This window comes from Neofelis nebulosa, chromosome 13 (genome assembly GCF_028018385.1).
Source record: "Neofelis nebulosa isolate mNeoNeb1 chromosome 13, mNeoNeb1.pri, whole genome shotgun sequence".
Taxonomy (NCBI): Eukaryota; Metazoa; Chordata; class Mammalia; order Carnivora; family Felidae; genus Neofelis; species Neofelis nebulosa.
Window position 1 is genome coordinate 90193039 of NC_080794.1, and position 143560 is coordinate 90336598.

At 49.5% G+C, this 143560-nt stretch overlaps 1 long non-coding RNA gene across 1 annotated transcript; it reads left to right on the forward strand.

Moving 5' to 3' along the window:
* The first annotated feature begins 6010 nt into the window (after positions 1 to 6010).
* LOC131493586 (uncharacterized) lies at positions 6011 to 71989 on the forward strand. The gene is made up of 3 exons (XR_009252766.1): positions 6011 to 6275; positions 61672 to 61844; positions 71326 to 71989. It is a non-coding gene; the product is annotated as an uncharacterized LOC131493586 (long non-coding RNA).
* Positions 71990 to 143560: the final 71571 nt, after the last annotated feature.

Sequence of the window (143560 nt, forward strand, 5' to 3'; positions counted from 1 at the left end):
CTTTGTTTAATCACGTGAGGTCAAAAGCCAACACTCAGAGGAGGCAGATGCCAGCCCCTGGGCAATTCTATCCAAAGGAAGGAGAACCCATTTTCCTGCACGAGAGGAAACCAGAATGTCAAGCTCTTACCTCCAGTCTTTGCAACAGTGGCCCGATGTTAAAGGAGTCCCCGCCGTCCTTGGTAAGGATGAGGACACTGTCTTATTTAAGGAGAGGCTGAATTTTACGTCTTCTGTGTGTTGAAATGGACTCTGGGTCTTTCTAGGCCTGCACGGGCTTTTATGTAGGAGCCTGCGTGGAAAAGCCCCCAACTTCTGCCGGACGGTATTTAAGACGTCAGCTCTGGGAGGCTATGGAGATATGTTGTTGAAAAATGTGTGCTGGGTGAAACATATTGTCAAGGCTTGCTTTAAATGATTGCTGTTGTCAAGGTCAAATGGGATTTCACTTAAATTAATTAAAGCCGCAGGAACAAGGCTCTATGTGATAAAATTATTATGCTCTTACCTTTACCATTCTGTATAGGCGAAGAGAGACACCAATTAGAGCTCCAGTGAGTGGAGGGGTATGTGTCTGTCGAAATTGAGATTGCATAGAACTGGACAAAACATCTGTTCAATTGTGATTAGCCAAATCTCCCAAATTTCATTTGGACGAGCGCTAAAAGGGCACATTTGCTAAATAATGAACAAGACAGATGCTGCAATTACATGATCATATTTGCAAAATCAGTTTACGCAAAGTCAGAATATATTAGATAAAATGGTAACTAAGCGGCACGTGGCCCCATTTTTTGCCTGGGCAAGAGAGAGGATTGCTGACGGGACGTGGCTGCCTGAGGGCATGCTGTGTTTTCTGGTCTGAATACAGTGTTTTCATTGCTAACCACGTTTTTGACCAAAATCTCTCAATTACCGCTGATCTGACCGGTAGCGTGAAACAACCAACCACGTGTCTTCCTAACACTTAAACTAATAGAATCCACCTCCAAGTCCCAGGAAGTGGATGCGAGAGCCTGGCAGCTCGTGTTGCCAATCGTTTTTTTGAAGTTTTATCTATTTATTTTGAGAGAGAGAGAGAGACAGAGAGTGTGAGTGAAGGAGGGGCGGAGACAGAGAGGGAGAGAGAGAATCCCAAGCAGGCTCCGCGATGTCAGTGTGGAGCCCGATGCGGGGCTTGAACCCACAAACAGTGAGACCGTGACCTGAGCCGAAACGAAGAGGCAGATGCCTGTGCCCCTCAGGTTGCCAACATTCTTGCTGGAGACTACGAGTCTGTGGCATGGTCAGCATGACGGTGAGCACTGGTGACACGAGCACGGGGCTCAGAAAGGACCCTTTCAAAAGGGGCAGGTGGGTTTGATGCCGTTTGTTTCCTGACCCTGCCATCTATGGGAGTGGGGACAGGGGTGGTGCGGTCACAAGCGGCTCGGGAGACTCCCGCGCTCAGGGACAGAGAGCCCTGGGGCCATCCTTGGGGGTCTCTGAGCTTGTTCTGCCTCTGAAGTGGCTCTGATGACACGTCACCTCCCAGGATGTCGCGGGGGGGGGGGGGTGGGGGGGTGGGTTGGAGGCATTCACCGAACCACTCGGCAGGATTCGGGCCCAGACGCGGATGCTGCGGATGCTGGCGGGTGATGCGCTAACTCAGGAGCAGAAGCTTGTGGCCCTTTCCATTCTCCTGAACGGTACCCTCCAGGGCCGCCCCTCCTTGCGCACGGTTGTCTGCCGATGCGCTGCCTGCCTCCGGCCGCGGGCACAGGGCGACCGCCCGCGTCCAACTGTGCACAGGTGGCCCTGGATGCTCCCGGTCACACTCCACAGGCTTCCAGCAGCGGGCAGAAGGCAGGGACGGGCGCCCAGGCTGTGCATCTGAAAACAATTCTGTTCTGACGGAGAGCGCCTGTGGTCTTCCGTATGCAGAGTCGTGAACGCTCACGTAGTTTTCTTGGTAAACTGGCTAATATAGTTACAAACTTAAGAGAAGTCACTGCTCTGGCGCCAAAATCCATGAATTTAAAAAATTGTTGTCTTAGGATTATAAAAGTAATACATGCCTATTGGGGACAATAGCATAAAACTTAATTTTAAAAATTGTGTAAAAAATAGTAAATATTCAATACCCCCTTGCAGCTGGCATTCTGCCCCAGGAGTACAGCACTATTGGTACTTATCTTTATTCTTTTTTTTTTTAAAGTTTTTATTTATTAAAAAATTTTTTTTAATGTTTGTTTTTGAGAGAGAGAGACAGAGCGTGAGTGGGGGAGGGGCAGAGAGAGAGGGAGATAGAATCGGAAGCAGGCCCCAGGCTCCGAGCTGTCAGCACAGAGTCCGACGTGGGCTCGAACTCACGGGCTGCCAGATCATGACCGAGCCGAAGTCAGATGCCCAACCAACTGAGCCACCCAGGCGCCCCTATTTATTGTTTTCAATTTATTTTTTAATTTTTATTTATTTTCAGAGAGAGAAAGCAAGCAGGGGAGGGACAGAGAGAGAGAATCCCGAGCAGGCTCCACATTGTCAGCACAGAGCCTGACACAGGGCTTGAACTCATGAACCCTGAGATCATGACCTGAGCCGAAATCAAGAAGTCTGATGCTTAACCGACTGAGCCCCCCAGGTGCCCTCTTTACTCTTTAAAGTAAACGTAGCCCACATTACAGTAACAGGTGCCTTCTGTGGGCTCTGATCCCTTGCCGCCTGGAGCAGGAAGGACCCCGAGGGCCAGTCTCCTGCAGCAGCCCCCTACTGAGGGAACGGTGACCTGCCCAGGGTCACAGTGTCAGCGGCACAGGTGGGGACCGTGTGCAGGCCTCTTCCTCCCACGCCCGCCTCTCTCCTCCATCCCGACACACGAGGCTCATCTGACAGCAGCAGGGCACCACTCGGGCCCCTTTCTCTGTCTTTAAAGCTGAGAGGTGAGTCTCTGGTTCTGGAAGAGGTGGCCCAAGGAAGGAGCATGTCGTTTACTAGCTGTGGACGGAACACTAGAAATAAGAACGTTCTTCCAGTGGGCTGCGGAGAGATGTCCCGGCCTGACTGCCTGTGGACAGCTCTCGCACTGCCAGCTGCTCCTCCTGCGTCCGTCCGTCTTGTCCCAGTCATAGACTTGTCACCGCAGAGGCGGGTCCAGCCAGGACTGCGGGCCTCCACACCGCTCTCTTTCCACCGGGCCAGTCTGCCATTACTACGCCCTGTGGTTCCTTCTTGGAAAGTTTCTTCTTCTTGGATAATACCTCTTGTTACCTGCCCTCACGATCATGTGCTAACAAGCTGCGAAAACCAAGATTTGTTGTGTCACAACACCTGGCCTCCTAGAGCTTGCAGCTAAGCGGGTGACAGGTGCATTGATAGTAACCATAATGTTCACGCAGCGCTTTACATGTTATTGTGCTTCACAGATTCTGTGCTTTTAACAACGTGAAGGTTGCGGCAACCCTACGTCAGATAAGTCTATTGGAGCCACTTTTCCGAGAGCATTTGTGCACTTCGTGTCTCTGTGTCACACATGGGTAATTCTCAAAGTATTTCAAACTTTTTCGTTATTATTATGTTTGTTATTCTGATCTGTGATCAGTTACTACAACTTGCTCAAAGTTCAGATAATGGTGAGTATTTTCAGAAATAAGGTATTTTTTAAGCTACATAGGTTTTTTTAGATGTAATGCTATTGCACACTTCATAGACTACAGTAGAGTGTAGACATACCTGTTATATTCACTGGGAAACCAAAAATTCATCTGACTAGCTTTATTGCAATACTTGCTTCATTGCGGTGGTCTGGAACCAAACTTACAACATCTCCGAATTACGATTGTGTATTTCCCAAAGAATTCTTCTATCATGGGGTAGACAGTGCTCTCTCAGAAAGATAGGGCTAGGGAAACTACTTGTGAATGGGGAGGACTGGGAAGGCTTCCTGGAGGAAGTGCCTTCTGAGACTGGTCTTAGGTGTCTTTACCCTTCTCTGGAGGGCTCGGGAGTCATGGCTTTTCCTTCCTTCTGAGATACCAGGATTGGATTCTGGCTCAGGTTTGTTTTTTTAAATACAGTTTATTTGTAACCAATTTCAGGGGATGTGTTTTAGACATTTGAACAACTTTTCAGGCCGTGAGCATTAAGATCGGCTCTCCATCTGGCTGCACGTGTCTATGTGAGTCGGCCATGGTTTCCTGCACCGTGTCCACAAAGCGCTCACATAGCGCCTCAGCTTTATGTGGAGGGACGGAGAGCTTCTGCGCTAATGGGAGTGAGTCCCAGGCTGCGTTCGGAGCTAATTAGATGGAGAGAAATTACCCAGGCTATTTTGGTGTCGGCCAAATATTTTGAATATGTGTTCGGCGGTGATAATCGACTTCATCTTGATTGCCTTGCAGTGAGTTAACAGGTGATTAATATTATGAACATAGACTTTGCGGGGGGGAAGCGTTGGGATAATGAGAATTTAAGGAATTCTGAGTCAGACGGGAGGAGCCAGATGAACTGCACTCTCGGAGGCTCCTTCTCCTTACTCTTGGTGCGTGGTTCTCTACCAAGTTTTGCTCCTTCTTTTGTCCTCAGTCTCAGAAGACTCCTGGGCATCTGTGCCTGGGGCTCTGAGCTGCTCCCACAGGGGCCCTTCCCTGCCGGAGCCCCCACCCTGCCCCAAATCTGCGCCCTGCCTCTCTTTCCCCAAAGACTTGTTCTTTTCGTGGCTCCTACAAAAATTAAATTGTGCTTCTCTGCTCTGGGAAACCGCCTCATCCATTCCATGGTGCATACCAGGAGAAGGTCTTCATTTCCCTGATCCCACAGTGCCAGTGGGGAGCATGTGCCAGCAGGGAGCACACGCCATCGGGACGCCCCCGTGGGGACCAGCGAGCCCACAGTGCCAGGGGGGAGCACACGCCATCGGGACGCCCTCGTGGGGATGGGTCACACGGGTGGTTCTGGGACTTTTTCTGTCTCTTGGTCGAGAGAGCACAGGCTACAGCCTGTCCTGGGTGGCGACACGTCTCTGCCCTCATTTCCCTGTAGAAGTGCCCCTCCTTCGGCCTCTGGAGGACGTTCTGAGTGGGACAGGTGCCTCACTGGAGCAGGATGTCGTCGCACTGGTTACCGGGGATTTCCTCCTTCGTGGGCAGTTGTTTGGAGTTCTCTGTGGCTCTGGTTGCTTCAGGCTAGCTGTCCATCCGTCTGTGAAAGCCTAACGGGCCCACTCTCTGCACAGGAACCTCTGGGGCACAGTGACAGCCTGTTCCGTCTCCCCGTAGCCCTTCTTGCCTTTGGGGACATTCGTGGTGCACCATCCACCTCCCACACTCAATGCTGGCACCTGCTGTTGTGTCCTAGAGCTGCAGGGACCAGGGAGAGCTTTCTCCAGGTGACTGGGAGCCAGGAGTGGCTGCCCAGGGGAGGGGACGGGGAAGAGAGGAGTGATCTAGAGAAGGTATGTCCCCTCGGGTCTTTAAGACATAAAATCACTCTAGTTTCCTGGGCTGTGTTCTCATCACTTTGTTCTGGCTCTAAAATGGCTCTTGTGGGCCGTGTCCCTTTCTGAGCGCTCGGGCTTTATCCGTCTGTGTGGCCGGCTTCACCGTGGGTGTCTCCCAGGGCACACCCCTGCAGCCCTCACCCTCCCGTCTTGTCAAAGGCCCTTCAGGTCAAAAGAACAAGAACAAAATCCCTCCGTCTTGCAGCAGAGGCCGGCGTTTGGCCGTGTTTTCCCGCTGGTGACTGTGGCTGTCAGTGGGGTGGCTTTCAAACTCAGTGGCCTTTGGTGTAGAGAGACTTCCGGGTGAACACCTGCCCTTCCCGTTATGGGCCGGCTTGGAGCACAGTTTGCTGCCGATTAATTCATAATGAAAAATATTTGGTATGCAAATCTCATTTCTTAACTGTCCGCTTTTATTTGCCAATATGGCAAGCCTTTATTTGTTTCTATTATAAAACCAAATCCCTAAAAATCTTAAGTTCTTAATATTTTGAAATTTCAATTATCCTCCACGACTGTATCTCTATTCACAGATGCATTTGCATGCGGTAGGAGCTGGTGGTAAAACAACAGGGCCTTTTGAAGGGAGAAGAGCTCTTTGAACCTCCAGCAAGAGGGGATACCATTATTTGCCTGAGAAAAATCCTTTTCTCTAAGCAAGCCAGAGGAGGATCGGTTGGACGCAGAGGCACTTCGGGGAGACTGAGTGGTTGTCAGGACAAGATCCCGGCTGCCATCATGAACCTGTGCTAAGTCTTGGCGTTCGGAAAGCCCCGGGAGACCAGGATGGACCTGCCCACAGGTGACCCGCCCTTGTGAACCTTAAGGGTGGTTTGTACTTGTGACATGAACCAGGGGCTAGTCAGTGTCCCACTGTATCCTTAGAATCATGCCCTGGGTACTGGTATAGTCTAGAAAGCATGCACGGGTCTTGAAATACGAAGAAGGGTTTGCAGGGGGGGGGGGGGGGGTCTGGACTGTCTGTCTGTGAATGTTTACTGAGCACTGTCAGGCTCTGAGGGCACAGTGACAGGCCTGGTGGAACCCCGCTGGGGCTCACTTTCAGGTGGACGTGGCCACACAGGTTCCCGGTCAGCATATCCTATGCCAGATGACGGGGAGGGTCTGCAGCTGGGCCGGCAGATGGTGGGCACTGCTCTTTCCTCTGTGGGACGGGGAGGCTTCCTGATGAGGTGATCTCGGAGCATCTATTTGAATAGACGTGTGTGGATTTTAGGGATTACCTGTGCACTTATGTAAGCATTACGGCAAAACTCTTAGAATGGTCAGATATTGTTTCTGGAAGGGCTGGGCATGTCTTTGGAGTCCCTGGATTTTATGGCTCTGGCCTCCACCTTCAGGACACGCACGAGGGGTCAGACTCCAGGCTGGATCAGTGCCTGTGGAGGGACCGACCACCCTGCAGCCACCTGCAAGGGGTCCTCTGGGGCCATCTCCCTGCCGCCTCCCCAGCCCCATGCCATTGGCCCTGGCTGCCTAAGCCTATTCACCAGGTGTCATCACCAAGTGGTGAGGACCTGGGAGGTGGGAGAAGGGGGGCAGGGCTGTGAAGGGGGGCACCTGTGAGTGGAGCCTTTGAGCGTAAGGGCCTTGGGGCGCTGCCTGGCTTGGGCTGTCCGGCCTGGGAATGCAGGGCACCTTCCCAGGAGTCAGGGAAGCGACTTGCCCGCCGTCAGATGGCTGGAGGGAAGAGGAAACCGCCAGATCTTCACATTTTCTTCTAGAATTTGGACTGATGGCTGGCAAAAGACAAGGGAGGCTCTCAGGGCACACAGCCCCTTGCAGGAGTGAAGGAGGAGGGAGCAAAACAGTTTCCCTGGTGCCTCGTCCTGGCCGTCTGAGTGGAGTCGGGGGCAGGGGGGGGGGGCGCAGCATGTTCCCTCAAGATGGATCTTTCATTCCGTTGATCGAGGGGTTCTGGGCTGCTGTTCCCGTTCTGTGTGTGTGCGTGTTTGGTTATTTGAAAATTTTCTTTAGCAATTTACCAGGCCTGGTATATTTCTTTGTTTCACTGTTTTTCCTCTGCGCATAGATTACATGTTTTCAGTAGCATCTGCTGTGAATTTTAATTACGATGTTCGACTCCAAGGGAGCCTTGCAAAGCAGCCAGAGTACTTAGCAGTCCAGACCCATGTTTATGGCACAGACGGTTGCAAAGTGTGTAGGGACACGCGGACACAAGACAAAGGAAATATGATCCAACAGTTCTCCCCCTGCACCCCCGCCCCCCTTTTTAAGAGACCTCTGTAGCAAGGGACTGATACACATAAAATTACTGCTTTTCGTGTTTTTGTTTTTTGCCGATAATTGCTCTTTGGTTCTTTAAGGAAGTATCACAAAGCCTCAGTAGCTTTTAGAGCAGCAGTTACGGGCTTTGTAGCTCGACTAGAATGGAAAATGCCGTTCTGTGTCCTGCTACGTCAAATTGCAAAAATGAGCTTACGGGACATCATAAAAACTGGGCTGCTACTGTCAGCCTAGGAAGACCTTCCAGAGTCCAGTGCAGTATGCATGGCACCGATTCCCTGAGGCCTGTGCTGTTCTCAGTGGTGGTTCCGTGCCTCCAGCACACGGTGTTCAAGGACCCATCACGCCGGATAAGGCAAGTCGGCTCTGTGTGTGCCCCAGGGCCGGTGAGGGGACCGTCCTCTGGCTGGATGGGGGCCGCGCATCCTGCCTGTGTTGGGTGTGCTCCCAGCAGACGAGATTGCGTCTGTCCCTCTGTCACATGAAGCCAGCACTGTGACCACGTTTTAGTTCAGCAGCAACACTGCTGACCGCACAGCGTACTTATGTGGTGATTATTTCGCTGCCCCCGTAAGTCAAGGGGAGCCGAGCCCTAGGTGTTGAAAACAGTTGCCCTCGGAGCCCTCTGTCCAGGCTGGAGTGGAAATCCTAGGCTTGTCCCTTGGGTGTGTCCTTTAGAGCACATCCCGGCCTCCTCCAGGGCAGGATCCGATGCAGGCTGCCCTCTGGAGCCCGGGCTTCCTCCTGGCCCTGCCTCAGGGTCTGCAGAAGGCGTTGGCCCCTGGGGGCTGGGACATGCCGCATCCTCACCAGAACCCTGGCCAGAGCAAGTGTTGGGACTGTTGGCCAACACGCATTTGAGGCTCTGCTGTACTCTTCTTAGCTGAGTCATCCAGACTGGCCAGTGCGGGCTCCCGACGAGAGGTGGGGTGATGCTGAGGGTACCAGTGCCCGTGTGTCGGCCCACGGAGAGCCCGGGGCAGTGCCAGAGGGGCACCGGCTCTGATCACGTGTCAGCACGGAGGAGTCTCCGTGATTCACAGACGGTAACGCTTAGGCTGAGGGGTTTAGTGATTTGCTCTCACTGAGTCTCAGGGCAGGGATTGGCACCCAGGGTGGTAACGTTTGCCGCCCTGATTCCCCCAACCCCAATCTGTGATCTCACCAGGGACCCTTGGAACCAGCCTCGCACCCCTCCATCGAGGCCTCTCACGCTGGGCCTGGGGGAGAATGTTCTGGAGATCCAGGGACGCCACATTCTTTCCTTCCTGCTCTCTGCTGCATCAGATGTACTCAGAGACGTCGTGGCTGCTTGCAGTTAGGAACTCTCTAGAATGCCTTCGCCCTCTCTGAAAGGCAGTTTCTGGGCCGCTGTCTTATTTCCCTAAGAGCCGGCCCTCTCTTTGCCCCAGAGGCTGACTGACCCTCCTCTCTGCACACCGGGCACCAGAGGGAAGCTGGCATGGTCACCTTGGCTTCCAGGACAGCACTTTGTGGAGCAGCAGTGGACGGCCTCAGGGCTGCCCCCTGGGCGTGCAGAAACGAGGGGTCAGGACTCAGGCGTACGGCTGGGCAGCTGGGAGACGTGAGGACTGGGGATTTGAGACGGGCCAAGCCAGCTGGCTCCCGGGTGTGCCCGCTGCCTGCTCTTGGAGCGGCTTATCTCTCCCACGGTGGCCTAGTCCTGGCGACTATTTCCGGGTGGGGGTGCCTCCCAGCTCCCCTTTGTGCGGAGGGTGGGCGAGGCTGGGGAATGCTCTGCCCGCACCCGTGAGCTCACTGACGGGACACCGGGCGCTACACCTGCTCAGCGAGCAGCGTCCTCCACACTTGGCCTCCGGGCCCACTTCCCGCCATAGGCCAGCCGTAACCAGCAGGACTTGTGCAGGCGCGTCCAGCCACTCAAGAGACGGGCTCCCCATTGTTTGTCTTCTCGATGACAGACTTGTCAGCTTCTGGGGGTTCACCTCCCAAATGGCGCAGCAGGAAAGTCCTCTGAAGGCCTCGGAGGGTGTTAGCTTCCTGCAAAACAACAGCTCGTTGCTTTGGCGGTGTGTTCCCGAGTCCCTGTGGTTCTGGGGACCGTGTATTCCTGGTGTCACTGCACTCTGGGGCTCTGTGTGCTCCCGGAGCCTTGTGTCCTTGGAGTCCAAGTGCTCCCGAGGGCATTCTGTTCCTAAGGTCCATGGATTTTCAGCATCTGTGCGCTGGGGCTCAGGAAGACGGCTGAGGAGTGTCTGTGAACATGAGGCCCTTTGGGGAAATCGGTTTCCATATTCCCTACTTCCTATCCTTCCTAAACCTGACCCGTCTTACCTGTACCCTGTTGTTCCCCATCCACGCCTGCCCTTCTCCACACCCTTGCACAGTAAAGGCAGGTAAACACTCTTGCCCTCGGTGTCACCTCAGTGCACACCCACGTAGGAAGGCCAGTAACAGTCACAGTAACCTGAGATGTTGTCGACTTTTGGGAGAACAAATGCTCCTAAGGAGTGAGCTGGGTTCATTTTGCAAGTGAAATGGTTCTAATACCCAGTTTCAAGACAAAATCGAACAAAGACCCAGGCTAGTTGTTGACCTGGCAGAAGTGTTAGCCTGATAGATAATTACAGCTCATCCACCCAATGTCTTTGCACATCCCTTGGAGGAAGTTTGCCACTTAGGGTGATAGAGCCTTAACAAAGCTTCTTTGTCATCTCTGTGCTCGAGGTGACGCTTTCTCAGCTCATACCTCTACAGAAAATAAATGGAAATAGAATCAATCTTTGACCCCAGCCCCAATCCAGCAATAAGTAATGGAATCATTGCAGGATAAATGAGCCATTTGGAAAAATCACATCCATTCCATCGAAGATGCACTTCTACTGAGATTTCATTTTTACGCTTAATACGTATCTATCGAAATACAGATAACATTTATGTTGTTTTGATTTGTTATGCCAGTAATAATGTAGAAAAATCCAATCCAGAAGAAAATTATTTTTAACACTTAGAGTCTATGGTCACTGGCAATAAAGAGTAGATATATATTTCATATCAATATTCTTGAGCAGAGAAGTACGATAGGATGATGAATAACACAATCTCAAGCGTAAACATTGATCCCTTCGGGACAAAATCCTGTGGAAGAAGTGGCTCGGAAATACAGGTTTAAGTGGAAGAAAAAAGAAACATGTAAGATTTTCTGCTATTGAAGGACCTGTTCTTGAATTTTTGAAATGGTGACCGTGGGTATGGAATGCCTCACTTTTCTTATTCCAACTGATACAATGAATGATGATGTGATAGTTTTATTTTAAAACGGTGCTGTTTACATTATGCCAGAATTTACAGCCTATTCTGCTTTTTGAACTTCTAACCAACGCCTCAGCTTGCAGATTCCAAGGGGTGAATGGGCAAATGGATGATGCCTGCGGGCCCCAAGCGCTTCTGCCCGACGGAGGAGGCAGAGGATGTGGGGTCTGAAGGGCGGAAGGAACACAGCCCTTCCAACAGCTCCCGTGGCCAACGCGACCTAATTCTATTTGAATTTCTTATAGACTTTTTACTTCAGAATGGTTGGAGATTTACAGAAAAGTTGCCAAGACACACGGAGTGTTTCAGCACGTGACACCCAGGGTCCCCGACGGCTGACATCTGACACGGCCACGGCACACTCGTCACCACGGACCGTGACGCTGGTGTGTTAGAACAAACGACAGTGCGCGTTTTCTTCCTGTCTCCTTAGCTTTCATCTCGTGTGTGTTTCCAGTCCCAGGAAAGGTCTCCTTTGGCTCCACTTTGGTTTCTTGGTGTTCCTTTATTTTTGCTGATCTTGGCAGTTGGAAGGGTTCGGGACGGGCAGGTTGGACAGAGGCCCTCTGTGGGGAGCCGTCCACGTTTTGTTTGCGGTCAAGCTGGGATTATGTGTTTTGAGAAGGAAGAGAGAAGTGCCTTCTCACCGCGTCGTAGCCACGGGCCGTCCTGTCCACGTGACCAGTCACTGCCGACGTTGACCTGCATCCCCTGGCTGAGGCCGTGTCCCCAGTACCCCCAGGTTCTCTCCCCTTCCTCACCGAGCTCTTGGAGGAAGTCGCTGTGCAGCCCACACTTGGGGCTGGGGGCGTGCTCCTCCCGGGGAGGCGGGGTGGGGGTGGCCGCGCAGGTTGTGTCTTGTTTTGAGTTTCTTCATGGTCCCAGAATACACGGGGTCGTGTTGTGTGTGTGTGTGTGTGTGTGTGTGTGTGTGTGTGTTGTTTGTTGTGTGTAGTTGTCTGCACATTGTGTTCTATATTGTGTGTATGTTGTGATGTGTGTTGTGTGGGTTTGGTGTGTGTGTATATGTGTGTGTTGTATGTGTATGTGTGGTGTGTGTAAATTGTGTGTCGCGTGTATGTTGTGTGCTGTGTGCACATTGTGTCGCATGTATGTGTGTGTGTTGTGTTGTGTGAGTGTGCATGTACCCACATGGGGGTGAGCGAGGGGCCCACCCTGCAGCGGATCTCAGGGCCCTGGTTCCCCGCCCCCCATTAACGACGTGTATCCCAGAGGAGGAACCAGACGCACGTGGTCTGCTGCCCTTCAGACGTGGAGACCTAGGGCACGTGGAGGATAAGCATCCCAGCCCCGTGTCCTCGTCACTGCTCCCTCCTGGGAAGGTGCCTGACAGCTGCCCTGCAGCTCACCTCGGCTCTCTGCACCCCTGCACCCAGCCCCGCGCTCCCCTGGCCTCCTGCCCGCTTTGCGGCATCGGCAGTAAGCAGGGAGAAGCTGGCTGGCTCCACGTGGTGATCGGCCCACGAGCTTCTGTGCCCCCCCACCCCCTCCCCGCTCCCTGGGTTCCAGCCTCCCTGCACCCGCTCTACCTGTGGGAGCCGGTCACCTGACCGGGCCTGCGGCCGGCATCCGAGGCTGGACCCAGGCGCACCCGCCGTCTCCCCTGTTCCAGCCTCGGTGTGTCCCCGGCCTCAGACTCTGCTCTCCCTACCCTGAGACCCAGACTGCTCCGGGCCCGGCTTGCTCAGGACCTCTCTGCTCCTGACCCTCCCCGGGCAGGTGCCCACGTGGCGTGTGAAGGGTAGACCAGGACATGCGGAAGGCCCCTGCGCCCACCCTGTTTCTTTCACATTCCTTGTCCCCCTGGAGGAGCGTTCTGTGCCTACTGCAGTGCTGTACTTTGAGTTCCTTAAACGCTATGCACTCACCTTGTGGTTTTTGTGAGACTCCGCCTTCCAGCCGCGTCGGGATGGTGGTACCTGCCCGTGGTCTGCGTTCCTGGTGCAGAGGTCAGAGGCGCCCACCAGTGCCTGCCGGTCAGTGCCGTGGGCTGGGCCTCTGGGCCCTCCTTCTGTGGCTGTGGCCTCAGGGGGCGGCTGGTGGCCCTGTGCCCTGCCCAACGTGTGGGGCCTCCGGCAAAGCCCTGTTTAAAGGACCTGCTCACCCTGGAGTTAGTTTGCTGTGATGAGGAGAGCGCCCCAAGCTGGCGTGAGCCTCCCCCACTGCCAGAGGCTGTGCCCCATCAATCCACCTTGGCTTGTAGGAACGGGAACTTCCAACCAAGTGAAGAAGTGCCAGATGGGGAGTCGATGGTGACCTTCCCCGAGGATGGCCCCACACTCTCACCCTGAGTATTGCAGGAATCCCTTTGGGAAGCAACTTCGATGCGAACTTCTCTTTGGTGTGTGTGTGCACGCGTGAGAGAACTCTGTGTGTGTGCCCAGAAAGCGTGCACCGACCAATTCCTCCTGACCCTGTGCAAAACAAGACTATATTTATCAAATGTACTGAGCCCTTACAGCTAAGAGGGTTTTGAATTTTTATCGAGGCATCTCATTCTACAAATGTCTTTCTGGAATGACCTTCAGGGGGATTTAAAGCCTGGCCAGCTGTGCCTCAATAACTCACATGCGTGCATTGTTGACATGGGCATCACTCTCCTTCGGGCCCAGCCCTTCTCCACTCTGGAGCTCCAAGCCTCCCTCCCAGGGCCACGATCCACCTGAAGTAAAGGGCAGGACCACAGCTTTCCAGACGACCACATCAATCGTTTGGAAAAGAGCATTCTAGTGGGTTTGTTAACAATCAGTCATATCTTTGTTGCAGTATTTCACCTTAATTATGATAACTTTTTTCCACATGTGAGGTGCACAGAATAGACTCACTGCCACGTGGTTGAAAAGACTTGTCACTGATGAGAAAGAAAGCCAAGCATCCCAGCACACAGAGGTCAGGGGTGCAGTGGAACCAGAGAAGCAGCATGGGGGGGTTCGGGAAGGGGCCCAGACCATCCTCACGACACTCGCTTGGGTTGTTGAAAATACTTAGAAACCTGGAAATAATGTAATTTAACAAAACTCCGTCATTGATGTTGACTTGACAACGTACAGCCATTCTCCTATCTTTTCCTGTTTTGTATTTGTGTTTTGTCTGCGTTGTAGCGCAAGCAAAATTCGAACCCCCCCAAATACGTGCCCCATGCACAGCTGTGCTGGAGGCCCGTGCCTGTGACACACGCGGGTGCCAGTACGGGAGTGTGACGTCTTGGCCCCGTCTGGGTTTCTCCTAGAAACAGGCTATTGCTTGTGAACAGCTGGAATTGTTTCCTTGGCCCCACAGGAAAATGGATCGTAGTGTTTTATGGTTATTAACCTCCTGTTATTAAGTTCTCAGTACTGTGCTGTGATTTCTTACTTGTGAATATTAACTGTTGTTCTTACCGAGGACATATTTTTCTCCTTCCGAGCATTATGGACTCTCACGTCTTAAGCAGCTGGGCGAGTGGGAGTGGCTTGTGGGGTTCCTGCGTGAGGGCGGACGGACGTGATTTGTTACCTCCGCAGAGGGGTGAGCAGAGCCTGAAGGCTGTCTCTCGTCCCTGCGGTCCTCATGCACAGGACAGTGGGGCTCCCTCTGGGAGGTGGGGGAAGAGTGATGGGGGCGTGAAGAAGGAAGGGCGTAGGAAGCAGGTGTGTGGTGACGTAAGGAGGACTCAGCCTGCTCCGCGGTCCTGAGTGTGGGGCTTCCCTCGTGCCATACAGATGGTACCACGTCCCCGCTTTTGAGCCCCTCATGGATGGCCACGCGTCCGGGAGGTATTCAGTGACAATCAGCGCAAGTTTGTGGGCATCCTCCCTCGCCGCGGCTGAAGAGCATTCCTGGCTTATCACATGTGGGCGAATTACCTGCCCAAACTCCTGGGACAGAGAGCCATTTCCAACTCACCCAAAGATGATTCTTGCCCTCATGTTGCGATCTCTGGGAAACAGCCTTTTCTCTTTGGAGGAAAGAAATCAGCATTTTGTTTTCTATTTTGGTAACAAAAGGTCTTTCTGCATCTTTCAGTTGCTAAGCTCTAAAACCTGTAATTCCCACGCAAACCTGTGACCCGTCCACTGCTTTATAAACACAGGGAACACACAGCTCTCTGTGCCGCATGCGCCCTCCATGCAGGGAGGCGGCGTGGGGGCCAGTGCAATTCAGAATCAGCCTGGGAGGCCAGCCCACCTGTCACCCCACATGGTGACCCAGGAGCAGATATATCTTGGCTGGGATGCGTCTGGGGCTCACTGTCATGGAGCCCTGCTGGGATCCGATGGCGTGGGATCCAGACACACCAGGCTGTAAGAGGACTCCATCGTGATCCTGTTCTGATATGCATGACTCTGCCAAAGAGAGGGGGCCACTGCCGCTTCCGGTTCTTTCCGGTAACTCCAGCAGTGTTCTTCAAAACCGAATGCCCCAAACGAAGAGAAAATAGGTGTCACTGTAGAGCATCGATTTGTTGATTTATTGATTCATTCATTCACCAACTCTCCATCGAATGTCTCTATGTCAGACACGACGTTCATTAGTGCGAGGATAATGGGATAGGTCCCTGGCATAACAGACCTTCATCTGGTGGGGGGAGGCAGACATTAATCAAATAATTAGGTAAGTCATAGTTTCATTACAGTTGTGAGAGGTGTGACAGAGGAAAATACCATGAAGACAGAGTGGGGAACCTGGGACATCGTTCTGACCTATCTGAAAACGAGGAGCCCTGCATCTGGCACTCGTTCCCAGCAGGACTGGGCTGGGCACAGCACCCTGACACCCGACAGCAGGTCCGTCCAGGGTGCTGGGGACCACTTTTGCCTGGTCATCATGCACAGCGGCTGGGAGACAGGTGTTGGGAGGGTCTGACTTGGGAGCTGGGGCAGGAGGCTGTGGTTTTTCTCTGCACGTTGTCACTGGGACTGTTTTGCATGCTTGCAAACATTATGCTGAGGGATTTCCCTAGTGAGTGGTGCATCAAGTTTTGTTGAATTTCCAATCAGGCTAATTAGGAGAGGTGGCTCTTCTAGCTAAATCATATCATCACCACATTGAAGTTGAACATGTCTCCTCGGAGGGTACAAGGTACTTAGGAAGTAGCATCAAGTCCAAGCTGTTCTCCCAAAATAAATACAAACTGATTGCCACCTGCTTCAAAATCAAAGTTGGTAAAGTTACAGCAGGAAGAGCATTTATTTGCATACTAATTTCTTTTGGAAAATAATTTGGGAAGATCCTGATCCTGTACATCTTTATGAAAAATGAGACTCTGGATTTGCTAGATGTGCACATCAACGGGGAAGTGCTGTTGGTCCCCAAAGCCCTTGGGCCATTCCAGTTGGGTAATAGCTTCTGTGTTGATGGTGAGCCCCAGTGGGATCTGTGAACAGAGTAAGTCTCGCAGAGCAAAGGGTCAAAATTCACTCTTAGCCCAGGGGTCCAGAAGTGGTCCTCAGCCAGGAGAGGGTTTCAGCGTTGTTGACCAGTGAATGAGTCAGGCATCGGATGACCTAATGGCGGGATCGCCTCATAAAAGCCTCTGAGCTATGGGATGGTGGATGTGGTTGGTGATGCACCTGTCTGTAATTTTTAAAAAACTCATACTGATTTATTTTCCATCCAACTTTTATCAAGTGCTTCTATGCCCGTACCTTCGCCTGGTGAGTGGAAAATGCTATGGAATTAGGACTCAAGGATGATGGTTCTGGCATCACCTGGTTAATTCTCCTACCCTAAAACTTCATCTGCACTTGAAGTTAGAAGTCACGACCTCTTTCTCTTTTCAAGGCTAAAATCCCACATTTGAGGCCTATGACCCTGACTTTCCCCCTCTCCCTTCATGGTGTGTTCTCTGTAGATGCATTAGTTCTTCCTGTTCTCCTGGGCTGCTCACTCGGGAGCTGCCAGAGACTTCTAGAATGTTCACAGGAACAGCCCCGTCCACCCTCCCAGGGGCTGTGTCCCTCTGGATCTCATTTACTGAGCTGGTAAAACATACCCTCCCTGGACAGTAATGACTATTTTTTGGACTTACAACCTACTTTCATCCTAGACGTGTGCTGTGTCTCTCCTGATGCTGGAATTTGGAGGAGGTTATATTCAGATTTTCTACAGGACCTTAAGTCTTAGCTCTGCCCATCAGCATCCAGCAAGACACCGGATCAGATGTTAGATCTCAAGGCTGTAAGTTTCTGAGGCTCATTTAAAAGAGCCTCCTCCAGGAAGACTCAGTTGGTTGATGAAGCACGGCCCCTTTACCCAGCCCCTGTCCTCATGTCCTTGGCTGAGCTCCTTCTGCCTCAACTCCAGGAAACATGGGTTTTCTTTGCAGTCCCTCTCCTGCCCTGCCTATGTCCTCATTTGAGCCGTCTGTGTGGGACCTACTGTGAAGTCTTCTGCTCACAGGCCTTGGATGTTTCCCCATGACCTCTTGAAGTAAGTAGAGGACTTTCGGCGTGGCAGCGAGGCTCTCCAGTCTAGACTCAGTCAGCATATTCAGGCTCACCTCCCATGTAGCGACTGAGGGCTTACGGCTTCTTTTGTGTGGGATGCCCCATATCTCCCCTGCTCCTACAGAACATCGTCTTTGGAGCCGTGACCATCTCCAGGGCTTTCCCCTTGAGGCCCACACTTCCGCTCAGTCTCCTGCCCTTCCAGCCTGCCCACCTGGTTTTGATCTCTTCCTATTCTGAGCCTCCACAGAAAGGCATTCATTCATTCACTCATTCATCCATCTATCCATCAAACATTTATACACCTCATATCATGTGCCTGGTACTTTGACAGACTCTGGAAAAGTAACGGTCCCTGTCCTCAGGAAGATTCATTGCTGCCAAACTTTTTGAAGAGATCCTCACTCTCTTCTGTCCTTTCTCCTTCCCGTTCCTTCCTTTGTGCTGTCCAGCTGGCTTTTACCTCCATTCTCTTCCCACCACTTCACCAAAACGTCCTTCTTAGGGCAGCCAACGTCCTCCATGTTGCTAAATCCAGCAGAAAGGTTTAGTCTTTATCTTTCTTGACTTTTTATCCCTTTGGACACAGCTGGCTGCTGTCTCCCCTGTGACACTACAGTATCTGTGTGTGTGGTACTCACTGTATTGGAGGCAGGAAATGTGGTGTACATTGTTAGGAGACCAGCAGGTCACGTCTGGTTTTGTTGGTCTGGGAGGGACTCGTAGAGGGAGCATATTAGGAGAGTCTTTCTCTCTTCCTCCTGTAGAATATTCCATATCAGCAAGGGCACCATGGGCCATCATCGTCGAGGCCAGAAACCATCCCCCCACATCTGATGGTCTATTTCCATGTCCTGGGAGTCTTTATCCACCCCAGCTGACTCATTTCCCGCTTGGACTGTTGCTCTCATCCCCTGTCTGCTGTCCTCCTGTCCACTCCGGCCCATGGACAACACAACAGAGCAGTCTCTAATGATGCAGACATTCTCTAGGATACATTGATGCAGAATTTGCTCGGGTATGATAGCAGCTGCCATCCATAAAAGGGACTTTTTTTTTTGTACAAGTATTTAGCCCCCTGTCTGCCTTACTTTTGGGGCTGTAAACTTGTATGAAGGAGTGTGTGAGCTTGATTGGTCATGTGTTCTCAAGTCCGGGCTGCCCTGGACATAGGAGCCAGACAACTGAAAGGCCTACAGGCTGAAGGAGGTCCTCTCTGGCCCCTCCTCACAGTGCCCGTTGCATTCTGCCCACAGCAGACCTGTTGGGGCGGGCTTCTCCTCCCCCTCACTCCCTTACCACTCATCTGCCTCATCAGGCTTGCCTTGCCCATGGAAGGGGAGTGAGGGGGAGTAGTTTGATGGGTTCGCATCTCCACACAGTGACCTTTAGTGCAGCTTCGAGGACTTGGCGGGCCTTCACGGTGTGATCAGATTTCATCAAATGTGCCATTCACTTCTCTTTTCTCCCGGTGACCATCAGAAAGAGAGTTTTCTTTTCAAAGTTTATGGCCTCCGTGGTTTGATCGCAGTTACAGAGCCCCTAACAGCTGTTACTCCTTGCAACAGTGGATCAGAAATGAAGCTGAGCTCGGGCTTAATGGAAATTGTCCCTTGAAAGGTTTGAATTTGGAACGTTTATTCTCCATTAATTTCAAGTAGACTCTAAATTGAGCAAAACATTCTCTGTCTTCCCTCTCAGTTGCAGGTTTTTAGCTGACAAATGGATGTCCGGGTTGCTGTACTCAACTGCAGGCACTCAAAAATGGAGGCTTCAAAAAATGTGCTCATCTACCCAACTTAGATTATTCCATTTGGGTTGTGGAACCCGCTGAGTGAGTCAGTGCTGGAGGGTTGAGTATATTGTGATGCCCCGTCAAGGCAAAGTGGACAGCACACTTTAACTGCCTGCACTGACACTGAGAGAGACACAGCAGTGGACATGGGGAGAGGCCCACAGATCTGCCCTGAATAGGAAGGAGGTGGCCAAAACGTCCTCTGTCCCGTAACTGAGCCCTGTCCATGGATGGGGCTCTCTTGCAGTGTAAATAGGCTTTGGGGGGAGAGGTAGCTCCAGGATTTCTCTGTAGCATCGTGGTGGTATTCCTGTTGGGAGTGGGGGCTTGAAGCTGTGTTTCCATATGAAGTTGAGAAACTCAGGGGGTTAAGCGGCCGACTCTTGATTGCGGCTCAGGTCATGATCTCATAGTCATAACATTGAACCCCACGCTGGGCTCTGTGCTGAGTGTGGAACCTGCTTGGGATTCTCTCTCCCTCTCTTTCTTCTCCTCTCCCACTCACATGTACTCATGCGCTCTCTCTCTCTCTCTCTCTCTCTCTCTCTCTCTCTCTCTCAAAAAAAAATTTATTTTTCAGAGCACAGGCAGAGCAGTGTTGACTTGTAACCTCCATAAGACCACCCAGAGTCGGTGGCAGACAGGGTTTGAGATATTGCGGTCTGGCTCCTATTCTCTGTATTGTCTTGCCTTCAATGCCCCCAAACCCTTAGACAAACCAGAGTGTAGCCGGACACGTGTAGGGAGATCCTGACTCATCTGGAACATGTGAGGCTTTGAACGATTGGTGCTAAATCTGTCCTTTGTCGTATCCATGGAAAGTCAACACCAGACACCGGGGTGTAACTGACTTCAAGGTATTGCACTTAGAAGAAAATAGACATAATTGTAAGCTGCTTATATGATGGTTTATTGTTTATAAGGAAATTTTACACATCGTTTGCCGTCTTTATGCCCACCTGGGCTTCCAGCTTTGCCGAAGAAAAATCCTACGGTTCTTGACTGGCGCTCCTACTGTCTCATGGGCCCCTTGGCACAGGTAGACATTCCTCTACTTACCTGTCTTCATTCTTTTCCACTGTGATTCACCAATGATCCAAACGCTAGTGTTTGACTTGGCAATGCAGTGGGGCACGGACACAAAGTGACTTTGGTATTTTCCGAGAATGCTCTTGAGCGGTGTGTCACTTCTTGCTTGTGCCTCCTGCTGTCATCCGGACAGGATTCCATAGATTTCTGGTCACTTCTGTTTATTGAAAAGCCCAAGTGTGTCCAACTTGAACTCCAATCTTATCTACTCTCCTTCTGAGGCTCCAGCGTCCTGTAGTGAGAAGGAGGTGTGTGGTCCAGTCCCTCGTCTTCCTGGGTCCACGCTATGTCAGGGTGGGAAGGGACATGTGTCCTCAGGCACCTGAGTGCTGTCAAAGTACTTTGTTGGCTGTGGCTGCTTCTCTGGCACGTTCTCTCTGAATGGCTGATCCCCAAAGCTGTTCTCTGGCAGATGCCCCCTGGAACGTCCTGGAAGCATCACACCAGGGCCCCTCCAGGTTCCCCTCTCTGTTGTGGGAGGTCCACTCAGCTCTCCCTCATCCTGTGCCTCTCACCTCCCCCCGAGCCCCTTGCTCCTTGGATCCCGTTGACCAGCGTGCCACCCATGTGATGGGGTAGCAAAATTGCTCCAGCCCAGCGCCACCCCACGGTGTCCACTTCACCCAGAGGTGGCAGAGCAGGGGCCCCACTGACCACCACACTCTCCTCTGTGTTTAAGGGGGAGCAGGAGGCTGTGAGTCAGCCTTTAGAGAAGTCTGGTCTATGGCGCCTGCGTGGCTCAGTCGGTTGAGCGTCTGACTTCAGCTCAGGTCATGATCTCGCGGTTTGTGGGTTCGAGCCCCACGTCAGGCTCTGTGATGACAGCTCGGAGCCTGGAGCCTGCTTTGGATTCTGTGCCTCCCTCTCTCTTTGCCCCTCCCCCACTCACACTGTCTGTCTGTCTCTCTCACTCTCTCTTTCTCAAAATTAAATAAACATAAATAAATAAGTAAGTAGGTAAGTAAGTAAATAAAAGCCTGGTCTAACCCTTGTTTACATTCCCAGCCCAGAGCCAGGTCTGTGTCACTCTCTTTGCTCTGGGGGCAGGCAGGACACCCCACCCCCCCACTGGAGGCAGAGGGCACAGGCTCCAAAGTCCCGGTGCCCTGCGCCTGCTGTCTCTGGGCTGCATCAGTGGCCCGGGCAGGGGAGGCCTGGAGGGGAGCAGGGGCGGAGCCGGTGCAATCCCTTCCATCCATCGGCCTCCCGGTCATCTGCAGGTGGTTCAAGTTTTTGATACTTTGATAGCTCTTTGTCCTCAGCTCTGGGTTCTGAGAGCCAAGTTCAGCACCACAGATCCTGACCCATCTGGCACCCTCTCAACCACTATTTCCAGCTATTTCCACGTCCTCTCCAGCAGGGGCCATGCCCCCTGCTCCACCCCTCTCTGCCTTTGGGCTGCAGGGAAGGTGGCCTGACCTCCTCCTCTCTGGGGGGTCACATCTCACCCCTCCCATCTCCTCTGGGTCCCTGTTCCATCCTCCACTTTTTCTTCCTCTGCCTCTGCAGTCAGCACTGTGACTCATTAGACTCCAGTCAGGGGAAGTGACTTTAAATGATTGGGAAGTTGGTGTTTTTAGGGCCGAGAAGCTAACGTATCCTGGTAGCTGAAAGCCCAGGAGACCAGAGTAAAAGTTGAGACTGGAGATTCTTTTAAAGGTAACTCTTGAAAACATTCACTAGTTATTAGACTGTTTGATATCTGGGGGCTGTTTTGTCCTCCATACTTTCTTTTTTTTTTTTTTTTTTTTTTTTCAACGTTTTTTATTTATTTTTGGGACAGAGAGAGACAGAGCATGAACGGGGGAGGGGCAGAGAGAAAGGGAGACACAGAATCGGAAACAGGCTCCAGGCTCCGAGCCATCAGCCCGGAGCCTGACGCGGGGCTCGAACTCACGGACCGTGAGATCGTGACCTGGCTGAAGTCGGACGCTCAACCGACTGCGCCACCCAGGCGCCCCTGTCCTCCATACTTTCTAAGTGGCATCTTTCGTGGCTCTCTGGTTATATTTCGCCAGACTCTGTGGACGTGGAGCTCCGCCCTCTGAGGCTCTCCTGCCACGAGCTTGTGCCCTGCTGCTTGATTTCACGTGGGTCCTTTCGGAAGCTGGGAAGGGCCAGCGGGCACCGGGCTCCGGTACACTGAAATGCTGCATTCTGCAGGACTCCGAGAAAAGGACGTTTGTGGGGAGAAAGGAAGTCCTCACGCACAGTCTAAATTCTTAGGGAGACTGGCTTTTCGGTGATTTGTTTCTTCTAAAAAACAAAAAAGTCACTCCATTTGTACATTTAAAGTGGGAATATGTTTAGATGATTACAAACTAGTCACATTTGCAAGCCTTTCAAGAGTGATAGCTCCGGCAAGAAAGTGCTTAAATAAAAAATAAATTATTGCAATTTTCAGGTTGAGTAATATAGTGTGTATAATTGCAGCGGCTAATATATGCATTTAATGAAGTGTATCTACCTTTTTGCTGGAGCACCGCCAATCAATTTGTGATGAAGTCAATGTAATGAGCAAATAAACGCCGTTCCCTATGCTTTAAAATCCCCCCATGTCTAATAACGCCTTACATCCATCAGCAAATAGTTAGCCTCATCTGTTTGCCTGATCTTTGCTAAGTGCGTGGGATTCGCCCCCAGCAGATTCTGGGTGTGCCCCCAGGAGCCTCGGTCAGGTGGGTGAAGGGAGGCTGACTCCCCCAGAGGTGGTGTCACAAACACCATGTCCTGTGGATGGCACAGAGGTCCTTAAAGTCAGCTAGTCCTGGGTTTGAATTCCTGCTTCTTCTAACAGCTGGCAGATTGAGGAAATCTCATAAACTTTCTGAATTTTGATTTTCCCATGTGACAAATGCCAATAATAATCATAATAATCATGCCTACAGATGAGGGTCATGAGCAGGCTTTTAAATTTTTTTCTTTTCATGTTTATTTACTTTTAGAGGGAGACAGAGTGCGAGCAGGGGAGGGGCAGAGAGAGAGAGGGAGACACAGAATCTGAAGAAGGCTCCGAGCTCCGAGCTGTCAGCACAGAGCCTGATGAGGGGCTTGAACCCACGGACCAGGAGATCATGACCTGAGCTGAAGTCAGATGCTAAGCTGCCTGAGTCACCCAGGCGCCCCAGTGAACAGGCTTTGAAAGACACTTAAAACATTCATTGTGATGATGATCCTGACAGCAGGTTAATGATTTCGCCATTACTTCCCACTGCCCCCCAGGAGCCAGAATCCCCCCCGCTACAAGCAGCTGAGACGAGAAGGTAACTCTTGAGGGCTTCAGGGCTTGGTCAGATTCAAAATGGGAGAAACAAGGTGCATTTTATGCCCTGTTTGTCCAGAACTTGTGATCTAGGCCCCTAACTTACTTGATTCCCAGCTAGGTTAGTTAAAATCTTCTGTTAGAATTATTTTTACAAGACTCGATGCACGGTTACATAAAATCGGTTGCCAGCAACCTGACGATGTCAGGCCCACGCAGCCGTCACAGAGCAGGGCTCCAGATCGCTTTTGAAAATTTATGTCCAAATATTTCAATTCCTTAACTTGCTCTTTTCAGAAAAACGTAGAGGAGACACAGAATTCTCTTCCCACTCTCTGGTTTCTTTACATGCCTGCTGGCCTCCAGACCTCTCAAAACGTCCTGCAAAATCTCCTCCCTGAAGCCTGCCCAGCGTATTTCTCCCCTCTCCCCCTCTCCTTACCCTGACTTGGCTTCAGAGACCCGGGTGGGGCGAGCACAGCTGTGGTGGGAGACTTCAGGGGACGTGCTTTCTCCCTGGTGGGCAAGGTGGCGGTGGGGGACAAATGCAGCCAACGATACTTGCACATCAGCGTAGGCCACACGTACATCTTATAATCCCCGCCCTGGTAGTGCCCGACGTCCTGCCCGGTTCGCATGCAGGCCCTTGCAAGCGTGCTACAGAAGGTGCCTTCGGGGACCTCAGAGCCGGCTTCAGGTGGTCCCTGCAGTGAGGAGGCCCCTCGTCCCCGGCAGTGGTGGTGCGGAGTCTGAAAGCTTCCACTGAGTCACGCCGATGCCTCGGGGGCCAGGTGCTCCCCAGAGCCGGCCCTCCCCTCACTGAAGACCCGCCCTGCTTCCCTCTGCCTCCCTCCTGAGGTCGGCAAGTCCTCACTGCTGCCTCTGCCCTGAGCGGCGCCCCTCCTGTTCTTGACAGCCGACGTCCGCTCTTGCCTTCCACCTTCTGGCCTGGCCCGCTTCCCTCTGGATCCCGTCACTGTCACAGGACTGAGGATGAATGAAGAGGTGGTTTTTACCCGCTGGCAATAGGGGTTCTTGCTGTGCCCTATGGAGAAAAGAGTTAATTCCTGACTTGCGTCTTCTGGCGGTAAACTTTTCTGACGGCCAGTGATGGGAGAGTTCAGTGCCGAGTCTGACATGGGTGGGGTGGGACAGCCACAGAGGGTTCAAAGTGTGTTCCCAAGGATCAGTCTTGAGGTCACTCTAGGTGTCCACTATCACTGTTAGCTAAACGAAGAGTCAAATGGGAGCGAATCACGTCCAGAGAGACCCATGATCAGGTGTTTTCTCAGCGCTACTCAACGCGTCATCTCACATACGCGACATTTCTGTCAGCGGTTTCAGCCACGCGGGAGAACCGTGCCTCGGGGGAGGGTGTGGCGGGGCTCTGTCGGCTCAAGTTCACCGTGAGGCATCCACACGGGAGCCGGGGAAGCAGACGGGCTCCAGGGAGCCAGGCGCTGGACACACGCAGCGAGTCGGAGCCCCCCAGGGAGGAGCGGTGGTGGAGGAGAGACCCAGGGCGCATTCTGGCGTAAGAGGAGAAGCAAAGCCATACAGTGCACAGCTCGGTGCGGATGTCGTATAAAATACTGCATCTTTTGGCCAGATTATATACACCCAACATGCGTGGCATCTGTGAAGTAATACTGATGAACCAAACGCCCGCGTCCGTATCGCCCAACCAATGGCAGAGAATACAAAGGACTCTTCGAAGCCCACGCTGGGTCTCTTGCTGATAGCGCCGGGCTCCCTTCCGACCCGAGACCTTCACCAAGCCAAGTGTCCTCGTGGCCACCCTGGCGGCCCCTGGTTTTTTACGACACGTGTGCCGTAAACAGTATTTTACTTAGCCTTACAAAACTGTGGACTTTATATAAACCTTATGCATTCTTCTGTAGTTCCCTTCGTGTCTCCTATCATGTTTGCGAGTTCATCCATGGTGACGAAGGGAAGGAGTCGTGGTTCATGCATCTTTACTGCTTTATAGCATTCTGTTAATAGAGAATAGAATTATTTATCTACTGCACTGCCAGCGGATTATTTTCAGGGTTTTCCTGTTATAAAACACTGCTATAAGTATTCTTGCATTTGTCTCCTGCTGTCTAAAAGCAAACATGTTCACATGCATGTCTATCTTTCAGGGCATAGGTTAGACACGTCTTTCTGTTTAATGAGGTCATGCCAATTTGTCCCCGCCCCCCGACTTTATTGAGATAGGATTGACGCAGAACGTGGTGTAAGTTTAACGTGTACGACATGTCAATTGCATACACTTACATTTTGCAGAATGATCACCGGAGAGCTAGGTAACACCTCCATCATGTCATGTAATTACCATTTCTTTTTAGTGGTGAGAACATCTAAGATCTACTTTCTGAGCCGCTTTCAGAAAAGGAATACAGCATTATTGGCTGTAATCACCGCACTGAGCCTTAGATCACCAGAACTTAGTCTGCTTTGAAACTGATTACACCATTTGACATTCCCATCAAAAACTTGGTCTCTCTCCCTTCGTTAGAGGTTCCTGCCGTAAGGTTCTTCAGTTTTTCTTCAGCTGCTGGGTACGAAAAGGGGTCTCACTGTGGTTCTAGCTGCCACTTCCACGATGAGTAGTGAGGCTGATAATCTTTTCATATATTTATGAAAGTTGTGTTTGAGCTTTTTGCCTATTTTCCTGTTGAGTTGATTGGGCGCTTCTAAAAAAATAGATTTGAGTTCTTTACACATTCTGAATACTAACGTTCTGGTTTTTTTTTTTTAAACAATTCTTGTAAAGTATAGATCGTCCCATGCTTGATGGTGTGTTTTATGAATAGATACTTTTTATTTTCACATAATCAAACCTTGTCCATCTTTCCTTTATGTTTGTGCTTCCTTCTCTTGTTTAAAATCATTTCCTACTTCAAATGCGTGAAGATATTTTCCTCATTTTCTTCTCAAGGTTTATAGTTTTGCCTGTCACATTTAAGTCTCTAATCATCAGACACTAGCTTCTGACAAAGGTCAGTGTGATCCGGTTTGTAGAGGATAACTAGAGTATAAGTTATTCATTTCATACTGCGTAGTATTTCATTATATAAATTAGCCACAATTTTTTTATTCGTTCTTCTGTTGAAAGACACTTGAGTGTATCTCTAATTGGACTATGTTGAATAATGTAGCAATGAACATGCTTACATCATGTGGGTGTTGGTGTGTGGTGTGGGTGGCTGTGTGTGTGTGGGGGGTGGGGGGGTGGTTTCATGTGTACGCGTATCTACTGGAGACCGGGAAGTCAAAGATCAGAGTACGAGAAGATTTGGTGTCTGGTGAGAACTCACTTTCTGGCTCATAGATGGCTGTCTTTTCACTGTGTCCACAGATGGTAGAGAGAGGGGTGAGGGGGCTCCCTGAGGCCTCTGTTACAATGGCACTAATCCCAACATGGGGGCTCCACTCTAATGATGTAATCACCTCTCAGAGGCCCCGCCTCTAAATACTGTCAACTTGGCATTAGGATTTCAACATATGAATTTTGAGGGGACACATTCAGTCAATAACATTTGTATATATTATAAATATCTTCTCCTACCCATTTAGATTGCTTTTCCACTGCCTTGATGATGACTTTTCATAAACATAAATTCATAATTTTAATAGACTCAGGTGTATCAATCCTATCTTTTTTGTTCATAATTTTTATTTCCTGTTTAAGGAAGCTTTCCTTATTTCAAGTCATTAGTAGGATTTATTCCTGGGAGGCAAAAGTGGTTCAATATTTGCAAATCAATTAACATGATATACCACATTAACAAGAGAAAGTATAAAACCGTATGATCATTTCAGTAGACGCAGGAAAAGCATTTGACAAAGTACAACACCTGTTCATGATAAAAACTCCCAACAGAGTAGGTGTAGAGGGAACATAACCCAATATAATAAAGGCCATAATGAAAAAAACACAGCTAACATCATCCTCATTGGTGAAAAACTGAGAGACTCAGGAATCAGACAAGGATGTCCACTCTCACCACATTTATTCAACATAGTGTTGGAAGCCCTGGTCATAGCAATCAGACAAGAAAAAAAAAATAAAAGGCATCCAAATTGGTAAGGAAGAAGTAAAACTTTCACTGTTTGCAGATGACATGATTGTCTACGTAGGAAACCCTAAAGACTCCACCAAAAAACTACTAGAACTGACAAACCAATTCCGTAAGGTTTCAGGATACAAAATCAATGTACAGAAATCTGTTGCACTTCTATACCCAACAATGAAGCGACAAAAGGAGAAATTAAGCAATCGTTTTATTTTTTAGAAGTTTTACTGTCCTGCCTTTCACACTGTTCCAGCCAACCCTGCATCATTTCTTGAGAATGCCATCTTTTTCCTCGCTGCTCTGCAGGGCCATTTTGTCGTAAGCCAGGGATCTGTATATGCGCGGGTCTACTTCCGGGCTTTCTACTGTCTCATCGGCATGTACATGCTTGTGTCAGTTCCAGCCTGTGCTGTTTACTTTGGCTTTGTAATCCATCTTGATACAAGTAGAGTAAGCTGTCCCAACTTGTTCTTCAAGAATACCTTGCCTATTCCGGGTCCTTTGCATTTCCATTTAAATTCTAGACTAAATTTGCGAAGGTCAACAGATTGGGATTTTGATTGGTATTGTTTTGAATCAACTGGTGAAAATTGACATTTTATAATATTAAGTCTTTAAGTCACATGCATATGGTTTATTCCTCCATTTATTGAAGGTTGCCTTAAGTTGTGTTAATAATGTTTCTCCCCCTGCCTAGCGATCTTGCAATATTGTTAGATTTAGTCATAATACTCATTATATTTGTACATGGCATCTTTATAAACTGTACGTTTTAATTTTGATGGTGTCTAGGAGTATAACTGATTTCCACAGCTCAAATTTGCGTGCAGCAACTTTTCGAAACTCTCTGACTGTTGGTTTATCTGTACCTTCCTTTGGATTTTATGCATACACAATCATGTCATCTGTGGACAATAACAGTTAAGTTTCTTACTCTTCAGTTTTGTCGTATGCATCTTATCAATACAGAAAAATGGTATCAAGGAAGGTAGTTTCCTGCTCTTTCTAGTTTGCTGAGATTTATTTTTACCATCGTCCTGCGTGCTGTCAAAGGAATTGGCATTTTCTTAGCCTTGTTCTCTAGATTGGATATGAGCCCAATGGGAAAGCTGGTCCCCAAGCAGGACTTACCTCCTTGGGTCACTTTCTTCCTCTGATCTTACTGGATATCCAGTGTCTTTAACGAATCTTTAAAATATATTGTTTCCTCAGGGAAGTGTTAGTTCAAATTTCCTGATATGCTGTCTCCAGAAGTAGAATCCCAGAGTCACAAGTTAGTGTGAATATCATTTTTTTTTAAGAATGGAATTAATGCTTGTTTAACTTTATTCATATTTATCATTTTTCTTTTTCAATCACAGAAATTCCTTCTTGGAATAATTTTCCTTTTCTTCGCCAGACTTACCCATGAGAAGTCCCTGTTGGCAGGGTCTGTTGTCAGCAGATTTGAGGTTCGTTTGTCTGAAATGTCTTTGTTCCCCCGTCTTTGGGGTTGGGTTGGGAGCAGCTCTCTAGACTGGGGATGGTGTCCTCCTGGGACCCTTGTGGCCAGCAGACCGCTGCCAGGCTGGCCCCCACCCACGGCAGCTTATCTTTCTTTTCTCTCTGGCCACTCTTCAGATGTTTTGACTTTAATGTTCCACAACTTGTCTGTGATATGCTGTGATGTTGTATTTCATTTTGTTTATTCTTTGGGATTCATTGAGTTGTGATTCTGAGCATTTATGTCATTCCTGGGTATGGAAGCATCTCGTACATTATTCCCACATATTACCTCTGCCCCAATCTCTTGGTTCCTTTCTGAAACCTCCATCAGACATGTGCCAGCTGTCACCAGCTTTCTCACCCCTTCATCCGTGTCTTCCTTTCCTTTGTCCCTCTGCTGTGCCCCTGGCACTTCCTTCCCATCTGCTTCCCCGTTCACCAATTCTCTCTGCATCTGCTTACATCTTTTCTTTTCTTTGTAAAAATTTTTAAATGTTTATTTATTTTTGAGAGAAAGAGAGACCGAACGTGAGCAGGGGAGGGCCAGAGAGAGAGGGAGACACAGAATCGGAAGCAGCTTCAGGCTCCGAGCTGTCAGCACCGTGGCTCTCGAACCCATGAACCGTGAGATCATGACCTGAGCTGAAGTGGAAAGCTTAACCGACTGAGCCACCCAGGCGCCCCTGCTTAAATCTTTTCTTCAATCTCATGCGTTTTAATTTAATATAGCATTTGATTTCTTTAAGGGTTTTACTGCTTATTTTTATATCTGCATAACCATTCATCTCTTGTTCTGTGCCCTATTTTGTGTCTCTCTTTTGTTTGTTCATAGTACGCATAATGATTTTGAATCTATTCTAATATCTGGCATCTTTTTAAAAAACTTTTTAAAAAATGCCTTATTTATTTTTGAGAGAGAGAGAGAGAGCATGAGCAGGGGAGGGACAGAGGGGGGCGGGACAAGGAAGTGAAGCAGGTTCTGCATGGATAGCAGCGAGCTCAATTTAGGCTCCAACTCATGAACCATGAGATCATGACCTGAGCTGAAATCGGACGCCCAACTGACTGAGCCCTCCAGGCGCCCCTCCATCGGGCGTCTATTTGCATCTGACTCTGCTGCTGCTTACTTCTAACTCTTGCCCATGTGGCTTATTTCCTTTGTTGTTGTTTTTGTTTGATGAGTCCGCTTCCTTACGTGCAAGACCCTCTGGGAAGTATTTGGATTTGCTTCTTCCAGGAAACCAAGAGTCTCTTGACTTAGTATCTGGGACCACTTTAACCTCAGTCCTCAGCTTGTGTTTGTGTGGACCTTGCAGATGGCTCTCAAAGCCGTGAGTCTGGGCCGACATGTCACTGTTGCCAGGAGATGCTCCCGTCGCACCCAGAGTCGGGGCACGAGAGCCAAGTGGGCTTGCTAGCTGTGTTTCCAAGTTAGGGCTTGATTTTGTTCGCTGCAAGTGTGTCCTGTGGAAGTTCTGGCTTCATGCACCGTCACTGCAGGGACGGTCAAAGAAAGCCCTACGTCACTGCAGATCAGTCTGTGACTCCAGAGAGACACCAGACTGGGGACTCACCTCATTTCATATTTTAATCTGTTTGTTTGTAGCCTCTGAGTATTTGTGCAATTTCCTTTAAGCTATTCATGTACTTAGTGTCTTTATATTTTATATATATATATTTTTTTTTAATTTTTTTTAATGTTTATTTTTGAGACAGAGAGAGACAGAGCATGAACGGGGGAGGGTCACAGAGAGAAGGAGACACAGAATCTGAAACAGGCTCCAGGCTCTGAGCTGTCAGCACAGAGCCTGACGCGGGGCTCGAACCCATGAACCGTGAGATCATGACCTGAGCCGAAGTCGGACGCTTAACCGACTGAGCCACCCAGGCGCCCCTATATTGTATATTTTTGAGAGAGAGAGAGAGAGCGCAAGTGAGCAAGGGGCAGAGAGAGAGAGAGAGAGAGAGAGAGAGAGAGAGAAGTGGGGCTCATCCGATGTGGGACTCGAATTCACAGACTGTGAGATCATGACCTGAGCTGAAGTCAGATACTCAATGACTGAGCCACCCAGGCACCCCGAAGTAGTGTCTTTATAGTTTACGTTCCATCCTGTCTCCTCTGCTTTTTGCCCCCAAGCCCGCCTGCCTCCAAGTACAGGATTTTAGTGCCTTTATTCAACACAATGTCTTATGACTGCTTCCCAGTGTGGACAGTGTGTGGTCTACACCCAAGTTCCATTAGTTCTTACTCCTTTTAACTTTAACCTTGACCTAAAATGATGCCATTGGTGTGATTGCATTTCAGACAAATGGAAGGGAATGGTCCCTCCCTAGCACTGTGAGTGCCAGCCGATGAATAAAAGCTGGTTCCAAGGGAATAGGAACAAAATCCAAGTGTTCATGATATCAAGAAAGTTTCTGAGCAAGGATTGCATTAGGGCACGATTAAGGGAAAATTTAAAAGGAAGTTAGAGTGGCAAATTCTGTTCTAGAGATCTGAGTGGGATATTGTCAGAAAGATAAACCCCCTTCCTACAAGCCAGTACAAACCTTGATATTGCAAAAAATTTATATTTGACTCATACAGTGTATTTACATCGGAACAAGACGTTTTGTCAAAATCAGATACAGGATTGGCGTCTACATCATCTTCTCGTAAGCGCCACGTTGGAGTTCCCAGGTGTCACTCACCTACAATTGGCAGATGGCTCTGGTTTTCAAACAGTGAAGTGAGCTCAGTCACCTGCTGGATGGTTTTTGGCACAGAACATCAGCGCTGTCAGATTTCCGACTTGTCACATTAGCGGGAGATGCTGTGATAGGAGACAGAATTTTACTGCATAAAGAGTGTAATCCGGAAATCTGGATCAGCTTTTGTCAGATGTCACAGCAGAGAAGATCGCTGGGAGTCAGGCCTCGCCCGACAGCTTTCCTTGTCTTTAATGCTGCCTGATTTGGTGGAATTATTTTCCTTGGAGGGAGGCATTTAAGAAGTGAGAGAGTTTTTTGTCTTCTCTGTTACGTGAGCTTTTGAAATGAGACTTGGCTGACTTCAGATATTTAAGCCATAATATATGTTTCACTGCATTCTCCTCTGATCGATCTTTCATCTAACGGTAGGAGCTGTTCCTAAAATCTAGCTTGGATCTTCTTAAAATACGGTTTTGATCGTGAATCCTCAAAAACTCAGGGACAGCCTTAATACTTTTTTTTTCTATTTAACTACTTAGGGGACATCTGTGTGGCTCATCTGTGTGGCTTAAGCATCTGACTCTTGATTTCGACTCAGGTCATGATCCCAGAGTTGTGAGATTGAGCCCCAAGTCAGGCTCAGCGCTGAGTGCTGGGCATGGAGCCTGCTTGAAATTCTCCCTCTCTCTCTCTCTGTCCCTCCCCTGCTCCCATTCCCTTTCTCAAAAAAAAAAAAAAAAAAAAAACCAAAACCAAAAAACCAACCACTTTGGTCTCTTTAAAATCTTGATTGGGGCATATTTTGTATACCGTATGTATCACCTGTTTTAAGTTGATTTTTTAAAATGTAAATTTTTTTTTCAACGTTTTTTTTTTTTTGTTTTTTTTGTTTTTTTTTTTTTTTGGGACAGAGAGAGACAGAGCATGAACGAGGGAGGGTCAGAGAGAGAGGGGAGACACAGAATCGGAAACAGGCTCCAGGCTCCGAGCCATCAGCCCAGAGCCTGACGCGGGGCTCGAACTCACAGACCACGAGATCGTGACCTGGCCGAAGTCAGACGCTTAACCGACTGCGCCACCCAGGCGCCCCTTAAAATGTAAATTTTTAAAAAAATTTCTTTTAGTACGTTGACAGAGTTGTACAACCATCACCATAAATGGGTTCTGGAACATCTCACTGCTGCAGTAGGATTCCCTGTGCACATTTATCTGCCCACTAATCTACTTCTGTGGATTAAAGCTATTTGGTAGCTTTGCCGTCTCTGGATATTAATTTTTAAATAATTTTTTAATGTTTATTTATTTTTGAGAGTGTGAGTGGGGGAGGGGCAGAGAGAGGGAGACACAGAATCCAAAGCAGCTCCAGGCTCTGAGCTGTCAGCACAGAGCCCAACGCGGGACTCGAACTCGCAAACTGTGCGATCATGACCTGAGCCAAAGTTGGACGCCTAACGACCCAAGCCACCCAGGTGCCCCTTCTGGATATTTCTTAAAAATCAAACAATATGGTGGGTGGTTTCTTGTGTCTGAATTCTTTCATGCAGCATAATGTTTTCGAGGTTCATCCAGGTGATAGAATGTACCTGTGGGTTTTCCCCTTTTGTGGCAAAGTAGTATTCCTTTGTCTTCTTCCCAACGGATGGGCATTTAGGTTGTTACCACATTGGGGATATTATGAGTAAATGCTCAGAATATGCAGCAAAGAAAGATACTAAAGTTCTTGTGTGGGCATGTAGTTTTACGTCTCCTAGGTGGACACTTGAGAGTGGAACTGAACTGCTGGGTCATATGGTAAATTCACGTTTTACTTTTTAAGAAGTGGACAAAGTTTTTGGAAGTGGCTGCACCATTCACATCCCTACCAACAGTGCACATGGGATCCAGTGTCTTTACATCTTCACCAGCTGTAGCTGTTTGCCTTTTTTTGTTATGTCCATTCTCTTGTGGTTTTCACTACCATTTTCCTAATGACTAAAATGTTGAGCATTTTTTCATGTGCTCCTTCGCCATTGGTATGTTCTCTATGGGGAAATAGCTATTTAAATTTTGTGCTAATGTTTTGATTGGGTTGCTTGTCTTTTTTTGTTTGTTTTTTTTGGGGGGGGGTAAGAGCAAGTGTGAGTTGGGGAGAAGGGCAGATGGAGAGAGGGAGAGAGAGAGAGAGAGAATGAATCTTAATCACGCTCCTCGCCCAGCATGGAGCCTGATTCGAGGCTTGATCCCACGACCCTGGGACATGACCTGAGCTGAAACGAAAAGTCAGACGCTCAACTGACTGTGCCACCCAGGCACCCCAGGTTGCCTGTCTTTTATTATTGAGTTGTAAGAAGTGTTTTTTTGTTTGTTTGTTTTTACTATATTCTAGACACAAGTCCTTTATCAGATATATCTTCTGCAAATATTTTCTCCCAACCTGTTTGTATTTTCATTTTCTTTTCAGCTTCTGTTGACTTGCTGAAGTTTTGAATTTTAATGAGATCCGTCCGATGTATCAGTTTTTTTCTTTTATGGACCATGGCAGGATCATAGGTTAAATGTATGTTCAGATGTAGGGAAAACTGTTTTGCACAGCGGTTGTACCATTCCACATGCAGTAGAGTTCCAGTTCCCCCACAGACTTACCAATACTTGGCATGCTCTATCTTCTCTAGCTTTGCAGCCCTACTAGGCTTGCGGGGACATCTCACCGCGGCTCTCATCTGCATTTCCTTAATGACTCATGCTGTTGAGGGCATTTTATTAGATTACTTGCTGTCGATACCGCTTCTTTGGTGAAATGTCCAGATCTCTTTCCTAATTTTGAAGACTGGGTTACTGTGTTGAATTGTAGTTTGAGAGTTCTCTGTAGATTCTCGATACAACTCCTCCATCAGATATGTGGTTTGAAAATAGTTCCTCCGACATCTGTCCATTCTTTCAAGGGTCTTTTGAAGAGTGGAAACTTACAGTTTTCATGAACTCGAGTTTAGCAGTGTTTTTTTTTTTTTTTTTGTACGGATGGTGCTTTGGGGATGGTATGTAGGGACCCTGCTCCTCCATGAAGATCACAAATATTTCCTTTCGCTTTTATTTTCTTCTAGAAGCTTTATGGTTTAGCTTTCACTTTGAAGTCTGTGAAACATTTTGCATTAAATTTTACATGTGGTCGGAGAGAATATTATGTATATGGCATATTTGTATGAGTTAATGTTTGTCATTTTTTTTAAAAAAATTTTGTAACATTTATTTATTATTGAGAGACAGAGAGAGACAGAGCATGAGCATGGGAGAGACAGAAAGAGGAGGAGACACAGAATCTGAAGCAGGCCCCAGGCTCCGAGCCATTGGCAAAGAGCCCGATGTGGGGCTCGAACTCACAAACCATGAGATCATGACGTGAGCAAAGTGGACCCTTAACCGACTGAGCCACCCAGGCGTCCCTGTTGTTTTTATTTTTTATTTTTTATTTTTTATTTTTGTGCACACAGAATATTGCTTTTCCCTGCACCATTTGTCAAGGGGACTGTCTTTTCTCCGCTGAATTGTTGTTGCCCTTTTGTCAGAGGTCAGGGTCCATACTTGTGTGTCTGCCGTGGAATCTCTCCTTCTTCTTTCAACCTACTTGTTTATTTTGAAATCTGTGGCGCCCTGTTTGGTTACTGTCACCTCACAGTAAGCTGTCACGCGAGGTGGTGCTGTCCTCCCAATGCCGTGCTTGTTCTTCAAAGCTCCTTCCATTTTCTAGGTCCTTTTGAATCCCACGTGAATTTTAGAATCACTTTCTCAATTCCAACAAAAAACTTTGACGGGCTTCTGTTTGGGTGGCACCGGATCCCCACATTTTGGGGGGACTGGGATCAACACGACCGGGGCTTCTGACCTCTGAACGAAATCGTATCCCCGGTCACTTAAGTCCTTGATATCTCCTAGCAATGGTTTGTAGACTAGTTGACACACATGTTTTGTTGAATGTATCCATTGTCCATATTTTTAATGCTATTGTAAATAGCTTTTAAGTTGCCAATTGTTTTCTGATATAGAAATATAATCGATTTTGGGGTGCTGGTGTTATTTCTACACCACATCCTTGTTAAACTCATTTACTTGTCCTAGTAGCTTTTACAGATTTTATTGAATCTTTGTCATTAATGATCATGCCATCTCAGATTAAAGACAGTGTTACTTTTTCCTTGCCCATCTGTTTGCTTTTGATTTCTTATTCTGGCCTGAGCGCAGTGGACAGAAGCTTCAATACAGTATTGATGGACATGGTGAGGGTAGACATCCTTGCCTTGTACCTGATCTTAGGGGAAAACATTTCTCATTGATGCACCTTATCAGGTTGAGGGAGTTCACTTTTATTTCTTGTTTTGTGGGAGTTTTTAAGGAGAAGAGATGTCAGATTTTGTGAAATGCCTTTCCTCCTCAGTCAAGATGATCATATAGTTTTTATTTTTTAGTGTGGTAATGTGGCGAATTATACTGATTGATTTTCAGATGTTAGACAGACCTTGCTTTTGGGGAATAAAACTTACTTGGCCATGATATATTATTATTTTAACGTATTGGTTGATGATTTACTAAAATAAAATTTTGCTTAGATTTTTTTTCAGTCTATGTTTATGAGGGATATTTGTCTCTAGTCTTTTTTTCTGATACTGTCTTTGATTTGGGAATCTGCATCATGCTGGTCTCAAAAATGAATTGGGAAACGGTTCTTCCTGTTGGACGTGTCTCTGGTGAATTCATATGTTTCTTCCTTAAATGTTTGGTATAACTCACAAGTAAAGCCATCTGATTCTAGAGTTTGTTTTTTTGGTGGATGTGGCTGGCATTAGGTGTGGGTGAAGACTTGTACCTTTAAATGCCATTTCTTTAATAGATATAAGGCTATCAACATTCTCTATTTTTCTGGCAGTTTGTACCTTTCAGGAGATCTTTCATAGCATCTACGTTTTTGAAAGGAGGCTTCAAGTTGTTCCTAACAGTCCCTTATTATCCTTTGTAATAACTTACGAATCTATAGTGATGCTACTTTTCTCATCCCTAGCGTTGGTGATTTGTGTTTTCTCTGTTTCTTTATCACTATCAATTATGTTGATCTGTTCAAAGGACCAACTTTGGATTTGATCCATTTCTGTTTTCTTTTTTGTTGGCTTCCATGTTGAGTTTTCCTGTTTCCTTTATTCTGCTCACTATGGGTCTAATGTGCTGTTGTTTTTCTAGTTGTTCAAGGAGGAAGCTGAAGTCCTCCTTTGAGATCTTTCTTCTTTTCTGATGTCGGCGTTCGGTAAATTCCTACCTGATTCTTGCACTTGCTGTGTTTCACACGTTCTGATACGATGTGTTTTTCATCCCGTTTAAAATACTTTCTAATTTCCCTCTTGGTTTCTTCTTTGACCCACAGCTTATTTAGAAACACATGTTCTTTGTTCTCAAATATCTGGGCATGCTCAAGATATCTTTCTTGTAGTTACTAACTTGTTATTATAGTTATTAACTTGTATACATTAACTTGCGGTGAAATTCATTTTGGTCAGAGCACATACTTTCATGATTTGAATCCCTTGAAGTTTGTTTAGACTTAAATTATCCTCCAGAACGTTATCTATCTTGGGAAACTTTATGTGCATACCCGAAAAGAATGTACATTCTGCTTTTTCGGGTCCGGCGTCCTGTGTCAGTCAAGGTTGTTGATAGTGGTATCGAATTAGGCCACATTCTCGCTGGTTCTTTGCTCCTTCAACAAGGTCCTGAGCGAAAGCTACCGTGGTTTTGTTTTCTCTCCGTTACTTTGTAGTTGTATCTGTTTCACTCAATGTATTGGGAAGTTTTGTTTTGAGGTTCGTAAAGGTTTAAAATTGTTTGAGCTTCTTGACCGGTTCAGCGCCCTTCTCCTTATGAAGTGACTTTCAAAACCTGTTACTTCTCTTTGAAATAAAATAGTCAGTCCAACCTTATTTTGACTAGTGTTAGCAGGTATATATTCTCCCTGTGCTTTTGTTTTAACTCCTCTTTATGCTTATATTTAAAGTGCTTTTGGGGCGCCTGGGTGGCTCAGTCGGTTGGGCGTCCGACTTCGGCTCAGGTCATGATCTCACGGTCCGTGAGTTCGAGCCCCGTGTCGGGCTCTGTGCTGACAGCTCAGAATCTGGAGCCTGCTTCACATTCTGTGTCTCCCTCTCTCTCTGCCCCTTCACTGCTCATGCTCTCTCTCTGTCTCAAAAACAAATAAACATTAAAAAAAATAATAAAGTGCTTTTCACCTAGGTAGCAGGTAGTTAGGATTGCTTTCTGACAAGATTTCACTGTTTCAATTAGGATATGCTGTGGGATTCATTAAGCTTCTTCAATCTATCGGTTTATTATTTTATCAAATTGAAGCCTTTTCTGCTACTATTTTCTCAATGCTTTCTCTGCCCTCCTCTCCCTTCCTTCTAGTCCTCAAATTACACATATATTGTAGCTCTTGAGGTTGGCCCACAAGTGCCCAATGGTTGGCTCATTTTTCTTGATTATTTTCTTTCTTTGTGTTTTCTTTTAGGTAGTTTCTATTGTTATGTCTTCAGCCTCACTATTTTTTCTTCAGCAGTGTCTAATTTGCACATCTAGTGGAACTTTCATTTCAGATTTGTAGTTTTTACCTGGAGGATTTCTGTTGTGTTACTTTATATCTTTCATGTCTGTAAGAAATGAACACAGGGGATGCATTTGTGATAAATTTTAATGTTTCTGTTTGCCGATCCTAACCTCTGTGTCAGTTCTGGGTTGGCTTCAATTGACTAATCAATTCTCCTCATTATGGGTTGTGTTTCCCTGTTCTTTTGTTTATCTGTTCACCTCTGAATAGCAGACATCATAGATTTTACTCAGTGCAGGATATTTTTGCAACCCCACTGCTGTTACTGGACTTCGTTCAGGGACACAGTCAAGCTAATAGGAGACAGTTTGATTCTCTCAGGTTTTGTTCTCCCGATTTGTTGGCTGGGTCCATGGGTGGGGGGTACCATCTAGAACTGCCCGTCACTGAGGCAAGATCTTCCGGCGTAATTTACCCAGTGCACCGTGAATGATGAGATTTTGCAGTCTGGCTGGTGAGAACAAGCACCACATCTGGCCCTATGTGAGGCTCAGCGGTTTTCTTCTGGGTAGGTTTCCCCTGTCCTCATGTAGATTCTCCCACCTGCCACATAGGCTGACGTGTACTTGGCTCTCCCTGGCTGAATATCACAGGACATCCTCTTGTAGAAATGGGTTTTCCCTGTGTGCAGGGTGCTCTGTCAGCACTCTGCTGTGTAAACGCTCACCGGCCTAGTGTCCCGGAGTCTCTGTCCCATCTCCTGGGTTGCTATTCCCAAGCTGTGGCTCTCAAGGCAGTGCGGGGGGGCAGCGATAAGGCTCATGTGGTTTGTGAACTTCCTCTCATGCATCACTGTTGTTCACCGCCTGATGTCCCGCCTCTTGAGAACTGCTCTTTTGTGTGTTTTGCCTGCTCTTCTGTTTTGATGGGTTCAGGTGGGGCAGTGAATCCTGTCCCTGTCGGCCTCCCGGAGGTAGCACAAGTCTTGCCTCCCAGATCCCTACCCTGACATTCAAGGCCTCCTAGGATCTGGCCTCAACCTGCCTTTCCAACTGAATTTCTCATTGCATGCCTGTCTTTTGAAATTCCCAATAAAAGGAGCATGTTTTCTGCATTGCTATGGTCCGAATGTTTGTGTCCCCTCCCGAATTTCTATGTTGAGATCCTAATGCCCAACGCGGTGGTTTTAGTAGGTGAAGCTTTTGGGAGGTGTTTAGGTCAGGAGGGTGGAGCCCTCGCCAGTGGGATTAGTGCTTTATTGAAGAGGCTCCAGAGAGATCGCCACCCCACTTCCACCATCAAGGACACAGTGAGAAGGTTCCCGTGAACCAGGAAGCAGAACCCCACGGAAGACAGCCATGTTGGCATCTTGGTCTTGGATCTCCAAGCCTCCAGAACTGGGAGCAATACATTCCTGTTGTTTGTCAGCCACCCGGTCTGTGGCGATTTGCGGTGGCAGCCTGGATGGACTAAGGCACACTTGCTGAGTGCAGTTATGGATGCTTCCCGGCTAGGACAGCGTGAAGACATTCCCTCCTTGCCTCATCCGTGTGCATGTCCTAAGCATCTGCTATGAGCCAGGCACCGTGCTAGGTGCTAGAGGTGACGAAGGTGGCCCGAGCAGACCCTGTGTGTCCTCACAGAGCCCTGCTCTGGTGGACGGGCGCTCATAATGGTGGTGTGGGAGTCACATGGTGAGTCAAGTGCAGGGGCTGCACAGAAGCAGGACAGAAGCAGGAAGCCACACAACCTAGATATGGAGTCACAGAGGAAGGGATCTCCACGGTGAGACACGAAGTAGATGCCATGGGATGGAGTGGAGCCAGGGGGCGAGGTCGGGTTCTAGAGGGTTCTAGAGCAAAGCGGGGCACCTGCAAAGAGCTGACTGCCGCTAAAGATACGGACGTGAGCAAGGAGAAAAGTGAGAGACTTTACCGGCCCCTTAAGAGCTTTGGACTTAAGGTGAAGGACAGCACAGAGCCATTGAGTCGCTTTAGCCCAGACACCGGCATGACCAAACCTGTGCTTTAAAGTTGATTCCGAGGCCAGCGTGGTCAGGGGAACAAGACTGGAGGCGGGGGAGCAGTCCACGTGGGAGGCGATGGAAACCACAAGTTCCACGAACTGCCATGATTTTTCCACGTAATCCTTGAGGCACTTTACCCGGTGTTGGAGTTTGGCGAAGTTGAATCCTTCTCGAGCTGCCCCCTCTGGCCCGTGATTGCCGCGACAGGCGGAGCTCGCCTGTAGTTCCTCTCTGTTTCCCCGGCTGCTGTTCCAGTCCCCAGACAATGCCTCACACACAGTAAGTGATTAATAAATTCTGGCGACTTAGATTAACAAAGGAGCTCCCTTTTAGGGGACATAACAGATGCACGCTTGAATGCTTTTCTGTTATGAAATGTAGCACCGTGGTGTCCTTTGCTCTTTTCTCGAGGACTTTCTAGGCGTGCGGTTTTAATTTCGAGATCTAAATAGATGTGTCAACAGTGTGAGGTCACACAAGAAATTCTCAGCGTGGTGTTCTCACTTGTCATAACAGTTACGATCCTGTGGCACCACAGGCAATTTCCTCAGTAAAGAAGGAAAGAAGTGAACAGGCATGCCGGATGCTAATCCCACTGCCAGGGTACATGGGCGGTTTCGATGCTAATACGGGTCAGGGAGCAGGAGGTAGCCTTGCAACATATTTTGTGGAAACAAGTCTCCAACAGGCACGGAGCTGAGGGCCTGCCCTGCAGAGGCTCGGCTGAAAGGTGTCTGGAATCCCAATCCGGGCGCAGAGCCGGGAGGCGATTTCTATTAGCCGGGGATGTGCCTGCAGTTTATTGCTCCTGATAGAGTCAGCGCCCAGCGAGGTACCCGTTGGTCTTGTGTCAGGACATCAGTGCGGAAGTATCAGCTCCTGGAGGAAAGTCTTGCAGCAAAGATATGAGAGACTCAGAAAAATCAATGCCCCTAATAGAAAGATATTTCTGGAGGTGATCCTTTCAGGATGAAGAGACACCAAGCTCTTGCCAATACTTCACGTCTTAGAAACAATATTTCTTTCAGAAAGAATTGGATCTAAAGCACAGGGTGGCTTAAAACACTACACACAAAACCACGTACGTCTTGTCGAGTGAGCTCCTGGGACAGTTCCAAGCCCAAGCCCTGCCCCGAGGACCCAGCCTCCCGGTTCTCTCTTTTGGGCCCTTCTCCCCACCTGTGGACCTAGCGCTGCGGTGATGCGACAGACGCAAGACCTGCTCACACCTTTGCTGTTCACACTCAGCTCTAAATGTGGGGGGTGCCTGATGCTTCCAGCGATTTCTAGAGTTCTGACTACCCCATGTTTGCTTCCCCCACACTTAACCAACAGTGGTTGGTTAAAATGTTCTGCCTCTCGGGGCACCTGGGCAGCTCAGTCGGTTGAGCCACCGACTCTTGATTTCGGCTCAGGTCGTGATCTCACGGTCGTGGGATCAAGCTCCATGTCAGCTTACTGAGCATGGAGCCTGCTTGAGATTCTCTCTCTCTGTCTCTCTTCCTCTCCCTCGCTCTCTCCCTCTAAAATTAAAAAAAAATAAAGAAGAGAGAAAAGAAAATGTTCTGAATCCTGGAAGGGTGGGGCCAGAATGTTATCTTGGTAAATCTCACATGAATGTAATTACATGACAATGGCTCCTTTCCATAGTTTAATTCCATTTGTGTGCCTTCCTTTGTTCGGCATTCACATGCCTTTTAATGTATCTTTTCTTCTCTGATGTTTGGAACACTTCATTCATTAAATATGGTAGCCAATTCACTCTGCTAGTGGTTTCTGTGAGTTAGCTTCTTAAGCAACTTGTCCCCATTCCCGTGAGGTGGGTTTTATTGAAAAACCCATGTTGAAAATTAGGAGGGCTTTATCATTTTGAGGTTTATTTTCTTTCATTCCATAGTATATGTTCACTTGCAGGCTGGGGGTCCTCGATGGTCTCACCCAGCAAGGATGGGGTGGGCGTCCCAGGCAGTATGTGGGGGACACCCCCTCCCTGGCATGTTGCCCAGGTTTTCCTGTTGTTCCAGAGGCTTAGCGGTGTGGAGTAACTTCCCGGAAGTCTGCTCGGGTTTTCCTGGTGTCAGAGATCCGCCTTGACCACCATGCACACTCCCGGGCCTCTTTGGGAGTGTTTCCCACCTTGAGAGAAGACGGTCTCTCTAGCACCTTCCAGACACTCTTGTTATCACACTTTGCATTTATTTTGTAATTATTTTTTAATGTTTGTTTATTTTTGAGAGAGAGAGAGAGACAGAGCACGAGCAGGGAAGAGAGAGGGAGACACAGAATCTGAAGCAGGCTCCAGGCTCTGAGCTGTCAGCACAGAGCCTGATGGGGGGCTCGAGCTCATGTACCACGAGATCCTGACCCGAGCCAAAGTCAGATGCCCAACTGACTGAGCCACCCAGGCTCCCCTCTTTCGATTTCTTTTAAAACTTTATGTATAGTATTTGTACTGTTGGTTTTTTCTCTTGCGTTTTGTAAGCTGTGACAAACCCATAAAAGTGTGTGGTGGGAGGGAGTAGATATACAGATGAACAAATTACAATAAAACAAACCCTTTTATTGCCTCCATCTAGGTCAAAACTAAGACTTTGCCAAGTGTCCCAGAATCCCTATCCAAACCTTACCATGTAGCTGCTATCTTGAATGTTATGGTATTTCCTTGATTGATTTTCTTTATAGGTTTACTACCTAATTATGCGTCCCTGATAAATGGAGTTCAGTTTTGCCTGGCTTCGAACATGATGTCAACGGGATGCTATAATTTGTGTTCATTGGCGTCTGGCTTCTTCTGCTCAAAATGATGTCTTTGAGATTTATCTATGCCAACTGTACTCGTGGTGTGTTTGTTTTTATTGCTGCACAGCAGAACATTGTATAAATATGCCACAGTTTGAAGGCTTCCTTATTTATTCCACTGTCAGTGGACGTTGGATCGTTGTAGATTGGAGTAGTGCAAATAACTCTGCTACGAATGTTCTTGTACAGACATCTGAGCGTGTGTGCGTCTGCCTTTCTCCAGGGCAGGCACCCATGTGTGGATTTGGGAGTTCATAGGGTTTGTATTATCTTCTGCTTTGGTAGATACTGCCAAATGTTCTTCCAATTAGTTGAACCCCTTAATGTCCCGTCAGCAACAATTGTGAGTTCTGGTTGCCCTCTCTCCTCATCAATACTTGGTGTTATCAGTCTTTCTCAGTTTGGCCAGCCCGTAGGGTAAGTCGTATCTCATAGAGTTTTCACGCACATTTCCCTGACTGCCAGTAAAATGCGGTGCATTTTTGTCTGGTTGCTGGTTGGATCCTTTCTTTGTGAAGTGCTTGTCAGTCTCTCTGCAGAGCATTATACTGAACTAATAAATTAGTTTGGAGAGAACTGTCACTTTATACCACCTTTTCATTTGTCCATCTTACGTCTTATTTGATTTGTTGTAGGTTTTTTTCTCTTTAAAATTTAATTTTCTCCATCGAGTCGTTACACACCTTTTGTTGGATTTATTCTGATACTGTACCTGACAATTCTTAGTACTGTTAACATTTTCAAATATTCATGTCACATCTTTTTATTATCAGGATAGAGAAATCCAATTGATATGGTATGATCTTGAGTCGGAAAAGCCTCCTACTATTTTTTATGGGTCATGTGGAGGTTGTTTTGGATTTTCCGTACGTACAATCCTATCTTCTCCAAAACACACCGTGTTTAGCTCTTTTCCTGTCTCCACCCTTTGCCTTGCTACCCCCGTGTGTGTTCTTCAGATCAGAGCCTGTGTGTTTCCTTGGAATGGTCTTCCCTGATGTTCCCGTGTAGTTAAGTGTGTCTCACCATGCTGTCTTTGAGCGGGGCTTACTCCAGTGACATCCTCTCCCTCATTAACACCTGGAAGGAATGAGCTGTATCTGTGGAATTCATCAGTACATGCCCAGGCCCAGGACAGTGCCTGGCACACTGTGGACACATAAATATATTTCTTGAACAAACAGAGGAGTTTATTTATTCAGACAAATTTTGAAATCTTCCGCTAACTTCACTTCAGAAACTCTGATTAGTTCTTTGATTTGACTCTCATTATATTTTTAGTTAATTTTGAGGAGCTGTAATAAAAGGAGAAATCAACAGAGATCTAGAAATGACCAAATTATATGCACGTTAGCAGCATAGGTTTCAAATAAAAAGAGCGCACACGGGCAGGGTTAAGAGGAAAACCGGTGCAAGCCTGTCATGTCATTGACAGTGCACGAGACTAAGATATCTCTTTTAGCATTGGACCAATGGGGCAAAAACTTGGAGAGTCTCAACTGAATTTTGGACGGTACTCGTGCAGCGATGTTTACATTCCCCACACAGAAGGTCATATCCTTTTCTTTACCCGAAGTACATTTACAATAATGACTTGGGAGCCATGGAACAAGAGACCTGTTCTAGTTCCAAAAGGTCAATGTTGTACATAATGTGTTTTCTGCTGGCAGGACAATATGTGTAGAATCCGATAATAAAAAGATGTAAGAAACAGAATACTCCTGTGATGGGAATCTAAACTGGAATCTGTGGTAATTATAAAATATTTAGAATTCTATCCCCAGCATCCAGAATGATGCCTGATGTACAGTTCGTACTCAGCGAATGCAGGTTGGACAGCAAAACCATAAAGCTAACATTATGAAACACTGTAGGTTGCGGCAAAGTCATTTCTTTCGGTAGATTTAGCGTTAGTGCCTATATTAGAACCAAGAAAGAAGAGTTGTGATTTAACTATTGTGGGTTGAATACTTACCGTTTTCTCTCTTCCATCCATCAGTTCCACTAATCATCACTGGTACTAATTCTGGAGGTTCGGGTCAAACAGCTACCATGTTGCACCCGGAAGACTGGAAGTACGTGATAACACTACGTGTTGGTGTGGACGTGGTGAGGGGAGAATACTGTTGGGTGTGAACTCCTACCACCGTTTGTTTGCAGAGCGGCGTGGCGATTTCTAGCAAACGTGCTGGGCGCTACCTGGGACTTACAGTCCACGGCGCTGTGCACGGTGCTGTTTGCTGCAGCCTGGTTCGCAGCGGTAAATTTGGAAAGCAGTCTACACGTTCGCTGACAGCAGAACTAATACAGACAGCAGAACTGACAGCAGAATTAATACGGTCCATTGGTGCACTTATGATATAGATTACTGCGCTCTACAGAGATGATAATGATCGAACCCGACCAGCAGTGTGTTAATTCGACAGATCTTAGAAGCAATGTTGAATCAAGAAGCAAGTTGTAGAATGAAAGTAGGGCTTAACATTTGTGTGTTCTTTAAAAAGGACACAAACTGCATGCCTTTGCAGTTTTGGGTTATAGTAAAGCATAAACACAAAGGGTAAACATAAAATTCGTGTTTGTTGTTGTCCATGGAAAGACAAGGAAGAGACGAGGACCAGGGAGAAGTACAAAGGGGGTTTGTTGTATCGGTAATATTTTTGTCTCCCAGTGGGTTTTCTGGAGCGGCAGGATATCAGAGAGGAGGAGTGGGAGGGAGAGGGAATCCACTGCTCCTGGGATGCACACCAGTGACCACGGGCCAAGGGAGAAATGAGCTGGGATGTGGACCCAGCAAAGACCCAGCCACATCCTGGGGCAAGCACTGGGCCTGGGCCCCCTGCAGATTGTCCTGAGTGGGGTCTTTTCATCCCCCGTCATCAGGCACTGGCTGTGGGCTTTCCCGGGGAAGGAGGTGGGACCCAGGGAGGGGTGGTCCCCTGACACAGCTGAGAGTGGAGGGTGGTCCTCTGAGAGCCCTGCTGTCTCCTGGATTCTTGTATTTTCCTAAAATAAGAAACAAAGAAGAAAGCAGTGATTGTTTTAAAATTCTGGGTGGCAGTTCCTGGAAGTCTTTGTCATATTATTTTTTGTAACCTTTATGCATTTTTAAAGATTTACAAATATCTCCCCCAAAACCAGAGTGGGGCACGTGATGGTGCAGGGAGCAAACTCACCCCACCTGGGGAGACAGCCGGCCGGCAGGGGTTCTGCCCTGCAGTGTCTGCTCTGGTGGAGACTCTGGGTTTCCAAATCGTGGGGGGCATGGCCTTCCCACCGTTCCTGCCGTGAGGAAGGGTCAGGGGGCTTTTCTGGTAGAACATCTTCCTGGAGGAGCGCCAGGAAATCGCCAGCCTGACTTCTCCTGTCCTTCTGGGGACTCACTTTGTCCTTGGGATTCTTTCAGGAAGGAGCAAGGGACGGGGTGCACCTGCGGCTTCATAAGACGCCGTCTTAAACCCCAACACTAAGACATTAAGCTCGGTGAGGACATCTCGTGCGGCAGGCGGGCCCTCCGGCCTCATGAGGCACGGTGGCCACGTGGAAGTGGGCCTTCCCTATCAGACAAGGATTGTTCTAAAGGCTTCTTCCTGCTTCAGGAGCCCACTTTTTATCGGCCCCCCAGGCCTGTGTGCATTTAGGACCACACAGAACACCTTTGGCAGATCTTTAGAAGCGCTCACACATTCTTCTCTTCGTTCTTTGTGAGACTTCATTTATTTCTAATAAATTAATTAAAGATTCAGGGCTCAAAGTTTTCGAAGGGCTATCCAGAGAAGTGTCCCCAACCCCCCTCTCCCAACCAGTTTCTTTTGTAAACTTTCCAGAGGGCATTGAATGCCAGACCAACATACTTAACATTCACCTCTTGGAAAGTGGGAGCTGGGGGACATTTTTGTGCTGGGGGAGAAGCATTAAGTCTGCTCGAGGGCGAGATGGTTGGGGAGTGTGAGGGCGGCTTGGGTGGAAGGGGCGGGAGCAGGACATCACGTGTCAGACTTGTCTGTGGTCTGAGCGAGGGTGATCAGGGACGCCCTCGCCATTGGGCCCCAGGGGTCCGTGAGAAGGAGATGCGTGTGCAGAACCTGGTGTGGTTCCGGGAGGTGTGCTCCTGCCACTGTCACTATTATCTCTGCCCCACCACTGAAAATATATGGATGGAAAAGCCCACTTCTCATGTTACTGTTCGAGCCGACTGACTGTCCTGAGATGCTGTTAGGCCAGTAAGATCTGTGGGTTCTTCTGGGGAAACCTGGGGTATAAATTGCCAGGTAAAACCCCATTTAATTATATAAGCAAAGCACAGCATCATGAGAAAGAAAGGGTGGGGTGCACTCAGTATGAATGAGATTGTTTGCTGGCTGATAGGGAGGAAAACATCCTTCTTTTCAGCCTTTACCACCGTTGAACTGACATCACCGGATGTGTACTTCCTCGTATACCCTCCTGCTCCTCTGATGGGCTGGAAACTCCATGAGTTCAGGGCCCCAGGTTTGTCTTGGTCAACATTTTGTTGCATGACTCAGCATAGCGCCCAAGTGTTAGGAGCAAATGAAGAAAATAATAATGAGTATGTGAAATGAAAGGAATAGATGGGTAGATGGATGGAATGATAGATAATTGTGGAAATGTGCCCAGAAGACTTACCAGGCAGACTGATTCTCTCGGAACGCCCTTGAGACACGTAGAGCGTGGGTAAGACTGTGACGATTCTGGAAGTAGGATGAGTGTGTGCGTGTGTGTGTACGTGTGCACACGGGTGTGTGCACGTGGCAACGTGGAGGGACACAGAAACGATCGTGTCTAAAATGTCAATGACCTTAAGCGGAGCCAGAAGCTCCCAACCAACCGTTTAAAAGAAGATATAAAATCCACACGAACATGTTTTACTGGGCCAAGGAGAGTAGAGGGCTTATGTATCTCCGAGAAGACTCAGCCAACAGGAGTCGATTCAAATTTCCGTGAAAATATTACCCGAGAGGAGGGTGGCTCGCCCTTTTCACTGCTGCTGTTGACAGAACAAAAAGAAATGTCTGCAGGCGGCTGAGAGGAGCCAGCGTCTGTGTGGGAGGCCGGCAATGTGGCCTGGGCTCTGGCGGGGAGCAGGGGAGCAGGGGGCGCTGGGGTGCATCCCCCCCACCCCCAGGCTGTAGAGTTCCTCTTTCTTTAATGGTCAAGCGTGAACGTTCCTGGGGAAAAGGGGGCAGAAGAGGCCGGCATCCTCCCCAAATGAAACCGAATTCTACGAACCTTCCATGTTTCATACACGTTCTGGGCCGCGCTGGGAAGAATTTGGGGAGATTGCAGGGGGGACAGTGCCAGGCTGTGTTCAGGGGGCACTTGAGGATAAATGGCTGCTTCCCCAGCGTTTGCCCCATAGACGGACCTTGGTCACATGTCAGTATGCCTGTGGACATATTTGCCAGCTGTCTGTGCCCAAGTGTCTCCATGCTCAACAGAGAAGCAGCCGGTTATGGGGGGCACAGCCTTGCCAGGGCCTTAGCGCTAGGGGCCACAGTGTGACGTAGATTAGGGACCCCCCCCCCCCGACCACGTCCACTCTGCGGTGAATCACGAGCTGTGTGGCTCTTGCCTCAGGGCCAGGATGAGACTGTGTGGTGTCTGGAGAGCCCAGCAAGGGTAGGGGAACCGGCATGAAGCGGTGACTGTCACGCTCTGACGGGGGGGGGGGGGGGTGCGGGGGGGCAGGATGTGCGGGGCCGGGGTGCCCTTGGAGGGAGCCGGCGCGTTCTAGGAAGCTCCCCCTGCCTCTGGCTGCTTGCCTAGCTCTGGGAGCAGAGAGCCGGCTCTCACGTCACTCATGCCTTGTGGGGTCGTCCGCTCAATTGTCCGTCCATCCGTCCGCCTGCTCAGCGCTGGCCTGGCACCGGCCCGGGGGGTCCAGCCCACTCCCGGAGGCCTGCGTGGTTCTCCCACAAGTCTCCCGTTGGTCTCCGCCACCCCCACAAGCACGTGGTCATGAGCTCCTCAGAAGGCTGTCTCCTTTTCCCTTTTGCTCCTGCTCATCAGGCTGTGTCTCGGGCAGCTGTCAGAGATCTGAGCCGAGCTACAGGCAGTGCCTTGTCCTCTCTCTGCCTGAGCCCCTTCCATCTCGACACTCAGTGCACCGGGACCAGTTTCCGCCCATCACCTGTGTGTCAGCTGAGTGCGGGCTGCTGGCGTCAGGGAGCCCCTCGAACCCGCGTGTTGGCTGTGATTGCTGTCACCTCCGTGGGTTCAGGGCCCTCATTTGTAACTCGTGTGTGTGCGTGTGTGCTTTACTCTAAAGTCGGTGAGGAAATTCGGGACACCTAAATAAAGGGATATCGCTTTTTGGTTTCGACCTTCCAATTGTTCACGATGGGAAAACATGACTGGTAGCCGAGGGGACATAGATTTGGGGGAGGGGACCCACCAGTGGCTCCAGACCCACGCATCCCTGCATTCGGCCCGTTGCGTCTTTCGATGTTCAGAAATGGGATTATGCTGTTAGGTTAACAGTCCTGGTCACTTTGAAGGCATTTGATGAATATCTCCATGTTCTCTTCCAAAGGGGTTGCAGGAGTTTCTATTCGTGCCATCGGTGGACGGGAGCCCCGGTTTTGTGCACCCGGTGTCAGCCTGAGCTGGAGCCTGCTCTCACGGGCTCCCACAGCCAGTGTCTCCCCAGCCCCGTCTGCCCTGAGTTACCCTGGAAGCTTGAGCGCGGTCGTGGTGGGGGTATCCACACCATGGAAGTCGTCACAGACACCAGGATGTCCCCCACCCTCCTCGCCCACAGACAGAACTGGTTGTCACACGTCTGCCAGCACACCACTGCTGCCAATGGCCGTGTGAAGAAACAACACAAAACCAGTTGGGGAAGGTTTGATCGACGGGACACTGCCTCTCCCCGGGAGCCGAGGCAGGAAGGGGGAGCCAGGAGGCTGTACCAGGCCCGTCTGCTTCCCTCGGGCTCCGTGTCCTTGGTGCCATGTGGATGGCGCTCAGCGGCACTAGCCAGAGCATATACACCCGCGGTCCTGTGGCCTTTTGTCCCCTGGAGGTACCAGCCACCCGTCAGCCTCTGTCCCCTGCAGCCCCTGCACAAGGCCAGGCATCCTGTGTTCAGGCACCTGCAGGCTTGAGACGGGAAAGCCCATGCAGACCCTCCTAGGCAGTCTCCTGCCCCCGTCACCGGGAGGGAGGTCAGGGTCCCCTTCCTCCGAGTCGGCCCATGCGAGGACATGGAGGCGACACGGTATGGTGGCCCTGCCTCCACGGCCGCCTGCCGTGTTTCATGCTAACAGACTCCAGTCTCCTCCAAAGACGTCTCTCCTGCGGAGGCTGGCATTCCAGACGGTGCTGCTCCCGGATGGAGTGGACAAGGGCGCTTCCTGCCCCTGGAGAGCTGCCCGAGCTCACCCAGCCCAGCGACCAGTCCCCATCCTCTCCCCGTGAAGTCACTAAATGGCCGATCCCCAGGTGCCGGAGCTGTCTGTGCGGCACGCACAGTCCTGCTGCTCAGCCCGTGCACAGCCAAGCAAAGATGGACACCGCCCACTAGGACGCCCGTAGTTTCAGTGGGAATGCGGGGGTTTCTGTAACGAGTAATGCGTGCTTGTTGAAAAAGTCTCAAAAAGTACGGAAAATAGAAGGACTATCGTAAAAATGAACATTGGCACCTTTCAGAGATGAAAATTGTCAGTATTTGTGTGTTTTCCCTTCCTTCTCTGTGTACATTGTTGGATAATTTTATTCTGATGTTTTGCAACATATCAGAAGCGTTGTCACATGTCCCCATCATGTTAAACTGAGCCAGACTAGGGGAGCCTGGGTGGTTCAGTCAGCTAAGCGTCCAGCTCTTGATTTTGGCTCAGGTCATGATCTCACGGTTTGTGAGTTCAAGCGGCTTCTGGCTCTGTGCTGACAGTGTGCAACCTGCTTGAGATTCTCCCTCTCCCTCTCCCTGCCCTTCCCCCTTCATGGTCACTTGCTCTCTCTCCCTCTCTCTCTCTCACAAAATAAATAAATAAATAAACATTAAAAAAAAAAAAAAAACCCTGCTGAACCAGACTGTAGCACAGGGCACATTGCGTTTGATAACCCCTCTCCGACGGTCGCACGCTTATGTTCACCCGGCTTCTCTGGAGTTGGCTTTGCTAACGGAGTGTGAAAGTCTTTCCACCTTTCTGCTCGTGTGTCCCCCAGCCTCACCCCATGCGAATGGGAATCAAGGACAGAACCTGCCACCCCAGCACGGGGGTCACTTCTCTGATGTAAGGTCACACTTAGAGGACCCCAGTTGGGGTCCTGGTGTGCACACAGTTTGCTGGGTCTGGTGCTGTGTGGCCCGCAGGCTCTGTGTCCTCCGGGAGCAAATCCACATGGCCATTTACCGTCTCTCACCCACTGGCTTGGGAGGTGTGTCCGACAGGTGCTGGGAGACAGGTGGAGTCCAGACTTGGATCTTCGGGGCAAGTGGGTTTTCTCTCTCTTTTCCTCCCTCATTGCTCAGCGTGGAGAGACCCCAGGCTCCGGGACTAGTAAGTAAAGCAGGACATAAGGCTGATTCTTTCCTTCATCTCCCAGATTCCTAACCCATTTATGTTTTAGGTATGGCTTGAGATCATATTCTGAGTGAACTTGTTTTTTAGTAGCTATCCAGTTACTTCTGCCTGCAGAAGTGGAATCGCCTGGATTAAGCGATTCTCCGGCCCAGAGACATGTGCTGTGTTCTGTCACACCACCTTGACTGATACGAAGGCTCATTTGAGGATATTTTCATTGGATTATGCTTGGTTGGGTGCCCATCTGATACTTCGAATTTTGGTATTTTTACAACGTATTTTAGAATTACAGAGGGCAGTGTTCCTCCTCTAAATTTTCTTTGTTGTTATTGTGTCTTTTTCCTCCACTCCTTAGAATAATTTTGGAGCAATGAACCTCCCCCCCCTCAAAAAAAAAAAAAAAACCCACATTGAGGTTTTTCCTGAAATTGGCATCAGTTGGCCTGAGTTGGGTCGCCGTGGTCCTTGAGCCTCGCCACCTGGGTTTGAGCCCCACGTTTGCTGCTTCTGGGACATGCGCCTGGGCAGGTGACCAGCTGACTCTTCACACGTAAACGTGGTTGTAAAGGTACCTACTTCATGGGTTTTGTTAGAAGCATGATCTATTTGTGTCTTTTCTAGGAAATCCTTGGCCGCCACAGGATGGCAAACGTGTTCTCTTATGCTTTTTCCTAGAAGTTTCATAATATTAGCTTTTATGTTTTTAGGTCTGGGAGCACTTTCAAGCTGCTTTTGGCGTGTGATTACCACTTGTTACCCCACGTCGACATGCAGGTGTCCTAGCGCCATCTGTTCGACGTGTATTCCTCTGTCCATTGAACGGCAGTGGTGCCTTTGTCAAAAAGGTCAGTTGAAGATCTATGTGCGGGTCCATCTCTGGACCTTCTACTCCGTTCCATTGATCTGTATCCCTGTCCTGCCAACACTACACTGTTCCAGTTATTGTAGCTTCATGGTAAGTCTTGAAATTGGTTAGTGTACGTGTGGCGGCCATCGGGAGGCGCCTCGTGGACCTCCTACTTGGGGAGTGTGATCGACCGCGGGCCCAGCCGCGCTCCTAAATCCATCCTGCGTTGCTGGGAGGCTGCTCCAACCACACGCTCCCAGGCGGTGCCAAGTGACTCAGAAACGGAGGCAGGCTCTTTCATGGAAGTCCTGGGGGCTTGTCTCAAGGACGTCCCCAGGCGGGACACAACCTGTTAGACCTCAACAGCAGCCGCTGGTGGTTCCATCAGCTTGCCTTCCTTCTGCTTCCTCTGGATTCTTCCTGCTTCACATCCACTTGTCCTGACTTCGGCTTCCAGAGCTCCCGACCTCTGCCCCCCTGTTCTCTCTCACAAAGACGATTCCTCCAGTAACACCCTCCCACTGGCTTCTCAGAGGACTTGCACAAACACAGCCGACTGCCCAACTATTTTTCCTTCTTATAAAAGTTATTTTCATCCTTTGCATCCCCATAGACATTCTTGAGTCCTCTTGCAAATGTCTACCCTAAAAACGTGCCGACATTTGGACTGGGATTGTGTTGAACAGAAAAAGCAATCAAAGAGGATCTGTATCTTTCCTGTATTGAGTCTTCCAATCGATCAATACCCTATGTCTCTCCATTTCTTTTATTTTTAAAAATTCTTTTTTAACGTTTATTTATTTTTGAGGCAGAGAGACAGAGCATAAGCAGGGGAGGGGCAGAGAGAGAGGGAGACCCAGAATCCAAAGCAGGCTCCAGGCTCTGAGCTGTCAGCACAGAGCCCGACGAGGGACTCGCACTCACGGACCGTGAGATCATGACCTGAGCCAAAGTCGGATGCTTCACCAACTGAGCCACCCAGGCGCCCCCATTTCTTTAGGACTTAAAGTCTTTGGGGAAAGTTTTGTAGTTTTCAATAGATGAGTCTTACACATACTCCATTTGATTCACCCTTAATTATTTAACATTTGTGCATGCAATTGTAAATTAAATTTTTACTTAACTTCCAATCATTTGTTGCCAGTATACAGAAATGGAGTGATTTTTCTATACTGACCTTGCTTTCAAGAACAGTGCTAAATTCACTTAGTTCCAGTAGCTTTTAGGTACATTCCTTAGTGTTTTTCATTTCTACAACCAATTCAACTGTGAAAAATGACAGTTTCAATTCTTCTTTCTAATCTGCACACCTTTTATTTTGTTTTCTTGACTTGTGGCATCAGTTACATTAACCCTAACCCTAGATATAACCCTAACCCTAAAGCCCTATAACCCTAACCCAATAACCCTACCATCAGTCTTTTCAGAATGACATTCGCTGTGACTTTTACATAGATGTCCTTAACCAAATGAAGTCTCTTTCTTTCCCTAAAAAATCTTTGCTGAGATTTTTTTATCACGAGTAGCTTGGTTTTGCCCAGTAGTTTTTCTGCATCTGTGGAGATCAGAGTGCCTGGTTTTCCTTTTTATTTTTTAATATGGTGGATTTTATAATTTTTGAAAAGTAACCTAGCATTCCTGGGACAAGCACTAATTGGTCATGTGTTACCCTTGTTATATATTGTTGGATTCAATTTGCTAATGTTTTATGAAGGGTTTTTTGTGTGTGTGGTTACGTGGGCTTCTGTTTCGTGGCACCCCTCGCAGCGTCTCTGGCTCTGTTGTCCAAGTGAAAATGGATCTCATCAAACCAACTGGCTAGTGTCTCCACTTCCTCCTGTGTTCTGAAACAATTTCCGAAGAATTGGAGTTATTTCTTCTGTAATGTTTCATAGAAGTTGACATTGATGCATTCTTGGTGTGGCGTTTTCTTTGAGGGAAGGTTTTGAATTTTCTTGGTAGATGCAGGTAGAAATTCTGATGTTCTGTGTCTTTTTCTATCACTGTTGGTCATTTTTGTCTGCTCTGGTGAGGGTTTTGGTCAGAGGTCATGGATATCTTTCAATCTAAGGTGTCCAGTTTATTGAAATAACATTATTTTTATGATTCCCTTATCATTTTAGTATCTGTAGAGCCCGTAATAGTCCCCTCTGTTATTCCTGATTTCTGTAACTTGCGTTCTCTGTTTTATTTGTGCAGATTTTTCAATTTTATAGATCTTTTGAAAGAAGCTTTCCTCTGTTTTTGTTTTTGTTTTTGATCCTATGATTTTCACTCTTCATTATTATTTTTTTTTCTACCTATTCTTCAGACTCGTTAATGTCTATTTATCTGTAGACAAGGTAACCGGTTTTTCTTCTCTATCATCTCCAATCCACTATTGAGTCCTTAGAATGGATTTTAAAATCCATTGCTCTACTCTTTAGTGATGAATTTCCCTTTCTACAGCTCTGTTTCTCACTTGCAATTTCCTGTCTCCTGTTAGCAAGACCACTTTTCTTTCATCCTTTAATTCTCTTTGTAAGAGCTGCTCTGAAGCTCTTGCTTGCTAAAGCCAACATCAAGGCCGTCCGTGGTCACTTTCCAGTGGCTGCCTTTCTTCCTGTGGAGAGATTCCACTTTTCTGTTTATTTGCATATGTCTACTGATTTGGGTTTTAAAACTAGACATTGTGGAGAGTACGGTATAGTGATTCCGGAGTCTACTGCATTCTGAGTGTTTATTTTTCTTGTTCTCACATGGTCAGTTGCTGGGCCTCTGATGACGAAGTTTGCTTTTTGTGTTTTATACAGCTACTGAAATCTCTACTCTGTTTTTATGAATTCCCAGTGTGGATATACAGCCTACCTTTGTACATCACACTTGCTTGTATTTATATTTCATTGTCATTTTTAAAACTGATTTTTCCCAGCTCTTAATGCATTTGGACAATTAACCTGTGCCCAGATAATTTAGCAGTCCACCGAAGACTTAGCCTGAGATTTACTTCAGGCCTGGGGGCTCAGCTTTTCCAAGGTTTCCTTGCTCCCAGGGGTCCTGCTAGTTTCCAGCAGCTCTACCACTTGAGGCTCTGTCTTCTGAAATGTCAAGCCCGGTAGACGTTAGCTTTTTGCCCTTTGAACCGCGTGTTTGGGGAATGCACTCAGTTAGCAAAGCAGCAAACACATAAGCTCACCTTGCAGCTGAATTTCAGGAATAATCCCTCCCCATCTCTGCGGCTTTTCCGTTGAGTCCTTTGTGGTGTCCCCGGCTGTGCAGAGTTGGCCTGCACCTCGAGGTGGCTGGGCTGCCGCTGCTGTGACCACAGCAGTGTTGTTGGAAAGCCCCTTGGGCTCCAAATGCCACAAATTCATATTCTCACATTTTTTTAGTTGTCTTTTTTTTTTTTTTTTAAATAACATGAACCCTTCCCTGGCCTTTGTCCTTTCCTTTCTGCTTTCTAAATGTCTTTAAGTAGCTGTTTTTAGCATTTCATCTAGATTATCATTTTATGCGGGGGAGAGTTTGCAAGAACACTCACTATGCTTCAGCTCTTGCCTCCCCCTGTGATTAGGAGAGTAGTTCCCCTTAAATACTTTTTTGTTTTTCTTTTTCTGTGTTAGTACATTGGCTACCCTTCTGGAAGAATTTAAGCAATTGTGGGAAGAGTGAGTGTATTGGCTTTTCCTTATTTTTACTAGAACACTTTTAATCTTTCATTGTTAATTAGAATTCTACAGGTCGTAGAAGTATCTGAATACGGCTGGTTTTCAATTTTTTTTCTTTTAGTAAATCAGAAATGGGCATCTTATATCCAATGCATTGTGAGCATTGGTTTTTATTTTTATATGGACATTGTGTGGCTTACTGTTTTTGTTAATAGATTAAAAACACTTGAAAACGAATCTACTTTGTTAACTTGGTTTTTGTATTGTTGTTAATAGTTCACACTTCTTTGATTGCTCTTGAGATTGAATATTTTCCATATGTTTATGGGCTATACAGAATTTCCCTTTGGTGAGTTGATTTTGCACAATAGCCTTTTTCTGTAGATTTGCTATAACTTTTATGCGTTAGGGTTATAAACCTTTGCTGTAGGTGCCATCAATAGCTTCCCCAGGCCTTGTTTATTTCTAATTTTGTTTATGGTGCTTGCTGATCTAGAGTTCTATATTTTTTTCATTTTTTTAAATGTTTATTTGTTTATTTTGACAGAGACAGAGAGAGAGAGAGAGAGAGAGAAGCAGAGGAGGGACAGAGAGAGAGAGAGACAGAGAGAGAGAGACAGAGAGAAAGAGAATCCCAAGCAGGCTCCACACCATCAATGGAGAGCCCGATGACGGGCTTGAACGCACAAACAATGAGTTCATGAACTGAGTTGACCTGAGCTGAAATCAAGTGTTGGACTCTTAACCGACTGAGTTACCAGGAGCCCCCGAGTTCTATATTTTTATATAGTGAAATATATTCTTTCTCTCTTTCATCTGGTATTACATTTAAAGTCATCTTTCTTCTACATACTAAAGTCATCTGCATTTTCTTTGAATGCAGCTCTGGCTTACTTTACATTTAAATTTCAGTTCACCAAAGATGTATTTTGATGTAGGTTGGAAAACAGAGACCTAAATATTATTCCCATACGGTTCCCTACTTTCTTCACATCATTTATTAAATGTCATCTTTTTCTAATTTCTTTGAAATCCCACTGTTCAATTTTAAGTAGCTCTATGTACTCGGACTTGCTTCTTAACTTTGTTTTTATTCTGGCGCTCTGCCTTTGCGTGTGTGGGCGTGACATTGATGTTATTCTAATGAATATTGCTAAAATGTGTGCTTTATATTTTATAGGGCAAGCGTCCTTATTACTCTGCTATCTTATTTTATTTTTAATTTTTTTCTCTAATATTTTTGTACATGTTCTTTGACAAAATAGCTTTAGAAACAACCATCTACTTGTGATTTCTATTAGAATTACATTACACCTGTCGAGTAAACTGAGGGAAATATGACATCCTCATAAATACTGGAAGGTCTCATCTGGAAACATGATGCAACTTCATTTGTGCAAGTTTTGTGACGTCCACACTCTGTACATTTTCTTTGCGCAGGTCTCGCACGTTTTAGGCTATTTTTTTCCTAGAAATATTGTAGTTTTGTTGCTATCATAAATGGGATCTTTTGCATTTTTACATTGTACTTGATGGTTACTGACTCTGATAAAGTGATCAGTTTTGGGTCTACTAACATGAACAAACATTAAAACACTTTGTCCTGATACATTGTGATTTGATTCTCTAAGTCAGATCAGGTATAAAAAATTATAACAAAAATTCTTTATATTTTGCTGTATCATATTTTATTTTTTATTAAAATGTTTAAGCTTATTTATTTATTTTGAGAGGGGAGAGAGAGAGAGAGAGAGAGAGAGAGCATGAGCAGGGGAGGGGCACAGAGAGGGAGAGAGAGAATCCCAACAAGGCTGTGTGCTGTCAGTGCAGAGCCTGACACAGGGCTCAAACTCATCAACCGTGAGATCACGACCTGAGCTGAAATCAAGTGTCAGACGCTTAACTGACTGAGCCATCCAGGTGCCCCATATTTTAAAAAGTTGCACTGACTTCAAAAGTAATAGTTATGAGAATTTTTGCTTTAATAGGAAGGGCTAATAATTCGAGATAAATCTTTTTTATCTTATTTATTTTTTATTATTTTATTTTCTAAAGTTTATTATGTTGAGAGAGAGAGACAGAGAGAGAGAGGGATGGGGGGAGGGCAGGAAGAGAGAGAAAGAGAATCCCGGGTGGGCTCCATGCTCAGCCCAGAGCCCAGCGTGGGGCTCGATCTCATGAACCATGATGTCATTACCTGGGCCAAAACCAAGAGCCGAAACCAAGAGCTGAAACTAAGGGTTGGGGCGGGTGGTCAACTGACTGAGTCACCCAGATGCTCCTTTATCTTATTTTAAAATATTTTTAGAAATATTCTTCTGTCCTTATTTTATAAGTAATTCATAAAAGTCAGGAATTAATGCGGAATTTGGCCAAATGGCCTTTGGAACATTTATTACAATAATCATGTAGTTTATTTCTCTTGGACCTACTCTGGCAAATTAATAAATGCACTTTTTCTAGAATTCAACATTCTAGAAATGTTGTTTTTGGTTGTTCCAAGTTTCTGGGCACTGAAATAATTTCAATAGCATAAGAATGATCTCTTCTGAAATAACCTACTCATACGAATGCCTGGACCCGGTGTATTTTATGAAGTTAGTTCTTGGGCAGCTTTAAATATTTCATCTTTTAAATTAATTTCTAACTAAAAGCTAGATACGGATATACTTTTGTTATATGAATTTTTACAAACACAGGTAAAGCAGAAGCCTCTGGTAATAATTCCTGCAGTGCTTTTCCTGCTCCCATCACCTGGGTGTGGATTCCTCTGTATTTTCTCCCGTGTGTTTCAAAGCGTATGTAAGCCCTCGTGAAAATACGTCATCTTCCTCTCTGCTTTATTTTCAGAGAAATTCAATAATTCCGAATGTGTAACTTGGCTGTTTCTTTTCATGATAAATCCTATAGAAATCTTTTCGTGTGGATATATGCAGCAGGTCCATTTAAATCTGTATTTTACTATTGGATACCATATGATGGAAATCACCTTAGTCTAGCTGCCTTTAGTGCTGTTTCTTTCACAGTTATTGTGTGTTTATATTTTCCAGTATTTCCTTAAATGAGTTTGGAAGCATTTGCTTTTTAAGATATGTTTAATTTCACCAAGATTTCCTTTTGTCTCTCCCTACACTTAGTAAATCGCGCATTCATTCATTCAACAGATACTGATTGAACCCTAGCTGTGTGCCAAGGCACTTTTCCAGAGGCTCAGGGTGTAATTTCTGGATGGGACAGACCAAGACTCCTGACCTCATGCTGCTACTGATGATGCAGATTTTAAAGATATAGGTTCGAACGTACTAGCATTATGAGCATCAAAATATTAATTCCAAATTTTATAGGGTATTTTGTAGGTATTAGCCACCTTTGTGAAATTTACTTCCTGTTTGGGATTATCTCTGCTTTCATTCCCTTTTTCCCTGTTTGATTAGAACATGTATGTTTTTTAAATTTGTTTAACTTTCTTTATTATCAGTTTTTGTCATGATAATGAGAAGCCCACAGACAAAATTTATGAGTTTCACTACTTTAAAGGGATTTCTTTCTTCATCTGTAGTTTTTCAATTTTATTTTATTATTATTATTTTTTAATTTTTTTTAATCTTTATTTTTGAGAGAGAGAGACAGAGCACAAGCAGGGGCAGGGCGGAGAGAGAGGGGGACACAGAATCTGAAGCAGGCTCCAGGCTCAGAGCTGTCAGCATGGAGCCCGATGTGGGGCTCGAACCCACAAATCGTGAGTTCTTGACCTGAGCCAAAGTCAGATGCCTAACCGACTAAGCCACTCAGGCGCCCCTCTTCATTTGTATTTTTAACTGTATTGATTTTTCTTTTCTTTTGAATTTTACTGTTTTTTCCCCTCTAAATTTTCAGATTAGATGCTTGGTTTATTTACTGTTTCTTTGTTGTTTAAAAACAAAAGTGTTTCAGGCTTTGTATGTTCCTGCGAAGAAGGCGTGGCGTTGACCATGTTCGTTTTTGATGGTCAGTGGCAAATACATACACACTTTCCAGTGGGGCACACGCTCGCCTGCTCTGTTATACTCATGACAGTCCAAGAATTTGTGGAAACCACGGTGGGCTTTCTCCATATTCTTCCATCAACGAAGAAGCATGTGGCTGAGGACAGGCAGCAAGGACATGCCCCTAGAAGGCGGCCATCACGGCAGGTGGTGTAGGGGGAACCGCGTGGCTTGAGTAAACAAGGGCAGGAGAAGAGAGAAGAGACATACTGCCCCCACGAAAAAGAGGGAAGTCTGAAGCCACCCCACTCTTACTCCTTTCCAGTCAAACTGTGTATCTCGTTAGAAGATTTACGGTAGCTTTATGGTGAGTCTTACACTTCAGAAATTTTATATGTTACATGCAGATATACATCTCTTCACAAGTTTTCCATGGTGATTGTTGGTGTTTTCTGAGATTCGTAAAAGCTATTATTTCTTCACACAATGTACTGAGGACTCCATTACTTCTTCTGTCCTTGGAACGTGTCCTCCGCAGGCACCTCGGCAATTTGATGGTGAAGACAGACCCGCAGGTGGTGAGCTCACCGGGCACGGAGACAGCAGTGCGGCTGTACTTGAACTCCAGGGACTGTGGCCCCAGAGCCTGCACTTCTCAGTACTTAGGTTTTAGAGCACAGAAGCATTTTCTTGTAGTTTATATTTTACTTCTATTGCTCTCTTTCCCCCTTTTCTCAGCAGTCGAGGGAGAAATTCTCCAGCGGGTCATCTAATTCGCGGAGGAGGTTTTCTCCTGTTCCATTCTGTTCTCTCCTCCCATTGTCCCGTTAAAAATTCCGCCATCTTGGTTTTTGACCGAAAGCAGTACTTCCGACTGCAGAGTGCGCCGTCATCTGAAACTTCCTTTAAAAAATTAAAGTAGGGAAATAAAACATTCTCTTTTGGATGGATGTTGCAGTGAGTTCTGCACATGGGAGAACATTGCTGACTACACGGATTACTGCTTGATTCTCTTTGCTCACCCAGCTGCGTGGGGCTGTGGTTCATGCTTAGCGCTATTGGATGGGAGTCAGGTTCCTGCGCAGATTTTGTGGGATTCTGATTCACATCTTTCGGAATGAGGGAAAGGCTGGCTTGGCTCTCATTTTGTTTTGCTAAATCAGAAGGTCAGTTGTTGAGGGTGGCGGCGCCACCGCGGGCAGGCAGGGAGCCCGGTCGGGGTTCTGCTGCTTTCTGCTGCTTTGTGGCTTCTCCATACTGGCTCAGCCACCAGCTCCCCTGGATCACGGGAATGACCTTTCCCGTAGGACCTGCCCAGGGTACCTGTTCTCACAGCTCCCATCTCACTACTGAGGAAGGATCTGCACTAAAGTGGGTTATTTTTTCCCCAGGTACTATGTGCCAATACTCAGAAAAACGCAATTTCTGTGTCTGTAACCGTCCCCAAGGTTGGCCCCGTTCTGGCTGGTTTGTGCGTCAGGATTTGCAATGGGCCCGAAGATGCGGGGGCCTGCCGCCTCTCCTCACCAACCTCCAGGAAGTCTTGTCCCAGGAGACCGTCCAGGTAAATGCGTCTTCTACCGTCTGTTTCTTGCTGGTCTTGTCCCCGACCGCCTATTCTCCTGGCCTCTTTTCCCAGAAGGCGTCTGGTGGTTAAGGGTCTGAATGCAGCCTGCCACCAGCACCCCACAGTGCCGGGTGTGACACGGCTGATCAGTGCTGGTCGTGGGCCAGGGTGGGCTGGAGGGGCAGGTGGGCCTTGCCTCTGAGCTCCCTCGAATCTTCTGTCAGCTGGGCGCCTACAAGACCATGGGCTTCCTTCCCACGGCATCACACTGTGGACTCAGCTTGGCCACGTTGTCCATGTAAACCTGTGCGAACCCCAACATGGGTCCTGCTGGTGTGCACTGGGTCTTTCGAACTGAAGTCTGAGCAGAGGGGCCGGGCTCCGAGGACCAGCGTGCACGGTCCCCTCTGCGAGGCCCTTCATGCGGCTATCTCAGCTCATCCCTTTTAGCCCTCACACATCCCCAGCAAGGCCAGGGACCGAAATCTCCACCACAGAGGCAAGGAGACTCAAGGTTCAGGAAAGTGAAAGATATTCTCCATCACCAGGTGGCCACGGAGCCGGTTTCCCACTGGGCGTTGCATCTGGGCACTGGGCGTTCCCCGCCCCATGCTCGGCCGTGCACTCTTGGACCGACTTTGTGGACACTGCGATTTGGTGTGGGGGGCATTTCTATTTCAAGCCATGTTCCTCTATAACTGCACCTTTCTTTCCAAGCACTGTCTTCTACTGACACACAGAGAAGACTGGAAAATCACAGCCTCAAGAATCTACTACGCAACCCTCAGAGTCCTGCAAGGAGTATCTACAACCAGACTTTGGTCCGCGTTCTCCCCTAGTGAGCTCCGCGAGGAGCCAAGGGACTCACCACATGTGTGGTTTCAGCCCCAGACCTCTGACGCGTCCGGGTCCCTGTCCCTTGCACACGGCCTGCCTTGCGGGCATCAGCTCCCCCCTCCGTGAGTCGGGGGACCCCAGGGGTTTCTGTCAAGTTTCTCAGAGTCTGTTTATAACCCTGGGTTATAACCACAAGAGACGCCTTCAGGGAAGTGGCCGTCAGCTGGGCCATCTGTGTGCACACCTGGGCCCTGAAACCACGTGTCCCTGTCACCGCCTGGCCCTACTCCCAGGTTCTGGCACATTCTGGCTGGGAGGGCTCTGCAGAGCCATCAGAGGCTCTGGTCAGAAGCCATGTGCCTGAGGACACTTTGTTCCTGTGATCACACCGGACCTCCCTGGGCTGACCTTGGCCTCCTCTTATCACTGGGGTCTGCTGAGCTCCCTGGGGGCTCTGCTCACGCGATGCCTTGAGCGTTGGAGTCGCTCTTGGCTCTGGTGCTCTGGCTTCTCCTCGCTGTGGCCATGCGGCCACTCCCATGCTGCGGGTGAACTCTGCGCACACGTGGTCTGTTCAGGCTACGTAACAGGACCCCTGGGCTGGCGGGCTTTGAAAGGTGGCAGAATGTGCCCCCTCCCCCAAAGTAGGCCACTTTGGCATAATGCTCATTTTGAGCTGAAGATGCTTGAAAAACAGCAGAGCAAGAAGGACACTGACCCTCACTTTTCTTCCTAAAAGTAGGAGAGAAAACTCTCATGTGAAAGATCCCCTCCCTGCACCTGGAGGGAGGAAACACTCTTCTCACCAGAGACGCAGGGCGTCGGGGCCAAGAGAAGCCGGCACACGCAGACCCTGATGAAATAGCTCTTACCTTCCCGTCCCCTCCCGTTGTTCCTGCTCTCCTTCGTCCATACGCACTCGGGCCTGTTTGCTCTCTGGGTGTTCATTTCCCTGAGGCCCATGTCCCTGCTTTCCCCTGTGACCTGGGGCCTGGCCGGTGACCTAGGGGGACGGAGGCAGAGTTTCGCCTTCCCTACGGCTTGAACAACACGGGTGTACTTCTCACAGCCTGGAGGCAGGGAGTCCAGCCTCACGGTGTTGGCGGGTGGGTTTTGTGCTGAGCCTCTTGGGTCCCAGGCAGCGGCCTTCTCGCCGCGTGCTCCCATGGCCTGTCTTCGGGGAAGCAGGGACTCAGGGCCAGCCCTCTGCCATCTTGTCCTGCAAGGACACTGATCCTGTCATGCCAGGGCTCTACCCTCATGACCCATTCAACTTCCGTTACATCCACATGCACCTTGTCTCCAGTAAGCCCTACTGTGGGTGGGGTGCCGGGGAGAGACAGCGTTCGGTCCACAGCACAGGTGATGCACAGATCTCATTTCTGTGTCTGTCTGTAGGTTTTCTCCTGCCCCAGACCCCTGTCCACCCGCCCAGGGGCCTCCCATTTGGGTGTCCCGCAGGCTTGTTGAGCACACCATGTGCCAGCCTAGGCTTGCTCTCTCCTGATGCCCTGGACAGCCTCTTTCTTCTGCATCCGTGGAGCCTCGGGTCTCCCTCTGCCCAGCTGCCTGCACCAGAAGCCGCAGCCTCCCTCTGATGACTTCCCATGGCCTTCATGGTAATGTTCTGCTTCCTGGAGGTGGAAGCCTGGTCTGCCCGTCGCTGATGTGTTCAGCTTCTCAGTCTTTCCCACGGCCTCCCCCTCAGTGCTACACTCTGGCTGACAGACCCCTTTGCAGGTTCCCAAACAGACCATTTTGCCTCTAGAATTTAGCATACGATTTTCCCCTCTGGAATAACCCATGGAAGACGAGTAGGGATTGGAGACTACAGGGGAAAATCCAGAAGGTGAACCTAGCTAGGATGTAGGAGGAGTTTCTGAGCTCCATACATACATCGGGGCCCCAAGTTTCCAAAACAGAAAGGGGCTTGACGCATATCACAGCCTCGTTTCAGCCACGTGGCCCTGTCGATCCGCCGAGGCTTGGTCCCCGGGCCCACCCCCAGCTTCCCTCCTGCTCCTCCATCACCCCAGTGACTGGTTCTCATCCTCCCCTGTTAGGCTCAGATATCACTTCTGTTCACGCACGACCTGTGCTCAGCTGTCGTGCACAGCTCTGCACAGAATGGCCCCTGCCTGTGTTCCCAGTGCCTGTGGAAGCTAGGTGGTCCCTAGCGTGGTCAGTAAGTGATGGTTAGAGCACTGACGCTCCACTGAACGTGGACATGGTGTTCTTGTGACCTGAAGGCAAGTTACGTTGTCACAAGATCACCATCCGGGTGCACAGGTGCAAACTCCACCAGCAAATTCTAGTAAATAAGCAAGAAAACAAGTGACAACCATGTACACATTTTCTGAAATAGGAGAACAATTCTCCAGTCATTTTAGCAGCCTGGGAGAGCCCTGAAATCAAAAGCATGCAAGGGCATGAAAATAAACCTGTAGAGCAATATCCTTGCAAATCTAGACACAGATGTTCATCACAAAAGATTAGCAAAGCCAATCCAGCATCACACACACACGCACACTATACGTACCACATGTTCACATGCACACAATACAGACTACGTTCCTATGTATGTCATGCCTACACATGTGTGCTTATGTATACGTACATCGTGGTCAAGTACAGTGTATCCCAAAGAGCAATGAAAATTGTATATGTAAATTAACATTATTCACCATATTAACAGAAAAAAAGGAGAAACACTAATGTAGTCATTTCAATAGATGAAAAAATAGCATTTGACAAAAGTCAACACCTGTCAATGATAAAAGTTCTCTGCAAACTCAGAGAGAAACTTCCTCAAGGTGATAAAGGACATCTTTGAAAAACTCTATAGCCAATATCACACTTAATGCTGAGAAATTCAGTGCTGTATCCTAAGAGCAGGAATGAGGGAAGGATGTCTGCTGTAAGCATCTCTATTCTCCACTGGCTGGTCGGGTCCTACCCAGGGCACTGTGGCCAGAAACGTAGGTAAAGAAGTAATAAAGCTGCTCAGTGAACGGACAGACAGACAGACAAAGGAATAGAAAACAGCGGTGTGAAAAGAATTGCTAAGCTAGCAATACTGTTTTCCAAGGATGAAGGTCAGTAGATTCCAGGCAAACACACTCGACCGAAGGCATGCGCACACAAAGCAATACTAAAGGTGTTCATTGGCTGCAGGAAAAAATGATCCCCACGTAAGAGAGACAAGCAAGAATGAAGAACAAAGAAGCAGTAAGTATGTGGAAGAATCTAGTGAATATGGTCCCTACAGGGGAACGGGAAGGCAATGATGCATGTGGACCATCTTAACAGCCGGTTAACAGGACAAATTGTCTTTGTCAGGCCCCGGCAGGAGGGTGAGCTCATTCCCCACCTTCCTCTGCTCTGTCAGTATCTCAAGGAAGCTGAGACCGGGCAAAGCTTTCATTTTTATTTGTTTGTTTGTTTTTTAACTTTTATTTAAATCAAGTTACTTAGCACATAGTGTAATGATGGTTTTGGAGTAGAATTTTGTGATTCATCACTTACATACAACATCCAGTGCTCATCCCAACAAGTGTCCTCCTTAAGGCCCATCACCCATTTAGCCCATCCCCCTACCCACCTCCGCTCCAGCAACCCTTTGTTTGTTCTCTGTGTTTAAGAGTCTCTTGGGGTGCCTGGGTGGCTCAGTCAGTTAAGCATCCAACTTTGGCTCAGGTCATGATCTCGTGGTTCACAAGTTCGAGCCCCGTGTCGGACTCTGGGCTGACGGCTCAGAGCCTGGATCCTGCTTCAAATTCTGTGTCTCCCTCTCTCTCTGCTCCTCCTCTGGTCACGTGTTCTCTCTCTCTCTCTCTCTCTCTCTCTCTCTCTCTCTCTCTCTCAAAAATAATAAAACACTAAAAAAATAGAAGAGTCTCTTATGGTTTGCCTCCCTCTCTGTTTTCATCTTACTTTTCCTTCCCTTCCCCTGTGTTCATGTTTTGTTTCTTAAATTCCACTTAGTCATGAAACCATATATTTGTCTTTTCTGACTGACTTATTTACTTAGCATAATACAGTCTAGTTCTATCCATTCTTTTCGATCTCTGAGTAATACTCCATTGTATATATAAACCACATCTTCTTTGTCCATTCATCAGTTGATGGACATTTGGGCTCTTTCCATACTTTGGCTATTGTTGAAAGCACTGCTATAAACATTGGGGCGCATGTGCCCCTTTAAATCAGCACTCCTGTATTTTTGGATAAATACCTAGTAGTGTGATTGCTGGGTCATAGGATAGGCTCTGTTTTAATTTTTTGAGGAACCTCCATACTGTTCTCCAGAGTGGCTGCACCACTTTGCATTCCCACCAGCAGTGCAAAAGGGTTCCTCTTTCTCTGCATCCTCGCCAACATGTTGTTTCGGAGTTAATTATAGTCATTCTGACAGGTGTGAGGTAGTATCTCATTGTGGTTTTGATTTGTATTTCCCTGATGATGAATGACGTTGAGCATCTTTTCATGTGTCTGTTGGCCATCTCGATGTCTTCTTTGGCAAAGTATCTATTCATGTATTTTTCCCGTTTCTTCCCTGGATTATTTGTTTTCTGGGTATTGGATTTGATAAGTTCTTTATAGATTTTGGACACTAACCCTTTATTTGATATGTCATTTGCAAATGTTTTCTCCCATTTCATTGGTTGTCTTTTAGTTTTGTGGATCATTGCCTTTGCTGTGCAAAAGCTTTTTATCTTGATGAGGTCCCAATAGTTCATTTGTGCTTTTGTTTCCCTGCCTTCGGAGATGTGTCAAGTAAGAAGTTGCTGCAGCTGAGGTCAAAGAGGTTGTTTCTAGTTTTCTTCTCTAGGATTTTAATGGTTTCCTGCCTTACACTTAGGTCTTTCATCCGTTTTGAGTTTATTTTTGTGTATGGGGTAAAGTGGTCCAATTTCATTCTTCTGCATGTTGCTGTCCAGTTTTCCCAACCCCATTTGCTGAAGAGACTGTCTTTTTTCCATTGGATATTCTCTTCTGCTTTGTCAAAGATTAGTTGACAATGAGGGACGAGATAGAAACCCTGCTTTCCCAGATATCAAGACCACAGTAATCAGGTCCAGGTTATATTTACACAAGGATGGGCATACAACAAATGGTACAGAATAGGAACCAGAAATAAAGATAAGCTTTGTCCTCACTTGATTGACAACAAAGCTGTCCTGCAGAGTTGGCTTTCGCTATAAAATAAGGCAAGAATGCTGTTTACAAAAAATGTTTGCTGTTATGCTCCTACTAATTAAAACCACAATGGGATACTGATAGCCAATGGCTAAAACGTAAAACTAGAAATACTTAGTGTTGACAAGGAGATGACGCAGCGGGGCTGCTAATACACTCGCGGATATGAACGTCAATGGGAACAATGCCGCAGAAAACCATTCAGCGGCTGTGAGTGAGATGAACGCCCACAGGCTCTAGTGGGTGCACCCTTAGGTAAATACCCAAAGGCAGCTCATGCCCTAATGCGCTTGCAAATATATTTAAGACTGCTCAGCCCTTCGGTCATTTGCAATAACCAAAAGTTGGAAGACAGCACAGCTCTACCCGTCAGTGTGACCGAGTCTCACCAGTGTGGTGTGTTGTGTGCAAGAAGCTGGACCTGGAAGCTTCCTTAGGGGATGGCTTCATTTATATGAAGAAGAAAATAATGTGAGCCTAAGCTTAGTATTGACCAGTGAATAACTATGCGGTGCTGATATAGGAAAAGCTAGGAACTGGTTACCAAGCAAATCAGGTAGAGACTATTGATACAGGGGAAGGAAGGAGGGGCCGAGCCTGAAAGGGTGTTGAAGAGGTTTCTGGGATCTTGACAATGTTCTGTTTAATGACTTGGTGCTTACACATTGTTCGCTTTATCATAACTCATTATGTTCACACTGATATTTGTTGCACATCTAAGTAATTTTTTTTTTAATTTTTTTTTTCAACGTTTTTTATTTATTTTTGGGACAGAGAGAGACAGAGCATGAACGGGGGAGGGGCAGAGAGAGAGGGAGACACAGAACCGGAAACAGGCTCCAGGCTCCGAGCCATCAGCCCAGAGCCCGACGCGGGGCTCGAACCCACAGACCGCGAGATCGTGACCCGGCTGAAGTCGGACGCTTCACCGACTGTGCCACCCAGGCGCCCCTAAGTAATTTTTTTTAAAAAATGATGGTTGAAAATACAACACAGGCAAAATGAACGGCCAATCAGAACATTTCCCAAGGACCTCGCACGGAGACCTGCCGTTCAGGACCTCACTGGGAGGAGGCTAGCAGCCACACGGAATGGGCGAAATCAAACCCAGCGTCCTGGAAACAGAAACTCTGAGTGTGGACAGGAAGGTCCAAGGAAGGGACCGTTCTAAGTTCCTGGACGCGGGTCACGTTCCTTTGTTAAAGATTTTACTTAAGTCTTAGGCTGAAAAAGACCCAAGGAGTTCCTTTTCCAGCCTTTGAAAGACCATTCAAATGCAAGCCTATGGCTTTGGAAACCCTTTGAATTCTCTTTATCCTTATTTCTATCGGCCATCCTCTATTCTTCACCATCTCTTTGTCCCACTGTCTGCCTCTCCCTCCCCCTTGGACATTAGTCAAGGGAGGAATAATAGTCTGGAGGCAAAGTTGTTATTTAAGAACTGAATTATGCAAAAAACAAAACATGCAAACAAACCCTACTGGAGCATGATAATTGGAATGGAGCCCTTGGATCTGGAGTTCTCCAAGTGAGGTCAAGTGCATTTTCCCGGCAAACTTTTTCCTCCTTGAAAAGACCATTTAGAAAATCTTAGAGGGGCACACTACCATTCCCAGAACAAGTATAATTTTCATGGGTGATTTTGTTTCAAAGAGGAAACATTTTTCTAGCAGGGAACCGGACGCAGAGAGCGGTGGCAAGTTAGGTCTAACGACAAGCAATGTGAACAACATGTATAAATGTTTAATTGTGGCTCAGACATACCAGGTGCAAATTTCCTATTTCCTCAGGCAGTGCAAATACTGATCACTTATATGATTACTTTGAAAAAGGGTCAACTTTTGGTTTAAGAAAACATAGCTGAAATATTAAATATTTATGAAACAGAGTTATTGCAGCAGGAGGTTGAGACCCACGCAGTGGGGTTTGCTGCGGAGTCGCGGTCACCACCTCCTGGCTGCCAACCGCTCCCGTCATATTTCTCTTCTGGCTGTTGGTGGGGTCGGGAGCGGGACAAGGTCATTTATTCTCCAGGGACAAACAAAGCCAAGTGTGGATTTTTCCTGAATCAATTGAATTGCCACAAAAGAATTTCAGTGAAACATTTGAGCAATGGAGCAAATCGCTTCAATTGGCCTGTTTGTGTGAACTCGTGCTGTGGCCCATCCTTCCACCGGGAGGGAGAGGGTGGCAGTGTTCTCTGCCCTTCGTCTGCTCGTGGGCACCATCAGTCCAGGGGAGAAAAGCCGTCAGCGATGCACCCCAAACTACTTCTAGATGGCCACCTCTGCCCCCTTCCTGCAGACTGGGGACCTGAAGGGCCGCTGGGCAGTTGTGCCACATTAGCAAAGAGATTTCGTCTCTAGCTCATGATGATTTGGAAAGACGAGCCATTACCATTAATTTGAAATGTGCATAAAGGAGCGCCTGGGTGACTCAGTGGGTTAAACATCGGACTCTTGATTTCTGCTCAGGTCATGATCTCACAGTTTAGGAGATCGAGCCCCATGTCGGGCTTCATGCTGACAGCGTGGAGCCTGCTTGGGATTCTGTCTTTCCCTCCCTCCCTCTCTCTCTCTCTCTCTGCTCCTCCCCCAATCATGTGCATGTGTGCACACTCTCTCTCTCAAAATAGATACATAAACTTAAGAAAATAAAATGTGCATAAAGGCATTATATATATACACATACCTATATAGTTTTAGATCTATGTATGTTTATGTATTACATACATATTTACATCTATGTATGGACTGTATACACACATATAAACTTACATATAAACTTATATGCAATCTTATACATAATCTATATATTTATATGTTTGTGCATACATAATATACACACATATTTATATGCATCTATAATATCTGCATATTTATACGGCCCATATCACGTATACACACAGGCGTATGTGTGTATATACATTTGTAGCTAAAGGTGTGCGGGCACACAACTGCACACTCGCACTCACCGTGGTTTGGGACAGTAAGGGTGGATGGAGACAGCCCAGTGTTTGCTGTGAGTGTCCTGATTCTCACTGACACCGTGGGATCCGAGCCCGCGCTGGCCGTGCCCAGAACACACACTCTTTTCCATGGTGTTTGTGACGAGGACAATTTGGTGGTCACTGGGGACTTTGCAGAGCCTGCCAGCTCCGGTCTAGGCTCTGGACAGTGTCCGCGAGGCTCCTTTTTTCCTAAAGCAAGACCATGTCCTTGCTGCTGGCTGTGGCAGGGGGCCCTGTGGGTTAGTGACAAACCAGTGGTCGTGTGGGCCGCGATGACGCGTGGTGGCTCCTTGGGAAATTCCCCCCGTGCAGCCGCTGCACCGGCCTCTCCTGGGGGGGTGTAGTAACCCACTGGGTGACTGCGTAGTTCATCTTATGTTTATTTCCTGCCTGCTCCTTCCTCTCTCCGCCCCTTGTCTCCCGGCACATCAGCGGTGCTGGTCTGTGGCATGATTCCCACCCCCCTGACAAAGCGACTCCGCTCCCTGGCCGGACACGGCACCTTCTCTTCTGTGTGTGGATTGTTCCAGAGCTCTCACACAGCCCTGGCTTCCTGTAAGTCCCTGAGCAGCCTCTGGAGCTGTGCGCAGAGGTGTCCCCTCCGAGACGTCCCCATGGTGAGATGCACACTGGCGAGCCTCCTGGATCCAGACGTGTCCCTCTGAGGTGGCTCAAGACGTCATTCGTCACGCGGCTAATGGAGACCTGCTGGGCCTGGACTCTCTGTGGTGGTTTGGAGGGACCTGTGTTTTTCTGGGGAACTGTTTTGTGAGACTAAGTCTTCTTACCTCCTTCTGAAATATTGTTCTGGAGCTCCTGAGTTTCCCCATCCGGGACTGTGTGACCACCTGCCATGCTCGGTCTGGGATCCCTGCCCTTGGACACCTTGTCCTCACTGCTCTGTTCCCCTGAAGCCCAAGGTCCCCCGCTGTAGATGCACTTCCTATATCCAGGGCTCAGTGTTGTTGGCTCGCGGAGCCAATGGGGCTGTGGTCATGGGTTTGGTTATTTTTTTTATTTTTTAATTTTTGTTTAATGTTTATTTTTGAGAGGCAGAGAGAGACAGAGTGTGAGCAGGGGAGGGACAGAGAGAGAGAGAGAGAGAAAGACATAGAATCTGAAGAGGCTCTGGTCTCCGAGCTGTCAGCACAGAGCCCGACGTGGGGCTCGAACTCACAAGCTGTGAGATTATGACCGGAGCTGAGGTCGGATGCTTAACCGACGGAGCCACCCAGACGTCCCTCTTCTTTTTTTTTTTTTTTTTTAATTTTTAAACTTTTTTTGAAAATCTATTTTTGAGAGAGAAAGAGAACATGCAGGCAGGGGAGGGGCAGAGAGAGGAGGGCAGAGGATCCCAAGCAGGCTCTGCACTGACAGCAGAGATCCTGAGGTAGGGCTTGAACTCACAAAGGGTGAGATCATGACCTGAACCGAAGGCAGATGCTTAACCGACTGAGCCCCCCGGGCACCCCTGGACGTTCTTCACCCAGAAGTGGATGAGCGCTGGGTCAAGGACTGTGGCCCTAGAGTTCACATCTGTATTTCTGCCCCTCTGCAGTCCGATGCCTCTAGGAAAATCTGCTCAACCCTCTTCACTCAAACCCAAAAGAAGAGTCAGCACAGATCCTTCAGAAAAACCTCCCTCTTCCCCTGACAGACACGTAGGCAGGGACTGGAACATCCCCTGGGATGGCCAGGTGTGTGCAGCCAGCGTCCAGGTGGAGGGAAATTCTGCTGTCATGGGCGGGTCAGAAATGTCACTGCAGGTCTGAAATCACGCAGAAGCCATAGTTCTCCATTAGTGCAGTCGCCCTGCCCTGGGGGTGCTGGAAATGAGAAGGTGCCTCTGGTTGTTCTATGATGGAGGATGCTATGACAGGTGAGGCCCAGACGGGAGCACAGTAAGTACAGTGCTACAGTGCAGCAGGACACCCCCCCCCCCCGTGGGACCCCACCTGCTCTCAGCTTTCGTCCACACCGGCTGCTTCCTATAACTTTTCCTAGTACTCACGAGGCGTCGTCACATTGCCAGACTCCATTTGGTCCCGTCCTCATGCAGTTCACAGCCATGGACTTTCTAGAAGGATCAGGTTGTCTCCAGAATGCAGTGGAATATCTTTGTGTCTGTGTCTCCCAAGCCTCGGCGGGCACTTCGAAGACTGCCAGATTCCCTGCCTCACGGGGCCTGTCCTGTGCTCCAAACCAGAGTGTACCCGCTCCTGTGCTCCAAGCCACAGGTGGATGGAACCCGACGTGCTCTAGTCCCTTCTTGCAGGTGTGAACACTCAGATGCCAACTCACCTGATCCTTTTATAAATGAGACGCTTGCCGGGTTTTCGCGGAGGGCTCACAATCAAAGCAGATATTGTCATTTCTGCGGGCTGTGGTTTCCTTTCCTGACACCGAGTTCAGCTGGAGTTTGGAAATATCAAAGAGCTGTATTTAAAAGAAGTCCTTTGGCAATTGATACAGATGGTCCTATATTTAAATAAGCTTTGGGATGACAGAAAGTGTAGCCGAGGTGTTGTGCATAAAACATAGGTTTGATTACAGAACCTCATAAACACTCCTGAGCCTGCGAGGGGGAAGAAGGCTTCAGGAGGCACAGCTAGACATGAAACAGCAAGATGTCCTTACAAAGAACTGGTTACACAGCATCTGGAAAACTCTGAATCGATTTGCCACAGAGACATACCCCACGCCTCCCCATGACATTTCTGACATCGCAGGGAGCGCCTGTGGAGGCTCAGTCCCATGTGACTTTCACGCTTCCGTCTTGCACTGTGGGCCGTGGGCCCTGGGCCTGGGAGCTGCTGGTCAACCCCCTTCTGAGAAGTGACGGCATCCTGCCCAGGCCCCAGTGTCCCTGGTGCCCCGAGGACCAGGGGCTGCCCTTGCGGGAGGGAGGAGACCTTTGAGGAACGAAAGACCCGGGGTTCCAGCCCCACTGCAACCCTGTACCAAAATGCCTCCAGGTTGAGACCCTTCAGTCGGTTTACCTCCTAGGACTTCATCGTAATGATCTAAATGGTTTTAACTTACAATTTTGAAGTAATTTCAAATTTAGAAGATAGTTGCAAGAGTAGTACAAAGCACTCCCATCTCACTAATTTTTAAAGGAACTCCCAGATTCACTAATTTTTACTTTGTCCTGTATACGTTATTAATCTCTCTTCTCTCTCTCCTTACTTTATTAAGAGTCATACTTACATAATGAGATTAACAGAATATTTATTGCCATAGTACTGACAGGATAATAATGTGTTTTAATACATACTTAAAAAATTAAATGGCTTGCAATACTTTAATATTATTATTGATTTTGAGGCCTCACACTTACTCACCAGGAGCCCCTTAAGCTGCTTTCCTCCATGTGCTGACAGGTTCTCAGTACTTTTTGACCATTATTTATTTACTTATTTGTGTATTTATTTGCACAAAAATATGTTGCAGGCTTAGCTTATATTTTCCATGGCCCAGCCTAGGAATCAGTTACTTATTGAACTTACTTGTCCTGTTAGTGGGAAACTGTATTTAGAAACCAAGATCTAGCCGGTTGAGCGACCGGCTTTGGCTCAGGTCATGATCTCATGGTTTGTGAGTTTGAGCCCCGTGTCGGGCTCTGTGCTGACGGCTCAGAGCCTGGAGCCCGCTTCTGATTCTGTGTCTCTGTCTCTCTCTGTCCCTCCCCCACTCATGCTCTGTCTCTCTCTCTTTCTCAAAAATAAATAAACATTAAAAAAATTTTTTTAAAGAAACCGAGATCTATATGCTACATGGGCTAATGGGGTGTCACTGATCTGAGTCAACCAACAAAGCAAAGAAACATACACCTGTCTCTTGTCAATCTTCCGTCTGTTTCTTCTTGTATCTACTTCTTCGTCTCTAAAACCAGGAGACCTCCAGCTCCATTCAGGCACAATGGGATTCTTCTCAGCCTCCTGTATTTCATATTTGTGTCTTCCTTTGCCAACAGTGAGAAACTTAGCACCACGCATCATCATGGCGTTTCCCAACTTGCTCAGTCCTACGAATACAGAAAGCATTTGCAGAATTGCTAATTTGTCCCATTGTGGGAAACAAGCCTACCAAGGACCTCTTCTTCCCGCCCTGAATGAGGAGAAAATGATAAAAGATAGGCAAAACAATGATGTTGAGCTTTAAACAATAAATAGCACAGGGCCAAAATAATACCTGAAGGAAGGGAAATGAACAGTTAGCCATATCATTCCACAGCTTACTGCTTCGGCGTTTCCGGGCGGTGGCACAGAAGAGGGTACGCTAGGCAGAGCTCAGCAGCCTTGCTGAGGTGAGGAGGCAGAACCTGAAGGTCTGTGAAGCAGAGGCCACCAGGGTTTGTGGACCAGCAGCTCAGAGCGCCTGAACCTGCAGGGGTCCTCTGGGGTCTTTGCCTCAGTGTTCATATGCGGCTGTCGGGGGGCGGGGTGCATTGCCACAAGCTGGGGAAGAATTGGTGCAAAGCATTAGGATGAGCAGTTCCCGGAACTCACACAGATACGGGAAATTTCATATTCCCGCCAACAAGATTAGAGAGACCTGCTAGTGTGGGTCATTGGGTAGAGTCCCCAGAAGGTGTTGCCTTAGAAGTTAAGATAAGTTAGCTCTGGATGAAAGACTGCTCGGGACTTAAATATCCTCAAAAATAATCACTCTGATTTCAAGTATATCACTGTGTTCCAGACCAAAATTTAACACTCCTTAAAGCAGGATAGCACCGATGACATTAAAATTCACGATGCCTGTTATCCAACCAAAATACCAGTTACACAAATAAGCACGCAGATAAAACCCATAACGGGGCGGGGGGGACTCTGTTGATAGAAACGTTCCCAGAAATGACAGAGATTATGGAATTAGCAGATAAGGGGATTAAAACAGTGCGCGCGCGCACACACACACACACACACACACACACTAGTGAGCTTGAAGATGTAGCCATAGAAATTGCACAAAATGAAGCATAGAGAGAGGAGAAAGAATGGAGCATGAGAACCTGTGAGAGAATGTCAAGTGGTCTAAATTAGTGTAATTTGAATCCTGTACACACAGAACAGAGAGCAAAGGTGGAAGAAAAATTATTTGGAGACATAGTAGCTGAAAAAATTTTGAAATTTGATGAAAACTATAAATTCACAGATTCTGGAAGCTCATCAGGTCTCCAGCAGAAGAAACATGAAATCACTCCAAGTCGCAAATTGCTGAAAAGAACAAATCTTTAAAGCAGTTTATGTAAGAGAAATACAGGTACATATTACATAATTACATACAAAGTACAAAGACAAGAGTGGTAATACATTTTGCATCAGAAATGTGGTAAGCCGGGAGAAAATGGAGTGATACCTTTAAATACTGAAAGAAAAGTCTCCACTGAGAATTTTACACCCAATGAAAACATCTGTTGAAAATGAAGGTGGGCTTCTGTTCCTCAGCATGATAGACTAAGAACCTAGCAGACAGCGTTCCCCTCCAGAGAACAACTGTAATCCAGAAAACGATACAAAGAAGGTTATTCCTGAATGTGCTGGGAAGCGGACAGAATTTAATAGAGTCTCAAGGGGTGGACCCTTGCATCAGGAGTAGAGACGTGAGATCATACGAGCACGTCTCTGTCACCGAGGCTTAGCCTGTGCTCAGTGCAGCCAGCACACAGGTGAAATGGCCGCACCGTCCTACCTAGAAAACCGAATTACAAACACTGCAGGGATAGGGGAACCATCACAGGGAAAAGCCAGGGGAGGGGCCCCCAAGTCTACCGCCATCTCTTATTGAGCCTGGAAGCACACAGGTGCAGAACAGACTCGGCATAGCTCAGCTAAAGTCAACGTGCATGAGCTGAGCTGCCTCCCAGGAGAGACTTTGCAGTTCAAACCCAGCCAAGGAAATGACCTGCTGAGAAAAAGGAAACGATGGTTTTTACAGAAAATCACAGGTTCTTGGATGTCAAAATCTTAACACTTGTGATTTCCAAAATGCAATCCAAAATTACATGACATGTGAATAAAATAAGAAAATGGAATATGTTCTCAAGGGACAGGAAAACAAAATAATTTAATAGACTCTGGCATGCAAGATGCCAAAACTATACAATAATTATCCCAAATGAAGTAAAGCACGTTTTAATTTTACCTTCATTTATTTTTCTATAACGCTCTTCCTTTCTTTGAGTAGATCTGAGTTTCTGACCTATGTAATTTGGTTTCTCTTGAAAGAGCTTCTTTTTAAAACAATTATTTAACGTTTATTCATTTTTGAAAGACAGAGTGAGACAGAGCACAAGCAGGGGTGGGGCGGAGAGAGAGGGGGACATGGAATCCGAAGCAGGCTCCAGGCTCCAAGCCGTCAACACAGAGCCCAACGCGGGGCCCGAACTCACGAATCGTGAGATCATGACCTGAGCTGAAGTCAGACGCTTAACCGACTGAGCCACCCAGGTGCCCCGAAAGAACTTCTTTTAATGTTTCCTGCAAGGCAGGTAACTGGCCACAAATTCCATCAATTTTTGTTTGTCTGAGAAACTCTTTATTCTTCTTCACTTTTGAAGGAAATTTTGCTGGCTACAGAATTCTAGGTTGTTGGTTTTATTTCTTCAACAGTAAATATTCCCCTGCAATCTCTCGTTTTTTTCATTGTTCCTGAGGATAAGTCCAGTGTAATTCTTACCCTTGTTCCTCTGCAGGTGGGATATGTCTCCCTTCTCCCTCCCCACTTATTTTAAGATTTCCTCTTAGTCTTTGATTTTCTGAGGTTTGAGTACGATATACAAAGGTGTCTATTTTGGGTATTTATCATATGGCTGGTGTTCTCCGAGATTCTCAGATCAGTGGTTTGGTGTCTGTCATTGACTTTGGAAAACGCTCGGCCATTGTAACTTCAAACATGGGTTGTATTCTTTCTTTGTATTCATGTGTCCTCATCACAAAAATGTTACCCCTTGTGTAGTTATCTCATAGTTCTTGGACGTTCTCTTTCATCTTTTTCATTCTGTTTTCTCTCTGCCTCTCAGCTCTAGAAGTTTCCCTTGACAGATCTTTAAACTCACCGATTCTTTCCTCTGCTGTGTCCAGTCTGCTGAGCCCATCAAAGACATTATTCAGTTCTTTTATGGTCTTTTTTATTTCCCACACCTCCTGTTGATGCTTTCCTACAGTTTAGGATATCCACTCTGCTGCTGTCACCTCTCTGCTTCTGCATGCTGCCCGGTTTTCATTAGCACTCTTAGCAAAGTAATGATAGTTATTTGAAGTTTCTAGTCTCATAATCCCCAAATATCTGCCACACCCACGTCTGGTTCTGATGCTTGGTTTGTCTCTTCTGTTTGTGTATTTTGCCTTGTGATATGCCTTGTAGTGTTTTTCGAAAGCCAAGCACAATGTACTGGGTGAAGGGAATTGAGGAAGCATGTGACACACAGCGTGTCAGAGGCCAGATTTCCCTTGGTATCCTTGTTCTTGTTTCTTGCTGTCTCTGGGTTGTCCTGGGGATTTTTAAAGCATGGTCTCGGGCTTTCATATCCTTTCGGTGTAACCCTTGTGTTACAGAGGAGGGCTGTTGATGTGGTGTTGAGGCTGGGGGAGGGAGGTGTTCTGTAGTTCTGTGATTGGGCCCAGCCCCGAGTTGGGAACTTTCCTTCTCCAGGTTGGTTAGGCTTTGGTGGAATTAGGTTAGGCTCAGGTTAAGCAGTTTTCGTTGAGGCAGGGCCCTTAAGGAGAATGGAATGTTCTGGGCATACTTCCAAACAGTTTTTCCTGTCCCCTGTGGGAGGCAGTAGGATTTTTCTTGGATCTTCATGGTGCGGATCTGGTAGCCAGGGCTCCTGGAAATAGAGCTCACAAAAGTGTGCTCCTCTCCAAATGGAGACTTCTTTCATTATCATTTATTTTAAAACTTGAAGTATAACTTCGTTTAAAAAAATTTTTTTTAAGTTTCTTCATTATTGAGAGACAGAGGGAGACAGAGCATGAGCATGGGAGGGACAGAGAGAGGTGGAGACACAGAATCTGAAACAGGCTCCAGGCTCTGAACTGCCAGCACAGAGCCCAATGCCGGGCTCAAACTCAACGAGCTGTGAGATCGTGACCTGAGCCGAAGTCGGACACTTAACCAACTGAGCCACCCAGGAGCCCCGAAGTCTGACTTTGTTTAAAGAAAAGCTCTGCAGAGAGCTAGAAAGTCTATAGTTGAATGAAATATTCAGGAGATGAGTGGAGCAGCCCAATGGACAAGACAGTCTGGAGCAGGTGAACTTGAAGACATCAACAGAAATTATCCAAGAGCAAGCAGCTTTGTCTTTTTAAAGAATGAAGCCTGGGTGCCTTCTTAGACTAAAGCAAAGGTTTCCACCTACATAGAATTGATTGCCAGAAGGAGGGACAAGAGAGAATAAGGTACAAATATTCAAGAAATAGTTGAAGATGTACTGTCCAGATATTCTACATCTGACATAAAACGGAGACATTCTGAAGGAATAGGAAGAAAAAACACAGAAGTCGCTGCTGGAGCACATCATTATCAAACTGTTGAAACCAAAGATAAAGAGCAAATCTTGAAAGCGAGGAGAGAAAAATTGCATGTTACTTTACAAAGGAGCTATGATGCAATTAATGGCTGGCATCTCATCAGAAACGAAGTGAGACAAGAAAACAAAGCCAACGTTTATAAAGTGCTGAAGGCAAAAAATAAACTCTATTCAGTGTTCTATTCTTCAAACATTGTTCAGTGAAAACATTCTTCAAAATTAAGGTAAAATAAAGACATTTTCCAATAAAGGGAACTAAAAGAATTTGCTGCCAGGAGACCTTGGCTGTAAGAAATGCTGACCTAAGTTATTCAGTCTGAAAGGAAACGCCACTAGATAGAAAATTGGGTCTTTCAAAAAGAATGAGGAACGTCAGAAATGGTAAATATCCTGGGTGAATTTCACAACCCGTAGAAGGTGCACCACAAACACTGAACTTCACTGTGTGCCAAGTTAGGTGATTAAGACAGATATTGGGGACCCCAGGACAGAACACAGACTGTGAAGGATGTATCTAACTGTGTTATTAACATGTGGCGTATTCACATTGAGGGGGGAGGGGAGAGAAGGAACTCAATAATTTTGGTGTTTGCTCTGAATACTGTTAAGTCTGAAGATGGAAAGAACTGCATGTAAGCACTGTTCTCTGGCGGCCACATTTCTTTCTCATATGGGTATGATTTAGCAGGTCCAAGCTAGTTCACGTGTGTGCTAGGGTTGAATAAATGAGTAAATAAACTGTAGATAAAAGCAGCCAAGTTTCTCGACGTGAGAAAGGAAGGTACAGGTAAGTAGGGGAAAGCTACGTAGAGTGAACCCTGTGGTGGTGAACGAGAGTCAGAGATGCCAGGGGTTCGTGTTTATGTTCATGTTCGTGCAGATAGACGCAGAGCTAGTTAAGGCACACGGACTGTTCAAGAAGACAGACGGTAGTGTGGTCATACCTGTTTGATAGCTGGCTCTCCGAAGCCCTGATGTCTAGGGCTGGCCAATTTCCGTAGTGTAAATACTCCCACTGTGGCTGATTTTGAGCTACCAACACGATGTCGTTTAATGCCGTGTTGGGAAGAGAGGTGTGCAGTTAACTCTAGTGAGCCAGTACTGGGCCAGTACCCTACTGAAGAATAGCCATACCTGGGCCACAAAGTTCTCAATACATTTTAGAGGACTGAAAAAGCAAATAAGATGTTTTCTAGCACAAGCAAATTATACAAGTAATCAATAACTGAAATACGTCTGGGAAAATCCTCAAATTTTTAGAATTTAAAACAACATTCTCTTTGTGTGTGTTTATCAAGAAGGATATCACAAAAGAAATAATAACATGAAGAAATACATCCCAACTCAATTTATGAAGCTGGTATTATTACCCTGATACCAAAATCAGAATAATATATGTTCATGAAGAAGATTGGCATGTGGTTTTACTTTCTTATAAGTCATACTTTCTTGTAAGAAAGTAAAACTACCAGTCTTCCTCACGAACATGTACGTAAAAATCCTCAACCAAATGATAGCATGTTGAAGCCTGCCTTATAGCAAAAGATATTTCAGCCTGATCAAGTGAATTTCATTCCATGAATTTAAGGATGGTTTAATGTTGAAAAATTAAGATAATTCACGATAGTTATAGAGTAAAAATGAAAACCAGATGGTCATTTTAAAAGATGCAGAAAACGCGTTTGACAAAATTCAACCTCCATCATGATAAAAACTCCTAGAAGTCTAGAGATAGAAGGGACCTTCTTTGACCCAATTGACAGTGTCTAGAAAAACCAACAGCCAGTATCACCCTTCATGGTAAAAGACTGATTCCCACCACCACCCCCAATTGCTAGTGTAATGCGGAAAGATAAAGAAGTAAGTACAAAAATCATTTACATTGGAAACCAAGGAACAAAACTCCCTTTATTCACAGAATACATGATTTTTAAAAAGAAATCTTAGTGCATCTACAAAAAAAAAGCTACTAACATTAATGAGTAAATTTAAAAAGGTCACAGGATGCTGGGCCCATGTACAAAAAATTAATTGCATTTTTATTTTTGATGAATAAACAATTATAAATTAAACATTAGGGATACTATTTTCTGGACAATCCAAAAAATGAAATAAAGTATAAAAAAGATGTTTATGTTAAATACCTGCTTACCCACCCATGTACCCTCAAATATGAAATTCCTTAGAATGGATTGAAGAACATATATGCATGATTTGTAGGCTGACAACAATAAAATACTCCTCATAGAAATTAAAAAAGACCTACAGAAGTGGAGAATTGATCCCATGTTCATATCACAGAAAGTTCAATATCGCTGAGATGTCCCTCTTTCCTAAATTGATCTATAGATTTATACAAACTCAATTAAAATCCTTGCAGGATTCATTTCCTAAAATTTATGTGGAAATTCGGAGGACTTCCAAAAACTTTAGAGAAAAGTGAAAGTTAGAGGAATCATACTCTCTGATTTCAAGTTTACTATGTGCATCTACAGAGGTCAAGTGTGGGCCTGGCCTACAGACAGACGCAAACATCAAAGGGCCAGAATGTGTGTGTGGTTGCACACAGATACTCACGTATCATGTAAAAATTAAAAGTATAAAAGTTCTTAAGAAAGCATTGGTGATAATTTGTGTGACCTTGCGAGTAGACAAAGGTTTACTTCTTAGGACAAAGAAAGGACAAACAAAAGAATAAAAATACATAAATTTGACTTCATGAACATTTTTAAAAATTGCTTTTCAAAAGATGTCACAAAGAAAATAAAAAGGTGAGCCACGTACAGGAAGAAAGCATTTGCGAAACATATCTGATAAAGGTGTATCAACAATATATAAAGAAGTCTTACAACTCAATAGTAAGACAGAGAACCTGATAAGTGAAGGGCAAACAGTAGAACATACCCTTTATCGAAGGAGATATGCAAATGGACACCAAGCCCAGGAAAAATGCTAATATTAATATTTCCTTAGGGAAGGGAAAACTAAAATCACAATGAGATCCCTTTTCACACCCTTTAGAATGGTTGCAGTGGTAAACACAGCATCACGTGTTGGTAGGACGTGAAATAAACAGAACTCTCGTGTGTTTCTGGTGGAAATGTAAGATGATACAGGACTTCAGAAAAAAGTTTAGTAGCTTTTATTTAATAAAGTTAAATACACACTCAACATACACCCCAGCAATCCCACTTCTCAGTATTTGCTCAAGACCAGTGAAAACCCGTGTCCGTGCAAAGACTTGTACACAAGTGTTCACAGAGGAAATTTTTATAATAGTCCCACCCGGAAGGAACCCCAATGTGTCCACCTGTGGCAGGATAGACAAGCCGTGGAGTATCCATCTGAGGCAATGCTCTTCGGCAGTAAAAGGGACAGCCAGCGAAAGCGTGTCCACGTGGGTGAGCTGTGTGCTGAGCGGAAAAATGAACCAGGCACAGATACTCCATACCGGATTATTACGGACCCCCAAAATTATAGTGGTTGCCTGGGGGTACCGTTAGGGAAGCAGCTTGATTGCAAAGAGACAAGGAAAGTATTTGTGGGGAAGGGGTTGTTTTGTGTCAAGACTGTGGAGGTTGTTAAAAAAAAAATCTATGCACTTGTCAAAACTTGCTGAATTACACACTTAAAATGGGTGACTTTAATTGTATGTAAATCATGCTTCAATAAAACTGATGAAAGAATATTACAAAAAAAAAAAACAACAAACAAACCAAAAAACAAACCCTGGGACAAAAGCCCTGGGAAGCTGGTCATCCGAGTCCCCTTTGGGGTCAGTAAGAGCAGGCAGCAGCCGGGAGTCCATCCCGTTGTCCCAGTTCACTGGCCCAGGACACACTTGTCAGACTCCGCCTTGGGCATGACAAGTGTCAGTTGCTCAGGGACCGATCGTGTTCCTGGGGCTGGTTCACAGACCAGGTGGTCTCCACCTGTTGGCTCTGGAATCTTGTCAAGGAGCACAGCTCTCTTCATCCTGGCGGATTCTCTGAATCAGGGGAACATCCGCGGTCCATCCCCAGGGCTGTTGTGGTCCACATCAGTGAAGGTTTCCACGTTCCGTGTTCTAGCCCTGCTCAGAGAGCAGCACGGGGCCAGGTTCCCGCTTTTCCCTCTTGGCCGTGGTGCCCGTTGTTAACAATCACGTATATCTGTCTGCCCGCAGGACGTCCGCTGTCCACGTGTCCGGCCTCTTGCTGGAGGAGCGAACAGGATTACAGTGGGGCGAGCGGGCATGGGCACGGAGGCCTTGCCCTGCGGTCCTGCACTCACGGCACCTTCCCGTACCTGTTCCCCGCATCCCCCTGCTGGACCCACTCCAGTCATTTAAGGGATGCTCCTTGCAGCATCTATTCTCTGCAGCTACTGAGGGACACCGGTGCGTCCTGACCTTGCTCAGCTGGCTGCTTTTTAGTATCAAGAGGCGAGCGGTGTCAAGATTTGCCCCCGAAAGGAAAGCTCCACGCTCTTGCTTCCTCCCCGTGGAGTGCAGTGCCCGAGGGTTCTGCCTGGCACCGGGCCAGTGTGGCAGCCTAGAGTGCTTGCCTTGAGCTCCGAGGCCCCTTTTCCTAACCGACTGCGGCTCTTGAACGTCGGCGTCGCCTTCACCAAGAGCCGCCACACTTCAGAACGAGATGTGGGTTTAATGAGCAGCGAGGCCCGCGGGACGGGGATTGATTTTATGAAATCCAAAGATGCAAGGCAGTGACTCCGACGAACGTGGTATCGGCAGTCAGATGGCTTCTCCATCCCAGCCGTGCAGGAGGAAGCGGTGAGAAGTAGCATTGCTCAGCAGAAATGTCTTTAACTGTTCCGTTCTAGAGTCAGCTCGGTGATTTCATGTGATGTCAGCCAATTAATACCTTCTCCAGTCTGTCCTATGTGTCAGGCATAGGAGGGGTGTGTGCATGTGTGTGTGTGTGTGTGTGTGTGTGTGTGCACAAGAGTGCTGTTTCCAGTAACCATGTGGGAAGCATCATCAGTTTAGTGGAGAGGCTGACTTCTTCCCCGCCCAGTAGAATATGAAGACGTTGTGGCATGTTTGGTTAAAGGACACAGTGGTGACGTCATTCAGGATGAGTGATTTACAGATGACATTGAAGAAAAGACAACCTGCTTGGTGCTCACTTAAGCTTTCCTCCTGATAGATGTGGGGGCTCCCTCCAAGGGGACCTGGGTGTCCCCAGGCCACAGCTTCTCCTGTGTGCGTTCTTCCTCCTCTGCTTGCTCTCGTCAGAGGCAGGTGCCCCGTCCTCCAGAACACGTGTGCGCTCGGCCTCCTTCTGTGGCAGGTGCAGAGTTTGGGCCTTCACCCTGGGCGGCACCCAAGGCGAGGGGCCATCACTGCAGAATCGTCCCCAGGAAAGGCGGTAAGCACTCACAGGCACGCCTGGCTCTCCTGCATGTCGCTTTGTCACACTCCACAGATGCCACGTGTTGGACAAACTGAGGGTCTGTGGCAGCTCTGTGTCCAGTGTCTGTGGGTGGCCTCTTTCCAACAGTGTTTGCTCCCTTCGTGCCTCTCTGTCACATTTTCGTAGTTCTCTCAATGTTTCCAACCTTTGATGATCCTTATATTTGTTATTCTGACCAGTGATTGTGACTCCCAGAAAGCTTGGAGGACGGTTAGCATTTTTTCGTTCAGATACGTGCGTCGTATTCTTAGATGAACTGCTGTTGAGCACTTCTTAGCCTGCGGTGTTGTGTGAGTGTGACTTTTTGGTGCACTGGGAAACCCGGAAGTCGTTTGACTCTCCTCGTTGGGACGTTGGCTCCAGTGGGGCGGTGTGGAGCCACGCACAGCGTCTCCCGGGTGAGCCTGTGCGGCCTGCTGGGGTGTGAGTCCCGCGGGAGACGCTGCCGATGCGGACTGCTTTGCCCACGTGGGCGGTTACTAATGTCGATGTGTGAGTGTGTGAGGGTGCTCGAGAGTGCGTATGCTTGAGAGTGTGTGTGTGCTTGATAATATGTGTGAGTGTGCATGTGCGAGTGTGCTTGAGAGTGAGAGTGAGTGTGCCTGAGAGTGAGCATGGGTGTACTTGAGCGAGTGTGCACGTGCTTGAGCGTGTGTGTGTGTGTGCCTGAGAGTGTGTGTGTGCTTGAGAGCGAGTGTGCCTGAGAATGAGTGTGCGTGTGCGAGTGTGCTTGAAAGTGAGAGTGAGTCTGCCTGAGAGTGAGCATGGGTGTGCTTGAGTGAGTGTGCACGTGCTTGAGCGTGTGTGTGAGTGCTTGAGAGCAAGTGTGTGCGCAAGCATGAGTGTGCTTGAGCGTGTGTGTGAGTGTGCTTGAGAGCGAGTGTGCCTGAGAATGAGTGTGCATGTGCGACTGTGCTTGAAAGTGAGAGTGAGTGTGCCTGAGAGTGAGCATGGGTGTGCTTGAGTGGGTGTGCACATGCTTGAGCATGAGTGTGCTTGAGCGTGTGTGTGAGTGTGCCTGAGAGCGAGCGTGCCTGAGAATGAGTGTGTGTGTGTGTGAGTGTGCTTGAGCATGTGTGTGAGTGTGCCTGAGAGTGAGTGTGCCTGAGAGTGAGCGTGAGTGTGCCTGAGCGTGTGTGCACGTGCTTGAGCGTGTGTGTGTGCTTGAGAGAGTGTGTGCAAGCAGGAGTGTGCTTGAGGGTGTGAGTGTGCTTGAGCATGTGAGTGTGCTTGAGTGGGTGTGCACGTGCTTGAGCATGTGTGTGTGCTTGAGAGAGTGTGCGCAAGCAGGAGTGTGCTTGAGGGTGTGAGTGTGCTTGAGCGTGTGTGTGAGTGTGCCTGAGAGTGAGTGTGCCTGAGAGTGAGCGTGAGTGTGCTTGAGCGGGTGTGCATGTGCTTGAGCGTGTGTGTGTGCTTGAGAGAGTGTGCGCGAGCAGGAGTGTGCTTGAGGGTGTGAGTGTGCTTGAGCATATGAGTGTGCTTGAGTGGGTGTGCACGTGCTTGAGCGTGTGTGTGTGCTTGAGAGCAAGTGTGTGCGCAAGCATGAGTGTGCTTGAGCGTGTGTGTGTGTGCCTGAGAGTGTGTGTGTGCTTGAGAGCGAGTGTGCCTGAGAATGAGTGTGCATGTGTGAGTGTGCTTGAAAGTGAGAGTGAGTGTGCCTGAGAGTGAGCATGGGTGTGCTTGAGTGGGTGTGCACATGCTTGAGCATGTGAGTGTGCTTGAGCGTGTGTGTGAGTGTGCCTGAGAGCGAGCGTGCCTGAGAATGAGTGTGTGTGTGTGAGTGTGCTTGAGCATGTGTGTGAGTGTGCCTGAGAGTGAGTGTGCCTGAGAGTGAGCGTGAGTGTGCCTGAGCGTGTGTGCACGTGCTTGAGCGTGTGTGTGTGCTTGAGAGAGTGTGTGCAAGCAGGAGTGTGCTTGAGGGTGTGAGTGTGCTTGAGCATGTGAGTGTGCTTGAGTGGGTGTGCACGTGCTTGAGCATGTGTGTGTGCTTGAGAGAGTGTGCGCAAGCAGGAGTGTGCTTGAGGGTGTGAGTGTGCTTGAGCGTGTGTGTGAGTGTGCCTGAGAGTGAGTGTGCCTGAGAGTGAGCGTGAGTGTGCTTGAGCGGGTGTGCACGTGCTTGAGCGTGTGTGTGTGCTTGAGAGAGTGTGCGCGAGCAGGAGTGTGCTTGAGGGTGTGAGTGTGCTTGAGCATGTGAGTGTGCTTGAGTGGGTGTGCACGTGCTTGAGCGTGTGTGTGTGCTTGAGAGCAAGTGTGTGTGCAAGCATGAGTGTGCTTGAGCGTGTGTGTGTGTGCCTGAGAGTGTGTGTGTGCTTGAGAGCGAGTGTGCCTGAGAATGAGTGTGCATGTGTGAGTGTGCTTGAAAGTGAGAGTGAGTGTGCCTGAGAGTGAGCATGGGTGTGCTTGAGTGAGTGTGCACGTGCTTGAGCGTGTATGTGTGCTTGAGTGTGCGCAAGCAGGAGTGTGCTTGAGCGTGTGAGTGTGCTTGAGCGTGTGTGTGAGTGTGCCTGAGAGTGAGTGTGCCTGAGAGTGAGCGTGCTTGAATGAGTGTGCACGTGCTTGAGCATGTGTGTGAGTGCTTGAGAGCAAGTGTGTGCGCAAGCATGAGTGTGCTTGAGCGTGTGTGTGAGTGTGCCTGAGAGTGAGCGTGAGTGTGCTTGAGTGGGTGTGCACATGCTTGAGCGTGTGTGTGTGCTTGAGAGAGTGTGCGCAAGCAGGAGTGTGCTTGAGGGCGTGAGTGTGCTTGAGTATGTGAGTGTGCCTGAGCGTGTGTGCACGTGCTTGAGCGTGTGTGTGTGCTTGAGAACGAGTGTGTGCGTGTGCGAGTGTGGCGGCAGCGGGAAGCAGGCAGACGTGCCTGAGGGAGGCGGAGGCGCAGCGGGGCTGGGGTGTGGGTGTCGGGGGTGGGGGCACCGTGTCCCTGAGTCTTGGGGACAGTGGTGTGTGACCAGGAGCTTCCAAACCGCGGGCTGCTGAGGGGAGACGTTGTTCACGTTCGCTGCCGACGGACGGACGCGAGGCCTTTCCCGGAGTCTCTGGGTGACCGTGGGGCTGGTTCGTGGAGGCTTCAAAACCGGTGGAGGGAGGGCGAGAGGTGTCGGGGACGCTAGCTGGGACCTTCCCCGGAGGGTGGCCCGGGAGGCCACCAAACCTCAGTGAGAACATCATAAGAGGACTGAGGGGATTGTCACTCATCTCCAGTGATGAGCAAAAGTGGCTTCGCAGGTGATGGGCTCAGCGGCCGGACCCCCCGCTCCGTATCGGCCCCCCTCCCCGCTGATTAACTCGTGTGCATGTCAGACACCGTGGGCTCCATTTTAAACACTGGATCCAATACGATAAGAGTATGACTCTTGTTCAGGGTGTCATAATAAGTTAACCGAAGAAGAGGCAGAACGCAAGCTACTATTATCCTGAGCTGCCCTCCCCAAAGCGATGTCACGTGCGTGTAGGGGACGTGTTTTGCACTGGGTAAGACCTGAGGTTTGCCAGCCACGGGCTGGGTGCCGTGTCCCCGGGAGGCACAGGGCGTCATCGCAGAACCGGGCCGGCCCCTCCCCCCCCCGCAGGCCTGAGGCCCCGCGAGCTGCCCACCCGGGATGGACCCCGCGTCGGCACAGCGTGACGCACGTCAGCGAGCAGGTGGTCGGGGCCACGGCAGCCACGGCAGTCTGTTAGAGCTCGTGTCTCCCAGGAAGGGAAAGAGCAAATCGGCCAGTGTGTTATGGCCACAATCAGTGACCCATCTGGCAGGTTTATTCAGTCTGAGACTCCTCAATCTTCTCCGCAAAGACTGCTTTCTTCACCCACTGAGAACAGACCTGTCACTCTGCCGCAGGAGGTGGCCCGTTGCTGGCAAGCGCTGCCGGGGGCAAGCAGCCTTGGGTCTCCCCAGGGCACTTGGGCACCTGGACCCCTGTGTCAGCGCTGGGCTCCTGCAGCCCCCCATCCCTGGGGAGAAGGGGGTTCAGGATGCTAATCCCCGTGTGCCCGGGCTCTCCTGGAGGACACGCCTGCGGGGGGGGGGGGGGTGGCGACACCTGGGACCGTCAGGGATGATGTCTGATTGCATTAGGAGCAGACTCGCAGATCTCAGAGACATGGGCCCCGGGAAGGGGCCGTGGGTGTGGGGCCTGGGGGCCCAGGCCGGCACTGGTCACCAGCTGACCTAGTTAAGTGCTCTGAGTTCACGGAGTCCTGGTGCCCTGCCCCCTGCCCCCACGCTGGAGGTGGCGGGGGGGAGGCCACCCTGAGTGCAGCCAGCTGTGCCTGGCTCCATCGGCCACCGCGCTTACACGCCCTCCAGTCTTCACCGTCACCTTCCCAGAGAGTCTGAACCCCGTGGCCGAGCAGGGAGGAGGGCAGCCCTAGGTTCTCGGTCTCATAGGCACTTTCTGACCCCTTCAAACCTCTTCCGCTTCTTGTCGAGCTGCCCTCCCCTCCCCAGTGCCTTTGCACACCATCTCCTGTGGTCCCGGGGCTGTCTCAGGCTGGCACCACCCTCCCCGGGGACTGTGGGTGCCTCTACGGGGCGAGACCTTGCTGTTCCCTGCCTCACCCCCGTCCCCTTTCTTTCTGACTCCATCGTGCTTCAGAGTCAGCCCCTCCTAGGGGGATAGAGGAAGGGAATTGTTACCTTCTACAGGGAAACCCCCCAAACCACAGAGGGTGGGCTTGCTGCAGGGGACAGAGATTTAACTTCTTATGGAAAGATCAATAGGCTGGCCTAGGCGGAGCCCTCCGTGGCCCAAGCGTCTTCCTTTTCCTGGTGTGAGGGGTTCCTCTTCCTTTCCTGTCTGTGTCTCCCACGAGGAGGTGCTCACGGCAAGCCCTGGTCCAAAGTGGAGGTACAGAAGAGGGGGAGTATTTCTGCACCCCATACCCGCACCACCCTCCAGGATGCGTGACAGTGTTTCCAAATGCTCCCCCAACCACAGGCAACAACCCGTATTTCCCCACAGAACTCTGCCTCTCGGTCTGAAATGCTTGCATTAGGTCACTTCACACATCCCCCAAGAACTACGGACGGGGTGTCTTTGCATTGGTTTGGGTTTGCTGGGAGCACAGCTTGGGCCTTGGGAGCAGGGAGTCTACTGGGGGAAGCAGGTGTGAGGGAGCAGGGAGAGCCATGCCGGACCGAGGAGCATCTCCAAGACACCTGCTGTGGGCAGGGGGCCCTTGATTCCTCTGGGACCCCCGGAGAAGCCCCCAGGGGCATCAGCCTGAAGGACAGGAGGCAGGGGAGCCTCACAAGTGGCCGAGGGAAGCCTCGGGGCCAACAAAGCGTCCCTGCATTTCCGGGCTGTGCCTGTGGCCAAGGTGTCAATCACCCAGGGAGAAGATGCTGAAGAACGGTGCCCCTGGGGGACAGTCCACCTGAGAAGACAGGTGCCCACGGGGACCCGCTCACTCAGATGCCCACTTGGATGTCACATCTGAGAAAGAGCGTGGAGTAGGGCACCCGTGGTATCTGCTACCTGAAGCGCCTGGCTTCTCACTGTTGAGGAACGATTCACTTTAGAACTACTACAGGGTGGTCATTGTTTTTCAGTCCTTCAGGGTTCAATACGTAAATAAACGAGGCAGTCTCCGCAGGAGTTCAGTTCTTTCGAGGCTGAGCAGAAGTGTAGAGACCCCATGAAGTGTCTAAACGGCCACCCTCGGTTGACCCAGAAGCCCTTCCTGAAGATTCCTTTACATTTACTCAGGAACGAGGACCCTCCTCGGGGTGGACGAGGACATCGGAGTCGCCGAGCCATCTGAGAGCGTGCAGCCGTGCGGGGAGGGGGGGGCTGCAGGGGGGAGATGCCTGTCGATGGCGGCTCCGAACCCAGCGGGCATCCGCCTCAGCTGCCACGGCCTCCAAGCAGCAACCACACACCGCTTTTCAGCCCCGTGCAATTCAGTTCTTTCCCTTCAGTTTCAATATAGTTTCACTCTGAATTTTCTCCCAGACCCCTCACCATTTAGAAAGTTCAGCCCCTCGGTTGGGCAGTACAGAGAACAGATAGTTTTACAGAACATGTGCCAAGTGCAAGACAAGGGTACAGAGAATTCCAGCAACAAGAAAACGATGGTCTCCACGTTTAGTGGGAATTGCAGGTGGGATCCTAAGGCACGAGCCCAGAAATGTCAAAGTCAGCGCCTGTCATGGGGGCCCTGCGGGGGCACGGAGGGGTTCTGCTGGTCTGGGTCTCCCGGTGCCTCTGGGGGGAGTGGCCCGGGCAGGCACCGAGTGGGAAGCAGACCATGTCCATGTGCCTTGTGCCTGGGCCTTGGAGCCTGTGAAACTGTAGGTGACTTCACAAACAGCCCGAGTGAGAGCCCTTCACCTGGTGGGACAGGTGTGCTGTTAGTTCCCTTCAATGGGCGAATGCAGGTGAAGCACTTTGTAGACAGTACTCCACAAAGGGGAGCCCATTCCACTGGCAAACGTTCACTGAGTACTTCTGGGGCGTCTGGCACGGTGTGGGGTCCGCAGTTACAGATGTGGCCGAGTCAGATCGCTGAGCCCTGTGAACGCACAGCCGAGAGACCTGGAGAACAGGTGTTGGGGGTGACTGGGGGTGGGACCCCGGGGGGGACATACCTGGCTGTGCTGATCAGGACCTCGCCCGGGTGTGAGGAATGGGAGGGATACATAGAGGAGGCTGGGACTCATCCTTGGGGCTGGGCACTGTTTCACACGCTCCCATGACTTAGAGATGCTGTGGCAAGGTGTGTTTGGACTAGAAGAGGATGGGTAGGTGTTGGTTGTGCAGATGTTTGCTAGAGAAATTGCTCATTCTTGAGGCTGGGCTGGGCACCAGTGCTCAGCTGGGAGGGTGAGGCTGCGTGGCGGTGCTGGGGTGCCCAGGACACTTCCCCCCTGGGAGCTGGCCGTCCCCGGGGTTCTTTCATTTCCCTGAGGAGGCTTGCCTCCTGCTCCGGGGTGTGAGGTCATAGCCCATTCCCCAGAAGCCCCACCCCCAAGGCGCTCCAGGGGATGATGAGGTCATAGCTCGTTCCCCAGAAGCCCCGCCCAAGGTGCTCCAGGGGAGAAACGGTTCTAAGTTAGGACACCATTGCATTTCTCTCCCTTCCTGTGCCCGAGGGCATGGAACAGTAGCCCCCCCCCCCCCATTCCAGTTGTGTAACAGGAATCCCTTCCTGGGGAGCACAGACTGGGAGACCTTCCCTTCACCAGCCCAGCTGCTCCTTTCCCCAGATGTGTGGACTTCGTGAGTATGTCAGTCAGGGGTCTCCAAGGACGCAGAACCAGTGGGATCTGATACATACATGTATATGTATATTTCTCTCTCTCTCCAATACATAATATACGATATAATGACATATAATACATATAGCACATAGAATGTGTTAATGTATAACATATGATTAACATATAATGTAAAATATATATCTCAATGGCGCCTGGGTGGCTCAGTTAAGTATCTGACTTCAGCTCAGGTCATGATCTCACAGTTCATGAGTTTGAGCCCCACATCGGGCTCTGTGCTGACAGCTCAGAGCCTGGTGCCTGCTTTGGATCCTGTGTCTTCCTCTCTCTCTGCCCATCCCCTGCTCGCACTCTGTCCCTCTCTCTCTCTCTCTCTCTCAAAAATAAATAAAAATTAAAATATATATGTATTTTTTAAATATTTATTTATTTGTACATATTTTAAGGAATTGGCTCACGTGGCTATAGAAGCTGGCAAGTCCAAAATCTGCGGGTTGGGGACCCAGCGAAGATCAAGTCCAGAGATGGTCTGCTGCAGAGGACCTTCTTGCTCCGGGAAGGTCAGTCCTTTGTTCTGTTCAGACCTCCATGTGATTGGATGAGACCCACCTACCTGATGGAGGACATTCTTCTCCTTTACTCAGAATCCACCGACTGAAATGTTAATCTCATTTGAAAACACCCTCAAAGACATACCCATGGAAATGTTTTCAAGTACCTGGGCACTGCCATCCAGGCACATTGACATAGGAGATGAACCGTCACAGTGCGGAAATTTAGCAGGAAGCCTAGAGCACCAACTCTGAGCATCTGCGTCACCCACATTCACGTTCTCCTGCCCACTCAGCTCCCAGCTGTGAGCACTGGGGGAGGGGCGGTCTCTGCAGGTCCCCAATGCCAATATGGGAAGGTATCCACTGGGTTGTTGCGGGAGGCGAAGGAAGGGAATTGAGGCCTTCGCCCTGCAGATCTGCTGAACTCATGCAAGAATCTAAATTTTTTTTTTTAACGTTTATTTATTTTTGAGACAGAGAGAGACAGAGCATGAACAGGGGAGGGGCAGAGAGAGAGGGAGACACAGAATCTGAATCTGAGCTGTCAGCACAGAGCCCGACGCGGGGCTCGAACTCACGGACCGCGAGATCGTGACCTGAGCTGAAGTCAGCCGCTTAACCGACTGAGCCACCCAGGCGCCCCAGAACTCATGCAAGAATCTAAAGCCCAGCACAGGTGCCCATGAAGGGAAGTGATTCTAGTGACTTCCCGTGGAGTCATAGCACCGGGACTGATGCCATGAGAACCAAGGTCCTCCTATCACCCTGGCTGCCTTTGGAGCCACCTGACTTGGGCTCTGTTGCACTGCTCCCAGGACATTTGTGCCATGCAAGGTCTTGGCAGAGTCCAGACGGGGATGGCCCAGGTAAACCGGGGATGCGGACCCAAAGCTGATTCGGCAGGTGACCTGTGTGGCATGCTGACGTGCGTGTGTCTCTCCACATCGCCCCGCCGGCTGCCTGGGGATTTGGGACTGGTCCTTCTGCCTTGCCTTTACCTTTTGCTGTAGGGGCTGAAACACAGACAAGGGTCTTTAGCTGAACTCGATTCAATTAAAAATTATTTATTGTGTTTCCATGAGGACAGCATCCTCAGTAGTTGAGTTATTTGCAGGTTCTTGTATAACTAATCAAAACGCAGACTGATTGTGAAGGAAGACTCATGACTGGCACCCCCTACTTTGCATATACCTGCCCCAAGGTGGTGATTGGTAGACACAGGGCATTGGATAGTTTGAAGCACGACCCCACCACCTTGGACTTCCTCCTTCAGGGGCTTGTAAGGGTTTGTAGCAAACCCCATCGGAAGCTTCTTTATCACTTTCCTTGGCAATGCAAAGCCTTTGTCCCGTTAGGTCAGGTACCAGATGCTCTATGCCCCCTGCCCCTCACAGCATCTTAAACACCACCTGGCTTCTTGGGCGTGCCGGCCGATGCCTCGTGTCGAGGATCCCTGGATGCACCACCAATCACACAGGAACTGCTTTACAAAGGAATGATGTGATTTTCTGCCAGAGGACTTCCTTTGTGAGCCAAGAATTTGTATTTTTCCACACGGTAACGGGCTTTAGTTCTTCACAAATAACCATCTGTATCCATCTTCGGAATAACAAAGCAGGTGCCTCTTAAGAGCGTGGGACTTTGGGGTCAGAGAATTCTGAATATGAACCTAGTTTCCCCCTTGCCTAGGTTTCTGACCTGGAGTAGGTTATGTAAGACCTCCTCGGATGCAGGGGTTATACTGTGGACACTCAGAGTACCGTGAGGGTCCGATGAGGTCACGTACATGCAGCAGCTCTGCTCGAGCTTGTGCAGTTAATGCTCTGGAAAGGCTGGGACTCAGCGAATTGTGTTATTCACTGCATCTGAAGAAGTGGACACAGTATCTCCTCTGACCCTAGAATCCCGGCGGAGTTCAAGCATCTGCGGGTGTTGATTTGCCATTGCTGTTTCAGGTGCGGGGGCGGGTGGTCCCGGGCCACAGCTGAGGCTGTAGGCACAGATAGGCTTCATGGTTTCCTTGGGGGCGAGAACAGTGTCCTTCAATTCAGAGCCACTGGACTTGTGCCTGACCAGGCACGGGCAGGACATTTATTTCTGTGGAACACCTTGGGGGATGACCCAGCAGGGTTGCTGTGGAAGTGCATAACTATGAAACCCCCACACGAACAAAGCCAGGAATACCCCACCGGAAGCAGCCGTGTCGTCTTGGATCGGGATCAACCGTTTACAGGCAAAGTCTCTCGCACCAGACTGGCCGCGGGCGACAGTCACAGATTCTGCTTTTGCTCAGGTCGTCCTATAGGCCGGACCAGGCCAAAGACAGGGCTTAGAACTTATTCAACAGATAAAATATTTAGCTGACTCTGATGAGTCCTGTGGTTTAACTTTTGCAGTTATTTGGATGAAAATACAGCCAAAGATGTCCTCCAGCAGTGAGGTCTTTCTCACGTCTTCCGTCGAAGGAAAGGCTGTGGTGTGGACCCTAAGTGCACGTGTCACAGGCTATGGATTGTGATAGTGAGAGCAAAGCGCTTCTAAACTACACGCGGGACATTCCTGATTCTAGATCAGAAGCAAGGCTGCCCGCCGCTTCTCTTCCTCTTCTGCCCAACGTTCTAGAGCAGAACCTTCATCACCTTCCCAAGTGTGTTAAGGACAGAAGAGAATCTGCATCAGGAAAATGGCAGGAATCTGCATCCTCTACCACGAGGAAGAGTTAATCATCACACCAGGACTTTTTCTGTTAGGAAATCGGTTTTATTAAAATAGAACGGTGTCAATTACTTTGGAACTTAATAAAAAAAAGAAAAGAAACCGTACCTGTTCACGGTTCTGTCCCTGACCCCGTCCCCGTTCCTGTCCCCACACCATCCCCCTGGGCCCAGGTCCCTTCCGTCTTTTCTGGTCTCAGGTTCTGTCTCCGTTGCTGCTTTGCCTGGAAACGCGCGTTAAAGCAGATGGCACCAATCGTGGTAATTAAATTATCTGTAGCCTCGCACTGATTGCACTTGGAGGCAGCAAGCAAGATTCATTATGAGGAGCTAAAAGCCCTTTTCCACTTTGATGTGAACCACTTTGTTGACATGAAAAATTTGATTGGGATTCAGATGTAGTTATTCACCGAGAATCTCCAATTTAAGAAAATGTTAAGTTAATTTGCAACTCCAATGTCAAAGATTCGCAAGGAAAAAGGATGCTTTAAAAAATTCTGAAATGGCATTATTATTGGAAATAAAGCTGTCCCTTTTTGCTTGGTATTGAGAAAAATTCCCCCATTACACAAAATTAGTGAAGGGAGTGTGGTGACTTCCCAGAATCCGGGATGGTGGGTCTGTTACAATCATGCAATGTTGATGAGACCATCTGGGCTGAATGAAAACCGAGGGGAGGAAGGAAACGTCTGTGCAGTGAGGGAAAGGTCCGGGAGGTTCCCTTATCGCTGCGAAAAGGAAGGAGAATTGACAGACGGGAATGGAGCTGCGATGAATCTTTCGGGGTGACTGGTCGCCTCTGGTGCCCGGAGGGCTGTGACACAGAGGGTGGCCGGGCCCACGGCTCCGAGAAGGAACCTTTCTTAGAGAGCGGATGGTGCTCTGGACGATGAAACAGGTGAATGTTTCCATTTGGGAAGTGCTTTGCTGAACAGGAAATAGATGATGCCCGAGACCAGCAAAGCACGCGAAGCGGTTCTGCGGCCGCCAAGCTCCCAGGCTTCCTCTGCCATCCCACCCTCTGAACCCAGACCCCGTGTCACTTCCCCAGGGCAGCTCTGGTAGCAGAGGGACTTGCCTGATATGAGGGGAGCAGGGTCGGCAAATAAGAGGCCCGCGGGAAGCAAGGAGAGACGTCAGTGTTTCCTGCTGTCCTCAGGGGGTGGGGGTGGGGGTGGGGGCTCAGGTGAGCAAAATCCAACCCCCCAGGATGGGAGTCAGCGGGAGGCAGATGGGGATCTGGAGAGCTAGGAGGATAGGACTGGTGTAGGGTTGCCAGATAGAACGCAGGGTGCCCGCTTCTATTTTCAGATAAACAACGTCAGTATTTTGGGATATGTGTCCCCGAGACTAATACTAAAAAAAAAAAGGTTACTTATCTCAAGTTCAAAACTAACTAGGCACCCCACTTTTTTATTGACCATGTCTGTCAAGGATAGACTGGGGTGGGCATTTGGGTCAGGGAGGAAGGAGGAAGGGGCTCACAAGCCCATGAGGAACCTCCTGGAATTCACGAGATGGGCCTTCTAGTGGAGCGACGCTGGGTTCTGAGGTGCTGGCCAGGGCTCTGAGTAGTTGTTGGGAGGCCCCAGGCTCGAGTCTGTGCACGGAGAGGGCATCTGAGTGTGCACATCCAGGGTGGTGGTCTCGTCGCAGACGTGCTTCCAATGATGAGGTTGAAAAGTGCATTCCCCTTTTGGGATGAGCACTGGGTGTTGTATGGAAACCAATTTGACAATAAATTTCATATTTAAAAAAAAAAGGAAGAAAAGTGCATTCCACATCCCCTGGAAGCAAATGTGCAGAAAATGGGCTCCAGTAAACCCTCATGCACCTGGCAGGGAGACCCCATCATAACACAGCTTTCCCAAAAATGCTTCTTTACCGTGACACCTTATTTGAACAATAAAATAATAATAGCGAATATTTATCTAACATTCACTGTGTTAAAGGGGGCTACGCTAAGTGTTTTACGTATTTTCTATCATTTAATTGTCCCAGAAGTTCTTTTCTGTTTTTTTTTTTTTATTTTTTTAAAGAAAATTTTAATGTTTATTTATATTTGAGAGAGAGAGAAAGAGAGCAAGTGGGGAAGGGGCAGAGAGAGAGGGAGACACAGAATCCGAAGCAGGTTCCAGGCTCTGAGCTGTCAGCACAGAGCGTGACATAGGGCTCGAATTCATGAACTGTGAGATCAGGACCTGAGTGGAAGTCGGGCACCCAACCGGCTGAGCCACGCAGGCACCCCTAATTGTCCCAGAAGTTCTTATACATCTATCCAGTAACTACTCTGTGCTGAGAGTGAATTTCTAGCTCCTCCCAAGTGCTCCTCCCCATGAGGGTGGTGGTGGCCCACGTGAAGCACTCAGGGGGCAGAGCTCGGTGCCCAATGTGCTGGACGTGTCCAATCTTTGCAATAACCCTTTACGATTTGAATTTCATATCAATAACAATGGATCTCAATTATTGTCCCAAATATTTAATGGGACATATACAGAGTGGAACTTGTACTGAAAAGTTTGTTATTTATCTAAAATGGAAATTTAACTGGGTGCTGTTAGTAGCTCTTCAGAAAACTAAAGCACAGAGAAGTTAAGGAATCGCCCAGAGCCACACAGCCAGGAAGTAGATGAGGCAGGATTCAAGTTCAGGCCAGCTGTCTCCTGAGTCAATCCCTGACCCGCACTTGTGCCCCCCGACCACACTGTGTTCGTGAAAAGTGAAAGTCCTTGGAAGCCCTTGGGGCCTGGGTGAGGAGGAAAGATAGAGCTTGACCAGGGCTGCAGTGATGAGGGTTACAGAGAATGCTCTGGAAGGCCACAGGATTGTGAGGGTTTCTTGGGGAAGAAGTGTTTATTTTGGGACTTGAACACTGGATAGGAGGGGAACCAGGCAAGGACATTCCAGACAGACTGGCTTGGGCAGAGTCCTGAGTGGTAAGGAGACCTCTCCAGGAATAGGGACAGCTACATAACTTGTGGGGTTCAGTGCAAAATACAAAGGCAGGGCCCCTGTTCAAAACTTATTAGGAATTTAGAGATGGTGACAGGAAAGCATGGAGTCAAGCACAGGGCTCTGTGTCCTGTCCAGGAGGGACAGCACCAGGGCTGGAGGGCAGGTTGTGTCCTGTCCAGGAGGGACAGCACCAGGGCTGGAGGGCAGAGGACAGGAGGAGGTGGATAGGGAGGTGGGGTGGGGAGCTGAGCCGGGAGGCCCTATGGAGATGCCAGACTTTGGTCCAAGGGTAATTGGAGGTCATGGGGTCTCCAGGTGGGTGGGAATATATCAAGATTGGCATTTTAAGGGGTTTCCCTGGCCGCTGTGTGGAGCATGGACTGGGTTGGCTGCTGGTGACTAATGTGGCAGCTGTCATAGCTGTGTTCAGGAGAAGCATGTCAGTGGCTTGTCGGGGTCGGGGAGTGGGGGTGGCAATGGAACGTGAGGAAGCAGGCGGTTCGGGAGCTACGTGGGAGAGGATGTGTTGCAGGGGGAGACAGGGAAGGGAGACATGCGGACTTCCAGGGTGGGGCCTGGGGTGCCGGAGGAATGATGGAAAGGGCTCTGGGGACATGTGAGGCCCGCAGCTCACCGCGTCCGGCTCTAGAGGAAGTGGCTGCAGATGTGGGTCTGAGCTCAGACACGGGTTCGGGGCTGGATATGCACACGTGGCGGGTGCAGAGGTGGTGCCAGCCCCTGGTGGAGAGTGCAGGCGGGAAGGGGACCGGAGCCCCTCAACCACTGGCCGATGGGGATGGGCTGGCACACCCCTGTGCCTGGAGGGGCAGCCAGGGAGAGAGCACAGCAGGGACTCCGGATGTGTGGACGATTTGTGTTGCCAAGGGCCGGAGCGAGAAGTAGGCAAAGAGCCGCGGAGTCCCAGAGCAACAAAGCTGTGCTTCTGGGACGAGCTCCGGATTCAGAAAGTGTCAGGGCTCCAGGGCAACATGGCAAGGGACCAGCCACGTCTGACTCTGCCTCGCGCTTACCTTTGACATTTCGGAAGTCTGTGTGCTGCTCTTCCGATCTCCCCCTCCTGCTCCTGCTGGTTCGAGGTAAGACTGGAGTCCAGGCCAGGGATTCTAACCAGAAGTCCTGAGCGCCATTGCTGGCATGGCGTGTTTGATGGCCAGGGTGAGACCCTGCAGGGCTCTGTCCCCTCCGAGATTGAGTCTCTATTCCACCGTTCCCCCCTGGATTGAGGACCAGGCTGAGAAAACCCTCCTTCCCCCCTGTGCCGCTCCCCCCGCCCCACCATGTCTGACTGTCAGTGAACATGTGTCAGGAGGAAGAAACAGGCCTTCATCGACATCGGCCATTGAGACTGGGGTTGTTACAAGACGACTTCGACTATCCTGAGTTATTTGTAAATAGTCCCGGGCATAGGAGAAAAGAGAGAAACGACGCCAGTGTTAGAAACTAAAGAGGAGATGTCAGGCTCCACAAAAGTACCTGACGGCCCGACCGTGTGAGGTGGGTGACTGTGCTCTTACCCAGCAGAAGGGTTGCCTGGGCCCGAGGCGCTGGTCCTGGGGGCTAAGCCACCCCAGACTCTCAGTCTCTGGCAGATGTTGAGTCTCCAGGGATCTGTGCACCAGAAGGACAAACAGCCACAGCCACACGGGGACTCTGACGTTGCTGAACTACCAGGGAAGGAGCGGAGCCCAAGCCATGGAGGAAAGCATTCCTCTTAAACTCTGTGCTGGAAATGCTCAGGCTGGAGAGACGTGAGGGGTCAGAGCCGGATGAGACAGGGAGGAGAGAGAAAGGCAACACAGGAGCAGGGGGGCCCGGAGGTCAGGAGACACCGCAGCAGAACGTAACGTGCGGCAGCAGAAAGAAAAGCAGCGTGTAAAGCTGAGAGGTAGAGAAATTCCCTGGCCGAGTGCTGAACCGGCACAAGGAGGGGAAGTTTAGGGGCTCTTTCAGAGTCCAGAGGGAAAGGAAAATTATATATTTAAGCGATAGTCGACCACAACCAAAGGCTTATTTTAAAAAGAAAAGGTTAATTCAATAATAGAAGATTGATAGACATACTTTGTTCTATCAGTAGGGTAAAATCCGTCATTTCAGGAGAAAAATCTTGAAATTAGATTACTGAAGCTACAAAGGGCATGGATATAATTACTGTTCTGCTTATAAAAACAGGAGTATCCCAAAAATAACATGAGCTGTGATTCGAGGCATACTTTCAAAAAGCGATGAAGAATATGTAAGTCTGGCAACAGTCCCCTGCGGTCAGTACTGGGACATCCGAGGAATTCATGCAGAAGGACGGCCACAGCCACCTGGCCTGCGTCTGCCATGCCGTCCCAGCAGGGGTCTCTCCATGGGGCAGGCGGGATTGCGGGAGCACTTGTGTAGGCCAGCACTGGCTTTCCGCACCATGGGAAGGGCGCTGTCAGAATGGGAAAGGGAGCCCCCCGCCATGCTCTTTGTGACGGTGGGAGAGTCGAACGCGGCTTCTCCCAGGCAGACTTTCCTCTTGTCTCTACCCCCATCCCTCGGGTATCTCTGCCTCCCTTGGTTTGGGGCAGTCTCTGTCTCCTCTGCCTGACGCCTTGCCCTCTATGTTTTCTCAGTTTGCCTGTTTATGTTTTATTGGTTGGACCCTGTGGGGAATAAGGAAGGAGCGCGGGACTCAGACAGCAAATCCACGCTGAACCTCTGCCATCTTGGTGCCCAACATGGTGCCAGTGGGATGCTTCCACAGGTGTAGCTTTTAGGGAGCGAGGACGCATGCTCGGGGGTGGTGCTTATGGTGTGGCTGTGATGCATGGTGTCTGGTGTCCCCAGGTGGGCGGCTGCTTTTCCCCGGCAGCCGGTTGCTGGGTGAGGCTGGCTGGGATTTGTGCTGGACCCGGGTGGGGGGAGGAGTCAGGTGCAAGGGCTTGTACGGCAGCTGCTGATGACGCAGACCTCAGCGACCTTGAATGTGGCGAAGGTCAACCGAAGCCCTAGAGAACCGAACTCGGAGAAAAGGCAATTTTGTCGGGGAGAAGCCTCTGACAGAGGTCAGAAATCCCAGAAACATACTACGGGCTTCAAAAGGCCATGGGCTTCTATGAGAGGAGAGCACATGACAACTCGATTAAACTCCTGATGGATGATTTCTCCCGGCAGAGTTGAAGTTCACAGGTTGTGACCTCCAGACAACAAGTGCCAACTGGCTGGCATTCAGACAAGTCAAAAGCCTTTTCCTCCCATGTTTTCCGTGTCGTCTGTGTGCCTTCCTTCCTCTAGCTCACGCTGAGTGTCTGCGGCCAGCATGCTCTCGACTTCTGTCGTGCTTCAGGTTCTAGATCCAGAGGTGCTGCAGGGAGCTGTCTCAGACCGTGGGATGGGATCTTCGTCTCCAGAACTCGTGGGGAAGAAGAATTCAGCGGGGGAGGGAGCGAGGGGGCTTCTCATGTCCCCCGGAAGTCAGCACCACAGCGCCTGCTGGCAGGAAGCAGACGGCTCTGTGCAAGACAGGACCCTCTGACCAGACCAAGGAGGAGAAGGAACAACTTTAGAGATCAACGTCCTCAGGCTTTAATAGACACAAGGAGAGAGATTTAGTTTTCAGAGTTTCATAATGAAAGGCAATGTACATGTTAAGAGAGTACCAACACCATTTTTACGTTATTAACGTATGTCTTGAGGAATTTGAGGTTGACCCTTAGCCTCCTTATCTAATGGCCGAAGGACTATGAGCCCACAGTGCTGGGTGTCATTTGAGGCAAGAACTTAAGTTGGACATTCATGCTTGTTTTGAGGGGTGACGTGTGAGCTTGGAGCTCTTTATCTGGACCTTGTTCCGATATTTCAGAGGGTCCTGGAGGAAAGAGGGAATCATCACTCACCAGTCCTCGGTGGTTATGTGTGAGCCAGGGGACGGTCACCTCCCAGTTATGGACTGAATGTTTATGCTTCCTTCCCTAATCATACAAGAAGCCCTAACCCCAGCATGACGGAATTAGGAGGTGGGGCCTTTGGGAGGGGATTAGGGGCAGATGAGGTCATGAGGGTAGGGCCCCATGATGGGATTAGTGCCTTTGGACGAAGGGAGACACCAAAGCTTGCTCTCTTTGCCACGGGAGGACACAGTGAGCAGGTTCTACCTGTAAGGGAGGAAGAGGGCCCTCACCAAGAACAGAACCTGCTGGCACGTTGATCTTGATCTTCTCAGTCTCCAGAACTATGAGAATAAATGCCCGTTGCTCAAGCCCCCCTGTCTGTGGCATTTTGTTATGGTGACCCCCACTGACTAAGATACCCTCTCTCCAGAGACGGCCGCTCCCCAGAGGACCACAGACTAGGGAGCGAAGCCAACGGATCAGAAGGAAAGCCTAGGCCTCTGAGGTGGGCTCATTGGTGCCTCCTGTTCTAAGAACACAACTCTGACATGGTTTTCTGATGGGGAGATTGGGGGGCTTGCCTAGGACCTCCACCTCCCCTGATTATCTCAAGCATTTGCTGTGTCTGGGGGACGATGCTGTGAGTGTCTTTGAAGGTCCTGACGTGCGAACCTCCTCCGGTCCTTCTGTCACATCCCTGCCTCTTGACAGAAGCCCACACTGGCATCAACTGTTCTTTCTCACACAAAAGAGCAGATGCGTTGCTGTCGAAGGACAGGTTGCATCTGGGTCTGAACTTCCGGCTTGACCATGAAGGGTGCACCGTTCCTGCTTGACTTTGCAGGGTGCACCGTCCCTTCTAAGTGGTCCACAGACAGCTGCTGTGGTTGCTGGGGCTCCGACTCATTTCCCAGGGATGGATGGGACCCCGGCCACAGAGGTGGCCTTGAGGGGGTGCAGGGGGAGGGGCCGAGTGAAGCAGTGTCCATCAGGCTGAAGCTGAGGAGTCCCAGAGGAAGAGTAGACACTTCCTAACGTCTAGAATAGATCCTCTAGTGTGCAAATGCAACCTGGGTTTGGAATCTACAAAATAAAGCATGTGTATGTGCTTTACTAGTTTATAGAAGGGCGAGGGGTGCTCGGAGGTGGTTAACTGAGAAGACACATTATACACTTTTGAATAAGAATGCCTCTGTGTTTGTTCAAGTTGAAAAATATGTATTCAGAATTGAAGTCTGAGAAAATGAAAAAAAATCACAAGGACTAAAATAAGTAAATAATAGAATTGCCTATGTCGGTACTACCCAGGTGTATATGTTGCTAACCTTGAGGTAAGACTTTTTAGCCTATATCTGTGGCTATACTTTTATTATATTTTTAATAGGAAGATTGTGTGTGATACTATGTCTGCTTTTTAGATTGGACAGAAGATATACCAGGAAAACAGTAACTAAGAGAAAGCCACTATTTTATCAATATGCTAAATTAAATCGCATTTTTAATATCAGCAAAAAACATTCCAGAAATATATCTGAATAAGTATCAAGGAATAGGGGCGCCTGGGTGGCTCAGTCGGTTAAGCGTCTGACTTCTGCTCAAGTCATGATCTTGCAGTTCTCAAGTTCAAGCCCGGCTTCGGGCTCTGTGCTGATCCTGGAGCTGCTTCAGATTCTGTGTCTCCCTCCCTTTCAGCTTTTCCCTTGCTTATATGTGCAAGCACGTGGTCTCCTCTCTCTCTCTCTCTCTGTCTCAACAATAAATAAACTTAAAAAAATAAATATCAAGGGATAAATCTAAAGGAGATGTATAACAAAAAGTGGAAATTTATTTAAAAAGTCGTTAAAGAAGACTTAAGCAAATGGAGAGATTATAACAAGTGCATGGAGGGAAACACAATATCATAAAGATATAAATTCCCCCCAAAACTGGTTTCTAGATTCAGTGCATTGAGATTTTTCCTGTATCAAGTAGTATTCTCATATGATATGATTCGAGTGAATTCTTTAAAGAATTCTATTGTGTGGACATACCATAATTTACCTAAGCAATCTCTAATTGCTTGACATTTAGATATTTTCTGTTTTTCATTAATACAAAATGCACTGTTTTGAAGTTCCTTAAATATAATTTATCAAATGCATTTCTAATTATTTACTTGTTATAAATTTTTGCAAGTGGGATTGCTAACCCAAAGGACCCAGACATTTTTTTTAAGTTTATTTATTTTGAGAGAGAGAGAGAGAGAGAGTGCGCATGTGAGCCAGCGGGGGAGGGGCAGAGAGAGGAGGACAGGGACAGAATCCCAAGCAGCCTCCACGCTGTCAGCACAGAGCCCGACTCGGGGCTCAACTCGAACCCACAAACCACGAGATCATGACCTGAGCCGCAATCAAGAGTTGGACGTTTAACCGACTAGCCACCTAGGCGCCCCAGGACACATTTTTTGATGTTTCCCCCCACAACTTGCCCACCAGAAATATTTTGTTCAATTGTTATTCCTCCTCCGACCTTCCCTATTTCCTCACCTCTTCCCTGATCGTGGGTGCCAGCATCCATTGCCCTTTGTTAAGGGGACAGGCAAAACGTGTCCCTTCAGTCGTTGCTGGACCTCAGGCTGGAGTCAAGGAATGTCCAGTATCACGTCTGGCGCATATTTGGTGCGTGGTGAGAATTTCTGGGTGAAGAAACGATAGGCTGCTTGAAACGATAGGCTGCTTGAGATGGAGACTGTCCACTGTGTACCGATGAAGGGACAGAAGGATCTTCAGGGACGAGCACTCAGCCCAGACGGTCCAGATGCCAGCTGTAGAGCATTATGAGATACCAGAATGCGCCATGCCTTCTCGCGGGAACGCGGCAGAGCGTGGGAGGATCAATGACACAGGATCCCTGTGACCTCGGCACGTTGCTTCTGCGCAATCCGTGGGCTCGGTCGGTGGAAGAATGAAAACCCACGGCCTCCTGGGCCCACTGTGCCTGTCGAATTCTGTGTTTCATCTCCCTGTTTCATCCGTCTCATCCCACAGTCCAAGGAAAATTGCGAAGCCACCGAATCGTGATTAATACAATATTTAAAGACTCACAAACCCTGTAACCACTGGATGAGTGCAAACGTGCAGACTGAGCCTTGGACCTGGCTTGTGAATGCTGAAAAGAATGCCCGGGCCCCGGACCCCTGCTGCTGCCTCTGGCCACCACTTGCTGGCTGTTAGGCCTGGATGACAGGTTCTGACAACTGACTCAACTTTTTTTTTTTTTTTTTTTTTTTTTTTGGGACAGAGAGAGACAGAGCATGAACGGGGGAGGGGCAGAGAGAGAGGGAGACACAGAATCGGAAACAGGCTCCAGGCTCCGAGCCATCAGCCCAGAGCCCGACGCGGGGCTCGAACTCACGGACCGTGAGATCGTGACCTGGCTGAAGTCAGACGCTTAACCGACTGCGCCACCCAGGCGCCCCCTGACTCAACTTTAAAACAAACTCGTCTTCCTCCCCCCGCCCCCCGCCCCCCCGCCACCAGGTGTTTTTGGTATGTTGTAAAGTGGGCCACTGGCGGCAGGGTTACAGCCACACTCTGCAAAGGACAGGAAGTAGCTGGGTCTCATTTCATGATCGTATCCATTACTGTGTATTTTGTTTACAGAAGGCCAAACGTTCCAGATTTATGGCTTACATTTTCTCCAGCTTGCTTAGCATAAATTGCAGACCTATTTATGTGTGTATAAACCACCTGCATCTCAGTTTTAAAACATTTTTAAAGAGTTGGATCTTTTATTTTATTAAGTTCACTTATTTATTTTGAGAAAGAGAGAACATGCAAGACTGAGCAGAGCAGAGAGAGAGGGAGAGAGAGAATCCCAAACAGGCTCTGTCCTCAGTGCAGAGCCTGATGGGCTCGAACTCACAAACTGTGACATCATAAGCTGAGCCGAAATAGTTGTATGCTTAATCTGCTGAGCCACCCAGGCACCTCGAAAAAGTTGGATCTTTTAAAAGGTGAAAGCTAGGGGTGCCTGGGTGGCTCAGTCGGTTGAGCATCCGACTTTGGCTCAGGTCATGTTCTCACAGTTCGTGGGTTCGAGCCCCGCGTCCGGCTCTGTGCTGACAGCTCGAAGCCTGGAGCCTGCTATAGATTCTATGTCTCCTTGTCTCTCTGCCCCTTCCCCGCTCATGCTCTGTCTCTCTCTGTCTCTCAAAAATGAATAAATGTTAAAAAAAATTTTTTTTTAAAGATGAAAGCTATCTCTCTTGACAGTTCATTGATTCTGAGTTCTCGATTTTGAGGATATCTCCTGGAGACCCTTAGCGGGGTGTATCAGTAAGTGCTGAAAACTGGAAAGCTCCTCCTGGGGTGTCAGACAGGAGGCAGTCTGCCTTCAAACCCCAGGGCGCAAGGGCCTGACTGAGTGAATGTTCTTTCTCAAACATATTTCTAATGACAGTGAAGGTTAATTCATAAAACTCAGGGCAGAGTATTAACGGCATTCTACAAATGTGAAAAAGTTTGCTTGTTTATGTATGTATGTGTGTGTGTTTATTTTTGAGAAGGGGAGAGGAGCAGAGCAGGGACAGAGGATCTGAAGCAGGCTCCTCACTGACAGCACAGAGCCCAACGTGGGGCTCGAACCCATGAACTGCGAGATCATGACCTGAGCTGAAGTCAGACGCTTAACCAACCGAGCTACACCAGTGCCCGAGAAAAGTTGATTTTAAATTGTTACTTCAATTAAGTACACGAGTGCAGATTCTCAATTTAAACTCAGAAAGAAATATATTACACATTGTCTTAATACCAAGACCTTGTCTATAGTAACACAAACCCAAACTCCCCACATCTCCCCGTATGGGATCTGCCATCCCCGAGGCAGCCCGTTGTGCACCGTGTGGCCCCATTTTTCTCACTGGGCAGAATTTATGATCCAGTCATTGCCGGACCCTAACAGAATCCGCATGGTAGGGGCCACACGGTCAGTCCAACAGCCATCACGTGGCTTATGAACTCACCTCTTATCAGCCGTGCGTAAAGGGGACAGAACATCTGGAGCCCCGGTGACACAGGAGTGGCCACGTCGGTGAGGCGTCACTCAGTGATGTGCTGCTGCTCTGACAAGATGAGGGACAGGGACCGATCCGAAATGGGCTGTTGGGATTTTTGTTTTCAAAGGGGTGAAATGTAGCCTTTAGAGAAAACTTCAACAAACCAAAATGGGGTGGAAAGCCTCATGCTCAGAGTCCCAAGTGAACAGACCCTATAGATATGTCCTCTTTGAACCAAGAGAAACGTCTAGTCCAAAGCAGAGTTCTGTCTCTGCTTTTATCACTTAAAAAAGCATAATATATGAAAACGCTGAAAACTTGAAAAAGTGCCAGATAAAGGGTAATGGATTGCTGAGGACTCTGATAACATCATGGATCAATATGGTAATTACAGTTCAATGAAGAAGAAACTGGAAACTTCCCATCTCTGGGAAATCCTGAGCACTCTTTTCTTGGTTCCGTTCCAGGTGTTACAGAAGCCCCTCCTTACCCTACGCGGTCCCAGGGGCCGCAGGCAGGGAGCACATACATGCCCACCAAGATTGGCCTGGACGGTCTGGGTGGCGCCTCTGCCTGAACCGCACAGCAGAGAGCATCATTATTCAGGGAACGCGGTCCAGGAGCCACACGTTAAAGCACTGTGTCCATTTAATCATTTCCCAATCTGTTTCCCTTGTGAAATTCATTACTTTTCGTGGAAACAAATATCTGTCAAAATATCATATTAGGATGGCATTTGAAGATTCTTATATCTTTAGCCATAACGACTTCACATCCCTTTTCCCTTTGAAGGAGAGCTGATGAGCCTCTCTAAGGACGTCTTCTTGATCCTGGGGCTGTTTTCTTGTCATCAGGTGGTAAACACCCCTAATTGGTTCAGCACGCCCTACCGCTGGGCTCTAACCATGCTCAGACATCCAGGGGGCCATGCAGAGAAATCAGAACAATCTTAACTGCTTTTTTCAGGGCAAATAAAGTCTTTAGATGAGAGGCAAAATGTCCTATTACCACTCATAAAGAGTGCCAGGTCTTTAATATATGGTTGCACTAACATGTTCATTAGGAATGCCGCCTGTGTGGAGGGGCTGAGTCCAAGAGCACAGGCATTTGCTTCTGCCATTTGGTATTTGTCTCACATTTTATTAGCTAGAAAACACAAATGAAGTCCAGAGAGTACAATTTGAGGAATGGTCTCCACGCCCCTGAACTGCCTCTGCTCTACACAAGCCTTGGCATGAGGGTGGGGGCAGGTGGGATCCGTGCCCTGAGGCTTATCCTGTCACATCATCCCTCTTCCTGTCCACCTCACTCCACCTCCCACCCGGCCTCTCCCTTTCTTCCCAGAATGCTCCCCGTGTGGAACAGAAGCGACAGGAGAATGGATGTCAGAAGACTCACAGCCCAGAGTCCTGCTTGGTTCCCTACAACACCTGCCCCCAAAGGGAGGCTTGACTGGTGGGTGATAATATCCAGCCGTTCATGACGGTGAACAGAAGGAGCATCAACTCTCCATCTGGAGCCCAAATGTGATAAAACCTCTGTGTCCACAGGCTCGAAGCATGGTGGGTTGTTGGCATTTCCAGACAGCTTCCCTCTGCTGTGACGATTCATTTCCTGGCCCCTCCGGACTTGCCTTCTCTCCTGCCCATGCACACCCCATCAGATCCACTCACATGGTTGGACCCCACATCCCCTTTCAAGAAAATGGCAGTGGCTTGTTTTTTGAGTCAGCTGCTCCTGTGAAAGCAATTGTGGACATGCATTGACCAATCAATACTCAGACTAAAGGCACAGATCTGTAGTCAAACTCTTTTCTGTCCTCCTCATAAACACATTTCAGTTAAAAAGCACAATTTCAGGCCTGAGATGAGGCAAACCATCCAGCTGAACTTAAATGGAAATAAAAAGAAACAAAGCAGGAGAATGCACTGGGTGATAAGAAGACATCTAAATCTATTCTGGGGTCTGGAGGCAGAGAGTGTAACTTATGACGTTTGTGAAGACAGGCACATGTCACGGTCTAAAGTGCCACCATGCAGGCTCAGTGGCAGAGGAATGACTGAAAGCTGGGGTCTCCGTATCCTCAGGATGGAGGTGGCTTGCTATGGTCTTGCCAGAAGTAACTCCTGATCACGTAGGTAAGAACAGTGTAGGGGCACCTGGGTGGCTCAGTCGGTTGGGCATCCGACTTTGGCTCAGGTCATGATCTCATGGTTTGTGGGTTCGAGCCCTGCATCGGGCTCTGTGCTGATGGCTCAGAGCCTGGAGCCTGTTTCAGATTCTGTGTCTCCTTCTCTCTCTGCCCCTCCCCCACTCGTGCTCTGTCTCCCTCTGTCTCAAAAATAAATAAACATTAAAAAAAAAAAAGAACAGTGCAGATTGGTTGGTTTTCACAGGCATATCACCCCAGCTGCCTTTTGAGTTCCTTCTGTGGGTCTGGTGCTACTTTTTAGGGTCGGGGTATCTTAGGTTAGGGATGTCCATAGATGAAGGACTTAGAATCATTATGAACTCATTTGTTTATTTATAAGTCTTATTTGCACACTAATTTTGGGCAAGGCATAATGCAAAGCACAGAGATGAAAGAACAAAATAGACCTTGTGAGGAATAAAGCCTGTGGGTAAAGGCGGCCAGTGGTCAAGTGATCACCAAAGCAGCTGTGCCTGGGGCTGGGTTCTTCATGCCAAGAGACTGAATCAAGGGGGGTGACCTCCTATGGAAGGGTGAGGATGTGCAGGGTCTTATGGCCAAGTAGACAATTGTGGTTTTCATCCTAAGAACAATGGGAAATCACATTAAGTCCCTCAAAATGGGAAAGATCTGCGTCGGTGGGGGGCAACACGATCAGTTTGATTTTTTGCGATAGCTTTGTTGGGTTAGCAGGTGTAAGCGTGGATGTAGATACTCAGCCAGGAGAGGACAGCCATCCACAAGGCAACCCTGATGGCAGCTTGGACAAGATCAGGGTTGAAGATGTGGAGGAGGTTGAATCTTCAGGGCGTGGTGTAGGATAGGCTTCGGGTGGGTGGATAAAGAGTGGCCAGGAGTTTGGGATGGATTTTAGAGCTCTGGTCTATCCAACAATGTTGAGACGGCTCAGGTTGGAGGAGGTCATGAGTTCATCATTTGGGTATGTTGAACATCCGTGGCACATGCATGAAGAGATGGCCAGGAGCCTGTAAGATGTATATAGGGTTGGGGCACAGAAGGGAAGCCTGGGCTGAGATATAAATTTAAAATCAGACTGCAGGTGGCAATTAAAGCCAGGGGCACAGATGAGATTTTCTAGAGAGAGGCTATAAATGCAGAGAAGGAGCTTTGAGGGTCTTTGACAGTTAGTGGCCTGATGGAGGAGGGAGGGAGATGGTGAGACAGCAGCTTCTAAGAGTATGTGGGAAGGTGGGCCTGATCGTCTGATCCCAGGAAGAAGAGTCTCCACATAAAAAGGTCTGCTCTGAAGCTCAGAGCCCAGAGCCCGCTTCGGATTCTGTGTCTCCCTCTCTCTCTGCCCCTCCCCACTCACGCTCTATCTGGGTCTCTCTCTCAAAAATAAAGAAACATTACAAAATTAAAAAAAAAAAGAAAGGTCTGCTCTGAATACAATGGACATTGAATAACATTCATGGGAGATGTCGCTGTTAACAGGTGATTGTTAACAATGACTGCTTTGATGGAGTGATGTGGGCACAACACTGGGGGCCAGTTAGGAATGAATGGAGACCGGAACAAGAAAGATGAATCTATTGGTGTTTGATTGGTGTTTGGCTAAATTGAGACGAATAAGACCTAATTTCTATCATCACTTCCAATGCAGAAGAACATGGATGGAGAAAAGGTCCTATGGTTAACCCACTTGGGACAGGCGCTCACTCGCTCCTCAAGGAGCAGTTCCCTGCCTGTGGGCACGTGGTCTGGCCATCCGGCATGCATCACACTCCTATGTTCCTATCAACACCCATCACTTCATTTTCTTCTCTCTTGACTCTAGATACGAAGGGCGAGGTGGAGGAAGGATGTTTTCCATGTGGTTTGAGAAGGACACTGCAGGTGCTTTGTGCGTGGTCACATGCCTGCAGCTTTCCACAGCAGGGTGACACAGGGACATTCTGCTCTGGTAACAATTGAGCGTCACTGCGTCTCTTACTGTGCTTGATTGAATACGACTTTCCGCAGAAATTCTGCATCGTCAACTGACACATCACTAGAGGAATTCCAAAATGAATATACTCTGCTCTGAAGCAAAATGCCTGCCGATACTTGGCCCTGAGTCTCAGGCATAAGCTCTGGAACTTCTACAATTTATGAAGGCCGTTACTATTTCATTTGTTCCGAGTTCCAAGACTTGCGGCTTAATAACACGTCACATAGCTTGTGCCACTGCATAACAGGCCGTGACAGCTCTGGAACACATTTTGGAAGTTTACTTGGTGTGACAAGAATGAATATAAAATTATTTGCAATAGATATACCAATATAAATAAAATTTTTATTTCCATCAGGAAAGCTCTCACCCATGCCACGGGCTGTCGCTCGGCAAGGGGGGCTGGTCCGGGCAGGATCGCCCAGTCCACCCACAGCATCTGCCCCCCAGGTCAAGCCTGATGCAGAGGGCAAAGCGGCCGGGAGGGCCCCCACTGCTTCCCGGGCCCCACTCTCTCTACTCCCCAGTCATCAAACAAGTGGGTTTAGGTTTATCAAGTTTTCTCTCCAGTGCCTCTGCCGGTGATGTAGAAACCCTCTTCTGAATGTGGGGGGCACTGCCAGTCCCCAGTAGTGGCAGGGACACACATGCTGACTTTGTGGCTGTAGACCAGCATCCTGCTTTGTGATTTGCTAGGCCACGTCTCCTCCTGGGTAATTAGGCATCACAGTGGCCCTGCTCGCGCATCTGAAGACGGTCCTCTCTCTTCACTTTGCAAAATCACCGATATGCTTGTCCTTCTCCCCTTTCTCCCTTAAACCATTCGCCAAGAGTCCATGTAGGTGTTCTCTCCCTGACTGTTGCTTTCTCGCTCTCTCTGTTTCCTTTCTTCTCCCTCTCTCCCCTCCCCAGATCTCTCCGTACATTTATGTTTTTCTTACCGTGCGTGCTGAATGGTGCAGGTGCACGTGGGTGGAGGTGGCCCCAAATAGCTCTCCGGGTGACAAGTGGATAGAAGACCTACAGGGAGGGATATAGCTTCTGACGCACAACTCTTCTGGTTGGCTATTGGTGCGTAAAAAAACAACATAAAAAACTTAATGAAAACCTCTTATTAGGCTTATAATTCTGTGGTTCCAGAGTCTGGACGGAGCGCAGCCTGGGGCCTCAGAGGAGTGGCTTGAAGGGCTGGAGGGGGCTGGGTCCGCTCGGCTGGGCTCAGGCATCTGCGGCTTCAACCCTCCTCCGTGGGGTGTGTCGCGGGTCGCAGGATCCCAGCTGGTGTCTGGCCCCGGGGCTGGGATGGCTGGAGCGTGGCCGCCTCCCCACGGAGCCCGGGCTGAGATGGGCTTCCTCAGGGCACGGCAGCTCAGGGCGGGAGGCAGGTGAGGAACGCGATAGCTGGCCTCCCCCGGAGGGAGTATTCCAAGTGACGGCAAGGGGCACTGCCATTTCCTCGTGGCCTGGGCTTGTCCCCTCTTGCATTCTGTGGGTCACAGCAATGAGGGGCGCCACCGAAGACTCAGGGCGAGGGACTCGAGACCCACGTGTCATGGAGAGAGTGTCGGAGGAAACACGTCTTCTTCCCCCACGGGAGCTCCTGCTGGGCAGCTGTGCAACTCGCTGGTTTGTGTAGAGCTCTCGAAACTGGTTTAGGGGAGACTGAACAGGAAGGAGAGAGAGAACGGTCTAGATTATCTGCCAGTTAGAACCCCAAGGGAAGCTGCTGAGGGGATAGAAATGAATTGCACCGCACCGATGTCGATGTCGGAACATTATCAAACGGCAACTCAGACATGCACCCTCAAAACCGACATGTTGTTTCCAGGATTTCATTTTTTTGAAATGTGAGGATTGAGAGCACAGTCTTATCGTGGAGTAATAGCTCCACGTGATGAAACTGCCATGGGGAGCCTGCAGGAAAATCCCTGTCCACCCTTGCTCCCGCGAAAGGTGGCCCCTCCTGTGACTCCGCTTCCCTTGTGCAGGGCGGAGGGCCGAGCGGCCTGGTGTGTGTCCGGGTCCCAAGGCTGTCAGGGAGCTCAGGAGGAAGTGCAGGGCCGGATGCTTAGCCGAGGTCGTGGCCTCAGGCCTCGTGGCACCTCCCCTCCCCCTGCCCTCAGCAGCCACACCACCTGGCTGGCAGCATCTCTGGGTTTTTTATTCTTGTGTAAACGCATTCTCATTGTATGTATCACTGACCTGGGTGTCAGGAAACGTACCAGTAATTCAGGTTTAAAGATTGTCTCATGGAGGGAGGACCTGACAATGGCCATTTAACACTTCCAGCCGCTGCTGTGTGTTGTGCTGAGTTCTGCTGTCGCTTGTGTCCCAGGTGATGCCCTGGGACTGAAATGTGAGGCTCGGCGTTTCTGGGTGATTCTGAGAACCCAGCACCTGCTCTCTTCCTGGGCCCACGCGGATCACGGTGATGTTTCTGTATTTCTCTCCGACCTCCACCGGGAGGCATGCGGAATACATCGGGGAGGACAGTCAACGAACACCGTATGCGGGTATAAAATGGTGCCTTTCAGAATGGGTCCGTGGGGAACGCCGCCCGTGAACCTGCTCAGAGCCCATCGCCGACTGACTAACCTACAAAGAGAATTACGCGGCTGTCACAGAAGAAGCTGCACCAGGTGAAGCGAGCGTTCGAGCCGTCACATTGCATCTAAATCAAGGAGTAAGTGGAGATCATAATCCAGAGGTTTTTCAAGCACATTTCCCCAAATTTGCATCTGACTGTTCTTAATTACGGAGACTGTCGCAATTCCATCCTTAATAAGATCAGAGAATTTTTCTCAAGGGAGGAATAATTCTTATTACAAACCGGAGTGCCAGCGATGCAAACATCACGATGTATAGGGAAACAGTCGTCACACGTGTTTAATCTTGAGTGGCAGATGAGCACCTACAGCTGAGGCAGCTGGCCGGGGAGCGGGGCCTCGGGTGGTTAGAGACGCGCCAGCAGAGGCCAGGCAGCGGCACAGATGCGTGGGGCCGATCGACGGAGACCGTCCCCAGCTGTCTCCCCCATGCTCCATTCCGCAGTTCTTGCTCCAAACCCTTGAAATACCTTACTTCGAAGCGTAACATAATAACGATCACAGATATTTCAAAACCCCTCTTTGCAAAGAGGGAGTCCTGTATTAAGAAGAAATACTTCAGTCCTTCATTTTACCACAGGTGAACAGTTTCACACCTTCTTGGGCAAGGGGATGAGCCTGACCTTCCGGGCCCCACATCTCCCTGGACCTGTAGGTTTGCTGGCCCCCGAGGCTCTGCCCTCCACACACTGCTGAGGGGTCTGCTGTGGGAGTCCTGGTGGTTTCCTGGGAGGGGGACAAGTAACCCCAGACACGCAGCTCAGTGGATTAGCATCATCTAGATGTAATAGAGAAGCATATGGGAGAGACCGTAGCCCTGCCTTCTTCCCTCTGGATTTGACAGGTCTGTCACCAACTCTAGCCTTTGGAAATCTAAAGTACCTTTCAAGTGTTTCCCTCCATCCACTTGTCCTGTCCAAAGATCTTTCTTATCCATCACTTGGGCCATTTTCTCTGAACTGGTTTCTCTTTCTTCACCTTCCTTGCCGAGCTTCACCTTTAGTCTTCCAGAATTATTTCCTAACAGCAGTTCGTCTATCATCTATCTGACTATCTTTCTATCTATCCTCTATCTATCCATTCTAGCCATCCATCTGTCGATCTATATATCCATTTATCTATCCATCTATCATCCATCTATCTGTCTATCCATTGTTCTATCTGTAATTAAAGTAGCACCAAGTCATATCATATTTAATTTAGACCCATGAAACTATATACATTCAGCAAATATATACATATACTCGTAGGAAAGACAGAACAATTTAAAATGCCCAGGCAAGGAGTATATGGCTCAGACTGCACAATGTACAAACACATAAGCCTACCGTTCCCTTAGTAGGTTTTGGCTCCCATGTGGCTGGCTCTCATTGGGCAAGCATCTCGTCACGACATGAAACTGCTATTCGTGATGTGACAGCCTCTAGGCTCAGCCCAGTGATTCCCTCCTCCTGGGGTTTACTTCCTTGTGTAATCTGCTCTTCTTGAGTTTGGGCTGGATCTAGTGACCCACTTATAATGCCTAGAATATGGCAAAAGTGATGGGCTTTACCTCCCAGAATAGTTTATAAGGGGATAGTTTATAAGTTGGTCTAGTGTGATCTTGCTTGCTCACTGTTGTGAACAGGCCTGTGGAGAGACCCACATGGGCAGGAGACAAGGATGCCTCTGGCCAATAACCAGAGAGGCTGAGGCCCTCAGCTAGAAAGGATGAGGGATTCAGTCCTGACCACGATCGTGGGAGTGAGCGTAAAGCACATCCCCGCCGACTAGCCTTCAGATGAGATCGCAGCCCCAGCCAACATCTTGAATACAACTGTATGAGAGACCTTGAGCCGGCCACACCATGCCCAGACCCCTGACTCCTGACTGGGATAGTAAGTATTGTTTTAAACCACTAAGTCTTGGGATAACTCGTTACATGAAAATAGATAACTAATACACAAAGAAACTGGACATTTTAGGGGTTGTCAGGACTAATAGCCCAGGAACAAATTCAGGTTGCACCACTTACTAGCTGCGTGGACTTGGAGAAGCCACTTTACCCCTCTGTCCCTCAGTTTTCTTATCCAGTATATGGGTATGGTGGTTCTCCACTTGACAGATTTGTTGTAAGGATTAAATGAAGTAATACTCTTAAATGAGGTAATACCCCTGGTAATACTCTGAGGCTAGGGCTGTGCCTGGTATACAGAGATGCACTCAATAAATGCTTGCTTTTCATTGTCTGGTTCCATTTATGTGAAATGTCCAGAATAGGCAAATCTTCAGAAGCAAAAAGTAGATGAGTGGTCACCTGGGGTTGGGGTTGGGGATCATTGGGGTGAGTGCCCAAGGGCATGCAGTTTCCTGTTGGGGTGATGGACATGTTCTAAAGCTGACTTTGGTAATGGCCGTGTGACTGTGAATACACAAACGCCATGCATCGTGCACCTTAAATGGGTAAATCGTGTGGTATGGGAATTATATCTCAATTAAGATGTTAAATTAAGAAAGAAAAGCGTAACCGCCATGCTACATACCTTTTGCCTAATCCCAAGTGCATGGGTTGGAATCTTTCCATGGCTCCTGTGGAACTTTCTCCTGTGGTTTCCTAAACACAGTCACCCTGTGCTCTGGCCACGCTCGTGTATTCAAAGTGACCCAAATACTCATGTCTCCTGTCCACCCTGCCGTCTCCTCTCTCTGGAGAGCCTTTGCTCTCCTCGCCCTCCCCCAGATCCCCCACCCATCACCCATCACTCTGAGCTCTGCCCCAGTCACTCGCCCGAGTAGCTCTTATATCTTGCTGGTACAGCCGAGGCAGCTGGGCCTCATGCCTCCCCATACCTCAGGGTTTAGTGCCTCAGCCACCACAGTCCTGTCCCTCAGGGAGACTGGATCCCCTGGCTTGATGAATCAGGTTTAAAGAGCAGTTTGCAAATATGGTGGAACAAGATGTTTTGAAGCAACCCAGGTGAGATTTTGACCTGGTCTCAGAGACCCTCTTTCGTTTTATCTGGTTTTACATTCCAGTGTCAGTGATGGCCATCTGCTCGTCTCAGCTTCCTGTTGTCAGTTTACTCTTGCCGTGTGACAAACTACTCCAAAACTTCATGGCTTAATACCATGACCGTTTACTATTTATTGTTGGTTTGGCTGGGGGTCGGCAGACCTAAGGTGGACGCGGCCGGTCCTGGTTGGATTTGCTCATCATCTGTGAATAGGCTCCCTCATGCATCCGTGGGTCAGCTGGGGGCTCTGCTCTCCCCTAGGCTGAGCTGGAGAAGCGTGACTACACATCAGCCATCATCACCTTGGGTCTAGGGGGCCAGGCCAGACATGTGCTGCTTGTGGGCGTGGCCCACACACCACAGTGGAAGCCCTCGAGGCCTCCGGAGATCTAGTCTCAGACTAGTGTCCTGTCCCTTCTGCCTCGCTATCCAGGCAAAAGCAAGTCACATGTGCAGGCCAGGTTCAAGAGGTGGGGAAATTGAAGCTGCCTCATGAGTAAAAGTGATCTCAGCAGCACAGAGTGTGGATGCTGGTGGAGGTGAACACCACCCTTCCTTCCCTTCCCTTGCCCTCCCTTTCCTTGCCCTCCCTTCCCTTCCCTTGCCTTCCCTTGCCTTCCCTTGCCTTCCCTTGCCTTCCCTTCCCTTCCCTTCCCTTCCCTTCCCTTCCTTCCTTCCTTCCTTCCTTCCCTTCCCTTCCCTTCCCTTCCCTTCCCTTCCCTTCTTTTCCTTCCCTTCCCTTGCCTTCCTTTCCCTTCCCTTCCCTTTCCTTCCTTCCTTCCTTCCTTCCTTCCTTCCTTCCTTCCTTCCTTCCCTTCCCTTCCCTTCTTTTCCTTCCCTTCCCTTGCCTTCCTTTCCCTTCCCTTCCCTTCCCTTCCCTTCCCTTCCCTTCCCTTCCCTTCCCTTCCCTTCCCCTTCCATTGCCTTCCCTTCCCTTCCCCTTCCCTTGCCTTCCCTTGCCTTCCCTTCCTTTCCCTTCCCTTCCCTTCCCTTCCCTGCTCCGCACTGAGAGCTGGATCATCAAAGTCCCTTGTAGGCTGGCATAGGTAACAGAAGCACTGGAAGAGAGTGGAGACGACCCTCATTCTGCCTGTGGGGGCATTTCTGGCAAAGACTGAATCTCCTTCATGGCTCCAACCCCTACTGGGCATCCCTCTTGCCATCCTTCAGCTTTTGCCAGGACGCCCTCTCTCCATGGTCTGGTTCCCACCCGAAGGCCCTGGAGCCTGGACCCTGCCCTGGCCCTTCAGCCCCTGGGGTGTGAGTGGCTCCTAAGGGGCTATTTTCTGCTTTGCCCAGTCATCTTTTCATTATTCCATTACCAACGCAGCAATTCTATCAGATTCTGTCTATTTAGAGGGCCTAGACTTTTCCTGGCCAGATCCCAACTTACACAGTGCTCTGCAGACACCCCACCCCATCCCTGATCTCTGTGGGACACTACCCGTCTTGGGTGAGGTAAGAGTTGTGCAGGCTGGGAGACATGAGGATATTTATTGAACAGAGCACAGAGCATTGATAAAGAAAAAGACACTCTGGTCTTTCCTTTGGTGGGAGCATGAATTTTTGAAGACCGTAAAATACATATGGAGGAAGTAATGCACTCTTCAGCCAAATATCCTATAACTTTAGACCTGTCAGGACACATCACCTGTCTGGTATGACCCCGAGTGCCCTTGGCCATGCTGAGGCTTGCTGTCTTCCAGGATGATGTGTGAACATGAGCAAACACCCTGCCCATCTCGCCAGGTGGGGGAGGGGAGCGGCTCGGCTTGGGGCGTAAAGGGCTTGGAAAATGTGACATGGAGTGTCCACGTCCAAAATTCAGCTGTATGAAATGGTGCCTCTCTCCACTTTGTTGCAATTGCATTTTCAATTCAAAGCGAAGCAAAGGAAAAAAAAAAAGACATCTACTTCTGGAAGAGGGCTTCTTTGCTTTGAAATACCCACTCAGAATGGAGGTATGGCATGTGGATGGTTAGCTTGGCCAGTGCGCGTTCCTAGCACTAATAAAATTTAATTTAAAATAGTAAACTCACTGCCTTCTTGTGACAGATATATGGGTATTACATAATTATGGAACAAATGGCTTTTCTGGGGAGGTCATGAGAGCCAGTGATTTAGTGCAACACTTCCACTCCTCATTAAAATCCGACAATCTACACAAATCATCCTGCAGTGCAGGCGGCCACCCCTTCCCTCAGATGCCGATTATCAGCTCCATCTGCTTGACTGATGCGGGGTTCCGTTGGACAGGCTTCCACGGTGACAGAGGCAATATCTCGAGCTACAGGCACGTACCGCCATCTCAGTCTTCATAAAGTCAGGTCTCGGGAAGCAAAAGGCTCCAGGCCTCAAAAGATGCATGAGGACTATTGACTCACCACCTGTTGTCTATGCAGCGATTTTCATTAAGAGTCAAGGAGTGTTCTAAGTCTTTTCAATATACTTTTCCTTTAGTTTCTGTTTTCCTATATCTGTGGTTTCCTCCATCCACCTTTCTGTCAGAAAAGACTACCCTGCTATCACCATCCTCCACGGGCTTTCCTTCTAAGTGCGAGGGCTCATGTTCAATGCCTCTTATGGTGTTGAGACCAAATAACCCCTTTCCATCTCTTCTCTGTGATGATCAGAACAACTTAGTGGAAAATTCTCTTTGGAAAATAGCTCAAACTTCTTCCCGAGGGTCAAAGCCTTATCTATGACCACCTCTGTCACTTGTCCCTGTGGATCCCCCTGGCTTCTTTCTCTCTCTACCCAACTTTTATAGTTCTCAGAGGGGGAGTTGTTAGCCTTGTCTACCATTCCCGGACATGGATTTCTGTCTTAATTTTTGTTAGAATGAGTCACCCCTTTTGTTTTTTCTGTCGCAGAGTTACCACGGCTGTTTTCGAGTGTTTATTTTTCACACAAGTTATAAATCTGTTAAATTCTTTGAAAAGGGTAATTATGAAAGTTGTGGGATAACCTACTGCGATGCAGACTGGCATTGTCTTTACTGTAGCTATTTTTGCTGTCTGATTTTGCAGTTTATTTATTTGTGTCGTGCAATTCTGTCAAAAGCATAGCGACCCCCGTCCTCTGGAGAGGCTTTCCGTAACATCCAGGGGAGAATTCCTCTCGGAAATAATTTAGATGCTGTCAGACAGGAGAAGAGCGGCTTTCACACATGTGCTGTGTTCCCGGCTACGTCGTGAGCTCCTCCAGGACGTGGACCAGAGCCACGTGTCTTTGCAGCGTCACCATCTCATGCCGTGTCACAAGAGAGCAGGTGTTTTCAATGCTGGGCTGGGCTGGGCTGGGCTTGTACTGGCTCATTGGAGTGGATTCTACACATCTTTCCCCAACCCCGTGTCCACTGATGTTGTGTTGCTTGGTGGAGATAGAATGCGCCGGGAACATTTACACAACAAACGTTGACCAACACCACACACACATTATTATTTTTTCCCGGAGACTGTTTACCCTCATAGCATTGGTGTGTTTCTCACATATTTGCTGCGTGACTGAAGATAGACGGCCTTTATCTCAAGATGTGGAGGCGAGCTTTTCTGTCCAGGGCTATTTTAAACAATTCCTTCTCCCAGGTGGGAAGGAGGACACGGCATGTACCTGTGCAGGTAGAGAACCGCAGGTGGAGACAGCTGTAGCAAGAACCGGGTCATAGACCTGAGGACTCCATCTTGCCGGACACTTGGGTTGGAAGGGAACGGAGACTGCACGGTGCCTCTGTGCGTGCTGTTCTAAAGCAATTCCAAGGGCACCTGAGGGGTGCCCGCCATGCGAAGCACGTACTGGTCTCACACGTGGGGCTAGAATGGTCTTTGCTTTTCATGCTCTTGTGTTAACTGATAATGACTCATATCCACTCTTCTCCAAACAAGGGTTGGGTTGAGTGACTGAGTCTAAAGTAAGACATTAACTACTGCCCATACCAGGATCTTCAAGAAATTCTACCTTTCATGCTTCAAGGAAGTGTTGATTAAAGGTATATTAAGGTCACATCAGAGGAAATGTGGAGGCCATTCTGGGGGCCTCACAATGCTCATGGATTAGTCCTTTCTTTATGCGACTTAATCCTGTCATTAATTTCATGGTAAAATAAGGTGTATTCTTCCAGAACTACCACCAGTCTGTGTGAGGTTTCTCAGAAAAGAGAAGGGGTTAATGAGCCTCCACAAATATTTACATCTCCCCTGGGAGATGAAACATTTCAGGTCAATGTGTTCAAAGTAAAATTATGCTTTGTTGATGTCTCATTTCAGAGACAGATTTATTTTCCGGGAGCTATTCGAAAACAATGACTCCTAGGAAAGACTTCTTTTTGGCTTGTGAAACTTTTAAATATTTTCCTGGTATTATTAGGACTAGAAATAAAAATGCAGTCCAATGAGGGATTCCACACAGCCATCTTGGCGCAAAGAAGTTAAAGAGGTAAGGGGAGAAATTGACAGCCTCGTCCATGGTATTAATACCCTACAAATATGCAAATCTTTAAAATTCCAACAGTGGGAGCCAAAGGCAGGAAAAAAAAATGCTTCTCGGATCAACCTGAAGGAAAACGTTTGAGATGAGGTGGGTTTAATGAGTCTGAAACCCCAGGCTTCCTTCCCACAGTCCTGTGGATCAACAACAAAATGATCAATATGTTTTATTCAATCTCATGTGGTGTCTGGGTTCTGGGATGGGCTAATTGATGAGCTGATCGGCTGTCTAGCTGTTTCCCTTAATTGTTTTATCAAGAAACTAACATGCTTTCTGGCTGCCGCCGCCGCGTTCCTGCTGGAGGCATGATGATCTTTGACAGTGGATTCCAGTCAAATGTTTCAGGCCAAAGTCCCTCTCCCTCGGTCGCTGCAAAGCACCAGCTCTGTGATTGGGGATGTCACCTGCTTGGGCATTTCCGCATCCGGACCTTGCCGGGAATGGTAGGATGAATGATGTGACCTCCACACTTCTGGAGGGTCCGGCTGAGGGGTGGCCCTCGTGGCAAAGCAAGCCTCCAGCTTCCCTTTGGTTTCGTAGAACGTGGATGTGCTCTATGAGCACTCACAGCAGAACGTGAGGCCTTGAGAGGTAGCCTGGCAGGCCCCCCGTGGCCACAGAACCGCTCAGCTGACCCAGACTTACCTGAGGCCTGCAGAATGTGCTGAGCTCCAAAAGGAGAGGAGACCTCGTGTGCCAGCTCCCGAGGTCCCGTTGGGCTTGTGGCACCGGGTCCTCCTGCGGACCCCAGCCTCACAGATAACTGAGACAGCACAGGGATTCCATGAAGACTGGGTCTCCCGGGCACAAATGAGTCAAAATTGGAAGCTGGGGAAGAGAGTTTACACACACTTGTATATACTTCTGTTTAATAAACATTAGACAGTGCACGCCTTGCACTCAGCACGTCAGATAGTAACCCCTTTCATGCCTCATGACAGAGCCACCCTATGACACAGGTTATCCTGCGACTGTGCTTTTTCCAGTCGAGCAGAGTGGGAGTCCACGCGTGCGCTCCACATCACCAGCCATGCCCTCCTCTGCGGGGTCCCCAGGCCACACGCGAGAGGCGGCCTCCCCAGAGGAAGAGGGAATTTCCCGTTTGCACTCCTGGTCAGGGGTCCCCGTAACGAGGCTGTGGGATGAGGATCCAGGTGACAGTGGGACACGTCCAGGCGAAGGGAGGTGGGCCGGGGCAGGAAGCGCACCAGGGTGCAGCCCATGAAGCCCCCAGCCCCGCGTGGGCCCTGGAGCGCATGTTCCCGCCCTTCCAGTTGGGTTGGGGGCTGCCCTGGCGGAGATCCCCCAGGGGCTCATCTGCAGGTGCAGCGGCGGAGGGCGGAGAGGCTCAGGTGCCTGGTGCTCAGGAGGGGTGGGGTCCGAGGACACACTGCGGTCACAGCACTCCCCGCATTAGGGGCCTGACCACCATCCTCGAGGGTCAGAGCAACATCCTCACCCCCAGCCCACACTGTGCCCGGGGGGGTGGCGCAGAGGACTGAGAAGCTGGACAGGGGTTGTCGAGGGACCTGAGTTCTGCGAAGGAGAGATGGGCGAAGGGAGTAAACAAATGGGGCTCTAGAAAGACCTCTGGGTCCAGGCGCCCCAGGCTCCGAGTGCCTCCCCCGCAGACGTGTGGGTTCTCTGCCTGGGGAAGACTGTCAAGAATACAGAATAAAGGGCAGAGGAAGGACAAGGAGGTGACTGTGTCCAGCAGCATGTATGGGCCACGGCCACCCTCCGGGAACTGTCCCCCATAGAGTCCTGTCTCGGGGTTCTCTGCACGTTCTGTCTGGACTCTTTCACTCAGCTGGGGGTCCAGTGCTGGCAGGGGAGTCAGCAGCCCCTGGGCACGGTGACGATGTGAGAGCAGAGCTACAGAACGTGCCACAGGAGAAACCCTTCCCAAGAGCCCACCTGAAGGAGGGGAGCTGGTGGAAATGACCTGAGCAGTGGGCATCCACAGGGGCGCCGGTCCCTACAGGGCACCGCTCACCATGTGCCAAAGCACCCCACCCACTCTGCCCCCACATTCTCTTCAAATGGCCAGGAGTCATAGGAGGGGAGCCCGGGGTCTCCCGGGAGCCCACAGGTGCCCTCCTAGGACGACCTCCAATTTCTTCACCTTTCTGTCCTCTTGTTTGGTTTCTCAAGGCAGCAGGAATAGGGGAATGAGAAACCTTTTTTAAAAAAGAACAAGCAGAGGGCACTCATAAACAGGATGAAAGAGGCACAGAAAGGGGGGATGTTTCCTTTGAAAGCAGATATGCAAGTACCATCACAGAGGCGAGACTCTTAAAAATAGACCGGATCAAACATGCATTTGCTTTCTGAAGAATCAGGGAATTTGGGGGATAAAGGCTGCCGCCTCCTCTCCCGAGTACCTCCCACTGCTCTGTGCCTTTGCCTGCACACTAGGGGCTCAGTTTACCGGCAGAAACTGTAGCTTAAAATCTGCCAAACAAATCAAGTATCATTTTCCTATGTAAATAAAATGATGGTGATGAATTATTCAGGAGCTGGGCCCGGTCATTTGCATGCATTCATCATGTACACAGATGTATAATACAGTATGCCTCTCTCAAGATGTTTTCTAATATTTATGAAAACAATTCATAAAATTAAATCCCATTAGTTCTAGATTAGCACTTGACATTCGTCAGACTAATGACTTGTTGCTAGAGGGGATACCCTAAGTTTCAATAACACTTAATGGCTTTTTCTTCTGATGACTGCTCAGGAGAATTATCCCCACTTTTCTTTACAGAGATGACTTTGTTCCTATAAAAGCGTGTTTTTATCTAGCGTGGAACTCAAAACTTTCCACTTCTGGTGGAAACGGATTCTTTGTTCAGTTTCATATTTAAAAACAATCATGTCAGATAAAGTTTCCTGGAAGACATCGATAGACATAATCATGGCCGTTTATCAACTATTGGATTTTTCTGCTTCCCCAGATCACCGTCGGCTTTGAATGTACAATGTGATATTGTCGTCAGTGCTGATCTGATTACCTGGCTCAGTGGAGTAGAAGCCTATGCTCTGATGCATACATCAGGGTGTCATCGTGAGTTCCACTCCACCGGTGTCACATCACCTACTCGAGATGATTTCTAAGGACCTTTTCCCCTGGCATCTTTTAATTCCTTATGCTCACCCTCGATCAGATAGATGGGCCCTATTGTTAAGAGGCTCAGATGTGTCTGATGTGATGCATCTTGAATACCGTAGGTGAAGCAGAACTCAAAGTACAGACTGCAAATTTTAGGATGCCTTCAGGGCTAAAAATAGGTGGCCTTAAGGTCACCATATCTGGGACTTTGTTTTAATGGCAGACAAATGTATCAGGGTCAGACCGTGTTCCTGCCAGACTAGGTGATGCCAAAGGGATGGTCCCCATCCAAGCGTCTCTTCGTCTCCAAAGTATCCTGGCGTCTAAAAATGTCATCAGCAGAGATCAATGTCTTAAAGTTAAAAGTTCTCTTGTTTCTGACATGTTTTTAAGCACAGACTTCAGAGATTTGTATGTTTCAGAATACAAACAGAATACATATAAGGGTATCCATTCCTTACATGTGTGCCATGCTTGGTCTGTGGCGGGTGCCAGGGTTAAGGGGACAAGCTCAGTCGTCACAGCATGTGATGAGTGAGGCCCTGGAGGACATCCTGCAGAGTAGGACTGAGTCAAAGGGCCCCTGCCCACCAAGGGGGTGAGAGAGGAAGCAGAGACTACCGGGGACACAGGGCAGCCGATCGGGAGGAACAAAGAGCCCCAGCGTGGGGGCCATGGCAAGGCTGGGGGCATTTTATGTCAACGAGGTGGTCACCAATGTCCAGAGAGAATGAGGAGGAGTAACACAGGGCCACAGGCGCCACAGCAGACAGGGCTTCAGGGGAACAATGTGGGGCCGGCAGGGGGACGAGGGCGTCCAGGGGACAGCTGAAGCGAAACCGCATGCTTTATAGGAAGGCAGGGAAATAGGGGAGCTGAGCGGGTGTGGAAAAACAGGAAGAGAGGGAGGGTGGGGCTGAGGAGGTGTCACTAGTTGGGCTTTCGGGGCAGATGACTCTGAGACGGTCACTGTGCAGGGTGCTTACTGGGAAGGCCCTCGGGAGACCCCATGGGCCCCAGCAGAGTTAACGTTCGGGCACGAATGGCTTGGTCTTTACACCCCATCCTCAGTTACTCATCGGTAATTACTCAGCGTGGCCACGCTAAGGACATGACCAGGTCAAGGGGGCCGAGGCAGGCCTTGGGCATTTGGAGACCTGCTGGGCTGCCTACTGATCACACTGTCCCAGCCCCTGGGCAGCTCATCTCCAAGTCTGCCTCACTGAGAACCTTGCCTGTGGGCCCTCAGGGCTCCGTTGTTTGCAAGGGTCCTCTCCTGACTTCCCGTGTGTCTTTATCCATTCTCAGGAAACCGTGAGGCCCCCCGACGGCAGGCACAGCAGTCCATCCGCCTGCAGAGCTGGCGTGTCGCGGGGTGTGTGATTCAGCACCCCTAGTGGCTGAGGGCGCCGTGGCAGCCAGGCTGGGGAAGCACCCGGGCCGCACACAGGGACACAGGAGAAGCCTTCACGCGTGTGCATTCCCAGGTCGCACACGCATGCATGTTGGGATCGATCGTGCTCCAAACTGAGCACGAACGCTGTTCCCACAGGGGCATCGTCCATTAACGGATTCTGGACAAGGCCACGAATGCAGGCCTCCCGGGATGTTGTTTTTACCCCAGAGGGAGAAGTCTTTGAAAGGTCAGAAACAGCACTGTGCACGGTCAGGGCCGGAAGGGGATGGAAGCTGGCCTGGCCACCTCCGAGTAAAATCGTCTTTCTCGGCAAAACTGTTTCAGGGCATCGGGCCCGCCTCTCTGGGGGCCCAGGGGCTCATCAGTCCACCCCAGGGGCCCCTCTTCCTGCTAATGAGATGCAGCGGGGTGCGTGGGCCGCGGGCTCTCCCTGCGCCACACGGCCCGTTCATCCTGTGTCCTTAGGATAAAGGCCCTGATGAAATATGTACTGAATTTTAAGTGCTGAATGTCTCTTATAAAGTAGTGCACTTTTCATTATGTTTTCCACTTGTGTTTTGTGTTTCTGGAGACCGGCCATTTTTAACCATCATGGGAGGTTGTTGCTTGGAGAATCCCCCTCCCTCCAGACGTCTTTACAACCTTCTTGTCTTAATCAGGTTCTGAAGAAGTGTGAACGAAATCCACCTAGTGGGGGAAAAATGAACTTTTGAGACAAGGAGATACATTATCCTGGGTGGGGGGTGCGGTTAGAGGCCACGATCTCTGTGCTTCCCCGTCCCTTCCCGGGCAAGTTTAATTCGGTTCTGTCTCAGGTTCAAGCGTCACACATGCTCAGGAACTACCGCATGCTTCTCTGTCCACCGTCCCCGTGGCAGGGCCAGCCCTACTCCTTTTGGTGGCCCCCGGAGCTGCACTTCCCGGGACCCCCTTCCCCCAGTGGTCCTGGTGACAGCCCGCCAGGGAGGGCCGTTCCCGCAGGGCCGGGAGGAGCTGCCAGTGTTTCCTCACCGTGGTAGCAGGTGCACGCACAGCTGGTGGAGGGCAGTGGCAGACGAGGTCCCCGAGAGGTTCCTGGGGGTGCTCTGTGGGGCACCAGCTGGATCTGGCGACGGCTGGGCCTGGGGACTTGGGGACAACGGTTCTCAGGTGAGCTCTGGTGGGTGCTTCCCCGACATATAATCCTCTGCCCTGCCCCCCCCCCCCCCCCCCCCCCCCCCGCCATGGCCGTGTGAGCCTGTCTGCACCTGGAGAACATCACGTGATGTGACTCGACTTTCCTGATCAGACCTCGGCTGTGAGCGCTCATACAGGCCGAGAGAAGCATGGTTTACACGAGCCAGGACACTTCCCTGGTGGCCCAGTGACTGGAGGGAGAGGCAGGGGGCCCGGGGTCAGCCTGGACAGGGAGGCCAGGCAGTCTCCCTGAGGAGCATCTTCCGGCCCCCATGGCCTTCTGACTTGAAGCGGAATCAGGGTCACGGGTCGGCCCACCCTCCTCCCCCCCCCGACAGCCCAGGTGTCCCCTGAGTTTTGCAGGGGAACGAGGCACAGCCAATCAGTAGTGGACACAGCCAGGGCTCATTTGGGTGGCCGGGAGTCACTTTTCCTTCAAGTCTGATCCAGGGAAGCATTAGTAATCTGCTACAGAGGTTTAAAACAGCAAGCGGTTTTGTTTTCTTATGTTTATAGCAGTGTTAAAAAAAAATCACACTTTTCCCCAAGATAGAGAAAATACAAACGGGCGCCGCCCTCCATGTGCACCCCAGCTGCCGTCTGCCCACCCGGTGCCCCTCGCCCGCCTGCAGGGACGGCCTTATTACCGTGACACTTGCACAACTTTCTTATCCGCCTGGGCTGCTTGCCGTGTAGGTCATGGTTGGTCGTGGCTTTCTTTTTGGTAACTATGAACGCTTGAAAATGATGTCAAAACAAAAGGCTGTTTTCTTGTTTCCTCCTCAGCATTGAAGCTAGTGCTGTGGGATGGTTTAATTGCTGCACAGAGACACCGGGGCGTTCGGCGTGGTCTGGGTGTCCTGTGACTTTTCCTAAACTGAGGCACGGAGAAGTTGTGAGTTGCTGGCTGTTGGTCCCGAGTTCAGCGGAGCTGAGGCAGAGGGTGAGGCTCCGCCTCTGAGCCCTGAGCGGGAGCCATTGCTGCTATATCGGCCAATCCGCACGGCCATTCCCACCTGTGTCCCCTCTCTCCCTCTGTCCCTCCTTCTTTACCTCTCCCTCTCTCCCCTCTTTCCTCCTCAGGTCTCCTGGATGGCGGGGGCGCCCCGGAGGCAGACGGCAGGGGTGCCTATGGCACCACACTCTCACCTGTGCAGGTAAGGTGCACCTGACTTCCAGGTCAGGACAGTCGCTTTGAGCTCCTGGTTCTGCCTGACCGATGGGTGGGTCAGTCATTTGGAGAAGGCGTCTTCGTTTTTTGAAGAGCGTGCTGTTTCCCACGAGTCTTGGGCAACCCAGAGCATTGTGCAAACCGTCCCCTCTCAAATCACATCCCTACACATTGCAGGTGTGGTCCTGGCCGTGGCCGGCAGGGCCCCACAGTGCTTTTGCTTCGGGACTGGGCTTGGGCAGGGCCGTGGGCATCTGTCCCCTGGTGGCCCTTTTCCAGGGTCTCCACGGACCCAGTTCTACTTTGAGTCCTGCCCCTCCCCCACCTGACACGTGAGTATCCTCAAGTCAGAAGCCTCCCAGCCCCCTCCTCTCATCCCTAGAAAGCACTGCATGTACTTCCTTCAGGGAGACTTTGATCTCTCTTGCTCCAAGCCCTCCCATGCATCGATCTTGGCCCAGCAGCATCCGTCATTGTCCCCAGGGAACCCAAGCTTAGATACAGCCATGAACAGGCAGCAGGGAGAGCAGGCGCCGGGGGTGGGTGTGGGAGGGAGGGAAGGGCAGCTGTGTTGCAGGCTCTGTTCTGCCCCCTTGGCTTGAATTCATGCCTGTTTCCAGAAACACGGTGGAGCACTATGTACCATGGAGGTCGGCAAGCCCCAGAGCAAAGAGTCTCCAAAGTATGAGATGGCTCGGGCTCCTGAGAAGCCGGCTTCTGACTCACCCAGGGGCAGTGGGCAGACGGGCTGGCTGGGCGGCGCTGGGCCATGCTTCGCTCGGGGACCAGGCTGTCGTGGCCCTGCCTCCCGCAACACACACCGTTTCCAAGGTTGCCATGGTAATCTTCTTTCTGGCCAGCCAGGAGAGGGAAAGGAGTGTGGTGGAGAGTCACCAAGGGGTTTGGGAACAGTGACCTTCCACTCAGGGTGCCATGCCCAGAGCACTGAGCTGCACAGGGATAGTGAGGAGTATTCTGTCATCGCAGGGGGCCTCGGGGCCATCGGGGGCCCTCCAGGGCACGTGTCCAGGACAGAGCCCCCAGGCTGAGGAGACTTTCCTGAGGGCAGACGGTGACTGAAGTGCTAATACCCTCAATCAGCAAGAAGTAGAAGTGAGATCTGAACTTGACTCTACTCTTCCCGCAACTTGGAAGACCAGAGTCCCGGGGGACACTCAGCTGCTCTCTGTGGCTTGGCCTGGCCCTCGTGTCACAGGCGAAGCAGAGGAAGCAGCATCGGCACAGGTGCGGGTGGGGCTGGGGGACGCTCAGGGCAAACTGCCAACCCCTTTCATTTATTTTCCTCCGGAGCCCCCAGGTCAAGGAGAGACAGGCAGGGTCATGCCCCGCAATCCCCTTTCTTGGGTAAGTGAACGTAGTAGGACCGCACAGCACCCAGGGTGTCCTGTGCCGATGCAGGCAGAGAACCTGTCAGCGAGGGATCCAGGGATGCAGGAAGGAGGGAGGAGTGTCAGCTTTGAGCCAGACTGGGTGAGCCCGGGCCCATCTTGCCTCCTCCTCTCTGAAGCCTTGGGCAGGTGATTTTCCAAGCCACGTTTCCTTATCTGTCTTATGGAGATAATGACGGGAGCCGTCCCTGAGATATTTGAGGACCAAGCCAGATTATGCACAGAAGGGAGCTGGAAATGGTGGCATTCCTTATGCAATTATTCTCCACTGCAGCATCAGGAGCGTGTAAGGAGGCCCTAAGGATGAGCATAGGATGGGAGGGGGATGGGAAGGGGTGGGGAGTGGGTGGGATGGGAGAGGGATGGGGATGGGCAGAGAGCAGATGGGATGGGAGAGGATGGGGTGGAAAAGGGTGGGGAGGGGGCTCTGAGGGGGAGGGGCTGGGGGTGGAGAGGATGGGATGGATGGGGATGGGAGGAGGGTGGGAAGGGGTGGGGAGTGGGTGGGATGGGAGAGAATGGGGTGGAAAAGGGTGGGGAGGGGGCTATGAGGGGGTGGGGCTGGGGGTGGAGAGGATGGGATGGATGGGGATGGGAGGAGGGTGGGAAGGGGTGGGGAGCGGGTGGGATGGGAGAGGATGGGGTGGAAAAGGGTGGGGAGGGAGCTATGAGGGGGAGGGGCTGGGGGTGGAGAGGATGGGATGGATGGGGATGGGAGGGGGGTGGGAAGGGGTGGGGAGCGGGTGGGATGGGAGAGGATGGGGTGGAAAAGGGTGGGGAGGGGGCTATGAGGGGGTGGGGCTGGGGGTGGAGAGGATGGGATGGATGGGGATGGGAGGGGGGTGGGAAGGGGTGGGGAGCGGGTGGGATGGGAGAGGATGGGGTGGAAAAGGGTGGGGAGGGGGCTATGAGGGGGTGGGGCTGGGGGTGGAGAGGATGGGATGGATGGGGATGGGAGGGGGGTGGGAAGGGGTGGGGAGCGGGTGGGATGGGAGAGGATGGGGTGGAAAAGGGTGGGGAGGGGGCTATGAGGGGGAGGGGCTGGGGGTGGAGAGGATGGGATGGATGGGGATGGGAGGGGGGTGGGAAGGGGTGGGGAGCAGGTGGGGAGCGGGTGGCAGGAGATGCCAGCTGTGCCTCCCCCCACCCGAAGCACACATACAACTGGGCGTGAGGCTCTGCCCCTCAACCGCAGTGTCAGTGTCTTCTGTTGTGTTTACTCTGGCTAATCACCGGCTCTGTCCGCAAGGTAACAGCGATCGGATCGGCGGGGATGCCCTCTAATGGTATAACAGACCCTATTTGTGGCCAGCATGGTAATGCTGAAAAGCACCAGGAGTTTGTGCCTTAGTCTTCCGGAAAAGACATTCAGGGTGCCCTAAGACACAGTTTCTTCTCAGGTAGCACTTGACTTGCCGTCAGGGTCAGACCAATTAGAAGATGTACCACCTGCACTTGGGTTTGTTCAGAAACAGCGGCTTGTCTACCCCGGAGCAGTTATAATTTGAACCCTGCGTGGGTGTTTCTGTTTTACTTTCTAAGTAACCCATCCACCCGTGGCCACAAGGAAGCAGAAAGAGACAATAATTTCAAAGTGCCTGCACATCGAGAAGGGGCGCTGGGAAAATGTCCGAAACTCCCTACACCTGCTCCTTCTCTCTGGACCCCGGAATCCAGGCCGGAAGGAGATCTCCCTCCAGCAGGCAATGGAAGGGGCATTTTAAAAATATTAATTTTTTTATAAGTGAGTCTTAATTATTTTAGTATGGTTTTAGATTTACAGAGTAATTGAGCAGATAGGACACAGAGTTCCATGGACCCACCCCACTCCCACGCACTTTCCCCTGTTGTTAATAGCGTGCACATTTGTTACGATTGATAACCATACCAACACCCTATTATTCACCGGAGTCTGTAGTTTATACTAAGATTCACTCTACCGGCTGCGCAGGCTCTGTGTTCGACAAATGTACAGTCGTGTATCCACCACAGAACAGCTTTATCCCCCAAATTCCCCTGTGTCAACGAGTCCTGTCTGAGAGCTGCGCACACGGTTAGGGGCCAGCCGTGTGACTCACCCTGACCGAGCAGGGACAGGCTCCCAGACAGAGCCAGTCACCGGCCTCCAGGGAAAGGAAGGGGCCGGCATTCCTGCATCTCAGTGACCTGGACTGGATGCTTCCTCTCCAGAGTTAATTCTGACGTGTGTCCCTTCTTCCCCCACCTCTGTACAGCGTTCTCCGTGAAGCGTCCCCGTGGGCAGCCTGGGCTGTGTGTATGGCAGGATCGAAACTGCCCCACCATCAGGTCTTCTGAACTGACTCCTGGCCACTTCTGGTCATCCCTCCGTGGGCATGCCACCCACACTTTGTGCCCTGGACCCTCAGAATCTCCTTGTTCTGTCCTCTGCCTCCCCTCCAAGTCCTCAGGCTCAGGGGCTGCTTTTCCTCCAAAACCACCCGTTGCTGAAGCAGACCTAATGTCCACAGAGCTTCCACAGGTGCAGAAAAGTGCACTGGGGGAAGCAGAGCATGCTGGGAGAATGCCCCAAGGGTCCAGCAGCCAGCGCGTGCTCTCCCCTGCCCCACAGTCTCTGCAGCCCAGGCATGCTGTTCCAGAAACTTCCTAACCTCCTGGGCAGTGGGGACAAGTGGAACCAAGCACTAATGGGTGACCAGGAGCGCACAAGACCTGTCAGCCTCCCTGTTTGAATGCCCTCCTGCCCCGTGGGTGTCATGTGGGCTCTCGTGAGCCCATGGCTGTGCCTTGCCCTCTTTGCCCTCGAGGACACAGGCTCGTGGTCATTGTGACCATCGTCTTTCTAGAAACAGGCTGAGGCTGGTGAGCTAACTCTGGAGCAGCCAACACTGTGAATCGATCCCTGGGCTGCCCGCCTACCTCAGAACTTTCTATTCCTTTCCATGTGGGTCCAGCAGTTTCCAAGGGACCACTGTTGCAGTGGACTGAGATTTATTTCTAATAATTGTCCTCGTTTTATTCAACACGGACTCCTGGCTCCTTTCTCATCAGACACATGTGTCTGTGCATGGTACCCCACAGGTACCCCATGCAAATACAGATACGCTATCTTTGGACTTGCCTTCCCTCTTCCCTCACTCTGCTTGAGGTGGTGGTGTTTGACATCACTGGGCCAAGGGCCCCCCCCGCCTCCCCCCCTCCCCCCCACCGCATGTGGTTGGTTCTCCGGAGAGCAGTGGAGGCAGGAAACCATTGAGTGCTGGGTTCTTAGTGGGAAGCATCGCTATGACCATCAACTTGGAACAGCTTGAGGAGCGATCTGATGTCCGTTAACAATCCGTGTTTGTGCGTGCAGAGGGGCTGAACTAGCTGGAGAAGGGAGCGCGTTATACTGAAGTTGGCAGAGATGTAAGAATAAGGCTTTAAGGCAATAACCCTGGAAGCCACAGTTTACCAGATGGCAAGGACTGATATTCAATTCACTACCCTTGAGGTATGGATTCATATCTGATGTCTACTGGACAGATGTCCCCAACCAGCAGGAAACCAGATGAGAAGTCAGAGTGTGCATACAGAGGAGAATGCACTCTCTCTCTCTCTCTCTCTCTCTCTCTCACACACACACACACGCTATAACATGGGTGAATCTTGTTAATATTAATATTATACCCAGTGAAAGACTCCATACTATATGATCTCCTTGATGTGAGACGTCCAGTAAAAGCATATCTGTAGAGCCACAAGCAGGTCACTGGTTGGCTGGGGCTGGGGGCCGGAATGGGGATTAGCTATAAATGTGCATGAGGGCTCTTGCTGGGGTGATGGAGACGTTCTAAAACTGGATCGTGATGATGTTTGCACAACGTGGCAAAATTTGCTAAAAATTATTGAAGTGTATGCTTAAAATGCTTGAATTTTATGGTGTGTTGTTTATGCCTCAATAAAGTTGTTTTTTAAATAAGTCAGCGCATGCGTCAAATTCCACAGTCTGAACAGGGCGAGGCTGCCCGCCTCTAACACATGGAACAAAATACTCTGGGATTTAGAGGACGTGTGGACAAAGCTGTCTGTTGCCTGGTAGGCAGTCTGCATCAGATATGTCTGCTTGAGTCACACCTGCCTGGCCTCCTAAAGGAGGCACTTTCTAGGAAAAGGGAGCCAGAGAAAGGTGGATCTACAGGAAATTCACCCCAGCGGTTACTGGGACAGAGCCATGCTGAGAGGGTAAGGGGGGTGAAGGGAGGGGAGGAAAGAGGAGGAGGAGAGAAGGAGGGGAGGGGAAGAGAGGGCGGGAAGAGGAGAGCAGGGAGGGGAAGGGAGGGAAGGAGTGCTTCCTAAGGGAGTCGGGCGGAGAGTTTTTGCCTTTTTTTTGGGGGAATCACATACATCATCCCAGCAACAAAAAAGTTTTGATTAAAGATCAAGCAAAGCAGACGAAATGTAAGGACGCCTTAAAAAGTCGTTTCCTTTGGGATGTGTTGGCAGAGCTGACTGTCAGGGCTGCTGATGCCCGGGGAGCCGGACGCAGCCAGGATGCTGTGAAGGAAATGGGCAGGTGGGAAGAGCCAGCCGGGAGTGAGCTTCTGAGGGCAGGGCTAGCGGTGGACCAGTGGCTGTGTCACTGCTTGGATTTAAGGCCAGGGAGTGTGTTCAAGCTACGCCCCTCCCTTGGAAACGCCGCTGTAGCTCTGATCACACACACACACACACACACACACACACACACATGTGTTTTAGCCACTCGCCAGCAGGAGTTTCCAACTGAATCCAGATAGCCCTATAGCGGCTAGCGGCTTTCTCCCATCCTGCGCTGGGACAAAGGGGTGGCCCCTGTGACTGAGCAGGGCCTCCTGGTCGGATCTGCATGGGTTTATTATTATTTATTTATTATTTGCATTATATTTATTATTGTTTTATTTATTTTGAGACAGAGAGAGTGCAAGCAGGGCAAGGGCAGAGAGAGGGGGACAGAGGATCCAAGCGGGCTCTGTGCTGTCCGCACAGAGCCCGACGCGGGGCTCAAACTCACAAACAGTGAGATCGTGACCTGAGCCGAAGTTGGGCACTCAACTGAGCCACCCGGGTGCCCCAAGTCTGCATGAATTTAGATGCCACAGGCAGCCTCTCTGCCTCTGTCCTCCCGAAAATGGACTAATTCCCGCAACTGCCGGATGGAGCTGTGGGGACGCAGAGGCTCTCTGACAGAGTGTCGGGCCCACAGACACATCCGCCCTGGACCGTTGGCCTCGCTGGGAGCCCACACGCGGTGGATGCTGCTCTTGCCCAGACAGCAGCTCCTTCCCTGCTTCCGGATTTGGGGAGCTTTGCCGTGTCTTGACACTTGTACAAAGGGACGTGTTCTGCTTTTCCTCTTGAAAATTACCATTCCAGTGTGTTTGTTGACATCAGGGATGAGAATAAACATAAGGTAGAAACTGACATTATGTGCAAGCCAATCGAGACCTCTTCTTTCCTTTCATTTCACTTTCTTTTAGTTCTCTGTCCTCTGTCGGCGTAGTGAGCTCCGTCCACGTGGGTTTGGGCCTCACTCCGGCATCTGGAGCAGAAAGTGTGTTTCCAGTGACTTTGCAGGAAGCTGGGTGAGGGGCCGCACCCCAGCAAGAGATCTTCTTGGGCTATCGGCATCACCCTAGCGTGTGGGAAGAAAATCCTTCTTGAAGGTGCAATTATTTAAGCACAAGGTACAAATGCAGGGGTATTACTACCTGCTGCTTCGCGGGCGTCAATGCGATCGATCGATCGCTAACTGCTATCTCGTACCTGCTGAGCCAGCTCTGAAGAGAGGATCGCCGACCGACCGCTGGCTACAACAATAGCATTTCACATGAAAGGCCTGTGAAGTTGTTTTTTTTTTTTTTTTTTTTTTTTCCAACTAAATAACCATTTGAAGCTATATATGAGGCTTTAAATAGACACTTGGAAACTTTATCCTCTGGGGTAGCCAATTTCACAATGGTGGGTTCTTTTTTTTTGTTTGTTTACCAATTGATCAGATTCTTTTTTTTCAAGACGATACTCACTTTCAAATGATATTCTCTTGACACACAGTGGTTTCAGCCACATAATTCAGCTGCATTTATGTTGTAGCTGCTAGGAAAAGCCCAACACGCACACAAGGACTCTCCCAGGTAGTAAGATGTGAGGGAGGGTCTGTTTGAGGCCACCACTCTGCACTGAGAATTCTCGATGCCCATCGCACGTGCCAAGGACCCCGGTGCTCAGCTCGCACTAAGAGTGAGCGCCTGGGATGCCCCGGACCCGTTTGTGTTCCAAGGACCTGATCCCCTCCTTTATAGGGTGAAGAGGTTCAGAACATGCCTCCCCGAAATATGACACTGGCGTATTTTAAGCTGAAGACAATTGAAAAACAGCAGACACAGAACGAGCTCTCTGCCCACCCTGGCCTGAGAGCAGAGCGTGTGCCTTGTGAGGGTGCCGCCGCCCGTTACCGGGAGCCTCATCACCCCCCCCAGGTGGGGTCCTTGCAATCCCACCTCCAACTACCCTCATCTGCCAGCACTCTCCCCCACAAACCTCCTCCCAGTTTGCTACTCACCCCTAAAGCCCTAGAGCCTAAAGCCCTTTTCCTTTGTGTTGTCACTTCTCTGCAAGTTCTTCTGTTAAGGTGCCAGACAAGCCCAGTTCGAAGCCCCCTTTGTCACGCGTCCCTGGGTTCTGTAAGGTGGGTGCGGGATGTACACGTTCATACAGCACTGTCTGGTTTCTCTGGTAAATCTTTTATTAGTCTAGCGTGTAGGCCTTGGCCAGTGAATCTAGAAAGGGACAAGGAAAAAGGTTTTCTCCTCCCCTACAAGGGCCCATCGGCCAACTTGACCTGTGGGTTAGGAACAAGGTTATACAAAGAATTCACTTAGAGAAATCAGTCAGACAGAGAGAGACATATACTGTGCGATCTTATAGGTAAAATCTAAGAAAGCCAAACTCAGAGAAGCAGAGAGTAGACCGGTGGTTCCCAGGGACTCGGGGGAGGGGGGTGGAAGATGTTGGTCAAAGGCTGCGAACTTCCAGTTATAAGATCAACATGTTCTGGGCATCTACTGCGCAGCGTGGGGACTGTGGTTAATACAGTATTTCACACTTCAAAGTGGCTAAGAGAGATCTTAAACGTTCCCACCACAAGAAAGAAATGGTGGGGCACCTGGGGGACTCAGTCGGTTAAACATCTGACTCTTGACCTCGGCTCAGGTCGTGATCTCACAGTTTGTGGGTTCAAGCCCCACGTCGGGCTCCATGCTGACAGTGCAGAGCCTGTTTGGGATCCTCTCTCTCCCTCTCTCTCTGCCCCTCCCTCTGCTTGTGTACTCTCTCTCTCAAAATAAATAGATACACATTAAAAAAAAAAGAAATGGTAATTACATGACACAATGGAGGTGTTACCTAACACTATAGTGGGGATCTGGTTACAATAGATGAGTGTGCCAAGTGCACGTACCTCAAATACACAGTGTTACATGTCGCTTACATCTCAGTACAGCTGGGAAAAAAGAACCCACTTCCTCATGAGAAGATGTGACCGTCCTGTTGAGTTTGCTCACCACACCCTGACAGATGTTGCTGACGTCTGTGTTCCTGCCATCAGGTGGTGTTTTCAGGGGTCTGGTGTGTGGCTGGTTCCATGTGTCATAGACCTGGAGAGGAGTGTGTAGGTACATGGGTGCGCGTATGAGTTCGTGTGTGCCTGTCTGTCTGCATGTCTGTGTGCGTCGGTAAGTACAAAGCCATTTGGGGAAAAGTTCTTTGCAAATGTAACACATGATTAACTCGTTAGCACTTAGGGATTTCAAAGTATTTTTTTTTAATCTTTATTTTTGAGAGAGAAAGACAGCGTGTGAGCAGGGGAGGAGCAGAGAGAGAGGGAGACGCGGAATCCAAAGCAGGCTCCAGGCTCTGAGCTGTCGGCACAGAGCCCGACACGGGGCTCCAACTCACCAACGGTGAGATCATGACCAGAGCCGAGGTCGGACGCTCAACCGACTGAGCCACCCAGGGGCCCCAGCACTTAGGGGTTTTAAAATCAAGCTTTCTTTCTGAAGTTTTTTATAACAAGGAGGCAGGGCTGATGCCTCTGTTTCCCCGTTCCCTAGCATTTCCCCAGCCCCTGGTGTGAGGACAGGCCTGGGCCGAGGGAGGCGGACACGCTCAGAGCCGCATCCTGCTGTGTCCGTGTGTTGACCTGGTGGAGTGGAAGGAGGTCGGGGTGACGTCCTAATTACTGAAGCAAGGACAAGCGAGTGATGAAGGGGATGTGCCCAGGATGCCACCGGAGACCAGAGACAGTTACAGCGTGGCTCAGTCCTTCCAGCGAAGCGGCCTGGAGGGTCTCAGCTCACAAATGTGCTGACGCACATGTGCAACCTTCTTCCAGGAAGCTGCCCAAGAATGTGCCCTGAGCGTGGAGAGCCTTATCAGGGTACGGAGGAGGGCGCCTTAGATGGTCAGCCGTGTTCCGTCTTGAGAGGCTGTGTGCACGGACGGTCATGTTGGGACCAATAGTTGGCCTTGGGGCGTGGGGGCTGGGGGAGCGCGTGGCTGTGCGCGTCTCTGGGGTGTGTGTCTGTGTGTGGGCTGGCTCACGTGGGGGCAAGGTCATGGGTCCCTTCTCCTTCAGACTTCTGTCGTTCTGAAACGTGCGTCCGTCCCCGGACAAGTGATGGGCGGATCACAGCATTCCCAGCCCACGGGAGCAGTGCGGGCACTGGGCTGATTCCAAAGCCCTCTTCTCGTCAGCGGTGAGACTTACAGCAAGAACCCTGAGTCCGGCACGGTTCATTAGCTGCTGCAATTCTGGAACTTTTTTCTTTTTAACGCTTTCAAGGTTTAACTCCTTTGAACTTTGGATTCTTGTTATATAGAAACAAAGAAATGTATAGATGCTTTGCTGTCAGGATCCGGGAAGGGACTTGGGGAGGAGACACCGGGTAGGTTCTTTCCCAGAGCAAGGGCGTGGGTTGCCACACCGTCATACACTGGAGATCTGCCTCCAGGGTTAACATGGGGGGGACCCACAGGATCACGATCGCCACCCGCAATCCAAGCAGCAGACCATCTTTGGGAAAGACGCAGTGGGAAAGCCAGTGGAAGGCGCTGGGAAGCCGCATGGGCCCAGGAGGGCTCCCTGGGTCTGGGCCCGTCCTTACTCTCCCGCAGCCCCTGTGGAAAGGCCGTCCAGGGAGGCTTCCCCAGCGAGGAGTGAATCTGGTCTCTACCTGGTGGCTCTCCTGCTGGAAAGCTGGGACCCAGGAGGTCCAGTCCTGCTGCTCCTGGGGCCGCTGAGGGGATCCTTCTCTTTGCCGGGGGCAGGTGCAGTGGGCTGGTGACCCGGGTGGTCTGTGCCTGATCGCTCAGAGCAAGTGCTTCAGACCTCCCACACCTAGTGCCTCTGTCTGTGGGCGCAGCTCGCCTGTTGGGGACGGCTCCGTGCGAAACAGAAGTGGTCGTGGCCTCGTGGAAAGTGACCGGGGCATTCTTCTATCCGAGCCATCGCGGAGCTGGCCACAGGGCCCCCAGGAGAATGGCCACAGGCGTCTGCCGGGGAGTGCTGGCCAGGCCCCAGGAGGGTGCAGTGTATGTTTCATTTTTTACGTTGATGCCAGGTTGATCCAACTTCCTGACCAACTCGTCTTTCAGAATAATGAAAATATGTGAAATGAAGTCTCTTCCACAGCACAGCAATTGTAACCATTGCTCTTTAAGATAGTGGAGGTGATGTATTCCCAGGGAGGAGCTCAGAGAAAGGAGGTAAATTGGAACAAGAGGGCCGGGCCCTGCTTCGTGGGCAGTTTGCAAGCAGCTTACGATGTGCGTCCCTGGCGGGAGAGGTGAGGTGGGTGGTCATGGTGCACCTGTCTGGCTTCCCCTGAACCTGGCAAACCTTCCCGGAGAGCGAGGTGGGCCCCCCGGGAGCACAGCTGGGGTCTGTCGGGCTCCGGCGGCCGGTCCCTGCCCGGTCGTCCCAAGCACCTTCCCCACCGCGCTCCGCAGCCGTGCCGCGAGAAGCCCTCCTCTCAGCCAGAATGGCTGTGGTGCCTGCCAAGCGGCCACTCGAAGGGCGGCTGTTACCTAGTCCCCGGTGCTGGCCTTTCCTCACCCCTGTCCGATGCTCTCGACCTGACCCTTCTCAGCCTCCAGCATGCGGAGGCCTGTCCGGATCCCTGGCCTGAGGCACACCGGGTGGACGCGTCCACGTTTCCGGTTATGTGGTCCCTGCGGCCCGTCAGACAGGACCCGCTGACAGACGCAGGGAGAGCAGATGTTCCCGTGTGGGTGGTGTCTTGGGGTGGCCGTGTAGGGGTAACCGGCCTCCAGCGGATTCAGGCCGTGGCAGGTGCCCTCGGCCCCACACTCAGCCTACACCCCTTGGGCGCTGCCCTCAGGAAGGCGCTCCTTGGTGCTCTCTTCCTGCCTCTGCGGTGATCCCCAAAGACACCGACACAGAGCCTGCGACTGTCTTGGGTCTATCGACAATGGATTCGAATGACCTACTTTAGAGCCCAAGCTGGACACTGACCCGGAGTGAGATGTGAGCTCCCCACTCGTGCTCCTGTGGGACTGGACAGAGTGGCCCCTGTGGGAATGTTTAATTGCCTTTCGTGATTGGGCCAATATCTGCTGAGCGCGACCCGTCAGCCAGGGCGTTTGCAGACGTGGGGGGCACAGCAGTGGGGCAGCGTCAGTGCTGGTGGGGCTGGCGTGGTGGGGTTGACGTGGTGGGGCTGGCACACCAGGCCCTGGGTGGCTGCAGGGTCAGGGTAATGGCCGCTCAGGCCAGGGGTGCAGAGCACCGGCCTTTTATGGCCCCATTTGAAAACAATCCCCAAGTCGTGCTTCTGCATTGAAGTCATTTCATTTGTGCTCTAAATCTGATTGTATTCAAATCGACATCCTTAGGGCTGTGTCCCTCTCCTGGAAGGAGAAATGGAGTGATTAAGAAATAAGATGGACATTTTTACCTTAAAAACACCTCCACAAATACTTCCTGGCGACTCCACGCACAGGACTTCAGCTCGTAGGCTTGTGTGGGGGACATGCTCCTCTGTAAAAACAAAGTGAATTACAGCTAGCACTCCAATTTACCAAAACAGATAGACCGCTACGTTGAACTGCAGCGGATTGTTCGCAAATGAATACTACAGTGGAGAGAACTCATCTGTCTCCACCTTCCCTGAGACTCACTGATAAGCCATAAATCCATTAGGAGAGCCTTTCCTCTGCCATTTACAGCCGAGGATCCGCGGCGTTCGGGGATGGTGTTCCCGGAGACGTGATTCATGTGGGGTGTATCATCAGGAGACAGCCGTCTTCAAGCCCCATTTTAATTTCCTTATGATCTGGGTAATATTTATCGTACAAACAAACGGAAACCTGTGCATATTTATGGGAAGTCTCAGAGCTTTTCGTGGGAGCGGCTGCATAAATCCGTGCGCTCGGAAAGGTTGGAGACAAGCAAAGTCCGGCTGGGCAGGGATCTTAGACATCACTTTCAATTAAAATGGAGTCGAGCAGAGCCGGATTACAATCATTCCTCATGTTTACATCGACTCCCGAAGCAGGGAGGGGAGCTAAGCTCCCCGTTCTCTGTCTCGTCAGGCTCTTTGCTGAAAGAGCAGACGCGTCCTTTTGGGGAATTTAAGGGAAGCGTGGCCTTCCTGAAGCCCTTTGTTTCCAGAGGGTGTGGACCGCAGGAGGTGGCCACCCCGGAAGGCTCAAGCAGGTTCTCTCCTGGGGGATTAGGGCCCAGCTCCACCACGGGCGGCCACGTGGATGCTCTTGGGCAAAGCAAGTGAGAGACGACAGCGGAAGGAGTCCGGGTGGAAACTTCCCTCTGAAACACATGGGTCACCCGTCTGGAGCAGGGTGAGCACGAGGCCTGTGCTGCTCCCGCCCCCCCAACCCCAGAGGTCACCCCGGGTTCCCAGAAAGGCAGGGCTGGGAATGGTGCCCTTCTGGGTCATCCCAGACAGAGCAGGTGGCCTGCCTGGTCGCACAGAAGCTTCATCTCAGGGCTGGGAGTGGAGCCTCCTTGCCTCCTAATCCTGCAAACTTGTCACATTCTCAGAGCGTTTCTCTAGAGATGTCTGATTGTTGAGATGATCCACGCGGGAACTGTACACGTGGGGGAAACAATGCACTGCCTCCGGTATGCCCACCACCTGCACTCAGCATCTCTGGGGACCAGCGTGTCCCCTCGGGCAGCTCCCGCCTCTCCACGGGGATTTAAGGAGAAACAGCTCAGTGCCCCCAGTTTCGCACCCCAGGGATACACCCCAGGCCCCACTTCCCGGGCTTGAGCCCGGTCCTGAGGACTGTGCTCAGGGAGCCCAGTGGAAAGTCTACTGATGGAGAAAGTCGGAAGCCTTTCCAAGCACAAGCCAGTGGAGCTGAGGTAAAAGCATAATAAATTACTCAACTCTGAAAGTGTTGCAATTAGGCTGGGGAGATTCACTTCATGTCGGAAAATTGAACAAAAAAATATCAAATTTTGTATATAGAAAAGGGGAGAAAAAAAAAACCCGTCGTTGAATAAACGAAACAAAGTGGCACTCTTAATCAATAGCATACCTAGTTCAAAACCCAGTTAGCTCTATAAGAATGAAGGGGGTGGGGCGGGCAGGGGTGCTCACGCCACAGCCTTATTTAAACAGCGGCATTCATCTGGAGGAAACAAGCCACTGCATTCAGAGGTAATTAATTTAGTAATTAGGAATAGAAATCACCAGCTCTTAGCAATCAAGGGTGTCTGTGCCTTAAGAGAAAATTTTGTGTTCTTATAGAAATGTGTCCAGGAAAATTGGAAAGATACAAGGGCAATTTCCTTTATAGTTATAACTAGAAAATATCTCTAAACTCTTGCAATCACATATACCCTGCGTGTAACGCTCTTTCGGCATGACTGGCTTATCTTGACTTTCTCTGATAGGAGAAAGAGAAAAACTGATAGGAAAGAGAAAAACTGGTTACGAGGGAATTTGTGTTGATTTGTCTTTTTGAAACTACTGACTGTCATCTTTACTGCACTGAACCTAATGTGTCCCTGTGGGGAAGAAGAGACACTCGTAAGGAAAGGGCGGGTGAGGGTGATGGCCGGAAAGAGAGCGCCATCCGTTCAGGGTGGAAGAGGCTGTCAGCCCGTTAGCTTGCCTGTCTCACCACACTTAGTACCTGCAAGAACACATTTGTCTGGGGCAGCCTCTGTCTCAGAGCGCGGGCTCCTGGGGGAAAGCCGGCGAGTAAGCCATTTTCGGGCTCTCGTGGCCTCGAAACATCCATCAGGGGAGACCGGGAGACGGGTCTTTACTCCCAGGTGATGGTGAGTCTCCAAGATGCATAGAACAGCACTGAAAATGCAATCAGGGCAGAGGAAAGCGTGAGGAGGCCGGCATCAGCTTCCACCTGTTCTGCCCACCTGGACGAAAGACAGATTGGCTTCCCCGTCAGGCACGTGCAACGTGCACCAAGTTCCGGGGAGGAGGGATGGGTCGGCGCGGCCCCTCGGCACGCTGGTTGGGCTCCTCGAATATCATCTCGTTGTCTGGCAGTAGGCTTTTAATGAAATAAAGTATACGTTGCTTCTCAAGTTGGATGAAAATATGGAGCCCCCATTGCTGTCTGCAAGGCATCACTTGATTAGCACGATAAAACACAGTACTGCCTTACATCTGTCAGCGCGCATATTCCTGGGGAAGTAATTACACGTACCCAAGGATGTGGCTTAGTGCTTAATACAACTGCTTTCTAGGTCATGATGAAGACTGTGGCATCGATTTACTGCTCTCCCCCTTCGTGATGCCAAACAGCACTAAAAACGAAGTTTGAAAAGTGTTTTAAAAACAT